Source organism: Lepisma saccharinum, chromosome 15 (assembly GCF_977018435.1).
Source record: "Lepisma saccharinum chromosome 15, izLepSacc3.1, whole genome shotgun sequence".
In the NCBI taxonomy this organism is placed as follows: domain Eukaryota; kingdom Metazoa; phylum Arthropoda; class Insecta; order Zygentoma; family Lepismatidae; genus Lepisma; species Lepisma saccharinum.
In genome coordinates, this window is record NC_139243.1 from 63,703,527 (window position 1) to 63,847,705 (window position 144,179).

Below are 144,179 nucleotides of genomic sequence, written 5' to 3' on the forward strand. Positions count from 1 at the left end.
GGTTTTTGTTATACAGCTATACAGGATGGTGTAGCTAGTGAGCCGTACTTATACGTGGGACCAAATGCCATCAAAAAATTTGCACATAAAATAGAAAATGAGTGCCGTGACATAGCATCTAACATCTTATTAAAATCAAAGCCTATGTTGCCTTTAACAGAGGAACAGATTGAAGATTTCAAAAATGCAGAAAAATGCCCGGTATGTGATTCTGAATTTTCAGATACAAATATCAAGGTGAAACACCATTCTCATACAGATGGTAAATTCTTAATGGCCCTGTGTAAAAGCTGCAATATTCAGATCAAGAGACCAAGATTTATCCCCATATTTTGCCATGGAGCATCCAATTATGATTTCCATCATCTGATCAGGTACGAGGGGTTTGACAAGCAGAATTTAAATATTTTAGCTGAAAATGATGAAAAATATATTGCCATTACCAAAATAATTAAAGTTAATGGTGTTTCTATTCAATTAAGATTTCTTGATTCTTACAGATTTTTATCTGCTAGCCTGCCCACACTGGCCAGTCAATTACCTGATGATCAATTCAAAATCACACGTGCCTCGTTTCCAAATCAGGACCTGAAATTAATTAAGCGGAAGGGTGTATATCCATATGACTATGTTACAGATTTTTCTAAATTTGATGAGTGTTCCCTGCCACCACAAGAAGAGTTTTACAGCAAAATCAGAGGATCTGGAACCACCGATGAAGATTATCACCATGCTCAATTGACGTGGAACAATTTTAATTGCAAGACATTTGGTGATTATCACATGGTATATTCGAAACTTGATGTGACCCTCTTAGCTGATATATTCCAGGCATTCAGAAAATCTTGCATGCAAAATTATGGACTGGACCCAGTGTATTTTTTCAGTGCCCCGGGCCTAGCATGGGCTGCAATGTTTTTCAATACCAAAAAGCAATTGGATCTGATCTACAATCAAGATATGTATCTGTTTATGGAGCAAGGTATAAGAGGAGGGATGGTGCAATGTTCCCAGAGATATGCCAGAGCAAATAACAAGCATATGCCTGATTATGATCCAGCACGGCCATCAAATTATATACTGTATGTAGATGCCAACAGCCTCTATGGTCATGCCATGATGCAAAAACTGCCATATGCAGAGCTTGAATGGGTTGAAGATTTCAATATTGAAGATCTTCAGGACTTTGATGACAGTGATTATGGCCTCTTCTTAGAGGTTGATCTGACAATTCCTGATGATTTGCACAATGAATTTTCTGATCTGCCCCCAATTCCCGAGGTTCAGTGCTCACCTGGCTCTAAACAGAAGAAGCTCATGATGACCCTGGAGCCAAAACAGGGTTATGTCATATATTACAAAAACCTCCAGTTCCTGATGAAACATGGTGTCCAAGTGACCAAAGTTGGCAAAGTCTTAAGGTTCAGGCACTCAGAATGGTTGAAAACATATATTGATACAAACACGGAGCTTCGAACATCTGCAAAGAGCCAATTTGATAAGGGCTTGTTTAAATTGATGGTGAATTCAGTGTATGGCAAAACAATTGAAAATGTCAGAAAACATACCGATGTTAAAATAATTACTGACCCCAGCCTGAGCAAAAAATTGGTTGCAAAGCCCAACTTCAATTACAGAAGAATTTATGATGAGCACATGGCACTTTTCAACATGATGAAAACAAAGATCAAGTTTGATAAACCTATTTATGTAGGGGCTGTGATATTAGAAAGGTCTAAATTACATATGTTAACATTGTATTATGATGTGCTGAAACCTTTTTATGGTGATCGTGTAAAATTGTTGTACATGGACACGGATAGTTTTATTCTTGATATTCAAACAGAAGATGTTTATCAAGATATGTCACAGCCTGAATTGTTTCAATACTTTGATACCAGTGAACATACAAAAATTCAACACCACAACAAAAAGGTGCCTGGCAAGTTAAAAGATGAGACGCTTGGTGATGTTATTGTGAAATTTGCTGGGTTAAGTGCCAAGATGTACACTTTTAAAACATGTAGTGCTGTTGTCAAAAAAGCCAAGGGCATTGGCAGAGTAACTGTTGACAAAGAGCTTAAATTTGAAGATTATGAAAATTGTCTCAAATCCCAGAGTTCAATAAAAACATCAGAATGCAGAATTCAGAGTGTGGATCACTTGTTGACTTCAAATATTGTAAGAAAAGTGGCTCTGGACCCACATGATGACAAGAGATGCATTTTATCATGTGGCATACATACTCTACCATGGGGGCATTGTGATTTGAAAAATGGCAAACAATGCCCAATTACAGAGCATGATTTGAAATAAATAAACATGCCTATGAACTTATTTGGGTTCAAAAAACAGGCTATTATGGAGCTACCAACACCACAACCCTCTTCTGATATGCTGTCTAAACTGAGTGGCTTGTTAATTATTCATCTGAACAGCATATTTACAGATAATGATGATGAAACAGGCAAAACATTGTACATATTTAACAATAATTTAAATCATTACCAATTACCTGTAGGTGGGCAATTGCAATTTATTACAACCCCTGAGGGTGATGTCAAGATTTCAATAGGGAGAAATATTTACAGAATTAAGCACTCAAACATGGTTTCTGGCACTGTTTATACTGTTTCTGCTGGTGACTGCTTATATATTGAGGTCCCTGGATCTTATGACAAGCTTATACCCTTTTTTATAGAATTAAGAATCAGATACTCTATAATAAATAACCATTAAAACAAAAATGCCTAATGATATATTTGGCCATACAAGGCATGAAGATCACAGTGATGAGATTCTGATGCTTGATGTCAGAGTCAAGAAATTAAGAAGTGATTTACAAGCTTTGCAAACTACACTCAATGCCAGTCTTCAATTAGAAATTACAAATTTACAATCACAATGCATGGACCCTCTTCTTAAAATTGATTCTGAACTCAAAGTGCTGCTTCAAAAATATACTGACCTGGCAACATTAGATAATTTTCAAAGTTTAGAAGAAGCTGTAGCAGCTCTTCAAGCCAAATTTAAGACCCAGGCCACCAATTCTGAGCAATTGAAACAACAATTGGAAGAGCAGATAAATAATGTCCAGGCACAGCTCCAAACAATTGTCAAAAGCATAAAATCACAAGAAGATTTTGATCTAGTGATTTCCACCCTAAAAGAACAGATTCAATCACTCCAAATACCTAATCTGGACCCTCTGAACAATGCCATAGCCGAGGTTAAAGAAAAAATTGAGACACTTGAAAATTTTATGAACAACTTGCCATCTTCTGATGCTTTGAATGCAATAACTCGGAGTGTTGCAAATATCAAGCTGCAACTTGAGACATATGAAGATTTTGGAAAAATTCAAAGTTCCATAACCCATCTTGAAGGTACAATAGCAGCAGTGCAAAGTGATTTGGCAAATGTACTAGAATCCAGATTGCCCGGTATTGTAGACACACTTGTCAGTGTCCAGCAACAAATCACAAAGCTTGAAAACCTCAACGCTGAATCTGAGCTATCTCATTTTCATCACTTGATAGATGATATCCAAACAAAGCTTGAAATTTTACAACAATCAACACCCACTCAGGCAGATATAGCCCTGCTCCAAAATGCTATGCAAAATGTGGCTGATGCTTCTGAATTAAACAATGTGAAATTGGCACTTGAATTTTTGCAAAATACAGTATCAAATCTTCCCACATCACAGGAACTTAAAAATATTAAGAGAGCAGTGAATAGGATATTGAAATCAGAAGATATCAAGAATATCCAAGCAGAGATCAAACATCTCACTCAGACAGTGGCCACTCTACCAACCAATCAACATATTAATGAACTGCATGCCCTGTTTGAGGATATCAGAAGACAGGTCCATGATCTTACTGCTCAAAATTCAAAATTGGCAGTTATTGAAAATTTGCAACAAATTGTAGCTAATATCAAGCAACAGCTAGGGACCATGGAATCCAATCAAGCAAATGCTCTGTCTGTTTTTGCCACCCAGCTTCAAGAGATTGTGCAACAATACAAGAAACTTATTGTGGACATAAAAATCAAGCCAGGCCATGATGATGTTGTTAGGACCATCAATGAGCACCTTGAATCTGTAACAAGCAGATTGCTCACAGCAGAAAAGGAAATAACAGGCATAATCGAGAATCCAAAACATACAGTAATTCTTGAATTGTACAGCATCCCCAACAAAGAATATGATTCACCATTTACACCAGGTGGCAAAATATATATGCTGTCCCCTGCACAATTTTATTACCAGTTTTTTGTTGGGGGCACATTGAGACCAATCAAGATCAAATATTGGCATCAGCCACAGGCACACCACTACCCCACCTTATCAATAACAAATGCTGACAACAAAGTAAAAATCACCAGTGTAGAGTTAGAGGATTTTACAGACCCCAATACATTAGAAACAGCCTATACTGAAGATGATGGAACTTTGGAATTTAAAATACAAATAGGGGACAAATTATATTTAGAAAATCCTGTAGTATCAGCTGCTGAACACCCCATAGTTGCAATATTCTTGTTTACATATTATGTCTAGACAAATTATTGTTGATGAATTACACAGACAAGCCCGACATAATTATAAGAGACTCCCAGTAGTCACAAAGGGCATAGATGATTTATGGCAGAGCGACTTGATTGAGTTGTCAAGTGGGCAGTTGAAAAACTTAGACAAAATCAACAAGGGCTACAAGTATCTACTCACTGTAATAGATACATTTTCAAAATTTGCCTGGGCTGTGCCACTCAAATCCAAGACTGGAAAATGTGTTACAGAAGCCTTCAGGACAATCATCAATCAGAGTGGAAGATCACCGCGCTATTTGCAAACAGATAATGGCAAAGAATTTTATAATTCGGTGTTTCAACAATTTATTAAAAGCCAGTCAATACAACATTACTCGAGTTACAGTGATCTCAAGGCCTCAATTGTAGAGAGATTCAACAGAACCTTAAAAAATCTTATGTATAAACAATTTACACTTCAAGGTAATTATAAATGGATTAATATTCTTCCAGAACTTCTACATAAATATAACAACTCGGTCCATTCCACAATCAACATGAAACCCTCTGAAGTAACTTCATCTGATGAGCAAAAATTGATCAGGACTGTTTATTATCCTAGATACCAGCCAACAATAAGAAAGGCCAAATACAGGGTGGGTGATCAAGTAAGAATCAGTAAATATAAGCACTTATTCAAAAGAGGCTTTACAAGAAACTGGAGCACTGAATTATTTACAGTGGTTCAAGTTAAACCTGGGACCCTTAACACATATATAATAAAAGATCACCGAGGAGAAATTCTCAAAGGCAGATTCTATGAACAAGAGCTCAGCAAAACTAAACAGCCTGACACATATCTCATAGAAAAAATCATCCGCAGAAAAGGCAACAAGTTATTTGTCAAATGGCTGGGTCATCCGGAAAACAGCTGGATCGATGCAGACAAAGTGATAATATGAACACCTGGGATGTTATAAAGAGGCTGCCAGAACCTGAACAACAGAATAAGAGAAATGGCAAATTGCTACCTGATAATATTAGGTGTCTTATTGTTGGGCCATCTGCTTGTGGTAAAACTACACTAATGGTTGATAATTTTTTATTGGCACCCAACTGGTTAGACTGGAAAAACAGGCACTTGTATGTCTTCTCTAAGAGCTTGGAACAATTAAAATATCAGCAGCTGATGAAGCTATATGATGGATTGGATATAGCCACTTTTGAACCAGATGTTAAGCCACTCCATGAATGTCTCGATAATTCTGTTGTTGTGTTTGATGACATTATACTGGATAATCAAAACAAGGTTAGAAATTTCTTTACACAGGGCCGACACAAAAATATTGATTGCTTCTACCTGGCACAGACTTTTTCTAAAATTCCGAAGCAGCTGATCCGAGACAACAGCAATTTTATATGTGTGTTTCATCAAGATCATACCAACCTCAAACACATACATGATGAATATGTAGGTGGGGACTTGAGCTACAATGACTTCTTCAAGTTTTGCAGTAGGTGCTGGAGCCAGGACAGTTATGGGTTTGTCACAATTGATATGACAAGAACACCTAATACTGGAAAATACAGAAATAAAATCAACGATTTTCTAGACGTTGAGACGTATATAAATAACCATGAAAAGGCCAATCATTGATGATCTTAAGTTAAGAAATTATCTTGTAAAAAGATTTAAGGGATGGAAATCAGAGAACCGGGGAATTTATGAAAAACACAAACAAACAGAACAGCCTGTAATTGATGCTATTAATAATTTAGGTAAGAATATCAAAACTGTTACAGAGCAAAATCAAGATTTGATCACAGAGCTTGTGCCTGTAGCTGCTAGGAACATATTAGATTATCCATTCACCCCACTTTCCAGTATTCATACACCTAGTCCTGTTGCTCCTAGAAGAATTGAAGCTACACAGGATCCTATTGAATTGGGTCTTCTTGCTCAAAAATATTTAACCACACCTAAAGACAATAAAGATGAGGTGTTTGGCTTATATGCTGACACAGAGCTTGATGGGAGCATCATACATAGAATTGGCAATTTCAGAGTAACATTTATGGGAGATGATCTGATTGTATATTCAGAATCTCATCTTGGACAAAAAGGTGGTTTTGTTAAATATCCCGGCACACCTGGATTGTGGGAACTGATGACTAGGAAGAGACCTGGCAGCTATACAGATCAAGATTATGAGCACTACAAAGAAATATTAATAAAATCAGATGATCTATACCAGAACAATGATCCCACACAAAAAAGAGTCAAGTCTAGCAGTGGGGCAAAATACAATAATTTAATCAAGCCCATATGGTCACAAATTAAGACTGGCAGTGGAATCAAACAATACAACACCCTGCCTAAAGAATTTGTGTGGGTTGATGATGTCAGGAAACTTGTGGATAGGTTGCTGGTGATAGCTGGGGAGGAAAATGCTGGGAACCACAATTTTTACAATGAAAAGGTTGGAATTATGGACATGATAAGCACAAAATTGTCTAATTTTATAGTGAATGACCCTAAGGGGATTGGATATCTCATAAAAATTATTAATACTCTACCCCCCAAATTTTGGAATGTCTCTGAGGGCCGGGGGTTGGTTAATGACATTATAAACAAGCTGCCATTTGAACTACACATTCCAGGCTATCAGTATTGTGGTCCCGGTACAAAATTGGACCATAGATTAAACAGAGGGGATCCTGGTGTAAATCCCCTAGATGCTGCTTGTAGAGACCATGACATAGCATACAACACACATTCTGATCTTGACAAGAGACATGTTGCAGACAAGAAATTAGAAGAGGCTGCATTTGGTAGATTTGTAAGCAAAGATGCTTCTTTGAGTGAGAGAATATCAGCATTGGGAACCACCATAGCTATGAGCACCAAACAAAAACTGGGGTGGGGGTTGTGAACATGTATATAATAAACCTACAATGAAGGCCAAGGGTGTTATGTATCAAATACCTTATGCAGGTCTCTAATCTCTTAAAACTATTGACAGTCTCTTGACCAAAAAGCAGCGCAAGAAAAAAAGCTCTTGTATTGCAAAGGGACATGGTATGAAATTGTTGCTTAGTACCCCCCAATTAAAAAAATTACAGCAATCAAGAAAAAAATCACATGTGGGGGGATTTATATTTACCATCCCTGCCATCTTAGCAGCACTCGGGGCTGTTGGGAGCTTGGCTGGGGGATCAGCTGCCATAGCAAAAACAGTAATAGATGCCAAGAAGAATAGGGCAGAATTAGATGAGCAGAGGCGCCATAACCTGGCCATGGAGAAAAAAGGTAAAGGTGTTAAGAGAGCCATGAGTAAGTTTAAAAAAAACAAGAGCCGCTTACAAACCAAGATATTGAAGCTTTAATCAAGCCACTGGGCATCAAACATTTTAGAGGTGTGTACATGTCTGATTCTTTACCAGAACAACCACTCAACAAAGAGTGTGGCATTGTTAATTTGGATCAGTTCAAAAATCAGGGCACTCACTGGATTTGTTATCTTAAATATTTAAACAATAAGGCATTTGTGTTTGATTCATTTGGAGGTGTTCCACCTGAAAATTTAATAAAATATCTAAAATCAGCTAATCTTTATTACAATAATGCCCGTGTTCAAAACTTCAAAGATGTTAATTGCGGACATTTGTGTTTATCTGTTCTCAGATATATGTCTCAAATAAATAAACCATCAATTGAAAATTTTCAAAAAGCCTTGTGGTATTTAAAACATCATGGGGGTATTCCATCTCACCAGCCAAAATTCAATATTGAAACTCAAATTACATGATGATATAGTGTATCCCAAAACAATAGCTCTCAGAGCATTTTACGGCATGTACTTGATCCCTAATATTACACACCACAACAATACAATTGCAGTAGGGGATCAAAAAATTGTCATCACTCCAGGGCAATATAATCTATCCACTTTAAATGCTCAATTACCCAGAGGTGTAGTGTTAACTCAAAATTCTGTCACTCACAGAGTAGAGATTGTATCTGCTACAGAAACAGTGGATCTGGGTACTATAGGAGAGCTGTTAGGCTTTGAGAACAACACAAAACTTGAAGCTGGCATCAAACACACTGCTATGAATATACCTAAATTCTTAGCCATAGAGACTCTGAATATTCACTGTAATGTGGCTGAGGGTATGATCACCAAATCAAATGGCATAGGCACTCACAAACAAACTGGCATCATTGCAACATTCAAACCTAATTCCGAATTTATGGAGCCCATCATCTACAATCCATCCCCAACATTATATTTTCCTGTGTGCCATAATAGAATAGATTACATTGAATTGATGGTCACTAATGAGAAAGAAGAATTAGTTGATTTTGCTGGAGCCACAACAACTGCTATCATAGAGATTAACATTTAAATAAAAATACATACAATGGAAAATATTGAGAGTTATGAGCTACAATCATTCCCCCCAAACAGGAGGACATTTGCAAATTTAAATCAACCCAACACAGAAATTGAGGTTGATCTTGATGTAGGGGACGGCTTTATACACCCCCACAGAGCAGATCTATACATCAAATTTGATGTTGTAAAGCTCGATGGAACAGATTATCCGGCAAATTCAAATATAAGACTTGTAGACAATTTTATCTTAACATCTTATCTTTTAACATTTATCTTAAAAATGGCAGAAATGAGGTTTTTCCTAGAGAAAATTATAATTTAGACATGTCCAAGGATGATTTTCTTAAATTATATGAGGCATTTTCGGCTTTCAAGAGGGTCACTACTGGCAATACAGACATGTATTACACTCCAGATGAATTCAAAGCACGGAGACCCATGTTTGTCATCAACACTTCAAAAAGAAAACAAGTTGTGGTGAATGACAGGACAAACATTAAAATTATCTGTGAATTCCACGAGGCATTACCTGATGATACCATATGTAGTGTTATTCTCATAGGGGAAAAATCATATGTTTATGATGTAAGAAATGAGAGGGTCACGGAGCAATTCTAGAGGGTCTCTGCATATTACATTGTCTTAGTACTAGATATGCAAGTTGGGCCTGGTGTCCAATTGAACTTAAACCAGAAGTGGACCGGAAGTGGACCGGAAGTGGACCGGAAGTGAACCGGAAGTGGACCGGAAGTGGACCGGAAGTAGACCGGAAGTGGACCGGAAGTAAATATGTGTGGGTAGGCGTGGGTGTATGTGGGTGGGTGTGGGTGTGTGTATGTGTGGCTCTTATAAGCATCTTGGCTTAATTTTAAGTGTGGCCACAAGAGGGGCATATTTTTGACAAATTTATGGACAACAATCTCACAGAAGTGCCTTTTATAAGTGTAGCCTCATCAATCTGAGGGGCTCATACTTTCCGAGAAATTCCCGAGGGCATTTTTACAAAAATCTTGGATTTAGACAGGGTTCCACACTTGAGCAAAAAGCTCATATGGGCATGTTGAGCCTGTTTTAAGTGTAGCAAATCTGCATGAGAGGGGGTTCATACTTTCCGGCGCTGTCCGTACCACAAATACCACTACTTACAACCTGGCTAAATTTCTACTACCAGCACTCACCCTCCTCGCAGGAAACACAACAACACACATAAAAAACACAGAACATTTCATTCAACGTATCCAAGGGATACAACTCACTGGACATGAAATTCTGGTCAGCTTTGACATAGTTAGCCTGTTCACCAACGTACCAATAAATGAAACATTGCAAATCATACAGGGGAAACTCCTAGAACATGACACCACACTAGGAAATCTAAAACCTGAACAAATAATGGAAATGCTCAACCTCTGCTTGACCACTACATTCTTCCAAATAGATTGTTTGATTGATTTAAAATTTCTGGGTGCGTCGGCACTTAAGGCCATTTCACACCCTTCTATGTATACGGGGAAATATCCCCTTATCTAAAATTCTGACTGAAAATTTTAAAAAGGGGTGTAAATAGCCCCTTGGGAAAAACTAAAAGTGCAAGGTTGTAAAAAGACCTGCACGAGACAAACACAACACATTAAAAAGTCAGAAGAAACAAATTAAAAACCTCCTTACAGATGGTGGAAAAGTCCAGCTCTTCGCAAGAAACTAAAAACATTTGTTAAAATACTGCTGTCATCGTCATCACCCAAGACGGATGACAAACAGCTGGAAAGGTTAAAAGATCGACACATTCAACGAGAATTTGTCGAATGCTTAATACAACATTACAAACACGACACAACGGAGGGTCCAGCCCTTGCAGGAGGTGACCATGCGTTAGACGGCTGTGTCCTAGATGGATGCGGGTAAAAATAACTTTTTCTCGCCAAGAGGGACGGGACGAGGAACGCCAAGCACACATGGTGGGCTTAACAGCGTGAAGCTTGTTCCCCATTTCCGCATCCCACTTGGCCTGCCAAGTGTCAAGAAGGCGACAACAGAACACATTCTGCAGGTCGCTAGCTGGCAAAAGGTGGACGAGAACGTCGCCATCTGCATCAGCAGACTTGGCGGCAGCATCAGCTGCTTCATTCCCCTGAATACCCACGTGGCTAGGGACCCAACAGAAATGTACATCGGCACTGGCAGATAAGAACACAAGCCGTCTGAATATGCGTTGCGCTACTGGATGCCGGGAATACGGCGAATCCAAAGACTGCAACACGCTGGTCGAATCGCAGCACACATGAACTTTCCTCATACCATTGACGTCTGCAAAGTCCAGTGCCTTTAGAATGGCGTACAACTCTGCCGTATAGATGTAGCGAGTAACTGCAACTTTGAGATGAAGGCGCAACCAACTGATTCAACTGTCTTGGACCCATCCGTGTAAAACACATTAAAATTGGGGTGCTTCGCACGAAGTTCTAAAAACCGTTGCTGGTATACAACCATTGGTGTTTCTGCCTTTGGAATGGCAGTCAGAGAGAAATCGATAGAAGGTGCAGGAAACTCCCAGGTCGGGAGAGGCGGAATGAGTGGAGAGATGCCAGAAAGATCACTGTCAACACCAAGTGCTGACAGGATCTCATCTGCACGAACACCAAATGGTCTAGTGACACTAGGGTGGAGCCGATACCTTGCCAGTCTACTCTCGTCTGAGATGGTGTGAAATGAAGGATGTGAAGGCATCGAGCGAGGGTGGAGGAAGTAGTTCACTACCAGCCACTCTCTTCGCAGAGACAGCGATGGCTCAGATGCCTCTACGTACAAACTGGACTGGTCCGAAAGGCACCAGAGCACACACGTATACCAGCATGGTGGATGGTGTCTAAGATGCGAAGTCTAGATGGGCGGGCAGAAGAATGCACAACACATCTATAATCAAGCTTCGACCTGATGAGTGCACGGTACAGGCGAAGCAGTACCGTCCTATCAGCACCCTAGGAAGTATGAGATAAAACACGTAAAAGGTTCAGAACTCGAAGACAAGAGAACTTTAACTGGCGAAGGTGAGGTAGCAATGTTAATTTCTTATCGAAAATGAGGCCCAGGAAGCTGACCTCATTCACGAAGCACAGGGAAGATTTCCCCATGTTCAGGTCAGGATCTACATGACATGTATGCTGACGACAAAAGTGGACACACACGGATTTCTTGGATGAGAAGGTGAAACCTGTTTGGGAGGACCACTCAACCAAACGGTTTATCGTCAGTTGGAGTTGACGAGAAGCTGATGCGATATTCCGTGAGCGACAAAAGATCGTGAGGTCATCTACATAAAGGAGGCCATGTACAGGGGAAAGAATGTTTGCCATAACACTGTTCACTGCTATGGCAAACAGAGTCACACTTAATACGCTTGCCTGCGGGACACCATTCTCTTGTTCGTGAAGATCCGAAAAGGAGTTTCCAACACGTACGCGGAAAAAGCGACCTGATAAAATGTTTTGAATAAAGTACGCCATATGGCCACGGACGCCCCAAGAATGGAGCTGCTTTATGGTGCCAAAGCGCCACGTTGTGTCATATGCTTTTTGGAGGTCAAAGAAAACTGCAACTAAATGTTCCTTGTTGAGGAATGCGTTCTGAATATGTGTTTCCAGCTGAACCACATGGTCCAGTGTGGAACGGTTGGAGCGAAAACCACATTGAAAATTACTTATCAATGAGTTTTCCTCCAAAAACCAGGTGAGACGCTTGTTGATCATGTGGTCCATCAACTTGCACACACAGCTAGTTAAGGCAATAGGCCTATAACTCGAGGCTGCGGTGCGTTGTTTACCTGGTTTCAGGATGGGAACAATAATAGCTTCTTTACAGGAAGTGGGGTCCTCCAACCAAAGCCTGTTGAATACCGCCAAAAGGAAATATTTTGCTCCAATGGGCAGATGACGAAGCATCTCATAGTGGATCTTGTCCCACTCCAGGAGCTGTATTCTTAGAATCTCGAAGCACCTGATCGAACTCCCATTCAGTGAATGGAGAGTTGTATGGCTCGGTGTTATGACTTCGAAAAACCAGAGGGAGTCGTTCCTGACGGTCCCTCTCACGGCGGAAAAGTGGTTCATAATTTTCAGAGCTAGACGCATCAGAAAACTACGTGGCCAAGATATTAGCTATGTCTCCGGAATCGGTGTACAACGTCCCATCGTGCTCCAGAGCGCTCAGAGAAGTAGATGCACCCCCTGGATGCGACGTACTTTGGTCCAAACGGCTTTCGACGAAGCCTGCTTCGTCAGAGAAGACACGTATTGGACCCAGCAATCCTTCTTACTGGCTCGAATGAGCCGACGGGCATGAACACGCTTAATGCGGAACTGCTCGAGGTTTGCGGCAGTGTGGTTACTATTGAATCGATCTAGGGCATGATTGCTGTCCTTGATGGCTGCACTGACCTCCTCCGTCCACCAGGGGACTGGGCGTCGCCTCGCAGGTCCACTGGGATGTGGAATGGGGGTGAGTGCAGCATCATGCACTCGTGACACAAAGATATCTAAGGCGTCGATTGGTGGTAAAGTCAACAAAAGATCGACTTCAAGGTCCACTGCACGCTCGATGGCACCCCAATCGGCCCTGAGATGACAGTGAGGGTGTTGTTCATGTGAGTGCTGAAGATGTTCAAGAGTAAGAAAGAGTGGGAAGTGATCACTCCCACAGAGATCAGCGTGAAAGCTCCAAGATGTGGTAGGAGCAAGGCTGGGACTGCAGAAGGACAAGTCCAATGCAGAATGTGTGCCTGAGGAAGGACTGAAATATGTGGGAGTCCCATCATTCAGCAACGTTAAACGTGACGCCTCACGGAATTGATCTACGATTTGACCCCGGGGCTCTGTACGAACGGAGCCCCACAAACGATGGTAAGAATTAAAATCGCCCAAAAGAACTACAGGAGACGGAAGTCGTTCGAATAAAGTAAGGAGGTATTCAAGAGAGAATCGCCCCTCCCTTATGATGTAGACACAGCACTCAGATATTGGCTGTGGTAGATGGACCCGCATGGCGACAGCTTGGAGGGGGGGTGGTGAGAAAGATTGGCGTTGAGTGGATGGTATCTCGAACACCGATTGCAACACCACTGTGAGCACGACGACCCTCAGGAAGCATGTCGGTGCGGTAAAGCGTGTATCCGTTCAGAATCACTGATTCATTTGGGCGAAAACGTGTCTCTTGGAGACATATGATGGCAGGGTCAAATTCGGATATTAGAATTTGCAGTTCCTCGAGATGCGTACGGAAACCGTTAAGGTTCCATTGGAGACAATAAGCCATAGCTGTAGGTAAGATTGTTACCTTTTAAGGCATACTCTATTTCTAGGCCCTGTCACCTTGATAAATTCTTCATCCGCGACCTCGTCCTGTATCATGTCCTCGGGTAAGGACACAGAGGGCGAAGGGGATGAAGAAGGGGCAGTGGGGGCGGGTGCTTTTAGCGCCCGCCGAGCAGCTTTCAGCTGTGCTTTAAGTTTCAGGTTGGTCGATGCCACCCTGACTGGAGAGCTACTGGACTTGAGTAAATATTCTTTGCTATGCACCTGCTTGAACTTCTCTGTGGAGGGAGGAGTGGTTGCTGGTTTCCTTCAAGCAGGGCGAGCTACTCCGGGAAGTGTTGTTGTTTGGGTGGACACGTCGCTGGTTTGTACACCTACACTGTGACGGGTAAGAGCAGCTGCAGCAGCGGTAGCGAATGGCACAGTTAAAGTAGTGCGTACACTTTAGCGGAGACATTGCTTGGCTTCACCAGCAGAGATTTTCTCTGTGACAACCAACTCTCTGATTTTCTTCTCTTGTTGGAAAGAGGGGCAGTCAAGATGCCAGACTGGGTGCTCGCCTTGACAATTAATGCATTTAGGACCAGAAGAACAAGGTTCGGTCCCATGATCAGGCAAACTACCCTTACCACAAAGGGCGGTAGTGGCCTTGCAGGAAGGCTGAGTGTGCCCAAAGTGCTGGCAATTGAAACACCGCATTGGGTTAGGGATGTACGGCCGGGCTCAAATATCCAGCCTGTACCCTATCTGGGAGAGTGGTCGTTTGGAAGGTCAGTATAATGGAAGCAGTTGGAACAAGTTCTCTGGACTTTCGTGTCTTTATTCGCTGCACTGCGGTGACATGTTGGTCTGAAAGTGCTTCAAGAATCTCTTCCTCCTCAGCATTTAGCAGATCCCAGTGGCGAATCACACCTTTACTACTGTTAAGTTGACGATAGGGTTCAACATTAACAGGGAAGTCGCCCAAGGATCTTAGTTTTAGAAGGTTGTTTGTCTGGCGATCTGTGCTGGTCTGGATAAGTAGACTCCCGTTTCTCAGCTCCTTTATTTCTGGAACATCTGAACCAGCTGCGTAGTCTAGCTGTTTCTTGATAAGAAACGGTGACAAGTCCTTCAATGTAGCAGCTCCATGTTTCTTGGTTGTTGCAGATTCATCGTCGGTCTTCTGAATAATACTAATCACAAGATAACGTGGCACGTTACTTGTCTTTTCCAATAATTGAAGCGGGCTCGAAGGCTGCGCTCGTTTTGGGGGTTTTCCCCCGTTTGAGTTGTTTTTTGTATCCATATACAAAAGTGTTTGTTATAGGAGGGTCCATAAATTGTCACCTCGACATGCCCTCTATGCCGAGGAAGGCCTACCCCCAAAAATGAAGGCTACTCGAAAACCAAACCGAAATCCCCAAGGCCACGTTCGCGACTGCACCTATCCCTGCAGCCAGCACTTTCCCATCGGCATGTGCAACTAACACCTTGGGATAGGTTTTTTTTTATCGAGGTAGTCTCCTCAAGCAGGACCCTTAGTTATAGGGAGGTCAACGGAATGGAGATGAATGATGAGATGGAATTGTGAAAATGTGAGATGTGGATATGAAGGATGTATGAAATGATAAAATGAAAATGGCCTCCCTACTAAGCCCCTTCACCCCGTCAAGGCAGTCCTACATGGAGGGGGATACTTCCAAATAGACGACATATTCTATCAAAAAAAGAAAGCATGGCCATGGGATCTCCTCTATCTCCTATAGTCAGCAATATCTAAATGGAACATTTCGAAGAAATAGCTTTCACCACACACCACCTCAAACCGTCCACCTGGTTCAGGTACGTAGACGACACTTTTGTGGTCTGGCCACATGGGGAACACAGGTTGCCCATCTTTCTGCAACACCTAAACAGCCTAAGATCCACAATCCAATTCACCATGGAAGTGAAAAAAAACAGAACTATACCCTTTCTAGATGTACTAGTTACAAGGCAAAACCACACCCTTTCCACAAAAGTGTACAGAAAACCTACCCATACAGGACAATATCTAAACTTCCTCTCCAACCACCCCAAGTCCAAAAAAACCGGCATAATAAAAACACTCGTGCACCGAGCAAAAACCATATGTAAAACCGAACAGGACCTTACCAATGAAAAGAAATCACTCTACAAAGATCTCAAAACCAATAACTATCCACACAAAATAATAAACCCCATAATATGGACAGAAGAAACAATAGACCCACTTCCAAAAGAAAAACCACTGGCCATGATCCACACACCATACATAAAAGGAATATCAAAAAGAATCCAAAAAATAACCAAGAAATATAACATCAGAACTACATTCCACTCCAAGAACACACTCCGATATAAAAACAAAAAACGTAATCTGCAGCATGCCATGTGAATGCAGGAGGGAATACATTGGGGAAACATGCAGACCACTTGAAGCGAGGGTGGGGGAACACAAAGCAAACCTCAGGCTGGGATACTTTGAAAGATCAAACTAGCGACCCATGCCTGGGAAAACAGCCACAGAATACAATGGGATAAAACACAGATAATAAACAGGGAAGAAAATGGCTACAGCAGAAAATTCAAGGAAGCATCGTATATGACAACAACAACAGAACCGATCAGCCAACCCAGTCTAGTGATCAGACCAATATGGACACCATTAGTCAGAAACTTTTTCAAAAAACAATAGATGGCAGCACTACACCTGCACATCCACATGCCATACATTTACCCACAGAACACAACATAAACACTAAAAAACAGTGAACAAATTGTACAAAAATACAAATTACAAAAGTTGCAAACAACAACAGGACCAGAGTTAACAATTCACACACTATCAATCCACACACATAAGATCTCACGCATAGTCTGTATAGACTATTCATACACATTGCACACCAACCCCGCTTTACATCAACATGCAATCCAGGGTCCTCCAGTCCCTGGAGATCAAGGTGAAAACCTAACAGTGCCACATGAAGCCTTGATCTTCACATGGTCATCTGACAAAGTGGAGCCTGGGCCACTGATAACCTTACCTGGCATTTTTTTTTGTATATAGAGGTCCTTGTGATCTACAGACGTGGTGGAGCCTAGGCCACCAAGAATAATCATCCTAGGCAATCATTTATGTGATCTATCACACTACACGTTACCCTGAAGATGGAGGCAGATACAGCCTCTGAAATGTAGGTAAATATCTAAAAAATAACAGTGGTTAAAAGTCCAAAAACTAGAATAAATCACCACTGATTAGATACAAAGAAGAAATAAATTCATGATTTGTTTCTCTCACAACATAAATTGTGTACAAGGTTTTGTTGCACTACTGATTTTATCAATAATTTGGTACACCTCAGAAAACAAGTCAAAAGACGAAAATTATGATTATCAATTCTAAGTTCAAATTTAATGCTATGATAATAATTTCTCTCAGAACATCAGTGAAGGAAGAAGTACAGCTTGAGTTTTTTTCTTTCTTGAGGGACACATCTATGCAATCTGCGGTATGAATCTTGTGTCACATAAGAACTATAACCATGTGTCCACAGGAGACATTGAGTTGGCAGTATGTGCAGCTCAGAGGCATGAAATCTCTAACTAAAATGGTTAAAATGTACAGGTGAGAGTTACAGCAGCTTCCTTCTTTACTTGGTTTCTTGGTTAAAGAATAAGCATTAGATAAGGTTTGCTCTGTTAAAAATCCAGCATGGCTTTATTCTTCATCTTTTGGTGAGCTGATTGAAAGTATGGGCGAGATCCCTGCTGGATAATAAAGACATTCCTGTCATGTGTAGATATCAACAATTAATATTGATAATACCAAGATCCTACAGCAAGTGAGATGTGCACAGACTCAAGAGGTTTCAATTTAGAAACATTGATGGTGAGACTCCTAAAAATTCAACAGATCACTGTCTGTCAAATCAATACTTCACTGCTATGAAACCTCCCCATATGTCTACTAAAGTTAACTACCCTGCCAAAACAATTTATGCAAACTCAACAATTAAAACATTACTCTTGACTGTGAAGCTTCATGTGTATATTAAGTACAAGTATATCTCCAAACCAAACATTTTCCTAAAACAACAATGGAAAAGCTTCTCTTTAGTGTGAATGCTCAAATGTACATTCAGTCGACACTTACAGGTAAAACCTTCATCGCATATTGAACATTTGAAATGATTTTCTTTTGAGCAAACACTCATATGAACATTACAATCTCCTTTGCGGACAAAATCTTTGTTGCAAATTGAACAATTGAAAGCCTTTTCTTTAGTATGAATGAACTCATGCACTTTAAGACCATCTTTGTAGGCAAAAGCTTTGTTCCAAATTGAACAATTAAAAGGTTTCTCTTTGGTGTGAAGCTTCATACGTAAACTAAGACCTCCTTTACGGGTAAAATCTTTTTTGCAAATTGCACAATTGAAAGGCTTCTCTTCGGTGTGAAGCCTCATATGTATACTAAGATCTCCTTTACGGGTAAAATCTTTTTTACAAATTGTACAATTGAAAGGCTTCCCTTCGGTGTGAAACCTCATATGTATATTAAGATCTCCTTTACGGGGAAAATCTTTTTTGCAAATTGCACAATGGAAAGGCTTCTTTTTATTGTGAACCGTAAAATCTTTTTTGCAAATTGCACAATTGAAAGGCTTCTCTTTGGTGTGAAGCCTCATATATATACTAAGATCTCCTTTACAGGTAAAATCTTTTTTGCAAATTGTACAATTGAAAGGCTTCCCTTCGGTGTGAAACCTCATACGTATATTAAGATCTCCTTTACGGGTAAAATCGTTTTTGCAAATTGCACAATTGAAAGGCTTCCCTAAGGTGTGAAACCTCATATGTATACTAAGATCTCCTTTATGGGTAAAATCTTTTTTGCAAATTGTACAATTGAAAGGTTTCTCTTCGGTGTGAAGCCTCATATGTATACTAAGATCTCATTTGCAGGTCAAATCTTCTTTGCAAATTACACAATTGAAAGGCTTCTCTTTATTGTGAACCGTTATATGCTCATTAAGATGACCTTGATGGGAAAACTTTTTGTTACAATTTGAACAATTAAAAGGTTTTTCTTTGGTGTGAAAACTCATACGTATGCTAAGATCTCCTTTACGGTTAAAATCTTTTTTGCAAATTGTACAATTGAAAGGCTTCCCTTCGGTGTGAAACCTCATATGTACACTAAGATCTCCTTTATGGGTAAATTCTTTTTTTAGCAAATTGCACAAATGAAAGGCTTCCCTTCGGTGTGGAACCTCATATGTATACTAAGATCTCCTTTACGGGTAAAATCTTTTTTGCAAATTGTACAATTGAAAGGCTTCCCTAAGGTGTGAAACCTCATATGTATACTAAGATCTCCTTTACGGGTAAATTCTTTTTTGCTAATTGTACAATTGAAAGACTTCTCTTCGGTGTGAAGCCTCATATGTATACTAAGATCTCATTTACAGGTAAAATCTTTTTTGCAAATTACACAATTGAAAGGCTTCTCTTTATTGTGAACCGTCATATGCTCATTAAGATGACCTTGATGGGAAAACTTTTTATTACAAACTGAACAATTAAAAGGTTTTTCTTTGGTGTGAAAACCCATACGTATGCTAAGATCTCCTTTACGGTTAAAATCTTCTTTGCAAATTTCACAATTGAAAGGCTTCTCTTTGGTGAGAAGCCTCATATGTAAACTAAGACCTTCTTTACTAGTAAAAGTAAAAAAGAGGCTTTTTCCGTGCCTTTTTTGGCTGGGTTTTCTTGGCTTCTTTCTCCAGTGTGTTTAAAATCAATGAAAATACATTATTTGGCTGTATTTATCTTATTTCACAGCTTTAATTTATCTCTCAACTGTAAAAATATGCCCTAATCTAAATTCAAATTACAACTTTCAAAATGGAATCCATAGCTAGACATAAGCAGTTTGCAAAAATGACAACAGTTTAGAAGGTAGGGGTGCGGGGATTGTCAGGTATTAACATGGCTGTGGTACGAGCTGTCAGGCCTTCAGGGGGGCTGCGGGTGTGGATGAAGTCCTGGATTTTGTTGAGGTGTTCGGCGGATAGGTCAACTTAATACCTGACAATCAACGCACACCCACCTTCTATCTATTGCCCAAAATTTACAAATCTGGCAACCCTGGTAGACCCATTGTGTCCAGCTATAACTCACCCACAGAAAGAATCTCAGCCTTTGTTGACTCCCATCTCCAGCGTCTTGTGAAAGCTCTGCCCTCGTACCTCCATGACACCAACCACTTCCTCCAGAAAATTAGCACCCTTCCACCATTGCCCCCAAATACCATCCATGCCACCATCGATGGCACTTCCCTCTACACCAACATACCCCACTCCCATGGCCTCCGCTCCATAGAATTCTACCTTAATAGCAGACTCAAACCTCACAACCCCAGCACCACCTAGCCCACCTTGTCCTCACTTGTAACAATTTCACATTTGAAAACCAAAATTTCCTACAGATCCGATTTACAGCCAAGGTTCCAGAACGGGCCCATCCTATGCAAACCTCTTCATGGGCAAACTTGAGCAAGAGTTCTTGGCTGCCCAACCTCTCCTCTTCGACGACATCTTCATGCTCTGGACACATGGAGAACCATCCTTGTCAGCCTTCCTGGACCAACTTAACCACTTCCGTTCCCTAAAATTCACCTGGCTGCACTCCCCAAAACCAGTTCACCTTCCTGAATGTGGATGTGCACATCGAGGGAGGACACCTGACTACCTCCATCCACATAAAACCCACCAACCACATGCAATATGTACACTTCTCCAGCTCCCACCCGTTCCACACCAAAAAAAAAACATTCTATTCTCTCTGGCCCTCAGGGGACAGCACCTGAACACTTCACCCACCTCCCGCCAGAATTATAACCTCCGCCTACACCAGACTCTGGTTAACCATGGATATCCCTCCATCCTGGTCACCAAGCAAATATCGCGAGCTGCCTCACACACCACTACCACCAAGAAACCTGCTGCCACCAACCCACCTGCACTCATCGCCCAATATCATCCCCACCTCAACAAAATCAGGCACACACTACACTCTCTTCTACCAATTCTCCACAGTGATCCTGAAACCAAAAACATATTTCCCGACAAACCCAGAGTAGTTTTCAAACGTGCCCCCCCCCCCCAACCTCCAAAACATCCTTGTCCACAACACTCCTTCACCACACATCCAACACTCCCCTGCCCATAAATGCAACCACCCCAGGTGCAAGACCTGCCCCATCCTCATTACCTCTCACACCCTCCAGGTGCACACGGCCACTGGCAAATTTACCCTCCATCCCAAGGGGATCTGCCATGTCTCAAACCTAATCTACATCCTCACCTGCAACATCTGTGATGATTTTTACCTGGGGGAAACATCTACTGTCCTCAACCTCCGCATCAATAACCACCGCTCCTCCACCCACAACCTGGACTTCACTGTCGCCGTCCACACCAACCACCACAACATCCCTTTCAATGACTGCTTCTGGGTACCGATCATCCATCTCCTACCCCAACCAGCCAACACCTCTGTTCGTAAAATATGGGAGAGGGCCTATATATCGGCCATGAGTGCAACCACTCCACCTGGCCTAAACAAGGCCAACCAGTAATGTCCCTATCTTAACCGACCTCATCCCACCCTCCCAAAATACCTCATCCCTCCATCCCTCCCAACCCATCCCGCCTACTCACAGTTTCCGATGAGCCTGGTGATGAAAGTGTTTTTTTTTCGTTCTACACACCACTTCTTCTTCGATGGGGACCTGGCAACTCTGCAGGGCCCCAACTTCCGGTTCCATCTCTTTCTCCTCACATCAATGATGCTATGAAGTTAGTGAAAATTTTGAATTTTTCTACTGTCCGGTGAGTGTTTCCTTTTGCCTTCTTTGATTTTTACTTAGCCCTTTTGGCCCTCCTTGCTTTTATCCATGGGTGACTGGTAATTAGATGTATTCCCTGAAAGGGGTTAAAGTAGAGACAATTTGCAATAAATTTGACCATATGATACCCCTTCCAAAAATTAGTAGTTTTCGAGATAAACGAATTTCAATTGTTTTTTTTAAAAAAACGACAATTTTCCACATAAAAATATGAATTGAGAAAAATGTGCTCATTGTGTGGAACTTATTTCAGTGTTTTCTGATAGCTAACAAATAAGTGGTTCATTGAAAAAAAAGGTTTTCCCAAATAACAATCACATGTACGTAACGGGTGGGTCTAAACTTACAAGTGATGATAAAAAAATGCACTCTTAGTTTACTTGGCAACGTATTAATAACAAAAATGATATGACACGAAGCATACAAATTACTTAAATTGTGTCATCTGCTATCCAACAAGGTACAAATGTTGCTAACATTCACATTTGTGTACATATCATTTTTGTTATTAATACGTTACCAAGTAAACTAAGAGTGCATTTTTTTATCATCACTTGTAAGTTTAGACCCACCCGTTACTTACATGTAATTGTTATTTGGGAAAACTTTTTTTTTTTCAACGAACCACTTATTTGTTAGCTTCAGAAAATGCTGAAAAAAGTTCCATATAATGAGCAGTTTTTTCTCAATTCATCTTTTTATGTGGAAATTTGTCACTTTTAAACAAAAACAATTGAAATTCGATTATCTCGAAAACTACTAATTTTCAGACGGGGTATCATATGGTCAAATTTATTGCAAATTGTCTCTACTTTAACCCCTTTCAGGGAATACATCTAATTACCAGTCACCCTGTATATATATATATATTGATGCGTTCACTGGTTTCAATTACTAAAACTACAGGGATCGTTACTGTGAACGCTTTAGGGGTCAGATGGTAGAGCTAGGTTACGTTTTTGGTCCCCATACAATCTCGCTGACAGGCTTCTGGCAGGGAGTGGAATGATTCAAGGGATGTAGACGACGTACATCTTACCTCTCGGCCAAGCGGTTGAGTGTGGACGTCAGGCGACAGAGCACGGAGTCCTGAGTTTGACGGCCCACGGTCTTCTTGCCCGTGGCTGGCGACAAAGCACACGCTGGTCTTGGAGTATCGGCCCTAGAAAAGGCGCCGGGACGATGGTCTGTCCGACGGCTACAAGTTGTAGGCCGTGGTGCTGAAGATAGTCAACTCGCGAATGTACTGCAGTTGTCTTTAGGCGAAAGCTTTGTGTCGGTTTCCCGAGCCGGGCTGCGACCTGAAAGGTGCCAAGGTCTTCGCCTGGTAGCTGGTATTCTTCTGGTGGTCCTTGAATTCTGAGACTTGACTGAGCCCCAAATTCTGGTGCTTAGGTCTTTTAAGCTGATGGCAAATACTTCCTAGCTGCTTGGACAGCACTTCCGTATGTGCCAGCCGAAGACGGGCTTGAACCCGGTAGTATCGAAGAATGCCGTGGCTCCTGATGTCATGTGTTTCCGCTATTTGTGGAATGTTAACTTGTGTTGTAAATTGTCGCTTAACCGAGCACCGATGTCTTACCTGTTTACCTTTTTTACAGAGTCTCCCTTGAATCGTTCCACAATATATATATATATATATATATATATATATATATATATATATATTGTAAATAAAATCTAATAGCATAGTTTTCAATGTTTGACTTGTTTGTTGAGTACACTTTATGCACAGATAGGATCATTGGGACTGGACCAACAGTTTAAAGTGGGATCCTTACCACTATGCAATGTGCCTCAACCGAATATCGAACCTCGGATTCCTTGATTACAAGGTAATGACGTTAACTCTACGCCATGGGGAAAGCAATTTGAATATTTGGATTTGCACATAAAGGAAAAGAAAAAGAGGAAATCTTGCTACATATGTTAACACACTTAATCAAATGTATCCTTGAGTATACAGTTTCTTCGTCAACTATGCCTATAAACAAAAATTTAGTATCAAACTCCTTTACATTTGTATTTGGCATAAAATATTTGTATTCTGGCTCTCAACTTGGTCGTGGAACAAGATGTGGTGTATTTTGGTCCCCTAGTGTAGTGGTTCTCAACCATTGTGAGACCACAGCATGGTCAATTCATTTTTTAAAAGTTAATGTGCTGCTCAAAACATTCTAATTTGTATTTTGTTTAACTTTAGACATTAATATGCACAATTGAAAATAAGTATTAATAAATAATGGAATATGATATATGTCTAGGCTTGTTGACAAATATAAAGTTTTGTTTAAAATACTTGGCAACCATTCATGTCAGCCTGCCATTTGAGAGACACTGTCCTGGTACATTGTGGCTCCGAAACTTGAGGCAGAGATTCACCATAAATGGTATTTTTTTAAAAATCTGGCTTTCTGGCAGTAAAATTTTGTTTCTTTAAGCCCACTTTATGCTCATACACATTAATTGGTGTTGGACCTACAGCTTAAAATGGGACTTGAACCACTGTACTTTCATTGGAGATTGAACCTGGAACCCGTTGATTACAAGGTGACAATATTACTTGATGCCATCGGGAAACTTGTAGCCAGGGGAGGGGCCATGCCCCCATCTCCTCCTCGAGCAATGTGAACCTTTAATAAAAGTCACAATAACAACATTGACGATTTCTCAAGTTTTTAAAAATATCGATTTTGTCCTTGTATATATTAATATTGCAATATTGGTAGTTTTAGTTTGTACAACCATTGATGCAAGGCTACCAGTTGCGCCAATTTAATCCCTGTCCCAGCTTTTTTTAAGTGACTATGTGTTTCAGAATGTCGGGTTGGGAGGGGAGAAAGGTCGATTTCTCCAGTTACTTTGGACCATAATACTGCAACTCTACAATTGCATGTTTAGTTCTAGTCCTACTCCAACAGCATTTTGCTGATCACTGTGGCAGAGTGGTTATAAAGCATGCTATGATGCCAGGAGTTCCGGGTTTGAATTCCAGCCTGGGTATGGGCGATGTTTTGTGCATTGTTGGTGTGTATTTTCCTTCATCAATTTCATCATATCGTCACAATTAGACTTGGCAGAAAAGTGATGTAAAATAACCTAATTCAATCAGCCTTGTCCACATTTTTGGATCTCCCCCTCTCTCAAGGATGTATTTTGGGCCCCTGGAATCCACATCACCACAACCCCAAAAGACTTTTGAAAATGCTAACTAACTAACTCTCTAGCCTTCTAAAACCCGAAGGTTCATGGCTGCAGCAACACAGGCCTTCCATCTGTCTCTATCTTGAGCAAGATATATATACTCTTTTCCATCCCTACCGATTTCCTTTAGATCTATCTCAACGTTGTCCCTCCATCTTCGTCTTGGCCTTCCTATAGGTCTCTTACAATCAGGTTTCCTAACAAGAATCCTATAAACTCCTCTTTCCTCTACATTTCGTGCCACATGGCTTCTTGCTTTAATTATTCGGTAACATTATCGTATGAGGGAAACGGATTCCTTCAAATTTCCATCAAATTTACAGGAGAAAGTAGGTATGGAAATCATTTTCTTTAGCGTTGTGGAAGTTCCTGAATGTAGATTTGATCCATTTTAATGTGAATGTGTGTTGTTTGCTGCGAAAATCTCTGTCCGACATGCTGCTTCTTATCCCGCCATTTGCTCTCTGCACAAGAGTGCAATGTTCCGTGTGTTAAGATGATGCAACCCCGTAGCCAGTGTTTCAGACTCACCGTGTTTTCGCTAGAACATGACGTGTCAAGTATTTTTAATTTTTATTTTTTAACTATGCTTGCCTAACCTAACCTTATGGAAAATGGTTTTTGGGGCTAACGTGAATGGGTTTTGGAGCTAACGTGAATGGTTTTTGGGGCTAACGTGAATGGTTTGTGAGGCTAAAACGTCAATGGTTTGCGACGTATTAGCATAATTTCAAATCCGGGCACGAAAGTAGATTTTTTCCGGTGAACGAGGTTGCAACACTGCATAAATCGACAAAACACTCTCAGAAAGCCCCCTAAATGAGTACGCTATCACGGCCATAATGTGTTGCAGATTCGAAACAACAAGTAACACTAAGTACTCGTAAATCTAAGAAATAGACATTGACATGCATTATTTCAGTTTAGGAAATGTTCCACATTCGAAAATAACACGTTAGCAATGTAAAGAAGTCCGAAATATATGATTCATAGGTGTTTCCCTCATACGATAATAGTACCAATTATTCTAATAATATCTGGAGATGAATACAAATTATGTAGTTCTAAATTATGTAACCTTCTCCACTCACCTGTCTCCTCATCCCTTTTAGGTCCAAAGATTTTCCTAAGGATCTTATTTTCAAATACTCTCAATTTGTGTTCCTCTTTCAATGTAAGGGACTAAGTTTCACACCCATATAATACTATAGGCAAAATTACTGTTTTGTATATTTTAACTTTTAGTTTCTTAGATATTAAACGAGAAGACAAAAGTATATGAAGAGAGAAGTAACATGCATTGCCTGAATGAAGCCTACTTTTTATTTCCTCTTTAATATAATTTTCATTTGTTAATATTACTCCTAAGTATTTGAATTTGGAAACTGGTTCAAACGAGTTGTTATCAATAATTAGATTTTGACTATTACCTAACACTTGGTTTCGGTCTGTAAGCATATATTTAGTTCTCTCTCTGTTCACTTCCAAACCTATCTCTTTAGCAGTTTTGAAAAATATTTTAGCATTATTCTTAATTGTATTTATATCATCCCCTAATAAGTCTACATCATCTGCATATGCTAACAACTGAGTCACACCATTTAATTTTAGTCCTTCGTTAGTTTCTTTTACCTTCCTAACAGCATATTCTAAGGCAAAATTAAAGAGCAATGGAGATAATGCATCTCCTTGTTTTAACCCATCATGAATTGTAAATTTGTCAGACATATTAATACCCACACGAATTTTACTTTCTCTTTCACTGGTGCAAATTTTTATCATACTAACAAGCTTCTTAGGTATTCCAAACTCTACTAATATATTATATAATTTATCTCTTTTGACCGAATCATATGCTTTTTTGAAACCAATGAATAGGTGATGGCCATTTTGATTATATTCCCACTTTTTTCGAGTGTCTGTCTAATGTGAAAAATTTGATCTGTAGTTGATCTGTTATGTTTAAATCCTCATTGATAATCACCTATAATTTCATTAGCATATGGGGTTAGTCTTGTTAGAAGAATGTTAGATAATATATTATATGTTTTTGAGAGTAGAGAAATTACACGGTAGTTATTGCAGTTCATTTTATCACCTTTTTTAAACACAGGAACAATTATGGATTCTTTCCACTGTTGAGGGATTTCTTCTTTATTCCATATTAAACAAATTAATTTATGAATTTGACATATTAACGAATTTCCACCATATTTAATTAACTCAGCTGGTATTAAATCAATGCCAGGTGCTTTGTTATTCTCTAGCCTTTTACTAGCATCTTTAACTTCAGTCAAGTTAGATTCTGCAATTAAAGGTTCAGCTGTGTGCACTTCATTTACTTCTGATTTATCTCCTACATGAACATTTAAAAGGTCATTAAAGTAGTTCTTCCATCTATTTAGAATATCGTTTCGGTCAGCTAGAAAATCACCGTCTTTATCTTTTATCAAGTTTACTTTAGGTTGCCACCCCTTTCTAAATTCATTTACACTTTTATATAAATCTCTGATATTTTTGGTTTTGCTGTTTGTTTCAATTTCATTAATTTTGCTTTTCAAGTAATCTATTTTTTTACTTCTAAACGTGTGATTAACTTCTCGCTTTATTCTATTATAATAGCTTAGATTTTTATCATCAGAGTTATTTAACCAACTAAGTTTAGCCTGATTTCTTATTTCTATTAGATTATGACATTCATTATCAAACCATGGCTTACTTTTTCTTGGTTATGGTATCCTATATTTTCTTTAGCTGCTGATTCTATTGCATTACGTATGTCCTCCCAATTCTTATTTACATCTGTCTCATTTATATTTTCATCATCATTTAAATCCTGCAAAACATGAAATCTATTTGACAGTTTAATTTGGTAATCTTTCTTAATTCTTTCATCAGCAAATTTTCCTGTATTAAATTTTATAACTTTCAGATTGCATCTGATTTATCACTGAGAGTCTTTCTCTTAATTTAGCAATAACTAAATAATGGTCACTGGCACAGTCAGCACCTCTATGCAAATGAACGTAAATCATACTAGTATGCCTTATCTTATCAATGAGAATATGATCTATCTGATTATGAGTTTTACCATCTGGAGAAGACCAGGTATATTTACGGATATCTTTATGTTTAAAAGTTGTACTTTTCACAATTAAATTCTTTGAGTAATCAATCTTATACCATTATCATTACTTAATTCATGAAGACTTTATTTACCAATCGTGGGTTTAAATGTCTCTTCTTTGCCAATCTGTGCATTACAGTCACCTAACAGAATTTTCATATCATACTGAGAAAATTTATCAAAGACCTGTTCTAACTCTGCATAAAAATCATCTTTAGTATAATCATATTTATCTTCCGTTGGTGCATGTATGTTTATTAAAATAATTTTACACCACCTACCCTGTAAAACTGCATATGATATCCTTATCATTAATGAATTTTACTGTTTTAAGAGCCGAGATAATTCTATTATTTATGAAAAAGCCTGTTCCAAAATTATGATTTTCAGTACCACCATAGAAAAAAGTATAATTTTTAGTTTTACAATTCCCTTCTCCTGGCCACCTAACTTCCTGGACAGCTACTACATCTAATTTATACTTAACGATCTCATTAACTGTACACTGAAATGCCCCAGGTCGGTAAAGGCTCAGAACATTCCAGGTGCCTAATTTAATATCCTTATTCCTAATGTAGATCTTATCCTTAGTCTACATTAGGAATAAGGATATTAAATTACGCACCTGGAATGTTCTGAGCCTTTACCAGCCTGGGGCATACATAATGAAAATATACTTGTTTAGCATTTGTTGTTATACTTGCAACTGAGGGTTATTTACTTTTATCGAACTTATTGGAAAGCAAGGATTATATTGAGATCATATGGCTTTGAAGGACCGGGTCAAAGAAGATTTATGCACACTACTACTTACGAATAAAATATTAATCAGAAAATTTGCTTTTCATCAACTAGATCTAACATCCTTTTTTCTCATTCAATAAATATTCAAAACTGTGTGTCTTTGACATTTCGCTACAGCTACATTTCTTCTCAGCATTTTGAGATAAATTTTGAATGTGGCAACAGCATTAAAAAAATCGACAATAACGCTTACTTTTGCAGGAGGTTCATAAAGACAAAATCTATTACACAGAAATACAGATAATGTAGATTATAAATATCTTGATATCACAGTATAAGAATCCACGTAATTCATTTCATTAGTATCTTAATAATTCTAATATCCAGATAACTAACTGACATATATATATATATATTCCTGCTAACAGCTACTTTCTTTGAGATTTTGGGAAAATGCCTCATTTGTGGCACCCCTGAAAAAAAAATACCTAGTTTGCACCACCCCGGAACATATATTGTGGATATCCCTAGTATAAGAGGCAGCAAAATGTCATTAATTACTGAAACACAACTTGCAGTGCAAAAAGGAGCGATCAATTTTTCACTAGAATGACAGCAATAGTGACAGCCAATCAATGGCTCAGTATGTTAACAGAACTCTCGGATTTACACTCGGATCAGTTTTCTCAATATAATTCTTCCCTTTAGCTTTTCTGTTACTTTTGCTTATCATGACAATGAAGATCAATCCTTTATTTAGTAATTATCTTATCTACAGTCAAGGGGTCCCGGGTTCGATACACGGTGGAGGCACATAGTGGTTCGGATCCCACTATAAATTGTAGGTCCAGTCCCGATTGGCCTTACTGTGCATAAAGTGGACTTAAAACAAAAAAGTCAATCAATCAATCTTATCTAGAGTAGCTTTCTGCCATTTTGGCTAATGTGAGAATGAGGGAGAATGGTGGAGCAGGAGGATCCCATCCTCCAGGCGTCTTTCCTAGTTTTTATTTGGAGTCCACTTTATACACAGATAAGCAAATCAAGACTGGTTTCGAACCACTATGTGACTTAACTCAATATTTATTCTAAAGGAAAATATGTTTATATATAAATGTAAATATTTCTACCAAATTTTATTTGCTTATAGTTGTAATCATTAATTTTGTGTCATCCTAATTGCAATACTCGTATATCAAATTTGAATTGGTCTGCCGCTTACATAGGTACGTTATTCTCAAACACTATATTGAAAATAAGTAACTGAAGGAACACTGCTTTCAACATTACCGAATAACGGGACATGATAATAAATAGAGGACTAAAAGTGTGAAATGTTGTAAGTGCCAAAAGTGAAAGTGTTGGGAAATCACATCATTACACAAATCAGCCCGTAAGAAAGTGCACACTCGTGACCTCTTTACACACCCTTTGAACTACTTAGAGGGCTACCAGCCACATTTCACAGTCTAACGTGGAAAACGGTGTTTGAATTATTGTGGCACTCACAGTCTTTACCAATGTTAGTCTTCAATAACAGAATTCATTCTCAAGTAAGTACAACTATCATACTAGGGACTTCTTTGGAATATCCATGTGGTTGTTAATTTTTTTTATGCAAAAGTAGCGGAAAAGTAGTGAAGTAGTGAACAGGAGTAGCGTAGCGAGCTACTTTTTGGAAAATGTAGCTGAAGCGAAGCTACATTTCGGAAGAGTAGCTGTAGCTGTAGCGAAGTTACTTTTAAAATGTAGTGTTCTGATCACTGGGTATATCTCTATTCTTATACCTTCATTTTACTAACCAATTCATGTAATAATAACAATAAAGTATTCATTAATTTATGCATTATGAATAGACCTATCAATTATATTATTTTTATTTGTATAAAACATTCAATTTGAACTTTTGGTCATTGACAGACCGCATCTCTTCATAATGGAATTTTCAGTGTAAAGCCGTGTTTGCATTATCTTTCCTGCGATTCCGGAATAATTCATATCAGCGGATTTTTACATCCGCTGAAGATAGCAGGTGACATTTGCTTGAAGGGAGTTCTTCCCAGCTTCTTTCATACTCAGGTCCTTCTTTAAAGTAAATAGACTATCGAGTTATGGCACCCGGGCTCCCAGATTCGAGTCATGCCTTTCGCATGATACGACTCAGACTCCTTGGTTGACAGGCTGTCAGTCAGTGACTGTGAAAACATGCCGAACTCTTTAACACTATTGCACTGACTGAAACATGACTCACTCCCCCACCCCATTCCATTAGCAATCTTGTTCTTTGAAAAGGAAACTCACTGCATTTGTCTGATTTCAGGAACAGATAGTTTTGCCTTTGAAAACCCATGTTTAGGGTACAGAATTGAAGAACAGGAGTGATATTCAGAACATAGGCAGAATGAAATTATACTATTGATTAATGCTAATGATACACTTCAAAGCTCATGTAGCGATAAGAACATTTATCTAGTAAAAAAAAAAAAATCCAAAAGGTACAGTGCAGCTGGGTATTGGCAAAAAAAAAAATGGGCCTGTGAGATTCCATTGAATCCATAAATTCTAATTTAATTCAATGAAACGGTATTGTGTATACAAGGTGGTGCAAAAGTCAGTTTAAACAAAACGGACATTGATAATAGTATTATGACAGTGTATGTGCTTCTTGTGCTAAGTAATATTTCCTAGGTATACAGCCGGAACCTGTGGCCGAGTGGTTAGCACATCGTGCTGCGATGCCAAGGGTTCCGGGTTCGAATCCCGCTCGAACTTGGTTGTTTGTGAATGTCCATTCATCAATTTCATCACTCATCCCCATCTTCGCAAATTAGCCAAGAGACACAAAACGCGAAGTGAAATAAACTAAATCAATCAATCCTAGGTATACAGTTGGTAACATTGTAGTGTGTCACTGGCAGCAGTGCACTCGTTATTCTTTTGTCAACAGTTGAGTCTTTGGCTTGTTGTAGTGTGGTTGTTTGTTGTTTGCAAGCAAGTTCTGGTCTGTGACATGTTGAAAACTGCAATGGAACATAAGTACACAACAGAACAGGGTGTTGTTACTTGAATTGTCAAGGATATGGTATACTCATCAACACCGACAGACTTGGATGCACTGAAAGAGACAATTATTAATGTGTTTCATGTCATCAACAATGATACAAGTTTACTGCATTGTATTTGCAATTCTGTTCATAGTTGCACACAATGAATTGCAAACAATGGAGAACAGTTTGAACAAACCACTGAAACTGGAATTTGTGTTGGATGAACTGATTTTTGTACCACCCTGTATATACTATTTAATATATTAAAACTTAAGGTGAGGAATTTACATTTGCCATTTCACATACTCAGGCTTGAAATACATCTATGAACAGAAGTAATAAATGTCCAACAATCAAATATGCTGACCAAGGCAGAATTTATATTATTTTAAAACATAAACGTTACGTTTCAACCTTCTAGCATCGTCTTCTTCAGACTCTGTACCAAGTACAAATGGAATAAGGCACAAAACAGGAAGATATATATACACAAAAATCATTCCCCTCCAGACACAAGTATATTAGAAAGTTGTTTATCTGGAACTTTCCTTTCCAGGTGTTCCAGCAGGTGGCCTTCTTCTCTCAACTGTTGTTTCACCTGACAGGTGATTTCGATAAACATATCCTTTCATCTGGAAAGTAGTTGGACTCCTTATCTCATGCTCTTTTTCCTTATCCATCCTTTCTTCATCTCTCTTCCATCTTTTCTCCTCCTTTCCTCTCGTGCTTTCCACTCTTTCTAACACCTTCTTCCATTCTTTGTTTATCTTCAGTCGACCATTCCAGTTCATTGTCTCTTCTTCCCCTATCTTCTCCATTTCCTTGCAGAGAGGGTGCGGCAGGTGGGCGAGGAAGCACCCACCCAAAATTCCTCTGCCCACCTGATCAAGTAAAGACATAAGGGTTCAGAAAAACATGATTGCTTGAATAAAATAAAAGTATATATTCTTGTTCTGACTTCATGCACATTTTTCTTATGAAAATTGTCAATACTAAAAATGTTCTCAAATTATTCTAAGAAATTTCCCTGTTTTTGGATTTACATTAGTTTACTGAGTAAGATAAGGAAAATCGTTTGAAAATTTGTTGTTGAAATGATGGATAATACCTGCCAGTCTTATCTCTGATCTAAACTGATCCAGTTAACACGTTTTCAAAGGTGGGGGGAGTACAAAGTAATGCAGGTTAATAGAAATATCTTACAACAACCTATCATGCAATCAAAACACCTTCTTCCCTTCCCTATGCCGAAAAAATTGTCCACATGTCTGAAAAACAGAATTATTTTGTCACCTCCTTTTTCGACCACTTTCTTTTCCCATTCATTCATTACCAATTCAGCCAATGCTGGGCCTAGGCTACAGCCTATATTCAGTCCTTCACTCATTAAAATTATTTTAACCCTCATTTTACTGTAACAGTTGTTCCAAATGGTACCTTATTTCATTTGTACTTGTTACAGAGTCTGAAGAAGACCTAGCTAGAAGGTTGAAACGTAACGTTTAGTTTATGATTTAAAATAAAATATATTTTGCTTAGGTCAGCATATATGATTTTTGGTTATCATGGAAACAAGGCTTAATGGTGGTGTCATAAATGTTACGGAATATGCTATTCTACGAAAATTGTTAATTGTATAAGAATTTCAAACTCAAATTTACACAATCAACTTCCTGATATCTTGCAATCATCTGTCTGTCAGATAAATTGTTGTTCAAAGGGCACTAACAAAGTAAATGTATTGAGAGAAAATTCTGTTATATTTTCAATGCAGCTTTCCATTCTATCCTTCCTAGATAAAAATAAAAGCTGAACTTTGAAAAACTTACCTCGGTGCATTTTTAAATGTATGAATTCATTTGGATTTACAATAGTTGAAATTTATTACATATAATTCATGAAAAAATAAATATGCTGACCAAGGCAGTAATTTTTTTATTAAAGACATAAACTAAACGTAACGTTTCAACCTTCTAGCAAGGTATTATGTTGCTAGAAGGTTGAAACGTTACGTGTAGTTTATGTTTTTAATAAAATAAATTACTGTCTTGGTCAGCATATTTATTTTTTCATAATAATGGAAACAAGGCTTAATGGTGTTATATAATTCATGCATAATTAGCCACCTGAATTTGTATATTTGCTGCAGAAAACATATATTTCAGTATGTATAAATATTCTGAACATGTATAATTGTAGTACCATCACAATCATAGGGAAGGGGGACTATAAGATTATTGGAAGTAGTCTCAACTCTGTCCTAATTATGATATTCAATAAATCTGAGGCTCAAGTAAAGTATTCATTCATTTCGTTGAAACTTCTTTAGAGAAACTACAAATGAAAACCAAAGGAAGATAAAATTGATATTTTTTGTATTATGTCGTCCTTTTTTCTTGTGTGCAGGTCACATTTTTTCAATTTGAATTTCCATTGCTATGAAGTCTCACATGTATATCAAATATCTTCATAGTTAAATTCTATGTTCAAAATTAAACAATTAAAAGTATTATCTTTGATAAAAAAAGATAAAAGTAAAGTGCTCTCCTGTGCTTAGCACTACGCCATGCAGGTGTATAGGGGCTTGTGGGGGTAACGCCCCACACTTTCTTGATCCGGTCGTGAGTGGGGGTGATGTGATCAGCATCATGCCCCAGACTGCCTTTACCCCCAGGGTTTCCCCCAGGTACCCATGTCATTCGACGCTGGGTGGGCGCCGGAGCCGCTTCCAACGTTAGAAAAGTTCCCAGATTTGAACCGGCCGGGGATCGAACCTGGGATCTTGAGCATGGTAGTCAGACGTACCGACTGAGCCACCGCGGCTTTGATGTGAAATCTAATATGCAAATAATATATGGAACTTTAATGTTGGGATTTAAAAGATTCTTCATTGCGATGAATACTTATAACTATGTTTCAACATCAATTTTTTGGAGTATTCACAATAAAATAAATAACACAGTTATATATATTGTTTTATTATAAAAAGACAGGATATTACATACAGAGTGCAAAATATAAAACAAAACATATAATTTTAAGGTTCTGCCAGTTCGTATGAACCAGTGAAATTATATGGTGATTTCTCAAGAATGGATTTTTTTTAAAAATATATTACTTGTTATAACTTACAGAATTCTTCAACATGCATAAAACAATATATTCATTCTGATTAACTATCAGTGTGATTCAAAAGTGTGGAATCACTCATATAATTTCTTCAGATATCAATATACATGAATGGAACCATATGAAGTAACTGGAAGACCAAAGGCTTCATCCCAGAGGTATGTTACAAACCTAATCCAATATCTTGAATTCAACTTAACTTCTTCAGATCGGAATACACGAAAAGTGACAGATCAAAATCATGTGAAATTTTCTGGCAAATGGTGAAATCTATTTAACAATGTCTTTAATCATTTTCAATTTACTCAGTGTTAAGGATAAAGCCTGCCATTGTTATGTGCATGTCCTTGTTATTCAGTGAACAAACATGCCATTGATCAAAGAGCACATTGACACTAGCTTACATTGTGGTGCACAGAGTGCAAGGAAAGTTGCAGATCTCTTCATCTGCAGACACATTGAGAGGTGGCCAGCAAATTGTCCGTAGCGCAGTGGTGAAACTCGTCCACAGTAACATGCCAAAGGGGGGGGGGTGCTTATAACACCCCCATTCTCCCAGTATGTCTTAACAAAAAAAGAATGTTAAAAGTAGGAAAATATGACAAAATGAGGGCTACCAAAAGAAATTATATGTAAATCCTCCCTTTCGAAAATCCTGGGGATGCCACTGCTCATGCACAAACTGATGCGAAGGGAAAGTGTGTGTGGTGGTCACTATGAAGCAGCAACCATAGTTCTGGCATTGCTTGTGAAAAAAGTTCAGTAGGAATGATGATATTGTTGATATTTAGAGGCACATCTGGGAAAAAGTCAAAAGATGAAAATTAAATTCATCAATTTAAAGTTCAATTTAAATGTTACAATGTTAATTTTCTTAAGTGAGAGAAACATCTTTTTACAAGCTACATCCAGAGTTACCACGCAAACTCCAAATCCATTTTCCCTGTGATTTCCCTGAGTTTTCCAGAATCCTCATATTTTTCCAGAGTATTGAATGCAAAGTAAATGACTACTATAATTTTACAATGACCTCCATTTCCCCTCATAGCCATACCATCCTCACCTTCTTCATTACTGTTGTTTTCTGATGTAAATGACAAAACTAGTTCAATTATTAAATTAAAATACACTTCTTTGTATGTAATTAAGAACAAAGATGACCAGTTTTCTAGAACTTTAAACAACTCTGAAACAATTTCTAACATTTCTGATATAGAACATTGAAATATTTTCACACTTTTCATAGATGTTTATAAATGGATACAATATCAATTAATCTGTAATGCATACAATAATAGTTAAGACAAACAAATTATTGGAATTTTTTGCTGTGGAAGAGTCGCTGTGCTACTGTTCTGATATAAGTGGTCCCTTTAGTGCAATTGGCTTTCAGTACGAACCAAAACAGTGGCGTTTATTCACGGACAGTTCCAAAAGTAGTCTGAAGCCAGTTAATTTACAAAGGCAACCAGTATCCTTCAATTTCAGTCACATACTCCATACATTTGAAGGAAAGTTACTCAAGTGTGAAGTTGATGTTGGATAAAATCCAATATCATGAACACCAGTGGGACATATGTAGTGATTTCAAAACAATTGGTTTTCTTCTTGGGTTACAAAGTGGGTATACAGAGTATTCTTGTTTTCTCTGGGACACTACGAGCAAACTGTGTGACCTGAAAGAACAGAGCTAATTCAAGGAAAACAAAATGTGATAAGCGCAGCTTTAGTGCCCAGAGAGAAGATTCTCCTACCAACGCTGCACATTAAACGGAGTTTGGCAAAACAATTTGTGACAGCATTGGATAGTGAGTCAGTGTGAGTCAATACATAAAAAAAATCCTAATCTGTCAGAGGCAAAAATTGTGGGTGGCATTTTTACAGGACCACAGATTTGTTTCATGCTAAATAGTAATGAACTTAAACAAAATATGACCGAGCTGGAAAGAAATGCTTGGAAGGCCTTCCACAACTTGAAGGGATTTCTTGTCCACAACAGAAGTGAAGCTCTTTACGATCAAGTTAAGACACTAATTGATAGATATAGAGCACTAAGCTGTAGAATGTCTGTAAAATTACACATGCTTCATTCCCATCTTGATTTCTTTTGGCATAATTTGGGAGAGATAAGCGAGGCACACGGCGAACACTTTCCAAAGGAATTCAATTCATGAAAGGAAGATACCAGGGAAGATGGGACTGTGCCATGATGGGTGATTACATTTGAGATTAGTTTGTGACGAAGGGGAAGGAACTGTTTCTCAAAAAAGACAACAAACAAGAAATATTCACTCTTGAGCATGTTGTCACATAAGATGAACTAAATTAAGGGACTGATGTGTAATATTAATGTATTCTGTTCATTTCATTGTATTGCTTTAGCTATTTTTCATTGTTATACTGTTCATTATATATGTAATTTACTGGGTACTGACTGTACTGTGTTTGTAATTTAATGTTTTTCTACATAATACATATGGGATATACGCTACACGTTGCACTTTGAATAAATAATAATAAACGACCCATATTATCCGAAAAACTGACATTACAGCAAAACCAATGCCATATTGGTGTTCAGCGGGTCCAAATTATGAAAATAAGACTGAAAAATATACATAAGCAGAAAGTTCATGAAAATTTGTAGACCAGTGTAATCAAAATCTAATTATTGATAACAACTCTTCTGAAACAGTTTCCAAATTCAAACACTTAGGAGTAATATTAACAAATGAAAATTATATTAAAGAGGAAATAAAAAGTAGGCTTAATTCAGGAAATGCATGTTACTTCTCTCTTCATAAACTTTTGTCTTCTCGTTTAATATCAAAGAAACTAAAAGTTAAAATATACAAAACAGTTTTTTTGCCTGTAGTATTATATGGATGTGAAACTTGGTCCCTTACATTGAAAGAGGAACATAAATTGAGAGTATTTGAAAATAAGATCCTTAGGAAAATCTTTGGACCTAAAAGGGATGAAGAGACAGGTGAGTGGAGAAGGTTACATAATTTAGAACTACATAATTTGTATTCATGTACAGATATTATTAGAATAATTAAATCAAGAAGACTTAGGTGGGCAGGCCATGTGGCACGAATGGGAGAGGAAAGAGGAGTTTACAGGATTCTTGTTGGGAAACCTGATGGTAAGAGACCTGTAGGAAGGCCAAGACGAAGATGGAGGGACAACATTGAGATGGACCTTAAGGAAATCGGTAGGGATGGAAAAGAGTATATAGATCTTGCTCAAGATAGGGACAGATGGAAGGGTTGTGTTGCTGCAGCCATGAACCTTCAGGTTTAAGAAGGCTAGAGAGTTAGTTAGTTGGAAATGATTCTCTTTACTGTGAAACCTCTCATACTAACTATGATGAACCTTGCGGGTAAAAATCTTTGTTGTAAATTGAACAATTGAAAAGCTTCCATTTTGAGTGAACATTCATATGTACACTAAGATCTCCTTTATGGACAAAATTATTATTGCAAATTTAACAATTGAAAGGTTTATCTTTAGTGTGAATACTCACATGCACATAAAGATGATCCTTACGGGCAAAACCTTTGTTGCAAATTCAACAATTGAAAAGTTTCTCTTTGGAGTGAATATTCATATGTACACTAAGATCTCTTTTACGGACAAAATTTTTATTGCAAATTGAACAATTGAAAGGCTTCTCTCCATTGTGAACCCTCACATGCTCAGTAAGATGAACTTTACGGGCAAAACCTTTGTTGCAAATTGAACAATTGAAAGGCTTCCCTTTTGAGTGAACATTCATATGTACACTAAGATCTCCTTTACGGACAAAATTTTTATTGCAAATTGAACAATTGAAAGGCTTCTCTCCATTGTGAACCCTCACATGCTCAGTAAGATGAACTTTACGGGCAAAACCTTTGTTGCAAATTGAACAATTGAAAGGCTTCTCTTTTGAGTGAACATTCATATGTACACTAAGATCTCCTTTACGGGCAAAATTTTTATTGCAAATTGAACAATTGAAAGGCTTCTCTCCAGTGTGAAGCCTCACATGCGCATTAAGATGAACTTTATGGGCAAAATCTAGCTTGCAAACTGTACAACTGAAAGGTTTCTCTTTAGTGTGAACAGTCATATGTATACTAAGATGATCTTTACGGGCAAAACCTTTGTTGCAAATTGAACAATTGAAAGGTTTCTCTTTTGAGTGAACATTCATATGTACACTAAGATCTCCTTTACGGACAAAATTTTTATTGCAAATTGAACAATTGAAAGGCTTCTCTCCAGTGTGACCCCTCACATGCGCCCTAAGATTAACTTTAGAGACAAAACCTTTGTTGCAAATTGAACAATTGAAATGCTTCTTTCCAGTGTGAACCCTCACATGCTGAGTAAGATGATACTTATATGCAAAATCTTTGTTGCAAATTGAACAATTGAAAGGCTTCTCTCCAGTGTGAAGCCTCACATGCTCAGTAAGATGATACTTATATGCAAAATCTTTGTTGCAAATTGAACAATTGAAAGGCTTCTCGCGAGTGTGAAGCCTCACATGTGCATTAAGTTTAACTTTACGGGCAAAAGCTTTGTTGCAAATTGAACAATTGAAAGGTTTCTCTTTTGAGTGAACATTCATATGTACACGAAGATATCTCTTACGTACAAAATTTTTATTGCAAATTGAACAATTGAAAGGTTTCTCTTTTGAGTGAACATTCATATGTACACGAAGATATCTCTTACGTACAAAATTTTTATTGCAAATTGAACAATTGAAACGCTTCTCTCCAGTGTGAACTCTCACATGCTCATTAAGATAAACTTTATGGGCAAAATACTTGTTGCAAATTGAACAAGTAAAATGTCTCTCTTGTGTGGGAACACTCATAAATGTATTATGCTCAGCTTCATGGACAAAAGATTTCTTGGAAACTGAACAATTAAAAATCATCTGTCGTTCATGGGTCATCAAACCTCCTTTGTCAGGGAAAGTGTTTTTGGAAATGGGGACTATACATTTCTTTCTCCTGTTATTAGGGTTAGAACTATCAACATGTGCCTTTCTTGCAAGGATTTTTGTTGCAGGTCTAGCCTCTAATTTTTCTTCTCTACTAATACATTCTGTAATTTCTTTTGGCTGCTCTTGTTCTCTTAAGTTTCCTGCAGATACTGGCAAATTTGGAACTGACCTTGGGACATCTCGTACCTGTTCTTCCACATAGTTCTCGATCAGGTAGCTGAAAAAAATATGATACAAATGTAGTTTCACACTCTAAGTAAATAATGAGAATGACACATGTACAAATGAATGAAAAGAAAGGAGAGAAGAATATACTGTTGACTGGGATGTACTAATGAAAATGTTCATACATGTTTATTATTATGTAGAATGTTCAGAGAAAAATGTATCCTCAACCAGGAGTCGAAACCACGACTCTGGTGTTCCATGCCATTGCTCTACCACTGAGCTACCAAGCCGGCCTGACTTCGCCTGATTTTTTGCATCCACTGTTTTCTCTGTGTGGAATCTTGTCGAGGGTGCATTTTTACTTAAAGTTCTACATAGTACATCTCCTATGTGTGCCTAATTTAATGTGTATTATTCCTGCAAGAATGAATACATAATTTTTTTTTTACCACTTAGTCAAAAAGTATTCATGTTTTTGCTGTAATTTTCATTAGGCTGCCCATAAAGCTTGGTGCAGATCAATAGTGTGACAATATGTTGTCATTGCCTCTCACATTTACATTCACTCATTCTTTTTTTTTTTCTGTTGCAGGGTAAACAAGAGTTACTACATCCATATCTACTTTTGACCAGAGATGCCCATTTGACTAAAGGCTGCCACTGCACAGTGTCAAAGCTCAAGGTCAACCTCCAGCCTCACATGGCCCCAGGCTCTGAACTCCATTTAGGCCTCACCTTCACTCTCAGTGCTCAAGGTCGACTCCTGGTCTTACATGACCTCACACTCATAAGTGTCTTGCAGGCTGGGAACCAGTCGGGGGGTTAAACATTTGTAAGAGTAATTCATTCACAGTAGTCGGAAATGCCTCAAATAATTCAGAAAATAATTTAGGTTCTATATTTGCCTCACATTTTCAGCCACACTATGTCCATTCATTGAATTGTATTTTAAGTCCACTTTATGCACAGTAAGGCTACTTGGGACTGGACCTACAGTTTAATGTGGCATCCGAACCACTATGTGTCTCCAGCGGGTACCGAACCTGGGACCCCTTGATTACAAGGCAAGGACGCTACCACTTCACCATTGGGGAGGCCCACCCTATGTCCACTCCAATAAAAGTTATTAGGCACAAACACATGTTTACGTCTCTTTCATTACAATGCTTTCAAGATTGTAATTCCTTGTAAAGATGAATGCCATAGAAATTACAAATTGCTTGTATAAATATTATCTACATATGTGGGTTAAGTCATAAGTCATGGAAATTATTATTTTTTTTTTTCGTGAACTGGGGACAACACAAAAAATCTAAGATATACGTTTGAAAGTGTATGGAATGTACTTTTGACGAAGCCACCAGATGAAGTCTGGATGCAGGAGACTCTCGTAGGGAAGAAGCAAAACACATGACTTTGGACAAAAGTGTTTTATTTAGGCAGTTAACACTCTGCTCCATATGAAGGCCTCCACCAACCTCACCACTGTTTGATAGGGCACAACATGCACACCCAGTGCTTCCCGTAGCTCTGTATGTATGTATTTTAACATACGAATGTTGCTCCTGCTTCATTACCTCCATTTGCGAATGCTGTCACTCACCGACTGATTTTGTGTGGATGCTTACTACCCCACTGTTGTTCACATACACCATCTGGTGGCTTCTTTCAAAAGTACATTCCATACACTTTCAAATGCATATCTATTTGGTGTCTGTTGCTGTTTAAGATTGTATGTAATTTTGCCTTCCGCTACTCATTTGTTTTCTTTTTACTCCCGCTGGGAACCTCTTGTGAGCAAGCGGGATTCTGGGAGCGTGATATAGCAAAGCGACATGGTGCAGGTCGGCTCGTGGCAGCAGGAAGGACATTTTCAATTAGCCTGTCAGTTGTGGGTTTTTGTATTCATCAGTGTGTGTGCAAACGTTTTACTATTATTGTACATAGTATGTCAGTTCATTAAAGGACTTGTATGAAATCAAATTTGTTGCTGTGTACGTGGTTCCAGCCCTATGGTAAAGCGTCCAAGATGGCGTAAGCCCCAGAGTGAATAGTATCTTTTCTTGGTGCTACCGGGAAGGATTCTTCAGACAATTATGGTCCTCTGCATTCCGGATATAGTGACAGTTTGTGTTTCGTGCATTGAGCTGTGATCATCAGTTGTAAATATTTATTTGTGACATTGCTAACTGTGAGCGTGTTACAGCTGAAATAGTGTTTTTAGTTTGCACACGTACAGTGTTTTCCGCACTTTCGTAATGGACATTGTTTCAATGCGCATTTTGCAGTGACCTTGAACTCGGTTGCAATAGCATTGGAATCAATCGTCATGGCACAGTTAAATCAGATGTTTCAGGAACTCTCGTTTCGTCGTATGATGCAATTTTTCCTACGCTTTCATCTACAGTTGTGTGACTAGATATTGTCTTTCTTTGCAAACGCATGAAGCAACATGTTACGACCTTACTTATTTTGTAACTTTGCAATTCCATGTTAAAAGAGAAATTGATATAGTGTTACCTCGAGTTCTTGTTAATGTCTATGATACTACATATTGTGACTCAAATATGAATGTGCCAATCAAGGCTTTGTTGAACTAATGTATTAACCTTCCTGTAACAATCTAATGAAGTCAGCTCGCTTAAGACAACGGGCATTTATTATGATGTAAATATAGATTTACCAATCAAAGATTATCAATGTTTGATGAACTAACCTAATTGTAATTAAATAATGGCGGAACATTTAAATTTGTATAATTCCAAAATGTAAGATTTTATCAACGTTAGAGGAAATAATTGTTAACTCAAATCGATATGTAAACTTTCTTTGCAAATTATTAATTGCCAAACTATGTATTTTTCAAATATCTTTCTGTTGTAATTTGGAGTATTGTAATAAGAAATTACCTAAAGACAGGTGTTCGAGGCTGGAACTTTGGGTATAAATACAAAGTAGTTTGGTTCGTAAGGGGGTCTGCTCTGGTGTCAGTCTAGGAAGAAGTGAATAGGTGCAAGCCGCTCTTCTGTAAAACCTAGACTGGCCAAATAGGAACGGTCTAATCTAGGAAGAAGTGCTCTTCTGTAAAACCTAGGTTAGCCGAATGGGATATAAGTTCCAATTTAGGAAGAAGTGAATAGGTGCAAGCCGCTCTTCTGTAAAAACCTAAATTGGCCATCTCGGGTGATAACTCCAAGTCTAGGAAGAAGTGAATAGGTGTATGCCGCTCTTCTGTAAAACCTAGGTTTGGGCCACCCTAGTTTGACCTTTCTAGTAAGTTTGAAATTATCTATTAACAATTGATCTCCAAGTTCCAGTTATGAATTACCTAACCACTGGCTGTAAGTACTCAAGCAGTAAATAAACATTTCATTAAAACTTCACGACATTGGTTGGATTTGTTCTGCACCTACCCTGAAGATAGGTTTCAGTGTAGACCCTTAGAGCCTCAATGCTCCCGGCTATAGGAGTAAAGGGTGAGGAAAGTTACTAGGAACGTAACAGATCCTTTTTGGCGCCCATCGTGATGGCCACGACAGTATAGAACTTCAACCACCGACGTTGGATACCTAACAGATTCTTCTTGGTGTACAACGTAGAGGCTCGACAATTGAAGAATCCAGCCAGACGAGTATTACGGAAGAGGTCGTCGCTAGAATCGAAGTTGCAGTAGCACCGTAGAAGCTGAAGAATCCTGACCACTGCAGTTGAAGAAGATGACCAACGACGAGTAAAAGATTCCTATAAGAAACAATAACTTGAAGACTTCATTAGTTTGATAAGGTTCTTCAAGAAAAAGGACTTACATTTTAAAAGTGTGAAAACTCAAATATTAGTATTTAGTCATGTAAAAAAGGTATTTAAGGGGGGAACAAAGAAAATTAACCATGGTGACCTTCAAGTGCTGCTCTGATGACTCCAAGTCGGAAGAAGGAACAGTCAAATGTCAAGGATGTGAGTGTTTGTTCCACTTGAGTTGTTTGAATATGGATGCCACGAGTGAAGATGTTGATAGAACTCTTTTTAAATGCCAAGGTTTTCAAAACAAATCTGAATCTGCTAACCAAATGATAGATTTATTGAAAACGTGGAGACAAGAAGATGAAGAGAAAAGACAGAAAGATGAAGAGAAGAGACAGAAAGAAAGACAAGAAGATGAAGAGAAGAGACAGAAAGAAAGACGAGAAGATGAAGAGAAGAGACAGAAAGAAAGACAAGAATATGAAGAAAAAAGACAGAAGGATGAAGAAAAGAGACGGAAAGAAAGAGAAGAAGACACTAAAAAGATGAGAGAATTAATAGAGGAAGTAAGATTAGAGTGTAAGATCAATAAGAATGAGTTACAAAAAACTGTAGAAGAATGCCAAATGGGAATGAGGGCTGAAATGGAAGAATTTAAAGAAGTAACGAGTCAAGAAGTGAAAGATCAGATAGAAGCAACCCAGAAAGCCTTATTGGAAGAAATAGATGAAGAAAAAAGTCAGAGGAAAACAAAAGAAACTGAATTAACAAGCTTATTTGAAAGTTTAAGGCTTGAAACTACCAAGAGCTTGATGGAAGAAAAACAGCAAAGAAGAAAGGAAATGGAAGACGAAATAAAGGAAGTACAATGGCAATTTCATAAAACTTCTAGTGAAATAGATTCTTTAGCCATGAAATTAGAACGCCTACCTTTGAGTGCTAATTCAGTAGACCAAAGTCAGAGGATTCACTCTGCCAATTTGGCCACTCCTATCGCTAGTGTATCTAAGAGGAGGTATACTGCAAGAAGTAACCTCTCATCCTCTAGTGCTATGTCCGACGAAGGTTCAGAGTTGAATAGAAGCCGACGCTCGAAGAAAGTGAAGAAGTCACAAGAATTCTTCGATCACCTTTCAGAAGAAGAGACTAACAACAGAGTTAGGAAATCCAAGTGTCAGAATTTTAGACTGGCAGATATAAAAGCCTTAGATAAGTTTTCTGGAGAAATAAATTCAGTCTCGGCCCAACGATACATCGAAAGTTTAAAGACCTAGCTACATATAATGCAAGTTTCAGAATTTTACAGGTTGAAAATTTTACCTTCCTTAATGACAGGAAAGGCCAAATCCTGGTTTATAGCAAATGAAAGGAAGTGGAAGAGTTTTGATCAGTTCTGTCATGCATTTCGAAAGCAGTATGCTTCTTTAGAGGCTAAACAACGAGAAATGCAGCTGTTAAGGAATAAGAAATTTCAGAGGTCCCTTGGATTAACGTTAGAAGAATACTGCTGGGAAGTCTATGGAAACTACTGCAATCTGGTGGAAGTAGTAAGTCAAGGTGAAGTCTTGCATTTGATAATCAGCCAACTTCCGGTGAAAGTTCGACAACTGGTATTGACTCGAGATCCAAAAACCATGGAACAACTAGCAAATTATCTTGGTCGATATGAAGCTTCCGAACAACTGAAGATAAGTAGGGGAGATAACCTCAAGATAGAAGACCGAAGGCAGTTTCAACCCTGAGTTAGGCAGACTCAAATAGTTTCGTCTAGATTTAACAACGAAAGTGAAGAAGTGACCAGAACACCTCAGAATCCTAATAGGAACAATAATAAAAACCAAAGGGGTTACCAAGGGCAGAATTTCTACAGCAACGGCAATAGAAGTCAACCATATAGACAACCATCGAATCAATCCCGTTTACCCAACAACCACTTCAATAGAAATTCCAATACAAAGGAAATCTCCTGCAAAACTGAAGAAGTCCCGACTGAGTTAAATCCTGTCGCTCCAGCTTGGGAAGGTTCAATGCTCCTAAATCAAAATTTAAACCAACCCTCGTTGTAAATGAAGCTCTCTCATTTACAACGGAAGGGAAAATTGTATCGGAAAAAAATAAGAGTACCGACAATTTCCTCACCGAAGATTTTTTAGAAGTATTGCATTTAGAATTAGAAGTCGAAAATGAAGAATGGAAAAAGATAGAAGAACCTGAACTTAGGGGAATATTGTTGTCCAGGAAACCAGAAATTATCGCCCAAATTTTAGGATTGAAAATAAAGTGTACTCTAGATACAGAGAGTGAATACACTACGATAAATTATAAAGTCTGGCTTAAGTTGTGAGACAGATTACCAGGACTTAAACTTAAAAGATGTTCTGAAAAAATGTTATTGAATTTTACTAGAAAGGGAAACTCTAGGATAATGGTATATAGGCAGATTCATTCTAAAATACGAGAATATGTATTTGAAGACTCAGTGTATATATAGTCCGAGATTTGGATAAGGACCTAGTATTGGGAAAGCCGTTCATGAAAAGGCACATGGCGAGCTTAGATGCAGGAAGACAGAGATTTTACATAATAAAAGATGGACAGTTAGTAGAAGAGGACCTAAGAGAAGAGAAAGACCTTATAAACAGATCCCAGGGAACTGAGGATGTTTCCATTAAGCCGAGTAAGCATTATTGCTTAGTAAGCCAAGGAGAGGCTACCAGGGGAAAAGGTTGATTCCCTTACTCTTCGAGGATAGAAGAGAAATTGTTGTAACAATTTAAAGGAAGAAATTGTTATTTAAGAGGCTGAGTCCTCATAGCGTTAACAAAAATGGCTTAAATTGTAAACGTTTATAAGAAAGGTCAGATTTGATGAAGAATGGTTTAATGTTCAAGAAATGTGAGAATATCTAATATTACTGTTGTACAGTAACATTAAAGGGTCATTAACTAATACTGAATGGTCTAGCCTGTAAGAATGATTTGATGTTACTTTTGTGCTGCGCAAATAAAAAATGGTCGAAAATGTTATAAGGGCTAAGTTTGAGAAAGGAATAAGAACTAAAGAGAGAATTAGAATTTCCTATTATGTAAAATATAAAGTTTGAGATGATTACCATATCAAAGGTTTGGAAAAGAATAATTCATAATTATTATGTGGATAAACTGAAAAGTATGAGATTTAAAGCCAAATTGTTTATGAATAGGCTTATTACATAAACAATATTAGATATTCAAAGGAAATATTTGTCCAAATTTTGAACTTGAACATGTAACAAAGAAGCTTTATTGTTTACTGTAAACTTCTCATAACAAAGATGATTGATCTGTAACTGATATGACTGAATAAGCCAACATTAAATTCTGTGTTACTTTCAATAATTCGAAAGGCTTGTGATGTTGGATTTGTTTGTTAAATCATTAAAACTGATGTGTTGAATTAAAACAAATTTTCTAATTAACCCAAGTGTGTTAAAGATTTCAGATATGGGTTACTAACAAAAGTTAATTTGAAAAAAAAGAAGAAGAAGAAGAAAGGAGTTTAAAAAGTTGTGATCAAATATTTCTCTTTCATGTAATAACGTTTGAGAATTGTATGATATGTTGATTTAATTGTTCTATTTAAAATTTGAATATAACATTGTATTTAAGAAATGTACTTAATTGAAAAGCTAACCATATGATTTCTAGTGTGTTGTTATAAATGTTGATAAAGCATTAATATTTGGGAAACAATATAATTATTAGTTCTACTGAACTAATCATTTAATTTGAAATAATAAACCCAATTGCTATATCAAAACTTTATACTCAAATGAACATAAATGTAAGTTTATTGGGATTAAAATAAAAAATTAAAAAATGTATAAGAAAGGCAAAGAGTTTAGAGAAAGAAAAATTTGTTTACTTTCGTTTCTCAAATTTTCCTTTAAACTACAGAGGGGGGAACCTGTTACGACCTTACTTATTTTGTAACTTTGCAATTCCATGTTAAAGAGAAATTGATATAGTGTTACCTCGAGTTCTTGTTAATGTCTATGATACTACATGTTGTGATGCAAATATGAACGCGCCAATCAAGGAGTTGTTGAACTAATGTATTAACCTTCCTGTAACAATCTAATGAAGTCAGCTCGCTTAAGACAACGGGCATTTATTATGATGTAAATATAGATTTACCAATCAAAGATTATCAATGTTTGATGAACTAACCTAATTGTAATTAAATAATGGCGGAACATTTAAATTTGTATAATTCCAAAATGTAAGATTTTATCAACGTTAGAGGAAATAATTGTTAACTCAAATGGATATGTAAACTTTCTTTGTAAATTATTAATTGCTAAACTATGTATTTTTCAAATATCTTTCTGTTGTAATTTGGAGTATTGTAATAAGAAATTACCTAAAGACAGGTGTTCGAGGCTGGAACTTTGGGTATAAATATGAAGTAGTTTGGTCCGTAAGGGGGTCTGTTCTGGTGTCAGTCTAGGAAGAAGTGAATAGGTGCAAGCCGCTCTTCTATAAAACCTAGACTGGCCAAATAGGAATGGTCTAATCTAGGAAGACGTGAATAGGTGTATGCCGCTCTTCTGTAAAACCTAGGTTAGCCGAATGGGATATAAGTTCCAATTTAGGAAGAAGTGAATAGGTGCAAGCCGCTCTTCTGTAAAAACCTAAATTGGCCATCTCGGGTGATAACTCCAAGTCTAGGAAGAAGTGAATAGGTGTATGCCGCTCTTCTGTAAAACCTAGGTTTGGGCCACCCTAGTTTGACCTTTCTAGTAAGTTTGAAATTATCTATTAACAATTGATCTCCAAGTTCCAGTTATGAATTACCTAACCACTGGCTGTAAGTACTCAAGCAGTAAATATACATTTCATTAAAACTTCACGACGTTGGTTGGATTTGTTCTGCACCTACCCTGAAGATAGGTTTCAGTGTAGACCATTAGAGCCTCAATGTTCCCGGCTATAGGAGTAAAGGGTGAGGAAAGTTACTAGGAACGTAACAAACAGCTGACCTTGAACTTTTCTCCAGCTCTTCAAGATTTTGTTGGAATCAATAATGAAGCTCTGCAGAGAGAAACACAATCAACAATCAGCTTCCCGTGAAGTGTTTTAGCTGCGGCAGCGGTGAGTACAAAGGTCTGGTTTCCTACAACATTACTTTTCTTATTGTTTCATAGTTCCTTGCATTCTTGTGTTTATTTCTGCATTCAGTTTCGTTTCTCAGCAAGCAAGGCAAATGTAAGAGCATTAATCAAAGATAGAAGCTTGCTCAAGGGGAAACTTACACTTATAATCGTTTGTCAGTACTTATGACCAATCCTCAGCAAAAATACAACAAATAAAAACCTGCATGGAACATGTAAATGCTATCTGGAGTAAACTGGAAGGCATGCTTGACACAATAGAATCAGAAACACCCGAGGGTGAGCATGACGTGGAAAAGAATGAAATCGAAGAAATGTATTTAGATTTAAAATCACAAATGCAAATATTAATTGACAACCATGAAAAAGCAACATGTGTAGAAAAAAAATGTGTATCTAAAACTTAAAATATGCAGGTGAAACTGCCGGCGATTGCATTACCAGCCTCCCCGATGGCGCAGTGGTAGCGTCCTCGCCTTGTAATCAAGGGGTCCCGGGTTCGATAACCTCTGAAGGCACATAGTGGTTCGGATCCCACTTTAAACTGTAGGTCCAGTCCCGATTAGCCTTACTGTGCATAAAGTGGACTTAAAACACCAAATCAATCCAATTGCATTACCACATTTTAGCGGTAATTACACACAGTGGGTGTCTTTCAAAGACACGTTTGTGTCGCTGATACACAACAATGTAGATATTTCAAATGTTCAGAAGTTTCAGTATTTACGCGTATCATTGAAAGGCGAGGCCTTGCATCTAATTCAGAACTTAACAATGACAGAAGCAAATTACACTATTGCTTGGGAGCAACTCAATGAACGATACGACAATAAAAGGATGATTGCAGCATCACATGTAAATGATATTTTATATATCAATCCAGTTGTAATAGAGAATTGTCAGGAACTTCGCGCATTTACAAACACTACAGTTAGCTATATTTCAGCACTCAAACTGTTAACTGAGGACATGTCGTTAGCTGACATAATTTTAGTTCAGCATTTTGTTTCAAATCTTGATCCTGCAGCAAGAAGAGCATTTAAACTACAAAGTAATGATACTGAATTTAGCACATTAGATCACCTTTTTAGTTTTCTAGAGCACAGATGAGAGGCTCTTGAAAAGATCAATCCAGTTACGAATGAAAGTAACAAAGTAGCAACAAAATCATCTACAAATATGAACAAACAGTACAGTGATAAATGTCAACAATCTTCGAAGTCATATGTTACAAACAGATTCTTCATTGTGCATGTTTTGTAAAGCAAACAAACATCGCTTATTTTCCTGCGAAGCCTTCAAGTTCAATCTCACAAAAGTACAATTTTTTACGTGAGAATCGTGTATGTTTTAACTGTCTCAGCAGCAATAATCACGTCTCGCCACAGTGTAAATATGGAGCATGCAAACGAAGTAAACAGAAGCATAGTACTTTACTTCATGTAGATGAAGGTACATCCAATGTAAACTACCAGTGTCGTGAAGCGTCATCTGGAGGTCACGTGAATACATTGATAGTAAACAATACAAGTGATTCTTCACAGCATTCAGATCAAGCACCTCAAGCTTCTTATTGTTCAATTAAACAAAAAACTACGTCACAAGTGTGACTTGCTATGGCAATTGTTCAAGTACAAGACATAGCGGGCAATTGGGTCAATTGTCTTGCTCTCTTGGATGTGGCGAGTCAGAATAATTTCATTATTGAAGATGTTGTTCAAGGTAATCGTCTTCGAAAGGTAAAGCATCGGCTTCCCATTCAGGGAATCAACAATTCGTCAGCTGAATCGAGTCACTCAGTAGAGATCCCTCTCAGATCTAATTATAGCAAATTTACGATAAGTATTTTGTGCTCAGTGTTGCCAACCATCACAGGACTAATGCCTTCAGAAAGGGTTGATGCTTCTGAATGGAACATTCGAACAGATATTCGTTTAGCAGATCCAAACTTTTGCTCACCGGGCAAAATACACATTCTGCTTGGTGCAGCATAGATTTTCTTTGCCATCATGAAGCCTGAAAAGAGAACAAGACGAGGAAATTTCCCCATCCTGCAAGACACAGAGTTTGGATGGATTATTGCAGGGAAAATTCCAGCAACGTCTTCTAGCAACAGTGTTACTAGGTCATTTTTCACGAGGAAAGAAGATTCTCTCAGCTATCAATTGGAACGGTTCTGGGAAATAGAACAGATTCATATGAAACTGCAATCACCACAAGAAATTGCTTCCGAACAACATTTTCAGCAAAACATAACAAGAGATGAAAGTGGCCGTTATATGGTCAGGCTGCCATTATGTAAGGATCGTTCAGTGTTAGGTGACTCCTCACACTCTGCATTAACTCGCTTTCACCAATTAGAAACGAGGCTTCAACGTCAACCACAATTAAAGGCTAATTATATAGAATTCATGCAAGAATATTACCAGCTGGAGCACATGGAACCCATACGAAATTTAAATGATGTACAAAGAAATGACAGCAAAAAATTTTACATTCCTCATCATTGTGTTTTCAAGGATTCTAGTACAACGAAAATACGTGTTGTTTTTTATGGGAGCTCACCATCAAGAGTGGTGAACCAATAAATAGCATACAAATGGTTGGAACTACAATACAAGAAGATTTTTTTCCATTGTTCTGAGATTCCGAACTCACAAGGTGGCATTGGTTTCTGATATAGCAAAAATGTATAGAATGATTGATATACATCCAGATGACAGGCCACTACAATGCATTCTGTGGAGAAACTCTCCTCATGAAATCATAAGAGTATTTCAGTTAAATACGGTCTCGTATGGGCTTACATCAAGTGCCTTTTAGCAACCAGATGTCTGAAGCAGTTGGCCGAAGATGAAGCAGTTAACTTTCCACATGCATCTCAAGTGTTACAGTGTGATTTTTATGTTGATGATTACATTGGAGGAAGCAGTAGAGTGCAAGGTGCGTTACAACTTTATCAAGATCTATCAGAACTTCTGAAAACAGGAGGATTCATTTTACGAAAGTGGTGCTCCAAAAGCACTGAAGTACTCGATGCTATTCCAGAATCACTGAGAGAGACTCAAAATCTTATTCATTTTCATACAGAGGGTGTGAAAACTCTAGGAGTTTCATGATATCCCTCGGCAGACACTTTCATGATTAACATTGGAACAAAGTCTGTTAACATGATGTCACACAAACCAACCAAACGTCAAGTAGCCAGTGTTATTGCACAGATATTTGATCCAATTGGACTACTTTTACCAGTAACAACACTGACCATGGCGTGATGTTAACGGGTTGTAATTGTGCTCTGCATTTGGATAAACTTTTCAGTGTTTATTAATAATATGGATCTGAAGATTATAGTGATTTCTTTCACGTAAGTACTCTGTTTATGTAATTATGAAGCTGGACAGTGGAAGAATGAACTACGGTATATAAATTGAATTAGTTAATTTAAGGTTGAACTGCTCAATGTAAACAAACTGAGTCAAAGAACAGAACAGAGTCTCATGCTTGGCAAGATTGCCAGCTCTTATATTGCAACTATATGGTGGAGCAGTCACACAATCATTTGATTATTTTTCTCGATTACTTTTGCCTGATTTTTTCTTCTTGGATTATGTTTTCAATTATCGTCAATTATTAACAGACATTAAACTGAACTTGTATTTATTGTTTTCTTGGTAGTAGTGTGTGTGAATATTAGTACAAACATGGGACTTTGTAAGAAATGTTCTAAGCCAATTACTCGGCAAGATCGAAATTTAAAAGTGAAGTGCGGATCTTGTGCTGGTGTTTTCCATGGAGCATGTGCTGACTTTACTGAAAACAATATCGAATTCTTACAGGATTCAAACCAAATATGGCACTGCAAGCAGTGTGATAAAGCTCGAAGATCAAGTTTAACAACTTAAACCCCGGTTTTGTTGTCAAATGATTGTCCAGCAATGCAGGAAGTGTATCATTTATAGTTAGTAATTCAGAACGAAATAGAAACATTAAAGCTATCTCAAAAAACAATTGAAGAAGATCTGGGAAAATCGTTGAATCTTGCTAATGAAAAACTAGATGAGAATACTAAGCTTTTGAAGAGTCATGGAGAATCTTAGCAAAAGTGTTACTTGGGTCGTTTGGAAATGAATCAGACTGGCAACACTGCATTGTTGCAAATAAGATATGTCAAGCGAACTTAGTTTTGCTTAACGGTCAGACATAGTTCTACATTCCACCACAAGATGGGTCTGCTAGCGCCACTACCAGAGAATTGCTGACTCATAACGTGAACGGGTGTGAGTGAATATGTGGACAAGCTACGAAATGGAAGGTGATTCTCGTGATCAGAGGTGGACTACGTGGTTCCTGTTTAGAGAGGGTGATTCGGCATCCGAAATTTATCGCAGACTTGTGGCAGTTTGTGGTGGATCAGCACCTTCACGGAGTACAATGTTTCAGCGGGTTCAAAATTTGAAAAGGGGAAACGAAAGTGTGGACAAAGGTGTCAGCAGTGGTCGCCCAAGGTAAACGCGTAGCCCAGCAGCAATCCAAAGTGTTTCCAACTTGATTATGGGAGGTAGACGTGTAACAATTGAACAACTGCAACATGAAACTTGTTTTGGGCGAGCAACTCTGCATGCATTCATTCATGAGGATATGCAAATGAGGAAAATTTGTGCTCTGTGGGTGCCTCGCGATCTGACGGATCAGCAGAAACAACAGCGAGTGGACATGTGCAGAGAATTGTTGTGCCGTTACAACCCAGACAGACAACATTTTTTCAAAAGACTGGTGACTGGCGATGAATCTTGGTTCCTCTTCGAAACTCCAGAGAAAAGAAGGCAATGCATGGAATGGAAACACACTGGAAGTCCACGCTCCAAAAAACCTCAACAGACTCTCACTCCCAAAAAGCAAATAAGTACAGTTTTCTGGGATGAAGATGGAATTTTGCTGGTGGACTGGCTTCCCACTACCCAAATTGTAAACAGCGACAGCAACTGTGAAACTCTACGAAAGTTGCGACACAGAATTCAGCAGAGGGGGCAAGGAAAATGGGCTCTCGGGGTGGTTCTTCAGCATGACAATGCGAAGCCACATACAATCCGGCATACACAGGAGGCATTGGCAACAATGGGATTTACGGTGCTCCCACATCATGCAAAATCACCGGATTTAGCCCCCTCGGATTTTGTTCGACAAAATGAAGGACGCATTGCGTGGTCGACACTTTCAATCTAATGAAGAACTCCAGATCGCTGTCCATGAGTGGTGCAACTCTACTCCAAGTGAATGGTTCTCTGCAGCCATCAGGAAACTTCCTGATAAATGGAAGTGGTGGCTTGTCCAATTCATTTCCGAATGCCCTTAATATGATACAATTGACAATATAAAGTCTGAGAACTTAAGATTGCAAAACAAGTACAATCTTTGGAATTGTAGATTGATGAATTAGATCAGTATGAATGAAGGGACACGCAATTGGAACTTCATGGCATTCCTTGTCAGGCTAATGAGGATACAATGCAAAAAGTGAAGGATGTTGATCGAGCATTGGATTATCAAATAGACATGGTGAAATTTGTTAAACACGTAGATAGGGATAATTTGTTGGGAAAAAAGAAAACTAAAAAGACATTACGGAATTGTGATTTGGGTTCTAGTACTGGTAGTTTGATTTATATTAACCAAAATTTAACAAAACGTCGTAAACAAATATTTAATGAAGCCAGGAAAGTAAAGAGAGATAAGAACTTTGCTTATGTTTGGATTGACATGACGGGGGCTATTAAGCTTAGAAAGACCCTTAATGACCCCCAGGTGTACATTTTAAACAGTGTGGATGATGTGCATGCCCTAATTATAGCCTGACAAGTTAAGTCCCGATATGCGCAGATCACTGCGGAGCACTTCCTATTACTTCATCCTCCCCACCACTCTTCTACATGCTGGTCTAGCCTTGAGACAACGAGTGGTGCCAACTCAGCAAAAATAAGCTCAAACAAATATGACAAATTCTTTTTACTGTGTAGATTGTCGGTGCTGGCTCATATCAGTTTATCAGTGGTTCATTTGATTTAATCCGGTCTTTGAAAATCCATGCGGTGCGCGGATCGTAAACTGTAGTATTACACACGCAAGTTAACGTTTATGACGAAGAAAACTACTGGGCAAATGACTTCATTTTCTGAATGCGACATCGAGCAGTGGCCTGTTTTTTTTTTTTTAAAGCCAGGTGGGGTGGGGGTTACTTTGTTTATCATACAGCAATTACTACGAGGAGACAATCTGATAACACCCTTGCCTGTGTTCTTTTTTAAAGCACTGAAATGTTCTTGCTCTTTACTCTTGGCTGCATATTTTTAAAATACAAAAATCAAATCATGCCGGGTCCAATGAAATCCACAATCTGCTCTGGAAAGCCCCTTAGAGGACAGGCCAGAGAAATTGTTTACAATGTTGGAACATATTTGCGAAATCAGAAGGAGTTATATAAACTTAAGTATAATGTTGTAGAGTCCACAAGCACCGCCACGGGAGTGTCTAAATGGAAGGTTTCTCAAGTTTTAAAAGAATTGGATGGGATTGATTTCTTGTTGTAAGTCCACTTTATGCACAGTAAGGCTAATCGGGACTGGACGTACAGTTTAAAGTGGGATCCGAACCACTACGTGCCTCCACCGGGAATCGAACCCAGGATCCCTTGACTACAAGGCGACGACGCTACCACTGTGCCATCGGGGAGTTCTAGTTTTAAAGGAAGGAAAAGAGTCGTTGGCGAAAGGTGAGCTGAAGTTCTGTACTCCTACAGGTAGAAAACAGCCCACGAAAAAGCAAATACAAATTTCGATGAAAATCCTCAGACCATTCCGCTCCCTCCAGGTTGCAACACTGGGAACCAACATCGCTGCAAAGAATGGAGTGGGGAAATGTGCTGTGAGCTGCACAACAGCTATTTCCAGCATCTTGTTATTAAACTTGTCAAGTTATAGCAATGCCGCCAATGGAGAACAATAACTTATTATGCTATTATGAAAATGTAAGGGGCGTGAATACCAAATTAACTGAGTTGCACTTGGCTGTCTTAGCAACCGATTATGATATCATTGATCTTACGGAATCTTGGCTGACAAGTGATGTTCAAAATTCAGAACTATTAGACAATAGGTATCAGATATATAGACAAGATCAAACAAGAAGGAGGGGCAGGTGTGTTGGTCGTCGTCTGGGAAACTATTTGCGTAAAATGTATTGAGATGTCAGTTAATTGTATAGAAATTGTATTTTTGCATATAAGTTGTGACGTCAAAAGTTATTTATTTATATCATTGTATATTCTGCCTGATACTAAATTGGATAAATATTTAAACATATATATTTCTTGTTAGAAGAGGTGTATATCTCTTATAATGGTAATACATTTATTATTGGACATTTTAATATCCCAACAATATTGGATTCACATACTGATCTTACGTGGTGTGGAAATATCGCAAATGCACTTAATGATTTTATGAATTTATTGGATTTAAGTAGTATCAATGACATAAAAATAATAACAATAAAACTTTGGATCTAGTGTTAACCAATGTTAAAGACCATATTAATGTTTTAAAAACTAAAATTTCCGCTCCTACCAGTTGACGGACACCACCCTCCTCTTATATTTAATTTATCTTTTAATTTTAAGTGCTCTCGAAATAAATTGTATTCAACTATGGGTTTTAACTTTAAGCAAGCTAATTGTTTGAAGTTGTATCAGGATCTTGGGAAGAATTGCTTCAATGTAACGCCCAAATAATGCAGTTGATAAGTTTTATCAACCATTTACTATATACTTAATAAACATGTGCCAAAGGAAAGGATTCATAAAACAAACTTGTATCCATGTTGGTTTAATGTTGAAATAATAAGAATATTGAAACGCAAGGAATTATATAGGAGTAAAAAACATATATCTAATTATCATAATGAATCGTTTATTCAGTTACGAAGAGAATCTAAGTTAAAAAACTTAGCCTACAAAACTATGTAAATAATGTGCAAAATAAAATTCAAAATGGTTGAAAACAATTTTGGCAATATATCAAAAATAAGAAGCAACCTCAATAAAAACCATCTACTATGACATATCATATGACATTATGCTACACTAACATCTAATAAGGATATTGCAGATGGATTTGCAAGGTTCTTTAGCAGTGTTTATGCTAAGGTAACTCCATTCCTACAGGCGAAACTTTGGGTATTTCTCACTGTTTAAATATAAATACTATAACTGCAAGGGATTATATGAAAGCATTGAAAAGCTGAAATCTAATAAATCAAGTGGTCCAGATGAAATACCCTCATATATTTATAAAGGTTGTGCCGACCCTCTTCAACTCCCACTATATTTTATTTATATTTTAATTTTATCGACACAAATTTTTCCTGATCAATGGAAAATTAGTAAAATTACGCCTGTTTTTAAAAAAGGAAATATTAACAACATTGACCTATTGCGTTAATCTCAACCCCAGTGAAGATATTTGAATAGATCCTGTATAGTAAACTTTTATTTCATGTTCAGCCTTATATCTCTGATGCTCAACATGTTTTTTATCCAAAAAGATCCACTTTCACTAATTTAATGTATTCTACTCAATATATTTCGGATTCTTTTAATGAAAACATTTAGGTAGACATTATATTCACTGATTTTATTAAGGCATTTGATAAGATTGATCATACATTATTATTAAATAAACTTTCTTCATTTGGTTTATCTGATGTTTTATTAAAAATATTATCTCTTATTTGAAAAACAGGAAATACAAAGTGGTTTATAACTATGCTAGACCGACAGTATATACAGAATATTAAGGTGTCCCTTAGGGATCAAATCTCAGTCCCCTTCTTTTTGCATTATATATAAATGATCTTCCATCTGTTATAAATTGTTTTCACACTGCTTATTGTATGCAGATAATTTAAAGATTTTTAAAGGCATTATAATTCCAGAAGATGCTATCTTATTACAAAAAGATATAGATGCTTCTTATCAATGGAGCATTCAGAATAAATTATATTTTAATATTAGTAAATTCCCAACAATAACGTTAGCGAATAAAACAAAAGCCATACTTACTAATTATATTCTTAATGGAAGAGTACTTACATGCATAGATGTCATCAATGATTTAGGATTAATATTGGATAAGAATTTAAACTATAAACATCGGATTCATATAAACATCTTGGATGTATAATTAGGTCAACTAAAGATTTTAAGAATACGCAGGTTTTAATGAACCTATATAATGCAATCGTTCGTTCAAGGCTTGAATACTTGAGTGGAATTTGGGATCCATTTTATCAAGTACATTCAGATAATATTGAATGAATTCAGTTTAAATTTTTACGATATTTGTATTTTAAAAAGTATAATCGTTCAGCAGTATTAAATAGAATTTCTTACAATTTTTTACTTCTAGATTTTCAGGTGCCACCTTTGAAATCTAGAAGATAAATAGCTCAATATTTTATATGAATTACTTAATAGATTCGCCTGAAGTGTTGCAATATTTTAAACATAATGTTAAGCTAATAAATTTTAGGTGTTTGCTTCCTTTTTTTATTGAAAAATCAAGAAACAATATACATAAATGTTCAGTTGTTATCAGACTATGCACAAATTATAACAACCTTGTTCAAAAGGGAATTAAAGTAGACTTCACACTTCCTTTTGTAACATATAGCTCAATAATAAAAAGACATATATTGTCATTGCCTAATCATTTAAATTCACAGTACATTTGATTGAAGCTGTGTTTGTATTATATTATTTTTATCACTACTATGTACTTAAAGTCATGCCTTATTTAATCTCATATGGATTTGATATTTGTACAAATTGTGTAATTAATCTTAGTATTCATCAACTATTGTGCGATGCATAATATGTTTGTTTCTGAAAGTATATAGCAGTACTCTGTTGTGATTGTACACGTACTATAGTGTTTTTGTATTTTCTTCTGTTAATTTGTGTAACATACCTACTTTTTCTTTGTATTTTGTAATATTGTAATTCTGTAACTTTGTATTTTTGTAATTTTTAAAATGTATTTAATCTTTATTGTAAATGTTTTTAATATGATCCCTTCTAATTGGAACTATTGGTTCTGTTAAGGATATTGTGCTAAATAAATAAATAAACAATAAAGTATAAGTATTTTTTACAACAGTTGTGGCTTTGCAACATAAACTGCGATGATCCACTTCCAGAGAACCTGCAAGTTAAATGGGTTCATCTTCATTCGCAGCTACCAGTCATCAGTGAAATGCAAATACCACGTTAGTAGGGGAGTATAGAGAATTCTGCGGACTCATGGTACAAGCGTTGATTAATATTAGGGCCTACTTTGGCTTAAATGGACTAAAATTAAGTTATATTTTTATGTCATCTGGTGGATTTTAGCTAATCTATAAGTGTAACAAATTGACGGATCATTGTACGAAATTTATACTAAGATGATTTACCCAAGTGCCAAGCTGGCCTGGAATGCTGTGACCCCCTGTTAATTGTTTGAGTGTGTAATAATATTAGTATAGCCCCCCTACCCCCTCTCTCAGATTCTTAGAATAGGATTTTATTCTTGTAAGTGAATGTCCCGAGAACTAAGCTGGATCTGGAATTTCACGTCAGTGACTCTGGTGAGAATTGTGAGAAATTAAGCTGGCTCGAAAATTCTGAGAAATTTAGCTGGATTGGGAATGTCTCGTCAGTGACTCTGGTGGGAATTCTGAGAAATTAAGCTGGATCAGGAATGTCTCGTCAGTGACTCTGGTGGGAATTCCGAGAAATTAAGCTGGCCTGGAATGCCCTGACCCCTGTTAATTGGTTGACTGTCACATGCCACCAGTGTCCTCAACATTTTTACTGCGACAGTTCATACTAGGAAACCACGTTTGATCACAATGCGACAATATCATCAACCCATTCCATCAATACTAGGCACATGTGGATATCAACCCATTCCATCAACACCGGGCATGTGTGTGGACATTGATCCATTCCATTAATACTGGGCGCACGTGTGTTGACCTCGAGGGATCGACCCATTGGGAATGTCCTGTCAGTGACACTTGTGTGAATTCTGAGAGCTCGGGAATGTCCCGTCAGGGTTGAGAGAGTATATATATATATATATATATATATATATATATATATATATATATATATATATATATATATATATATATATATATATATATATATATATAGGTTTTGTTTGGGCATTGCCATCAGTTGTTAAAAAGCAGTTGTCATTGAGAGTGGTTGTAAGCAAATTTCCAAGATACCAATTGTGATACATATGTATAGTTACTAACTATACCAAGGTATAGTACTATAGTACTATAAATAAACTACTAGTACCCAAAAGATTTTTTTTTATATACTTAGGCATAGACTTTGTGTTTCCAGCAAAATCTATATATAAATACCAATACCCAAAATAATTTACTATTTTTCATAAAATTTATATAAATTCCAAATAAAAAACAATAGCTAAAACGGAATGCCCCAATTGTGGTAAATTCATATCCAAAACAAATATGTCAAAACACCAGGCAATATGCACCGGTCAACCGAAAAATTCTCTATTACCAACCCAACCCTGTCCCAATTGTGGAAATTCTATTAGCATTCCCAATCTGAACAGACATAAGAAGAGTTATGAATATCAACCATCAACAAGTCAGACCAATCCTACAAAAAGACAAGCAGATATAGCACAAACCGATGGCCCTCAACCGAAACAAATTAGATCTTCGACCATACCTGCTGTAACAGCTTTTGGTGGGTGACTCAATGATTACTCCTTTGAATCGGAGCCACCCTGTGATATCAACAATTTCTTAAAAAACATAAAATCCTTAATAATAGACCACATGAAAAATAAACTTAAAAATAAATCTATTAAGTTCTACACTATCCTATCCTCTGAATATGAGAAACCAGATGAAACACATCAAATATTTTGCCCTTGTTCCAAAACCAAGACACTATATTTGTGTGATATAGAAAATTTGGAACAAATCTATGCTCAGATATAGACACACTGCTCACAAAACACGTGGAATTTGAGGCCAAAGGATCTGGTTGGAAATTGTATGGTAGTTCACATAAACTGGAACTGAAAGTAAGTCAATTCTCCCCCTTCTCTGCTACCTATGTCTCCCTTCCAGTGAATATTCAGAATAAGAAAGCAGTGCTCAATATACAAAATAACGATAACAAGTGTTTTCTGTGGTGTGTCTTGGCAAAACTTCACCCAGTGGATAGGAAAAACAATCCAGAGCAGATTCATCATTATATGCAGTATGAGGCAGAGTTTGAGAATGCTATGTCGGGTATCAAGTATCCTGTTGCCACATCCGATATAGCAAAATCGTGTGCGAGATCCCTTGGTAATTAATGTGTATGCCTATACAGAAAATAATTTTGTATATCCCCGCAAAATAAGCACTGTCAATAATGATAATGCTACTGTCATTAATTTATTATTTTAGATGACAAAAATTCCCATTATTGCCTTATTTGCAATCTCTCCCGTCTAGTTAGAAGCCAAGCAACCAAGCACAAAGGGGAAATCAAAATTTGTCATAGGCGTTTCTCCACATTTGATAATCAGAACGGTGACGATATCCAGAAACGTGAAGAGCAAAAAAAATATTGTGGTCAGAACAAACCTGTGCGTATGATTATGCCCAAACCAGAAGAGGTTCAGAAATTTAAACAACACAAGGCCCTGTTGGAGCATCCAGCTATAATAATAGCAGATTTTGAGGCATTTCTCAAACCATTCAACTATTCAGACCCTGATCTGAAATCTCTTCGACGACACTTTATCAGCTCCATGAGGTTTGTAGTTATGGTTATGTAGTGGTGTGGTGCAATTCATCAAAACTTAATAAGTATACCGAGAATCCGATGATGTCAAACATTTTTTCCAAAAAATAAAAAAAATGAAGTGAGGGAAATTGGTATTGTATTATCTGTGTCAAAACTAAGAGCACCATTATCTGCTGATGAAAAGCAATATATGATGCTACTAAGATTTGCACACAGTGCAATTCATATTTTACAGATGATAATAAAAAAGTTTATCATCATTGTCATTTCACAGGAATAAATTTGGGAGTTTTGTGTAATAGCTGTAATCTCAAAATACAGAGAGAATAATTTGTCCCCATATTTTTTTTTCATAATAGCAGCGGATATGATTTTCACCATTTGGTTAGACATCTCAGTTATGATATGGAGAACATAGAAGTCCTAGCAGAGAATCAGGAGAGATATATCAGTATCAGCAAAACAGTAAAGATTCCTGGTGGTGGCATTATAAGGATGATATTCCTGGACTCCATGCGATTTCTCTCTGCTGGCCTAGATGCCCTTGCTAGCAAACTATCTAATGACCAGTTCCAAATCACAACCAATAGTTTTTCCGGCTTGGGCATAGAACATATTAGACAAAAAATGGTGTACCAATATGAATATGTGACTGACCATACTAAATTTGATGATGAGTCTCTCCCTCCTCAATATAAGTTTTAAAGCCAACTTAGAGTAGAAAATATCACATCACTCCTCAAGATAAGTTTTACAGCCAACTTAGAGAACAAAATATCACAGATCAAGATTGCCATAATGCACAACTGATGTGGGAGAAATTAGGGTGTAGGACACTGGGTGACTACCATGATGCTTATCTAAAATTCGATATGACAATCCTTGCCGACGAATTCCAGGCTTTTAGAAAATCGTCTATGAATATCTATAAATTGGATCCAGCACATTTGTATACCCTCCCTGGGTTAGCATGGTCAGCTATGTTGCTCAAAACAAAAATCGAACTGGAGCTAATTACAGATGTGGACATGCTTCTCTTCATGGGGGCATGGTGCAATGCACACAAAAGATATTCGAGGGGCAACAATACACATATGACAGAATATAACCCAGATAAAACCTCCAGCTATATTGTTGACTTGTAGGTAAAAATTAGAAGGTTTGGAATGCAGACCTTACAAATTCCATTACTTGCCTCTTCCGTGGAAAGGTACGAGCCTGACAGACGGATATGAATCGACAGGTATTGGAATTTGTATAGCGAAGCAACCGAACCGATCTGAGAAGATCGGAAGGAAATTTCAAGATCAGTTTTGGATTTGGGTTTGGTGTGTAAACATCGAGGAAGACAGAGCGTAGGTATGTACCTGGAGGACGGAGGCGTCACTCCGAAATTTAGAATGGTCTGAGTCTTGTTACACAACCTCTCGCTGGTACCTTTTCTTACTTACATCCCAGTACTAAAATAATAAAATAAGGGAAGGGGGAAACATGGTTGGAGGCACTGGCCTTTTTTGTAACTTTTAGTTGTAGGTGCGAGTTCCTTATAGGAAATATGTGCTTCAGAACGCGGGTTAGGAATGCTAAGGAAAAATGAACACGAATTAGACTTATCTTTAATGAGGATTCAATAGCTGGCGGAACAAACGGTTCCGATTTCACCGTCTCGTCCAGTCACCAGGGCAAGGTCGCGATACATACAGCAGTTTTCCACCAACACTGCACATTCCACGGACTGCGTTGCCATTATTCCTTCCACCGTTGTCAACAATACTGAAGTCATGGCATTGAACATACAAAATTTTATTCAACCTGAAAAGTTTTCAGGGGCAAAACCCTTAGAAGTTGATCAATTTTTCACAACTTTTGAAAATATGGCGGATGCATTAACTTGGACCCCGGCAAAAAGGAAAGATTTCTTGCCTCTATTCCTCACTGGAATCGCTTAGATTTAATAACAAGAATAAAATCTCAACCAGATTATGCAAATAAGGAGTATCAAACGCTAAAAACAGAAATTACCAACACTTTTAGGGACATTGGTCAACCTATCCTGGTTGAGGATTTCTTAAAGGAACAAGTCCAACAAATTCAGGAAACCCCGCAGGCTTACATCTTGCGTAAGCATGCCTTGTTCCAGAAATATCTCCCCCAAGCATCAATAGAGCATGTAATTTACTACATTGTGAGGGGACTACGTACGCAGTACCTTCAAGTAGCTTCCGACAAGGATTTTAATTCGGTGGATGAACTTCTACGGTTCATCAACAACTTACAAAGAAAACAAACCCTTTCGGAAGAGCAAGTGTACAGAGAAGCTAGGGAATTAGCGGCGCTTAAATATACCCAAGGTGTAGTTGCATCAACAAATCAGATATGATTGCAAAACATAGTAACCCAACCTCCCATAAAAGAACCTCAAACTAGCTCAAATAATCAACAGGAAATAAAACAGTCAACTGCAAACAGAAAAAAACTTTGTAACACAAGATCAAATAAAAGATTTGGAAATTAAAATGAATGAACTCCAAATTAATCATTTTCAGAATAGTGCACAAACGTTCAGAAATAGATCACAACCTTCTAGAACTAATAATAGATTTCCTGCACGCCAAAGATATAACGGTAGGAATAGTTCACATTCACAAAGAAGTAACAATTTTTTTAGATCAAATAATTCAAACAATGGTTACCAACGTGGGAACAGGGGACGTTCAAATTACCATAGAGGAGGTTGTAGGCCATTCCAGAGACAACACCCTCAACAAGCTCAGAGATGGCAACCCTGTCAAAACTGTGGCCCTCAACGTGAACCAAATACAGCCCAGCAATATAATCAACTAGTATATTACAATCAGACAGGTTCATCGGAATAACAATCACCTAATGCCTCTTTAAACTATTGAAACCCTATGAACGTGGGAACGGTCGTCAGGGGAAAAGTTCGCATACAGTTCCCATAATTAAACAGAATAATCTTAGTTTTATAGAAGCAACAGTAAATAGGAAACCTTGTAAAGTACTTGTAGACATAGGTGCAAATTGTAATATAATAAATGACAACTTAGTTGCAACATATGCAAAAAGAATAAACATAAATTCAACCATAGCAGGAATAAGTGGAAATTCCATAACTGTCAGACAAATTGCCTTGATACGATTCCGAATCGGTGGGAAATTTTACTGTCACCCGTTCAGAATAGCTAATACAAAATTCCAGTATGTAATTTTGGGCACAGATTCTATGTAGATGTAAATAATTTGTATGGTTATTCGATGATGCAGAAACTCCCCTATGGTGGTTTCGACTGAATGGACTCCATAGCAATAGATATCCAAAATGTTGATGACACAGAGTATGGTTTCTTTGCCGAGGTGGATCTTGTTTTCCCTTATAATTTACGCAATCTGTTTTCCGATTTGCCACCGGCTCCCGAGTTTAAGTGCCCACCCAAATAAAAAAAAAAAAAGCTTCTAATAACTCTCGAGTCTAAAGAGAGATATGTTATCCACTATAAGAATCTTAGATTTTTGATGGACAATGGGGTCAATATAGTACAAATTCGAAGTCCTCAGATTTAGGCATTCGGAGTGGTTGAAGCCTTATATTGAAACCGACACAAGACACAGAACAGCTGCCAAGTCAGATTTGGATAGGGATTTCTATAAATTAATGAATAACGCAGTCTATGGTAAGATCATGGAGAATATTAGGAAGCACGTAGATGTGAGGCTGGTCTCTAATCCAAAAAAAGTGTAATAAATTGGTGGCAAATCCAAAATTCAAATTGGGTACAATATCTCATGAAGATTTCACTTTTCCAAATGGAGAAGCCATGGATCAAATTTGACAAACCAATCTATATGGAAGCTGCAGTCTTGGATATGTCCAAGCTACACATGCTGGAGCTTCACTATAATTCAATGAAGCCCTATTATAAGGATAACATTTCTCTCCTGTATATGGATACGGATAGTTTTGTATATTACATCAAAACACCTAATCTGTATGAAGATATAGAAAACAATGAGTTGCTTGATTATTTTGATACATCTTCATATAATCCTAATTTTGGTATTCCCTCCCACAACAAAAAGGTACCGGGCAAGCTAAAAGATGAGAAAAATAATGATATTATTATAGAGTTTGTTGGAACTTAATGCCATTGCTCATAATGTTACTAACATCAAACTCCAGCATGAGACTTACGAGGATTTTGGGAAAATTCAAAGTGCCATAGCCCACATTTAGGATACTTTGGCAACAATGAAAAATGAACTAATGAGTGTCCAGTAAATACTGGAATCAAAATTACCTGGCATTACTGAAACTCTGAGTATAGTCCAACAGCAAATTTCTAAGCTCGAAAATCTGAACACTGAATCTGAATTATCTCATTTTCATACAAAACAAATTAGAAACACTACAGCAATAAACACCTACACAAAATGACATAACACAACTCCAAGATGCCCTGAGTACTGTAGCTCATGCCAATGAATTAGATGCTATAAAAAAAGCCCCCACAAACTTCCAGAATACTGTAGCTACCTTAACTACTTCTCAGGAACTCAGAGCTGTGAAAAGATATCTGAGGATATCAAAAACATCCAGGTGGAAATTGCACAAATTCAAGAAACTATTACCACTTTGCCCACCAAACAGATCGTCAGTGAACTTCACTCACTGTTTATGGAAATCAGAAACCAAATACATGATCTTTCTAGCCAGAGTTCCAAATTGAGGCTTGTGGAGAGTTTACAGCAAATTATTTCAAATATTAAGCTTCGAATTGGGACTACAGAAACAAATCAAGAATCAGCCTTATCAAGTTTTACCACACAGCTTCATGATTTAAGAGAACAATCTAAACAACTGTATGTTGATGTGAAAATCAAACCCAGCTATGATGAGATCGTTCGTACTATAGGAGAACACTAGGAACCATTGTTGAGCAGATTGGATGAAGTAGAATCTAGTCAGTTTTTCTCTGCTGAGATTCTCAGACTTCACAGTATTCCAAATACTAGAGGGCACTGCACATATGTTAAGGCTGGCAATATTTACAAATTATAACCTTACTCACAGACTCATGAATTTTTCTTCAATGGTACTATTCAATTTCTGATGTTTGGATATTTGAAAAAGGCAAAACAATTTGAGGTGCCACTTTTCACTATACAAAGAAAAGATGGTGTGTTCAGGGCACTTCAAATACCAATAGCATCTTGGGATAATACTACCAATAAACATAAAATACATGAAGATAAACAATTGTCTGTTTTTGATGTTGAAACTGGTTACCAATTATTGTTTGAAGTTAAACAATTGTATCATGAGGATAATCCCTTTTATGTAATCTTCTCTTACCTATCTCAATGTCTAGACAGGATATAGTTAATGAACTACACAGACCAGCTCGCTCGTCGTAACTACAAATGACTATCTGTGGTAACAAAAGGAATTGATGATCTATGGCAGGCTGATTTGATTGAAATGAACACAGAAAATTCGAAAAATCTGAATAAGATAAATCATGGTTTTAAGTATTTGTTAATTGTAATAGACACTTTTTAGTAAATATGCTTCGGCTGTTCCTCTGAAATCTAAAACAGGAGCTTGTGTCACTGAGGCTATAAGTCTATTTTTGAACAAATCAGAATACCTCATCACTTACAGACAGAGGAAAAGAATTTTACAATTCCACATTCACCAAATTAATGGTCCGACATTATATTAGACATTATTTTAAATACAGTAATTTGAAAGCTAGCTTAGTTGAGAGATTCAACAGGACACTAAAAAATCATATGTGGAAACAGTTTAGTTTGCAGGGTCACTACAGGTGGATAACAATTTTATCTGATCTTGTTCATAATTACAATAACTCTATACATAGAACCATACATATGAAGCCTGCTAAAGTAACTAAATCTGACGAATTACAATTGATTTCCACTGTTTACTGTCCTAAATATCAACACACAACCAAGAAACCCAAGTACAAAGTAGGAGATCGAGTAAGAGTTAGCAAATTGAAACACCATTTTGAAAAGGATTTTACTAAAAATTGAAGTAGAATTCTTCACTGCACTGTGGTTGAAGTCTTACCAGGGAACAGGCATACATATATAATAAAATACAATTGATATAAAATATTAAAAGGAAGATTTTATGAAGAAAAACTTAGCAAAACTGAATACCCAAATACATATCTTATTGAGAAAGTTACGTAGAGAAAACAAAAAGTTATTAGTAAAATGGCTGCGACTTCCAGAAAATTGTTGGGATTACCACAGACCAAATAATTCTATGACAACTACATGGAATGTAGTAAGACGTTTGATTTACTAGAAACTAGAAAGAAAAATGGTGAGCTGCTCCCTGACCATCTTAGATGCCTCACTGTAGGTCCATCTGGTTGTGGAAAAACTACACTACTTGCAGATAATTTTTTGCTTGCCCCCAATTGGTTAGACTGGAAGAACAGACACTTGTATGTTTTGTCAAAAAGTTTGAAACAACCCAAATACCAGCAGCTTATGAAACTGTATGAAGGACTGGGCATAGCTATCTTTAAATCAGAAATAAAACCACTTGACAATTGTTATGAAAGCTCAGTTGTAGTTTTTGATGATGTAATTTTAGAAAATCAAAATGAAGTACGTAATATTTTACTCAGGGTCGTCACAGGAGAATAGACTGTTTTTATCTGGCTCAGACTTATTCTAAGATTCCCAAACAGTTACTTCGTGATAATACAAATCTAGATTGTCTCTTTCGTCAGGGCCACACTAATCTTAAACATGTATATAATGACTATGTAGGGGGAGATTAAAACTACAGTCAATTTTTTAAATTCTGCTCTTCCTGCTGGAACAAAGATGATTTTGTATTTGCTACAATTGATATGACTCAAAAACCAAACAATAAAAAATATACAAACAAAATTAACAATTTTATAAATGTTGAGTCATTATAAAATACGTTGTGACGTTATATATAACCTATAAACAAAAATGACAAAACATAAAATTGAAGACAATTTGAATTTACGTGACTATCTGGCTACAAGATTTAAAGGCTGGAGAATAGAGGATACTATGAACAACACAAACATCAAGATCAACCAATTATTGATGCTATCAGTGGTCTTGGTAGATAAATTAAGGGTGTCACAGAACAAAATAAGAATCTCATAAATGAGCTAGTGCCTCTTGCTGCTAGAAATTATGCAGATTTTTCTCCTACACCATTATCTAGTATTCATACTTCTCTAGTACTCCAACAACCACCTACTAAGGCCATAGGAGATTCAGAAAAAATTGAATTAGGTACCTTGGCAAGAGATTACCTGAGTACTGTGAAATTTGACAAAGATGAAGTATTTGGATTATATACAACCATGGAGCCTAATGATAGTTTTGAAAATTGGAAAATCTAGAGTTACATTTCAAGGGGATGATGTAAAAGTCAATTTTGGTGGAGCAAATAGCTTTTCTAGATATCCTGGCTCTGTGGGAACTCATCACCAAGAAACATCCTAGAGATTATACAGATGAAGATTACCAGAGTTACACAGAAATTTTAATACTGTCTGATGCACTATACCAAAACAATGATGCTAGTCAGAATAGAGTTAAATCTAGCAGTGGGGACAAATACAAAAATATGATTAAACCTATATGGAACCAACTTAAAACTGGTAGTGGCATTGAACACTACAATACTCTACCCAAAGAGTTTGTGTGTGTGGATGATGTGAGAAAACTCATAGATAGATTGTTGGTCATAGCAGGAGAAGAAAATGCTGGCAATAATAATTTCTGTAATCAAAAAATAGGCATTATAGATATGATTAGTACTAAACTACCCAATTTTATTGTAACTGGCAGTAAAGGCATAGGATACTTAATTAAAATTATTAATACTCTACTTGTAAAGACCATGCCACTGCCTACAATACTCACACTGATCTTGGTGCCCGTCATGAGGCTGATCAAAAATTGGAGCTAGCAGCATTTGGAAGACTGATCAGCAGAAATGCTTCATTAGGTGAAAATATAGCAGCATTAGGTACAACCATTGTCATGAATAAAAAAGAAAAATTGGGGTGGGGACTAAAATCCTAAATATATGTGTAAATACCCATTATGATGAAACCTAAAGGTATTGTATACCAAGTACCTTATTGAGATCTAAAATCTCTAGGATCCTTAGACAATCTCCTCACTAAAAAATAACAGGAGAAGAAAAAATCTTTATTGAGTAGAGGTCATGGAATGAAATTAACACTTAGTACACCTCAGTTGAAAAGATTGCAGAGTTCCAGAAAAAAGAAACACACTGGTGGTTTCATATTCAGTATTCCAGCTATTTTAGCTGCTCTGGGTGCTGTGGGGAGTCTAGCAGGAGGTAGTGCAGCTATAGCAAAAACAGTAATAGATGCTAATAACAACAAAGCTGAACTAGAAGAACAAAAATGTCATAATCTGGCAATGGAGAAAAAAGGCAAGGGTATTAATGCTTTGAGAAAATATAAAAAAATAGAACCATTATCCAACTATGATATTGAAAATATGATTAAGTTACTGAAAATTAAACACTTCAGAGGTGTTTTCATGTCAGATTCTCTACCTATCAAGGGAACAATATAAAATAGTGTGTGGAGTAGTCAATTTGGATAGTTTCAAAAATCAAGGCACTCACTGGATTTGTTGTGTAATATAGCTTTTGTTTTTGATTCTTTTGGTGGAATACCACTATCAGGCTTAGTTAGTTATCTTAATACTTCTAATCTTTATTATAGTGATGAGTGTATCCAGGGCATTGAGGATGTAAATTGTGGCCACCTATATGTTTCTATGACGTCCGTACACATAGAGGTGCTGACTGTGCCAGTGAACATTATTTAGTAATTGCTAAATTAAGAGAAAGACTCGCAGTGATAAATCATAAGCAACAAAATCTAAAAGTTATAAAATTTAATAAAGGAAAATTTGCTGATGAAAGAATTAAGAAAGATTACCAAATTAAACTGTCAAACAGATTTCATGTTTTGCAGGATTTAAATGATGACAAAAACATAAATGAAACAGAAGTAAATAAGAATTGGGAGCCCATACATAATGCAATAAAATCAGCAGCTAAAGAAAGTATAGGATACCATAAACCAAGAAAAAGTAAGCCATGGTTTGATAATGAATGTCATAATCTAATAGAAATAAGAAATCAGGCTGGACTTAGGTGGATAAATAACCCTGATGATACAAATCTAAACAATTATAATAGAATAAAACGAGAAGTTAACCGCACGTTTAGAAGTAAAAAAAACAGATTACTTGAAAAGCAAAATTAACGAAATTGAAACAAACAGCAAAAATAAAAAATATCAGAGATTTATATAAAGGTGTAAATGAATTTAGAAAGGGGTGCAACCTAAATTAAACTTGATAAAAGATAAAGACGGTGATTTTCTAGCTGACCAAAGCGATATTCTAAATAGATGGAAGAACTACTTTAATGACCTTTTAAATGTTCATATAGGAGATAAATCAGAAGTAAATGAAGTGCACACAGCAGAACCTATAGTTCCAGAACCTAACTTGACTGAAGTTAAAGATGCTATTAAAAGACTAAAGAAAAACAAAGCACCTGGCATTGATTTAATACCAGCTGAGTTAATTAAATATGGTGGAAATTCGTTAATATGTCAAATTCATAAATTAATTTGTTTAATATGGAATAAAGAAGAAATCCCTCAACAGTGGAAAGAATCCATAATTGTTCCTGTATTTAAAAAAAGTGATAAAATGAACTGCAAGAATTACCGTGGAATTTCTCTACTCTCGACAACATATAAAATATTATCTAACATTCTTTTAACAAGACTAACCCCATATGCTAATGAAATTATAGGTGATTATCAATCTGGATTTAAAAGTAACAGATCAACTACAGATCAAATTTTTCACATTAGACACACACTTGGAAACAAAGTGGGAATATAATCAAAATGTCCATCAACTATTCATTGATTTCAAAAAAGCATATGATTCGGTCAAAAGAGATAAATTATATAATATATTAGTAGAGTTTGGAATACCTAAGAAGCTTGTTAGTATGACAAAAGTATGGACCCATGAAACAGAAAATAAAATTCGTGTGGGTATTAATGTGTCTGACAAATTTACAATTCATGATGGGTTGAAACAAGGAGATGCATTATCTCCATTGCTCTTTAATTTTGCCTTAGAATATGCTGTTAGGAGGTAAAAAAACTAAAGAAGGACTAAAATTAAACGGTGTGACTCAGTTGTTAGCATATGCAGATCATGTAGACTTATTAGGGGATGTTATAAATATAATTAAGAATAATGCTAAAATATTTTTCAAAACTGCTAAAGAGATAGGTTTGGAAGTTAACAAAGATAAAACTAAATATATGCTTACAGGCCGAATCCAAGTGTTAGGTAATAATCAAAATCTAATTATTGATAACAACTCGTTTGAACCAGTTTAAAATTCAAATACTTAGGAGTAATATTAACAAGTGAAAATTATATTAAAGAGGAAATAAAAAGTAGGCTTAATTCAGGAAAGGCATGTTACTTCTCTCCTCATAAACTTTTGTCTTCTCGTTTAATATCTAAGAAACTAAAAGTTAAAATATACAAAACAGTAATGGGCGTGAAACTTGGTCCTTTACATTAAAAGAGGAACATAAATTGAGAGTATTTTAAAATAAGATCCTTAGGAAAATATTTGGACCTAAAAGGGATGAGGAGACAGGTGAGTGGAGAAGGTTACATAATTTAGAACTACATAATTTGTATTCATGTCCAGATATTATTAGAATAATTAAATCAAGAAGACTTAGGTGGGCAGGCCATGTGGCACGAATGGGAGAGGAAAGAGGAGTTTACAGGATTCTTGTTGGGAAACCTGATGGTAAGAGACCTGTAGGAAGGCCAAGACGAAGATGGTAGGGATGGAAAAGAGTATATAGATCTTGCTCAAGATAGGGACAGATGGAAGACCTGTGTTGTTGCAGGCATGAAACTTCGGGTTTAAGAAGGCTAGAGAGTTAGTTAGTTAGTTAGTCTATATGTTTCTATGCTGGCCTTCCTATCTCATACAAATAACCCAACAATTGAAGATTAGCAGAAAGCATTGTGGCATCAAAGCATCATGGGAGTATTCCATCTCATTAATGAGACTTCAGTATTGAAACTTAGCTTACACAATGATATTATCTATTCTAAATCTATAGCTCTACATGCATTCTACAGTATGTATCTTATTCCTAATATCACAGTACTCAATAATAGGGTTGCAGTAGGAAATGAAAAAAATATCATTACTTCTGGTCAGTATAATCTACCAACATTACAAGCTCATCTGCCTAGAGGTGTGTTACTATCACAACATTCTGTTACACAGAGAGTTGAATTAGTTTCTGCAACTGAAACAGTTGATTTAGGTACACTTGGCAACCTACTAGGTTTTGAGAATAACACAAAACTTGAGCCTGCCATCAAACACATAGGTGGCAATATTCCTAAATTCTTAGCCATAGAGACTTTGAATATTCATTGTAATGTGGCAGAAGGAATGATTACCAATTCTGATGGCAACATAGGTAGTCACAAACAAACTAGAATCATAGCAACTTTCAAACCAAATTCTGAGTTCATGGAACCTATCATCTACACACCCTCCTCACCTATCTATTTTCCAGTATCTCAAATTCGTATAGACCACATAGAGTTGGTGGTATCCAATGAAAAAGGAGAAGTAGTAGATTTTGCTGGTGCTTCTAAAACAACAATCATAGAAATTATTATATAAAATAACCATTAACACGGAGCATATAGAAAGTTCTGATTTACAATCTTTTCCTCCCAATCGTCGTACATTTGCTAATCTCAATGAACCCAATCGTGAAATTGAATTTGATGTGTACGTTGTAACGGTCAGCTGGGGTTTGAAGGCCCCCATGTCAACCGTTAGGGTAACGTAGCTCAGAAGTAGGGGGTTTTGCTGTAAGAGAACATATTAGGTACTAAGGTAAAGACTTAATTCTAAAGTGGTGATACCTGTAAGGCGTAGACACAATGAAACACCTTATAACTATTTACAATGGTTTATAAATATAAGGTAAAGACTTAATTCTAAAGTGGTGATACCTGTAAGGTGTAGACACAATGAAACACCTTATAACTATTTACAATGGTTTATAAATATAAAGGAGCATAGTTGATATGATGGAGGAAATCTCAATCTAAGAGTTAAAGGCAAGGAATCACTTGGAAGAAAGGGATAAGAGATTAGCGATACTTATAAGTTGAAGAGCAGTTCCATCTTCCATTAGCGTGTAGACAGCGTGGACACGGCTGGGTGATTAGCCATCTAGGTATGGAGAATGGCAGCGCCTCCGGCTACACCTTAGATCTATCACTCGACTACCACCCCTCTAGGGTATTTATACGTCGGGTGTGGTATTTGTAACCTTGTTCAGGGCTACTGTCCTCATCTTGCATCAGCCTGGGTATTTTTACTCGTCGAGGCTAAGGTCAGCCTCAGGAAGTCCGGAAGGCCAAGGTTAGACGATCATATAAGGTGGCCTCGGCATTGAGTGCTCAAGGCTTATAACCGAGGTGCCAATTACAACTTCCAATCTCCATCTGTCTTTCTACGCTTTCCCCCAAGATCTTATTTTTCTGCTCTCTGAGAAGAAACCCAGCTGCCTCGAGAAACCAGCGTTCTTTCCCATGAAGCCCCGCATATATCACCACCACTACTCCAAGGTGAAGGAAACAGTGTGTCCGGCAATAAACTCCCATATCTGTCCCATACAAATTCATCTAAACTCTGGCTCACGTCAAGATAATTTCAAGCCCAGATGGAGCATATCACGGAACTTCGAGCATTTTAAAATTTAAAACCACCAAGAAGACTTTTTCCCTCGTTTAAACAAAGATCCTTGGTTTTCGAGAGAGTTTGCAGGTGGCCAAGCTCGGAATCGAGACAATCACCCCACACATGTCGGCCTGGACGAGACGTCATATATTCCACGAAGGCTCGGCTCAGTGACAGCGAAGTGACAAGTGTAAATAGTATGAGATTTTGAACATCAACCCCGCCAGAACATTTCTCTTCGTATCTCTTCGCTTCAGTGGGATTTTGGCAGCCAAGGAAGACATAACTTTAACGAAGTGTCCGAGTTGGGAGCGATATAAATTGAGCTGTGAGCAATTAAATTTAATTGGAACATGGTACTTTTCTTCCTCGAGATCAGCTCTCAAACAAGGTGCTATTGTGTTTTTATGCTAAGCGATTCTCACCCTTATCACCCCCGTGTGTGACGATTCTCGCCCTTACATGCAGAAGTGACCACGTGAGGGTAGAGCTAATAGTTCAACGACCAATAGAGTGAAGGACAATTCTCCCGGGAACGAAAAGAAAAGACGAAGTAAGGACTTGGCAAACGCAGTTCGGTATTCACTTTTAAGAGAGACAGTTTTAGAACATACAAAGTTAAAGCTTTCAGCACCTTTGTAGGTCAGAGAGAAACTGTTTTATCTTCTCTGGACCAAGTTTAGACTCCTAGCTTTGTGATTTCAAACTTCTTTAACTTAACTGGTTAGGCTATGGTGCTTGAGACATAGCGTTTATGTACGTATAACGCCGACCATCAGCGGTCTGCGCTGCTAACTTGTTTTGACCCGGTGCATTATGGGTCCGCGAGTGTTTTGTCTTGTGTAGATGAGCGACCAGAGGTTGTAAGTATTTCAACAGTAATGTATTAAATTATGTCATAACGTGTTTCAGTGTTCTGATTTCTGATTTTTCAATTTTTGATTCCTACATGTAAAAACAAGATTTGGCTTGTAAACGAAGACCGATGAACAAGGAACTTCATCGTCCTTTTCCATCGGCCGAACTTTTTGGACCGTAGACACGACGCGTAGTACAGTGTCTAATTCTAATTCTAGTGGTACATTTTAAATCACATTACATGAAAGAACACCCATGCTTTAATTAACTAAAAACCCTGGTTCGAACCCAAAATTCCCCCCTTTTATTTTTAATTATTGTTATAGGCTGCAGGGAGTGACATCACTCATAGTAACAGCTGAGCTCACGACCACAGGGAGTCACATCGCTCATGATAACAGCTGCAACAACCTTCTGTAGGACCACAGCTTCCTGTCGTTACTGACCTTACTTCTGGCAAGGTTAAATAGAATGCACGTGGACAGTGATGACTTTCGATGATGCAATCCACAATGCTTCCTGTCGTGAACTGCACCCATCTAAGGTGACTAAGTTCACTGGATCTATGTACATGCAAATTGTGCATGTTACAACGTGGGTGAGAGTTTTGTATATCCTCACAGGGCTGACTTGTATATTACATTTGAAACAGTAAAAAAATGAAAATAATGAGGCATTTCCCCTGGTGCAAACATAAAACTAGTAGATAATTTTGTACCACACTTGTTCTCTCAAGTTGAAAAATTTAGATACCTTTCAGCAAGATGCTATTTGTCGCCATATTTACTTTTATTATAGAAGAAAAGATCATCCCACTGTTTGGAAACTTCATGTTTCATTGAAAAATTCAGGACTTTTTCAAGGTGGGGAAACATCTTTAAGGACAGTCATAAAATATCTGGGATTCTCATACAAAAAACTTAATGGACACAAAATAAATTAAAGTATGGAGGCATATGGGGATGTGGAGGTAGGGATCCACATTCTCGACCTCGACCTAGGCCATATTATGGAGGTGATGAGGTGATGTGGTTCACCAACCACCTTTACCTCAGGTTTGCCCCAGGTACTCACTTGGGCTGAGTCGACCCCGGAGCTGCTCGGGATGTTTGAAAAAGTTCCACAAACCACCATGGGTCTCTCGTGTGAAAGTCAGATACCCCACCAACTGGACTTTGTGCAATTTAGTTGCGGTCTAATTGAAAGATGGGCAGACTTTTAACGCAACTTCGGAAAGAAATGGTTATTGCAAGTGTATATATTCAGTATTTTCAGAATGAATTGAAAAGGTAACCTGTAAACAATGCTCGTTTCGTTAATTCGTTCATAATGTAAGGAAAATGGAAATGAAGAAAGAAAACAATAACACATTTCATCATTGTTGTTCCCTTTTCATAATACGTTTTCCTCAACACAATGTCAGATGGCCGCACTGCGTACCGTACCGTACCGTACCGCATGATATGGCAACACCGTGACACGTGTTCCTTCAGCTCTCAATACCAAACTAATTTTGAGGCAGGTTTAATGTTAAATCTTTGAAATTATATATGTATGTGCGTAATATGCAAATATAAGTATTTAAAGCAAATTAATTTTTGTCATGCTCAAAATAACATTCCATTTCCATTAAATAGTCTTATCTATCCGAATCTTTCCAACGTTATCAGTGAGTACATCGGCATCAGCAAACTTTCAGCTTCATCATATCACTAGTCTTTATAAACCTATTGGATGCCAATTCTGGTTTGAAACTTATTTTTTGTACTTCTAAACTCTAATTTTAAAGTGATGTTTTCAGAATCGGTTTTTATCAAGTGATGCATTTTTAATATGGCATTACTCAAGTTTGGGAATAGAGTGACAAAACAACAAACAACCAGAAGTTGTTGCATAATGTTTCAAGTTTCAAGATTCATTAATTCTTTCTGTTTTTAATAAAATGTAAAATGTTATTGAGTACGTGACATTTTTCCAAGAAAAATGCTTGTTTGTATTTCAATCTTTCAGCAAAACATGCACTCTTCATATAACCAGGTTCTGGAAGCCATTAAGAGGTGCTATCCTGAAGGAGTTCATGAACACTAAATCACATATTGAAGTTACCCTTCAGTCAGTGCTAGACCATAGTAAGTATGACCTGAACACAAGCAGGGGGCCAAGAACAGAGATTACAAGACACAGACATTTACTTCCTTTCCCTTGTGTCACTTCAGATACACTATGAATCGAAGAAACAGAGAAGTTGCTCTTTGTCAAAACTTTCGATTTTTAAAGACAATCAAAGTAATAAAATTTCATGCAATACCTAAAACACATAAAAAAATATGAATAATGAAGCTAAGTTACCTGAAATACCGTGCGTTCATTTCGATCTTCAGCCGAGAGATCGGGACAAGCGTGACGGGCGGCGCTGACGGAGATGCCGACATTTGCGCCTGTAATGTCCGCTTATTTTTATGGACATATGCATACATTCATATAAATATTGCAAAACGAGCACTAACCTGTGTTATAGGAGTACGGTTTTAATTTTAGTAGCTTAGTAGCTGTATGTGCTGATGATTTTGACACGTCCATCTCACGGCGTAGAGGTTTGTTTGGAGAACGTTCTAACGCTGCACCAATTTCATCGAGTTTTGCTTCGGTTAGAATCCGTCGTTTTTGCTTAGGTGTTTTAAAATTTAACGATCCAGTTTCTCGTAATTTGGAGAACGTTCTAACGCTGCACCAATTTCATCGAGTTTTGCTTCGGTTAGAATCCATCGTTTTTGCTTAGGTGTTTTAAAATTTAACGATCCAGTTTCTCGTAATTTAAGGACAAGATGTCTAACTGTATCTCCATCTGAAGGTGAAACGCCTAGGAATTTCTGTACAAATTGCCTACACACGTCTCGACACGAGTCTGTTTTCACGTAAGTGTCATACATAAGAATTCTTTATTCTAACGTGAACCTTGCGGCTGGCATTCCAATCGTCTCACTGACACAACACACATACACACTGCAATAACACAAACAAGTAACGGCAAGTAACCAAGAATGTCACTCTTGCGCACAGTACGAAATTAACATGCTCTTGGTTTACATCTGCTCGCCACTATATTCACAGCTCTGTCTTCATCTAGTCACGAAGGAACAAAAAACTCGAGCTCGGAGATTTCGGATTGCAAGGAAGCTCACGAACACCATTGACTTTTAACGGTTTTGTCTGCAGCGTAATCTTGATACAGTGTTGCACATTCAAAACCTCCAAACGATCGACACAAAACTCTTTCAAGGATATAAACTTAAGCAGGACATTACTGGTCAAAACTAAGATTAAAATGTATCATTATCTGTGGCTCTTAACATCGTTTCTAAAGTGTATTTCTTTGTGTATATAAGGGCAGAACTTGGATGAATTACAGATGATGAATTATAACACAGGTTAGCGCTCGTTTTGCAATATTTATATGAATGTATGCATATGTCCATTAAAAATAAGCGGTCATTACAGGACGCAAATGTCGGCATCTCCGTCAGCGCCGCCCGGCACGCTTCTCCCGATCTCTCGGCTGAAGATCGAAATGGACGCACGGTATTTAGACAAAGTTGAAAATGTCTTCAGATTGAAAAATAGTAAACAAGTCAGCATTCACCTATTTCCAATTCAATGATTCGAGAACAAATGTAGTGCTGGCAGCTGGCAAGTTGCTTCTCCCTGCTTCTGTTCTTCGCTTTGCAGATGAAAGTGTCAAGGTACACTCGCGTATGGGCTGGACAAAGACTGATGGAATACTTGGCATGGAAATGCAAAGTTTAACAATACCAGACCATCGAGTTGTAGACACCATCAAAATTGGTTTCGGAAAAAGCATAATGTCGATAGTCAGTCCGGCTCTAGGCAACTAACCACAGAGGTGGTTGAATGTATTTAATTCAGAGTGAGGACAAGAACATATCTAACTGATCATTCTACATTTTCTTAGATTGCGACCTACCTCCAGATTAGGGATGAACACACTAACTAACTAACTAACTCTCTAGCCTTCTTAAACCCGAAGGTTCATGGCTGCAACAACACAGGCCTTCCATCTGTCCCTATCTTGAGCAAGATCTATATACTCTTTTCCATCCCTACCGATTTCCTTTAGGTCCATCTCAATTTTGTCCCTCCATCTTCGTCTTGGCCTTCCTACAGGTCTCTTACCATCTGGTTTCCCAACAAGAATCCTGTAAACTCCTTTTTCCTCTCCCATTCGTGCAACATGGCCTGCCCACCTAAGTCTTCTTGATTTAATTATTCTAATAATATCTGGACATGAGTACAAATTATGTAGTTCTAAATTATGTAACCTTCTCCACTCACCTGTCTCCTCATCCCTTTTAGGTCCAAAGATTTTCCTAAGGAACTTATTTTCAAATACTCTCAATTTATGTTCCTCTTTCAATGTAAGGGACCAAGTCTCACACCCATATAATGCTACAGGCAAAATTACTGTTTTGTATATTTTAACTTTTAGCTTCTTAGATATTAAACGAGAAGACAAAAGTTTATGAAGAGAGAAGTAACATGCATTTCCTGAATTAAGCCTACTTTTTATTTCCTCTTTAATATAATTTTCATTTGTTAATATTACTCCTAAGTATTTGAATTTGGAAACTGGTTCAAACGAGTTGTTATCAATAATTAGATTTTGATTATTACCTAACACTTGGTTTCGTCCTGTAAGCATATATTTAGTTTTCTCTTTGTTAACTTCCAAACCTATCTCTTTAGCAGTTTTAGCATTATTCTTAATTATATTCACATCATCCCCCAGTAAGTCTACATCATCTGCATATGCTAACAACTGAGTCACACCATTTAATTTTAGTCCTTCTTTAGTTTCTTTTACCTTCCTAACAGCATATTCTAAGGCAAAATTAAAGAGCAATGGAGATAATGCATCTCCTTGCTTTAACCCATCATGAATTGTATATTTGTCAGACATACTAATACCCACACGAATTTTACTTTCTGTTTCACTGGTGCATATTTTTATCATACTACCAAGCTTCTTAGGTATTCCAAACTCTACTAATATATTATATAATTTATCTCTTTTGACCGAATCATATGCTTTTTTAAATCAATGAATAGCTGATGGACATTTTGATTATATTCCCACTTTTTTTCAAGTGTCTGCCTGATGTGAAAAATTTGATCTGTAGTTGATCTGTTACGTTTAAATCCACATTGATAATCACCTATAATTTCATTAGCATATGGGGTTAGTCTTGTTAAAAGAATGTTAGATAATATTTTATATGTTGTTGAGAGTAGAGAAATTCCACGGTAATTATTGCAGTTCATTTTATCACCTTTTTTAAACACAGGAACAATTATGGATTCTTTCCACTGTTGAGGGATTTCTTCTTTATTCCATATTAAACAAATTAATTTATGAATTTGACATATTAATGAATTTCCACCATATTTAATTAACTCGGCTGGTATTAAATCAATGCCTGGTGCTTTGTTATTCTTTAGCCTTTTAATAGCATCTTTAACTAGCTAGAAATTCACCGTCTTTATCTTTTATCAAGTTTACTTTAGGTTGCCACCCCTTTCTAAATTCATTTATACCTTTATATAAATCTCTGATATTTTTATTTTTGCTGTTCGTTTCAATTTCGTTAATTTTGCTTTTCAAGTAATCTCTTTTTTTACTTCTAAACGTGCAGTTAACTTCTCGCTTTATTCTATTATAATTGCTTAGATTTGTATCATCCGAGTTATTTAACCACCTAAGTCTAGCCTGATTTCTTATTTCTAATAGATTATGACATTCACTATCAAACCATGGCTTACTTTTTCTTGGTTTATGGTATCCTATACTTTCTTTAGCTGCTGATTCCATTGCATTACGTATGTGCTTCCAATTCTTATTTACGTCTGTTTCATTTATATTTTCATCATCATTTAAATCCTGCAAAACATCAAATCTATTTGACAATTTAATTTGGTAATCTTTCTTAATTATATCATCAGCAAACTTTCCTGTATCAAATTTTATAACTTTTAGATTTTGTTGCTTATGATTTATCACTGAGAGTCTTTCTCTTAATTTAAGAGAAATTATTATATTTTATATTATTAAATTTATAATTATTATAAATAAATAATTTAAGGGATGGACACACAAACCAGATAATGGAGATCCATATTTCAAATAATCCAATATCCATTTTGGTTGCAACAGATAATTTGGATATCCAAATATTGGATTGATTGGATTGATTTGTTGTTTTAAGTCCACTTTATGCACAGTAAGGCTAATCGGGACTGGACCTACAGTTTAAAGTGGGATCCGAACCACTTGTGCCTCCACCGGGTGGATATCCAAATATTCAGATAATTTAGATAGTAGAGATCTGATGGGCAATTTGTAGGAAATCTGTACAGTAACATATGAATATGATTAATAAAGGTATTGCATAGCCCTTAAAATGGATAAATGGTAAAACTGCCTGGATAATGCACACAATAAGATATTTGGACATTTTGGATATTTGGATAATCCAGACAATTCATATATCTCAATATCAGAATATCCGATATCTGAATATTTGATATCCAGATTAAAGAAAATATCCAATATCCAGATTTGGCTATCCCTATTCCAGATCGCACTAGTATAGTGCAGAAGGTAGAGCTATCAGTCTGCCTTCTATGTGCGTAATGCAAACAAATACATAATGTGAATGAGTATGTCTTGCATTTTAAGCAATGACAAATAAATGTGTGACGGACAGAATTTCTAAATTTATTAAAATTAATTATGACATAAGTCCATAATTGTTACAATTTACAGGGTGAATATTTCACATATTATATTATAAAATGCACATATGTGACTGTAAAATCATGTGCAAAAATCCCTAGGAGGAGGATAAAAATGAAAATTGCAAACCTACAAAGGAATATAATATACCTGATCAAAAGTAAAAACTATGGAAGCAGATTTCCATGTCCCGTTGAGTACTCCAATGTCAAGTCAAAGGCTGTGAGGTTAAATCCCATGCTGCTGTACCTCTTACCCAATTCCGTTGCTACAGTTAACACAGCATTACAGAAACATTTTCATAGTCAAGTTCATACAAAAGTAAATGTGATATTGTCATGGAATTATCAACTAACATGGAAATCAAATTTGTCCCTTTCGTCAGATGACTTAGCTCAAATGCAATGAAGCAAGTTTATCAAACACCCGTACTTATTGACTGACAGACAGCCCACACGGGTGCTTGCATCCTTTCACAATTGTTTATTGTTCCTTAGTCTACGGGCACAGTGAAAGGTGGGTAGTGTTGGCTTGGAAACTAAATGGTAAGTGGTGGAGTAAAATAAGTGCCATCCTAGAATCTAGCAAATAACTGTCAATCATGAAGAACTTACTCCTCTCAAAATTTGTATAGAAAACTCCTATCCTTTGACAGTCCACATTGGGGTCTCACGACAGGCATAGCCCACAGTGCACTTAACCCAGGAGAGGTTGCACGGGTCACCATGACCCGCATCTAAGTTTTCTTTCTTTACAATTCCGTTAGGGTCTGCAATAAGCGATTGGTACTTGTAGTAGCTTCCTACCTTCTGTTGTCCTTTACCCCCCTGCAGACGATCTTTAGTTTGCGTTCAGGTGTCGGCAGGAAAGGGTGTGTGTGGGTCACAGTGACCCACAGTGACCGTTAACGTTTGTGCAAATAGTCAACGCTCAGTTTGTTGCAGTAGCATGCATTGTTGCATCATGCATTGTTTTAATTTCGGTGTGATGGATCCAAAAGCTATAGATCGAATTCGTCGTATGCTGAACGAAGTGGTGTCAGAAGACGAAGAAGGCCAAGAGTTAGGAAGTGACGAGAGTGAAATTGAAAGTGAAGTTGACGGGGAAGAAGAAAAAAAGAGATAATGAAAAGCATGACACTGACACAGAACAAAGTGACACTAACGATGAAGATGGAAGTGGTGATGATGCTACGTCAGAAGATGACATTCCTTTACTCGAGAGAGGTTACTTCATTGGGAAGAATGGGACCAAGTGGAAGAGGACTGAGCCTTCTCAATCATTGCCCACAAGATGCCACCACACCGGTGAAAGCGTGGCAGTGTTTTTTTACTGATCCAATACTGCAGAAGATAGTGTATTACACAAATAAGTATATTGAAGTTTCAAAAGCTAATTACTCTCGTGAAAGAGATGTAAAATGTACCAATTTGGTTTAGATGAAAGCCCTTCTAGGACTTTTGTATTTGGCTGGTGTGTTGAAGACATCACACGTGCTTATTGATGAGTTGTGGAGTGATGATTGAACAGGAATCAGTTTTAATACGGCGGAAAATATTCCACAATTTCCCTCATTCCCATTTCGGTATGCAGTGCATCATGGTTTTGTTTAAGAGTGTTGATTGTAAAAACGGCCGCTAGAGGGATGTATTGCACGATCGCCCATTAACCACTTTAGCTGAGAACTCGTACTGGACATGCCTTTGAGAACACACACGTACTGTACTTCGACTCACAGCATCATCAGTCGTTCCCCTCTTCGATCACAATGTGCTGGATAAAGTGACTTAAGTTTTATCATCGGTTTCGGAACAGAAGAGCATGGACAAGGAAAATTCATTGTTGAAGTGAGTGCCTTTCTTACATGATGCCTCAGGGAAGTATTGTGTTTACTGAAATGTCATTCTGGAGCAATGAAGGAAGGAAGGAAGCATAAGACAGCACGATGCTTTTACCGTGGTCCAATACTACGATTTTGTGGCAAATGATTATGGACGTTTTTGGACTTTTGGATTTGTCGTATTTCTTCGAAGCGGCATGCATGTGGGTTCTTAATGAAGAGGTATTTGGCAACGCAGGAACTGTTTAAACATCTTGATGTCTCGAGTTGAATGGAAGCTGCGTCTTTTGGAACAAGGTATTAAGAAGAATTTTGATTCGTATCCAAAAAGAATGGTCGCAGAGTTTGGATTCTTACGTCGTGGGAATGCATTGATGTTACAGATTCTTATGTCATGGAAATGCATTGATGTTACGGATTCTTACGTTGTGGGAATGCATTGATGTTATGAAGGAGAAGAAGATCGACCGAAATATTGGTTGTTTGGACGCATTCAACGCAGCTGTTTCCTAAGGTGCAGGAAGACTCAAACGTGGAACGGCAAGCAGTGGAATTTGAGGAACGTGCTTTTGCAACACAAAAAAACCATTAGAACGATTCTTCACTCTTCAAGAACTCTCACCATGTGTGGTCAATGACGAATGAGTAGAGGCACATATTTTTGGTAAATAAAAAAGCAAAATTTCGGTACAAAAACAGTCAATTTTGGGTTCAAAAGCGGTAAATAAAATGAAATTTCAATGTTATAGCAGTGAAAAAGTTGTATATAAAAATACATTTTGGGTTTAAAAAATATTAATATCATCCCAAATTTGATTAAAAACTGCACTATTACATAAAATAAACATATCCCTTCTAATAGCACATTAAATCATTACCAGAATATTAAGTTTATTCCTGCATAAAGGAGTCAATTTTTGCTTCTCAAATATTTACAGCAGAATTAATCAATTCTCCATGAATTGCATAACTCACAGGATGCTTCAGACTTCAGAAAGTGTTGCGTTGGTATATAGATGGTAAATTTCGTCTTTAAGTCTATTTCGCATTTTGCAGTTCATTTCGCATAATTTCGTGACAAAATAGGGTAGGAAAATGCACCTCACACCTTTCAGAAACATGAAAAATTAACATTAGAATGTGTTATTTCACATTTCATGTTTTCGTCAAAAACCAAATATGCATGCCTCTACGAATGAGTTATGTACATTTCTTAGATAGTGAATTTACAGTGATTTATTGACATAACAAAGGGGAGTATGAACTGCTTTTGTGCATAGACTTACATTTGTTTTTGAGGGTCAAAAAGCACGAGTGGCTGAGTCGCTTGTTAAATTTCTGCAAGTACAAGTTGATACTTACATATTCAACAAAGGGAATGAACAGTTGTGGATGCTTGTCCCCCATCGACAATTGTGTTTTTATCACGTTGAAGTTAGATTGTCCTTGCGAACATTGATTGCATTCATGAACAACTGAAGGTAAAAATGGTTGCCGTTGTTAAAAATTGCAACTAGCATAAACATCAATCTCGCCCCCATAGACAAACCACTAAAGGAGAAATGTTAACTCAATGTTAAATTCTGTGGATTTCATCACTCCATGACGTCACTGGTGACACTAGTGACATCTAGCAAAGATTTTAAGGAACTACTTGTTTCTCAATGCTCACACTAGATGGCAGGCCTCAGGTCTGACAAAGGGGGCGACGTGGAGGAGTAGGCTAGAAAGAAACTTCGTTTTATTTGAAATTCAAATGTTTGTGTACTTCTGCTATACAGCTTTCAAATAACCTACTGTGACTATGATCTTCCCTTCAATGCAAACATAAGAATAAACTTCTTTGCAGGTGTAGATTACGATAACAAGTGTGGACTAAACACTAAACAGCACACACTCGTTGCAATTGTTTATGGGTCCCAAAACAAAGCAGACTCCGTGCAACACGCGTTACCATCCTTGTCGAACTGACCGAGCGAGCCTGTCTGGGATGGTCATTTCAAATTCAAACCCGTGTGTTGGCCCAGTGTTGCAATCTTTCCCCACAGAAAATGAGCTAAGCACTGGATATATAATATATAGAATATATTATACTGGTTATATAATAAATATTCATGTCAAGTGCTATGTAATGTAAGTTTTACATTATGTCCCATAAGCAAATATCAATGATTGAAATGATGCACCTCCCTGATGGCGTAGTGGTGATGTAATGTAATGAACGTGTGTCGGGTTCAATACCTGTTGGAAGCACGAATTGTACATTTCTAGATGTACCGAGCGAGCGAGCCTGTTCGGGATGGTGATTTCAAATTCAAATACGTGTGTTGACCCAGTGTTGCAATCTCTCCCCACAGGAAATGAGCTAAGTACTGGATGGTAAATCCGTTATATAATAAAAATTTATGTCAAGTGCTATGTAATACAAGTTTTACATTATGTCCAATAAGGAGTCCTGGTGAAACCTGCATTTTTCGCCAACACCAAGGCTCGACCAAACATCCCATAGCTAACATTTTCTACTTTTGCTATGGGTGTCTGACCGAGATATCTGTGGAATGTCCATATGTATTAAAATAGAGACAGGTGATGGATACTTTGCGTAAATATTCCTAGCCAGGGTTACCTCCACCTTCACCAGCCAGTCCTACACCCACACACATATCGCTTTCCACTTCGAGCACATACTGATTCAGATCCTACTTTAACCTACAGGGCCAGTCCCGATTAGCATATCTGTGCATGTGGGTTTAAACCCAAAACTCGTGAAACACTTTGTTGCACTGGAACGAAAACACACGTTGTTAATTGTGAAAATTTCTGGAGACCTTCCTACAAACATTCCATTTAACTAGCATCAGGAATTGTATGTTGTGGTTGGAGTCACTGCCTGTCGCCTAGGTCTGCCATCTAGTTTAGAAAATTGAAACAGAAGGCAAATAGTTCCTCAAAATCTTCCATAGATGTCACTAGCATTGAAAAGCATATGAAGGGAACAAAATACGTCATGAAGTTTCACCCACATGCTCTTCCCCTTATTCTTTCCATAGAAGAGCACGAGTTATATCAATAATTAAAGTTTGCCAAAATATCTGAATGTCAAGAAACTATTAAAATGAGATCAATCAAGTAAATTTTGGCAAGGTTTGTTAACTGTATTTTGAAGTTGTGATAAATGACACTGGGTCGTCTGACTAACTTAATATTGTTCTTAGTTCTTGTATTGTTGATAATAGCCATTACTTCGTTGCGTCAGCTATTATAATAAAACTATTAACTAGTTAAACTAAAAATCTGTTGTTGTTTGTTATCCTACAATAACATTTTGTTTCTTTACTCTAACAAGATTCTATGATTAGTGAATGGGTTCATTTCAGGCGTTAATTATGAGGCATTTTTAAGTCAAGTCACTAGAAGGGGTGATTTTGTGTTTCTCTTTCACTTAGTGTTTATGCAGAGGATTGTGCATGATTGGTGAATGGATGATTTCTACATGATTGAAAATTGACAAGTTGCATTAGAGATTTTGTTCTTGAGGGTACAGCAGTGGCGTACTGGTTCAATTGCCCCTAGAGATTGTTTCTGGGTCTTGGTTTTCGTTAGAGACTGAAGCGATATGTAATAATGCATCATTAGCTTCCTACTTAGCGACTTTTGTGATTACTATACTGAAAACAACTCCAACTGGTGGCTGACCTTGAAGGCTATTTCCGGCCCTTTCTGTCCACCAATCATTTTCAGGGGAGTGTGATCCGATGGGTGTCAACAAGCTCAGTTCCGAAATAAAAGCTGAATGCGACGTCGCCAAGAGTAGTTCTGTTTTTGACAGTTGTCTTTATATGACTTTGTGTCCTCCTGCATTCCGACCTGTGGGTGGTCTATTTGGAAACTTCATCGTTCAGGACCGCGTGTGCAGTTCCATTATAAATTTATATTGCCCACCTAGCACATTACAATTTGTTTTTTCAGTCATAAAGATATTGTGTACCCTGTATTATCCCATAATAATTTACTACAAACAATATTTATGATCTGCAACAAATGGCCATGATTGGCTTCTGCTACACATTCATATGATTTATGATTTATTTCATTCCTTTGACCATTGTACAGTGGTTGTTTTCCACACATGGTATGGAACATGTCAGTACATAATGTTCAAATAGGTACAAGCATATGTGTGTGTGAAGATATTATAGTACATTACTATATAATTGTTTGGTAGGTAGATCAGTGTCACCGATTGCTTGATGATGTACTCCACCCACTACCCTAAATATACCTGCACTGTGGCCACTGAAATCCTACTGGGCCCATTCCAGTCAGACACATCAAACTAGACGAAACATCAACATTACAGTACAACACCTAAAAAAACAGACTAAAAATGAGCATGACAGTAAGAAATTAGGTTTGCTTATATATTCAAGAAAGCTCTTCTAGCATTCATGGAGTGTTACAGTGTAAAATCTCACTAAATGCTGTCTTCCTGGTTTGTTTATGATGAAAGGATGATACCAAATGCTTCACAGAAATTATAACTGAGCCAGGCGTGGCAAAATTTGCTGAGGTTAAACAAGAATGCCAGCAAGGAGAGGGGAGGAAGGGGGGTTGAGTTTTGATGCACAATCCATGCAGGTCACTCATAAAAATAATATCACAGAGGCAATTGTTGAAAAAAAATGTTTAGACATTTGTAGGGTTACCAGACGTCCGTTTTTTCCTGAGCATGTCCTACATTTAAGCCTTGTGTTCTGCTTCTGGGAGGAATTTGAAAAATATCATAAATGTCCTACATTTTCAGCATCCCATAATATTATTTATGGAAATAGGTGTTCGAGTTAAACAAAGAAAAATCATGCAATTTGCAAGTCTATGGACTGCACCAAAGAGCATATATAACAAGAGGCCTCAATCGGGCTCGAGAAGCATCGTATGTAAATGACTAGTAGTTTGGCCACGTAAATTTATTTATTTAAAACTAAGAATCATGTAAATTTGTGCGTTCGTGTGTAATACTAATCTCAATTACATGTTAGTGTTTGTGTTTCATCAGCGCGAAGAACGAGAATTTGCAAACTTAGCTGATTCGTAATGTTGATTACATGGATGTTGGCCGTGTAACTGCTAATGTTCCTTTACTTAACAATAATAAAAATGTTGATTGCAATTTGTATATCTGCATTATTGTGCATACGTTGCCGGAAATTATGAAGCTCAAAGCGTGAACGTCGTGTTTTTACTTCCTAGCGATAGAGTATATTCAGTTGATTCTTCAATAACGCATTATGTTCCAGTTTACAAGTATTATGTGCACTATGATAAACATGACATGAAATAAATATAATGTCCATTAATGAAATTTTGCTAGTTCATCCAATTTTAATAACCTATTTGTACCTTTGTACTCAGTGTGAACAATGGATGTTAAATTTTCCCCTTGTAGAATATTTGTCAAAAAACAGCTAGATCTTTATGGTTATTGCGATGTAGTTAATGAACTTATAAAAAATGTGTACATGTGTCACAACAAAATTTAAGGTATCTGGAAATGTAAAAGAAATTCAGTAAATAAGTTCATGAAGTGAAAATCTCCTATTTAAAGAATAACAATTCGTGCCCTTGCACAGATCAGCAACTTATTTACATACTCAGACTCGAAATACATCTACAAACACAAGTCACACAAATGTTATGGTATATATTTTAACCTGCGAAAAATTGTTAATTGTGTAAGAATTTCAAACTCAAATCTACCTAATGATCTTCAAGAAATCTTATCTTGCAATAATCATCCATCTGTCAGATTGCTCTAGAAAGGACAGTAACAAATTAAACAGATCGAGAGAATTCTGTTTTATTTTTCACACAACATTATTTTCCTTCCTCGATAAAAATGAAAACTCAAATGTGAAAATCTCGCCTCAGGGCATTTATCAATATGTATAAATTCAATAGGATTTGGATTAATAAAAGTTGCAATTTTTCACGTCTACAGAGAAAAATTCATGCAGAAATCACGCATAATTCCCAGAGCCAATAATTCATGCAGAATTCCTGGAATTCAAGGAATTCCCAGTGAGTAGCCACCCTGAACTAATTTTATCCAAACCCTCCTTGAGTTGAAAACAACGCAAGCATTTAAATGCCTCATGCTTACTTCGTGGCAGTTGGTAGTGCTTTATTGTTAACATATTATAATTGTGAATGCAAGGTCAAGAGAAAGATGAAAAGACAAGACAAACAGCTTTTTATTCAAGAAAATAATGAGTGGGTAAATATCCGAACAAACTATCGTGAATTTTTAGTAAATGTTTCACATAAGAAATACAGCAATAATTTTTACTTATTTCTGGCTCCCTTATGCTGCAATGGGGCCTCCTGCCTGTATATTATGCCCATTGGCTGCAATTGGGTTCCAAAACTGGAGGGGGAGGGGCAAAGTGCCAAAACTGGGGGGGCAATAACAGTTTACTTTCCCTAGATACATAAGGTTTAGCATAGTGCGGGAGCAAGAATGGCAAAAAAGGGGTGCCCCCTTAATCAACATCACTGGTTACTCCTATACTGACGTATTCATTCAAATTATAATGTTTAACTAGAATTTAAAGCCAGATAAAAACCAAATGTTTTAATATTATTGCAATCAGTTTTATTTCGTTTTCCATCTTTTTCCTCAATTCTATTTATTAATTTTTTTGCATAAGCTCCATGGGATGCGAGGCCCCTTCAGGCACAAGGGCCCGGGCGGTCACCCACTTTGCCCACCCCTTGCTACGCCACTGGCTGAGAATGGCTCTGAAGTCAGTTGCAAAAAATCCGGATTTTTTGAATGTATGGTTTTCTTTTCTTCCCCCTATAGTATTTCACTTCCAGCTTTAGTTGTGAGTTTAGAGGTATGTAATGAAAAATTTTGTAAAAGAAGTCAAAAGGAAACCAACAAACAGCCATGGAAAAAACAGTTTCCCCCCATTTCCCAAAAAGCCTTTTTTCCAGATAATTTTCAACTCTACCTACAGGAACGATATTCCTGTGACAAAATTTTCTGAAATGAGGCTACAGGAAGGAGACCATACTGCAACACATCAAAATCCGTAGCGGTGATTGGGTGCCAAAACTGAGGGGGGAGGGGGAAGCAAAAGGACAGTATAATTTCTCCTTGTAAACAAGGAACATTTGGAGGTCATAATGTAGATCAAAAAGTGGGTGGGAGGGGGGGGGGCAACTGCCCCACCATGCTCCCCTAGTTGCCCCCTCCCTACTGATCAGTAGTTCTGAACTATTCCACCTCTCTGCATTTTCTTCAATTTGAACACTGCATTTCAATGAAACACCACAAATCCTGTATTTTGCACCAAAATTGGGAATCCTGAGTGGATCGAATGCAACCCTTGCTACACTACTGGACCAGTAACACATGACTGCATTTAGCACACCATATTTCCAAAACTATTAATAATACTTCTAGATCTGTTTCTATTTCATTAATATACTATTGATTTTATGACATGCTCGAATAATGAAATAAATTGTAAAAATGATTTTTCTGAAACGTTTGTGTTATAGAAGTCAGGCCCTGGCATTGGCTTTGTGAATGCAAATAGTTTGAAATTTGCAGGTAACCATGAAAAAATACCACTTTTGAACATGTCACCATCATATTTAAAAAGTGCCTGCCTGGAATGCCCAGTTCTCAAAAGGTTCATTGGAAAAGCACGTGTGCATTCTTAGAGCATTTACTGTACTACTTGTCCTTAAACTTGTATGCAAGAGTTCGTTTGAGTTTTATGTTTTAAATCCACTTTATGTATATTAGGGGTAATTGAGACTGGACCTACACAGTCCAGGTGCCAAATGGGAAAGCTTAACTTGAAGTATCAATAAAATGTTTTGACTGATTTTGAAAGCTTATGTTATGTACATTTCAGATCCGATTGATGCCGCACTGTCAACCTTAAGTGATTTGAGTAATTCAAGATGGCGTCCAATTTCTCAGTAACCAATGGTCGTAAACAGAAAATCTTTTTTAGTTTTGATCCTCATTAGATGCACTACAAAAAAGATTGTGAATAGTTTCTCACTAATGTTAGTACTTCTATCGTAATTTAAAAACAAATCCTTAAAATATGTAATTTTTCTAGCACCTTTTGAAGTTTTTGCCTTGTAACAATAAAAAAAGATTTTCTCTTTACAACCATTGGTTACCGAGATATAGGTCATTAACTGCATAGTCTGCCATATTAGACGCCATCTTGAATTACTCAAATTGCTCAAGGTTGACAGACAGGCATCAATCAGATCTGAAATGTACGTAACAAAAGCCTCCAAAAACAGTCAAAACATTTTATTCATACCTTAAAACAAGGTTATGCCACTTTTTGGCATTTGGCACCCGGACTAACAGTTTGGAGTGGAATCCAAAATGCTGTGTAGCTCCACAAGCCAGGACCCTTTATTACAAGGTGACATGTGTGTTCCAAGAATATGTAGAACTGTACAAATGTATTCACTCAATCATAGCGTACATGATTAGATCAAATACTTAATTGGCAAATTTAATGGCCTAAATGTATTTTTTTTTAAGAAGGAAGTCATAGAGATTAAAATGAATATCAGTTTGGAATTTCGAAACAAGCTACGTCATCTGGCATGTAGCGATAGCAATGCCAGATGTATTTAATTTTACACCTAGAAGTGAAATTTTTGTGAGAAATTATAATTTATGATTTTCCTTGTAAATATATGGTCCCGCACCATGGCTGTGCAGTCTAAGGTGCCATGCTTTGCACTCAGGCTACGAGATGTGCACAGGTTTGAGTCTCATAGGAAAAACGTAACAAGAGATTTTGGCCCATGTGTGGGACCGGTGGCCACGCACCATCGTGAGGAAATTGGGGAGTTACAAATGAGTATCATAACTCTATCATGGAAACCTGCAGCAAAGACTGGTTGGTTGATCTCCCACCTTGGGAGAAGGTATTGAGTAGGATCAGATGGGAGTGAGGCCAACAGTTGGTGGTAGACCTGGGCCCTCAATGGGCTGTTGCACCATGTTTTACATAAATATATGGCCAATATTAGGCACCTGACCAGGGCTCGAAAAATCCCGGTCACCAGGGCGACTAAAATTTTCATCCTGGAGACTGATCTTTTGCTGTATTATGTACGAAATTTTGAAGATTCTTTATTCTTTATTTCCGTGGACAAGGTTCAGCCTGAGGCTGTTCTGCCATCTAACCCGAGTCATGGAGTATGGCTGTTGAAGAATTATCTCTAGAAACTAACCACGATATATCTTTTTATATATTCTTGTATTCTCAAATAACAGAACTTTTCTCTTGCTCATTTTGCTAATGCATTTGTTTTTATAGAACCAATTGCTTATTTTGTGTATATCCAGTGCTTTAAAAAACCTGCACTCCCATTGGTCAGTTCATATCGGGTGCGGTGCCTAGTTGCCGCCATCTTTGCGCGGTAGCTTACTTCCGCCAGTGTTCGTGCAGAAGTCACTCCGGCAACAGCCGAAAGTCACCGTGTTGCGGATATTCATCAAAAAACGTAAGCCTAACATGGTTACGTTTCATTCAGCATATCAGTGAAGTGCAGTGATATGTAGTTCAGTTTCACAGGAACATTACAGTGCTGATATCATTCAGTGAAGAACTAGTGACGTGTTATTGTAACACCGGCTTCCAATTTCATATAAACAGTTTACTGAGGCAGGAGTGCAGGACAGTGTAATTACGTGTTATGTGTACATATTTATTATTAATATAACGTTATAGTTTTAGTAAGTGCCTTCATTTTCTTTACACCTTATGAAGATCGCGGTGAACTCAGCTCTATAGTGATACAATCCATTACAGGGAGACAATCAGGGTCCTACCGGGCAGCAAACGCATTCATTTATGGTCCTCCGCAGGCCGCGATCTCCTTTGTATTGAACATGAGGTACGTTACCATCAGTGAGTTTAGTGACATTGTGTTGTGCAAACATTATTTTCAAGTACAGTAACTACAAGTTGTTGAAAACATTACATCATTCGTTGTAGAGCGCGAGATATTTTCCACGTGGCTGAAGGACGATCGGGACTTCCCCGACCGACAGCGCTCTCGCTGTTCGCTTGTCAGTGAATTTTCACACTCCACTCCCTTCTCCCCTCCTGCTGTGTGAGGAACAGTCGGCGACCAGTGACATGACGTCATACACCCGTGGTGTGTCCCTGAGTTATTTTTAGACTGCAGTTTTCTGTTCCTTCACGGGACTGGCTTTTTCGTTCGTTTTCATGTGGAGAACGTATAGCGGAGAGTTGCATCAAGCAGCCCACGCGTGGAGACATGACATCACCATAGCGACCGTGAATCAGCTGTTCGAGTACCCGCAGTGTTGCAGCCTAACCAGGATTTCAGATGCCCAGATGGTCCAGTGAATGCCAGATCGGTGAGTACAACAGTGTTTGGTTCAATATTTCCTCACTTTTTCCTTTCATTTCAATACGTATTGATTTGTCCCTCCCACCTTGAGGCATGGCAGACTTAGCACATCTTCTAAAGCAACGTGCAGCCTACAGGGGGCAAATAACGAGATTGCAGTCGTATATTTGCAGTGTTGATCCAGAGGCGCCAAACGTTCAACAGATCAAGGTTCGGCTGGAGCAACTGAACACATTATGGCCCAAGTTAGAAGAAATTCAGGATTGCATTGAATTTGAAGCCACAGACGATGAACACACGGCAGTTCGAGAGACAATCGAACTTTCATATTTCGATCTCAAGTCGCAGATGCTAACATTAATTGAGGGAAATCATTCAAATACAGACGGCGCGGAAAATGAACACAGGGCTTTGTGCAAGTCTCAAGTCAAGTTGCCATTAATAGAGCTTCCACATTTCAGTGGATATTACACCCAATGGGTATCATTCAAAGATACATTTTCTTCGCTCATACATGATAATTCGGATATTTCAGATATTCAGAAATTCCAGTATTTACGTGTTGCACTGAAGGGTGAGGCATTGCAAATCATTGAAAGCATACCAATTACAGCATCCAACTATGGTGTAGCGTGGAAACAACTCCAAGACCGTTTTGACAACAAGCGTCTCATAGCTGCTTCACACGTCAATGATATTTTGCATATAAAACCAGTGTCGAGAGAAAACGCAGAAGAGTTGCGAGCGTTCACAAACACAGCAATCAGTTCCATCTCAGCGCTAAAATTATTAGCAGGAGATAGTTCATTATCAGATATAGTGTTAGTTCAACATCTTACTTCTCAGCTTGATGCCACCACACGAAAAGCTTTTGAACATCAAACACAGAAGCAGCCCAGTAAATCCAGAAGTAAATCGGCAGTAGGCGATGATACTCGTTTTCAGGATAATGATGCCCAGACTAAAGCAACATATTGTTCTGTCAAGAACAGAGAAACTTCGCAAGTTCTCCTAGCCACAGCAGTCATAAAAATCAAGGAACGCATAAGGCGAGTGGCTCCCATGTCGTGCACTTTTGGATGGAGCCTCACAGAGTAATATTATGACAGAGCATCTTGCTCAGCAGCTACGCATCAAGAAACAAAAACGCCGAATTCCAATCCAAGAGATAAATGAAGCTACAGTGCAAGCCTTTCACACCATGGAGACGCAGATTAAATCCAGCATAAGTGGATTCACCATGGATATATCTTGTTCCATCTTGCCAAACATCACACTTGCTCGAAACTTCCACATGGGGAATTCCGAGTGACATACATTTAGCAGACCCTAGCTTCCATACACCTGGCAACATTGACCTACTTCTGTCTGCAGATGTGTCGAGAAGGTCGATACACAGTCAAGCTACCCTTGAAGAAGGACAGATCCGTTCTTGGAGATTCTCTGCAAACAGCGATTTCACGATTTAACCAATTAGAAACAAGACTTGATCGGAACATGGAATTGAAAAGAGAGTACACAGAATTCATGGTCGAGTACCAACAACTCAAACACATGCAACCAATTGGGACATTGGAAGATATATCCAGAGACAAGGAGACAAGGTACTACATTCCACATCACTGTGTGATCAAGGAATCAAGCAAAACTACACGTTAAGAGTGGTTTTTGATGGAAGCTCGCCAAGAACGACGGGGGAATCATTGAACAGTATACAGATGATTGGTCCCACGAATTGTTTTCAATCCTGCTCAGATTTCGTAGTCACTGACTGCAGACACGGCTAAAATGTATAGGCAAATTAACATGCATTCAGAAGACAGACCACTTCAATGCATCTTATGGAGAGCATCACATGACGAACCGATCCATGTTTACAGTTTGAACACAGTCACTTATGGATTAACTTCAAGTTCATTCTTGGCCACAAGATGCCTCAAACAGTTGGCAGAAGATGAATCATCAAATTTCACAGTAGCCACTCATGTCTTAACATATGACTTCTACGTTGACGATTTTCTGGGAGGAAATCATTGCATTGAAGGTGCAATAAAGCTGCGTGAAAGTCTCACAGAATTATTCCAGAAGGGAGAATTCAATCTACGTAAATGGTGCTCCAATAGCAAGGCAGTGTTGCAATCTATTCCAGAAGAATTGAAGGCAGTACAGGACCTAGTGCAATTCGACACAGAAGGCACAAAAACATTAGGAATTTCATGGCGCCCATCCACGGACGAATTTCTTATGGACAGCAAGGTCGCCACAACAGTGGATGTAGGCTCGTTGAAGATCTTCTCAAAGCGCCAAGTTGCCAGCATAATTGCACAAGTGTTCGATCCAATCGGACTAATATCGCCAGTGGTGATCACATACAAGTCATTACATACAAGTCATTCCTGCAGCAGTTATGGCTCCACAATGTAGGATGGGATGATCCGCTCCCTATAGATTTGCAGAAAACATGGCGTCGTCTTCATTCGCAGCTCACATGTATTAACGAAGTAAAAGTACCACGGTTCGTTTTGGCTCCAGGAGACATACATAAAGTTCAAATTCACGGTTTCTCTGATGCATCAGAGAGAAACTATGGCAGTGTTCTCTTCGTAAGATCAATTGATTCAGAGGGTCACATAAGTGTGAACTTATTGTGTTCAAAGTCCAAGGTGGCTCCGGTGAAGAGAACCACTCTTCCACATTTGGAATTATGTGCGGCAGTTCTACTAGCCAAAATGGTACACAAAGCATTGACCATACTGCATCTATGTATAGACACCATTTACCTATGGACCGACTCAAAAAATCGTCCTAGCTTGGCTGGCGTCACCAGCCAGTAAATGGAAACCTTTTGTTGCCAACCGAGTTGCTATGGTACAGGAACTCACACAAGTCAGTGATTGGAAGCACGTTCCGTCAAAAGACAATCCTGCAGATCTGATCTCACGAGGAGTCGATGGAAAAACTATCAGATCACTTCAGCTTTGGTGGCACGGACCCACCTGGCTCCAAGAAGATGAGACACAGTGGCCATCATCCAGTTTAGCATTCCGTCCAGACGACAACACTATTCCAGAGCAGCGTAAGGTAGCAGCTACCACATTGGTCACTCATGTAACAACTGAAGAAGAAATCATATCTAGATATTCAAGTTTATCCAAGCTACTGAGAGTAGTGTCACTCTGCAAAAGGTTCATCAGCAATTGCAGAAACTCAAGAGAGAAAAGGAGTGAAGACCTTACCACCTTTGAAATTCAAGGCACCACACTTGTCTGCATCAAGATAACATAACGTGCATTCTTCTCTCAGGAAATCAAAGATTTGTCTGACAAGCAGCAAGTACACAACACAAGCATTTTGAGGAACCTTCATCCATTTCTCGACAATGAAAAAGTAATTCGTGTTGGAGGAAGATTGGAAAACAGTGAATTGGAGTTTCAAAGCAAACATCAAATTATTCTTCATCCGAAGAGTCATTTCGCGAAAATTCTGATAGCATCAGAACACAAGAGACTTATGCATGCTGGTCCACAGCTTCTCATATCATCACTTCGTGAGAAATACTGGATACCTCGCATACGACAGGTGGTCAAACAGATCATTTACCAGTGCAACATATGCTATCGTTTGAAGGCTTCAGCCACCCAGCAGCTGATGGGGCAGTTACCCTCCAGTAGAGTGAGACCCAGCAAGGCATTCCATCATGTAGGCGTTGATTATGCAGGGCCATACAACATCAAGACCGGAGCCGCAAGAAGCAGATCCACAAGAAAATGCTACATTGCAGTTTTCACTTGTCTTGCCACAAGGGCAATTCATCTAGAGATTGTCTCAGACTTGACATCACAAGCCTTCATCGCAGCTCTACTACGCTTCACCGCGAGAAGAGGAAAGTGTGCAAGTATTTTTAGCAACAATGCTACGACGTTCCATGGTGCTAAAAATGAATTGCAGGAATTACGTAAACTCTTTCAATCACAAGAGTTCAACAAGGACATCAACAGATTTGCAGCAGAAGAGAATTTCCAATGGAAGTATTCTCCACCACGCAGTCCATCATTCAGCGGGATTTTTGAAAGTGCAGTGAAGTCTATGAAATACCATCTTCGCAGAGTAGCAGGAAAGGCCGTGCTAACATACGAAGAACTAGTAACTCTGCTATGCCAAATAGAGGCCTGCCTCAACTCCCATCCTCTTTCCACACTCCCTGATTCTCATGATGAATTCAGCTACATTACCCTTGGTCATTTTCTTATTGGAGGTCCTCTAACCTCATTTCCTGAACCAAACATTACAGATCTGGCTGCCAACAGATTATCCAGATGGCAGCGCATACAGCAGTTCCAGCAGCGAGTGTGGAGGAAGTGGTCTCAGGACTACCTACATAGTCTGCAGCAGCGACAGAAATGGACAGCCGTTCAGTCGAATTTGAAGCCTGGCACACCAGTGCTATTGAAGGAGGACAATATTCCACCACTCTCGTGGAGAGTCGGCGTAATCCAAGAAGTGTTTCCGGGGAGGGATAGCGTAGTTACCATTCGTACTAGAGACGGAGTCTACAAGAGAGCATTAAGCAAAATTGTGCCTTTACCACAATGGGAAGAAGACGCTCCATGAGCTAAAGCATTGACAATATATCCCCTAGTGTTAGGTTGGATGTGAACATTCCAACGGGGGGAAGTATGTTGGAGAATTATCTCTAGAAACTAACCACGATATATCTTTTTATATATTCTTGTATTCGCAAATAACAGAGCTTTTCTCTTGCTCATTTTGCTAATGCATTTGTTTTTATATAACCAATTGCTTATTTTGTGTATATCCAGTGATTTAAAAAACCTGCACTCCCATTGGTCAGTTCATATCGGGTGCGGTGCCTAGTTGCCGCCATCTTTGCGCGGTAGCTTACTTCCGCCAGTGTTCATGCAGAAGTCACTCCGGCAACAGCCGAAAGTCACCGTGTTGCGGATATTCATCAAAAAACGTAAGCCTAACATGGTTACGTTTCATTCAGCATATCAGTGAAGTGCAGTGATATGTAGTTCAGTTTCACAGGAACATTACAGTGCTGATAAGTGCCTTCATTTTCTTTACACCTTATGAAGATCGCGGTGAACTCAGCTATATGTTGATACAATCCATTCCAGGGAGACAATCAGGGTCCTACAGGGCAGCAAACGCATTCAATGGCCAATATTTAAGCACATGTTGCGTGCATGTGTTGACAAAATTTCGACCTGCTAGTGTTGCCATTTACAGAGGATATGTACCAAAATGGCACTTTTTCATCACTCAACCCAGAAAATCGCCCATCAAAAATCAATCAAATGCTGCACATGATCAATATTGGTCGCAAATGACAAGATTGACATGGCATCAGACATCTAAGTATGACCCTTTGATAATTTCTTACATATTTTTCTCATTCAAAAATGCATTTCTGGAAAAATTTTAACACTGCCTTTCGCCAGTTATTAATTTATCTAATTTTCTGTGTGGCGTAAACTGATAATTTTTTAGCATTGAAAAATATCTCAATGGATGAGGCTTTATAATGCAGAAAACCTAGTTTAAATATCTCTTACGGTTTTCAAGATATACATTTTTAAAGTTTTGGTTGGGCGACTTTTGAAACACCGCATGCACAATTGCTAGTAGGTGGTTTCCTGGCAACTGATATTCAGAGCTGGCACCTAGCTCTGAAGAAGATTTTTCGAACACTGCACATGGCGTTTGTGTATGTTGACAAAACTTTGGCTCCGTAGTGTTTTCTATAAGCTCTAATAAGTCTTGATTCCCCAATTGGTCAAAGAAACATTTTTCCTCCCTGCCAACTGGGTGTATTGTAAATTATTTCACTGTCATCTAAATACTGTGGTCTTATGCTTTGTTTGTGTTCATTATCAATGTGACTATACATTCATTCCTTGCAACAGTTACTCAATTTACAATTTTGAGTCTGGACCGTATGTTTCTTTATTGTGTTACTGCTAAAATTCAGTGGTTACAACAATCAGTGCTATAACAACATGGCAATAAAATGTACTGGAAGATTAAATATTAATATTATTAAAAATAGCCACTGAAGTGTGAAAACGAAAATTGTGGATGATATTGGTCAGTGTGCTCTGTCATTCATGCAGTACTTCCCTTGTTTCACACACACACACACACACACATATGTAAATGATTGGATTTATACTTGCTTCAGTGATTTTTGGATGGAGGGGGAAATACTGGTCAAAATTGTAAAGTCAAGTTATATGCTTCAGTCTGGTTGCAGAAGTTATTACTAAAAACAAGTTTCATATTTCATTTGCACAAATGAAAAATTTCAGTTTGTATAAATAAATCAAAATGAAGTGCAAAAATTGTGAGTTCTATAGTTAAGGTGGTTTGAATTATCGGATCAGATTTTGGTTATAACCTTCACATGAAGAGAGAATAAAACAGTTTAGTTTCATGAGGTAAAATTATAATCTAGACAGTACAGTGGGATCCATGAGTATTACCGAGCAAATTGTCCATAACTTATTTTCACTAATATTTCTCTTTCAGCCTGTGTGATTTTAAGCGATGGATTTTTATGTATGCTGGTGCAGAAGTTGCCAGCAGCTTGTTTTTAGTTTTCTATTCATTCTTGAAGCTCTTATTGGGTCAAATAGAGTGCACGAACATGGTGATGAACAATTTGCACGGTAATACTCATGGATCCTACTGTACATATAGGTATAATGTCCACAAAATGAAACTCTGCTAGAATGCACAAGACTACATCAGCAACGCCCTTTCTGCATTCACAACTAAGCATGTAATGTCACAATGTGGTATCTCATCTCCAGTGTGCACAGTTTTGCTTAAAACATTGATAACAACATTTATGTTGTTTGGCATGGTGTTATGCATGCTGCACCAAACTTAATTTTTTAACAAATTTAAATATTATAAGGGGAAACGCCACATCACATCTCATCTTGCAAGTGTATAATTCGACTGTCAGGCAACCAAAATATGGAAAGGTTCCAACTGCTTTGATTTTTTTAAAATTCTCCCAGCAGAAAGACTAATTATCATAGAATTTTGGAAATCATTGTCACACGAAATTTGAAACTTTCTTAAAGAAGCACGCTTTGATTCTAAAAAAAAAGTTATTGATGCTGATTGATTGAATTGTTGTTTTAAATCCACTTTATGCTCAGCAAGCTAATCGGGACTCAACCTACAGTTTAAAGGACCTGAACCAGTATGTGCCTCCACCGGGTATTGAACCCAGGACACCTTGATTAGAAGTCGATGATTTTACTACTACGCCATAGAGGAGGTGCTTCATTTATGATGAAAAATAAAAACATAAAAATTACCTTAGGGAAGCATGCGTGCTTCCCATGGAGAAGGTATTCTTCGACAAGCGACAGTTACTATGGTAGACTAGTGGGAATGAATGTAGAAGCAAATCAGAACCTTAGTAGAATGCATTTGGGGACTTTATTTTAATTCTAAAACTTCCCAGTAAGTGTTAACAAACATAAATCGAAAACAAACCATCTAAATATTGCATTCGTAGCATGATGAAATCACAATAAAAGAAAAGGAACTTGGACCCAAAATATGCACAAGCGGTGTAACCTCAAGGGGATGGGGAAAGGCAGGGGACATTACTCCCAATTGGCCTTTTATTCCTAAAAAGAAAATGAAGGCAGGAAAGGATGACAAAATGAGGGCTGACAATCAAAAAAGTATATCCAAAAATTCTGGATACACCACTCTACACATGGCTTGATCCCATAAAAAAAAAGGCATCAAATGGCACGAAATTTCAGAGGACTATAAATTCCAAACTAGAATTGATATTCCAAAAGCAAAAATAAATCCTATGGGTTCTTATATATGTCTAAGGATATAATGTAACATATTTTATCCCAATCTGACATGGTGGGGTGGACACTTCTGGAGAATCTTGTATTGAATGACCAGTAACACTGCAGCACTGCTGGCACAATAGAGAAATTACATGAATCATAATCTACAAGCAAAAAGGTCCAATTTTGAACCTTAGTACTGCCATGCTCATTTTCAATCCTTGTACTAAAATTTTCTTCACCTACCTTTCTGCAGAATCTGCCACTTCTCCTTCCACCTCATCAGGATTCTCTACAGAATACTTCATGTCTTGATCTTCACTTAAAATTAATTCACCATTGTCACTGTCCTCAAATGGCATTTTTGTAACAAGTTGTCCATGATAACATGGATAAAATCCTTCACTTTCATGAACATTTTGCCCACTAGGAACTTCCTGATTTCTGCCTTCAAATTGAATCCAACTATCACCACCCACATTTTCCACTTTACAAACTGAAATTTCTTTCATGTACTCACTCGATAGTTTGCTGTCAACAGAAGCATCCTCTATGCACTCATTAGATGGTTTGATGTCAACAGAAGCATCCTGTATGCAATGATTAGATGGTTTGATGTCAACAGAGATATCAACATCAGGAGGCTCCTTGAATGATTCAGTTTCAGTCTTGACACATGACTCATCCAGAAGCCACACATTCTCCAGAGATGTTTGTTCACAAACTAATGGATCGGCACTTTCTGATTCAGACTTTATGAACACTTCCACAAGAGACAAACCCGTGTCAGACACTTGAACAGCCATATTTTCTTCACAATCATCAGACGAGGATGCAGAAGCCTTCTGAAAGACAATCACAAACAGTGTGGATTAAAGTTATGATCTTTAATTTAAATGTCTTTTTTACTTCTTATAAAAAAAATAATCAGTTTTTTTTTATTTATGAGGCTCAGTCCATAAATAACGAGGCAGAGGATATTTCACAGTACTTATGTAACGTCCCTCAGAAGTATTGTCTGCCACTGTTAGGCATTTATCCCATTGTGACACAAGTCGCAAAATGGCATGCTCGTAGAACTCCTTTGGCTGCTGTTGGAAAAAACTGGACACGTACTCCTTGACGTCATCGTCCAATTTAAACTGTTGTCTCCGCAGTATTTTTTTGAGCTCACCGAACATGTGGAAGTCACACGGGGACAGATCTGGACTATAGAGAGAGGACTTCCCACTTTAATGTTTTCACATTCCTTTGTTGTGTTGGCTGTGTGTGGTTTAGCATTGTCGTGCAATAGGCAGGGTTGGCATTTTGCCTAGGTTTCTTCGAAAAAACCCAACCCAGGTAGGTTTCTTTTTTCAGAAAAAACCTGGGTTTTATTGGAATTTTCAAGGTTATATTTAAAAATATATATATATCTTCAGAATGAAATACAATATTCCCCTAGTAGTAATGTCTCATAACATTTAATTTGTATTGCTTTATAACCTGTCCCAACTCTCTGTGGAGCAAGCGAACAAGAACAAGTCTCTGCACAAGTAGTAAAGTGAGATGGCTCCATCAATGAACACTGGAGAGAGAAATGGATTGCCTGGAAAGGAGTAAGCGACTGCAGTTACCAGCCTTCACAGCAGCATGTACTGCTTTGCTGAGACCACTCTATTTCCTTTCCTTTTCTGATGCTATGCGCACCCTTGCTCCAGAGACAATTGTCACAAGGAATAGTTATTTAATATTTCTGTTCTAAAATATTTGTCCAACAACTTGATTCAACTCTTCCTGGATGGTGCAATAGTTAATACTGTTGTTTTGTGTGATCAGTTTCCAGGGTTGAATTCCCTGAGGAGGCACATACTTTGGTGTATCCAAGAATCAAATTAACGGGGGGGAGTACAGAACATATCATTACCAGTATTTTCTTTCTTTCTGGAAGTCAACAACGGTACTCTACACTGCCACCTGATTATAGGGGAGGACTAATAACATTTTATTCTAACAAGAGAAATGCCTACAATGCCAGAGGTCCTGGGTTCGAATCCCAGCCTGGGCATGGATGTTTGTGAGTGTCCATTCATCAATTTCATTACATCATCACTCATCCCCATCTTCACAAATAAGCCAAAAGTGGCACATAAAGATAAGTAAAATAAAGTAAATCAATCAATCAAATCCATTCTGAACTTCAGTTTATGAAACAAATTATTTTGTGAATGCAGTGTTGGACATATGTTGGAATGAATTATGCTACAAACACATTTTTTTCTAATTAATTCATACGCATAGACCATTCAATAATCCAAAAATACTATGTAACACAATGTTTTAAATCTGCTTCAATACAGTTTGTTCACAGTTTATCACAGTTGTGTTTTCCCATTATTTTTCTGGACTTTTAAAGCATAAATACCTCCTCCATGTATTAACCATGCCAAATTATAAGTTAGTCGTTTCTAATTGTCTGGCTGATTTCATCCAAATGGAATACCTTATACATCTTCCAAAATATCTATCTAGCATTAATGCTAAATCAGAAACGGAATGAGTAATTACTCCTGCTATATCGAGAAAACTTGCAAATACAATCATACCAAAAGGCGAACACCTTCCACAAGTTGCCTTTATTCCAACTACTCCACAATAACTTTCAAATGCTATGAGAATGGTAATTCTCATGGTCAAAACATTGGTGACCTCCAATTTGGTCACAACAATCCCAAAACATGCACTATATTTCAAAACATTTATTGTCAAATTATAGCTTAAGAAAAGCCCTAAAATTCTTAAGACTCTATTCATAATCTCCAAAATTGTAGTTTAGGCTGAGATTTGAAAGTGTCATCAGAATTTGGAATCTACCTCAGCATAAGAAAAATCCATTTTTTTCTACTCTTGAAATACTTTGAACAAATGCAAATGCAAAACAGAGCCATTCCCTAGGTGTATGTAGTTGGACTAATTTAAACTAAGAACCTCTAAATTTGCTGCAGTTATTGTGGTCTCAAAATTGGTGACTTAACCCCAACCTTCATAAAACACACACACTACATGACACTTAAAACTCAAGTGATGCTGTAAACAAGGTTCGAAAAATCCCAGTCGCCAAGTCGACTAAAAATTTCAGCCTGGCGACTGTGATCTTTGCTGTAATATTGCCATTCTTTTAAGTTTGCATGTACGAAATTTTGAAGATTCTAAGTTCAAATTGCAGTACAGCGTCAGTTAGCAAATGAGTTTTTTGAAAAACTCAATATGCTGACCAAGGCAGAAATTTATTTTATTTTAAAACATAAACTAAACTTAACGTTTCAACCTTCTAGCAAGGTCTTCTTCAGACTCTGTACTCTTGCTAGAAGGTTGAAACGTTAAGTTTAGTTTTTTTTAAAATAAAATAAATTTCTCCCTTGGTCGGCATATCGAGTTTTTCACATATCATGGAAACAAGGCTTAATGGTGTTGTAATATTTTTATCAATGTTGTGAACATTTCATAGAATCGGCAACTATTCCTTACTCTTTGCCCCCACTCCCTCATTTTCTGCTTTCTCACATGATTTAGCAATGTTTTCCATACAGTGATGCTCAACTTCTTATAGTATGCACAATTGCCAGCAGGTGGTTTCCTGGTGCCTGATTTTCAGAACTGGCGCCTAGCTCTGATGAAGATTTTTCGAGCACTGGCTGTAACATTGCTGAGACTTGTGTTTCTTAAAGTACGAAAATATAAAATAGTCAAATATGAGCATTATTTAAAGTTCTCGTAAAACATGTTAAACCAGTCTGTCGTCTACTATCTTTAAACATGGTGACCAATTTTTCTCAGATACAATGTGAGACCAATCCTTTACGTTATATTGCAACCATAAACAGTGCAACTCAAAATATTTGCATTTATGGCCGTTATCAAAAATAGGATGTGTGTGATCTTACCAATTACCACCACTCCTATCATAAGCTAAGAAATATTATTTTAAAAGTTTTACTGCAAAATTGCGGACCAATGAAATCTTTAAAATTACTCAGTTTAATTCCTTATACTCTGAAAATGTATTCTAGAAAGCTTTGAAAAAAAAAATTAAAAAATAAAAAACATTGTACAGCATAGCATAGCAACATGCAGAAAATAAATTTTTTCATCCACCATCTTGAAACAAATTGTTGAATTTGGTTCACAAGTTTCCTAGCTGCAGAAATAACTTCACCTAAATTATTCTAAATTATAGCAGTTATCATGGTCAATAAATAGATGACTTATCCCTCTCTGCCCATCCACCCTAATTCATGCTCCTCCTAAATCATGCACCATATTTTGGTAATTTTATTGTCAAATTATGGTGCAAGTACATAATACTCCTTAAGTTTTGTGCACAAAGCTGATATTGTGGTAATTATGAAGATGCATGACTTACATGAGTATAGAGCTCCTAACCAGACATAAATAACATTTTACTGCATAGGCAAGCAACCCATTAGGATCAGAAATGACAAAAATAATTTAAAGTGTGTTCCAAGTTAATTATGCCACAATTAACGACATTTCAATAAAATGTACTCAATTCTCCCTTGTAATGTTTAAACATGCAAAAATTTATTTTATTAATTGAACGTCACAGTTGAAACTATGATCTGCCACTATTGTTTCCCCTCACATAAGGAAGTAACAGATAACCAAAGTGCTCCCACATTTCAAAATTATAAGCTTTGTTCAACTATGCTGCATCAATAAATGCAAAGGTTTTATCTAAAAATTTCAGACACTGTTTCTATTTTGTTTCTTAGATGTATAATATTTTTATTTGTGTTAAAAGTCCATTTCTAGCATGATTTGAGGATAAAAGCCTGAAAAAACCAACTGTGACTTGTACTACAGTACTACATTAATTATTTTTAGTATTTAAAGCACTGCTAAGCCTTTTCTTTACAAGTTTTCCAAAAAAAATTCACAATCGTAGAACATCACAAATATTTAAAGCAATAATTTACATTTTCTGAAAAAACAGACAAAAATAAAACACTTTTTTGTCTGGTTGTTGGTGTGTTTTTTCAAGGTGGGTTTTTCTAAAAACAAACGCATGGGGAAAACTGGGATGCCCACCCGGGCCGACCCCGGCAATAGGACGACATTGCAGGACTCATTGAGAACACACTTTATGGAACATCAACGTGTCCTTGATGATTGTGTGGGCCCTACCATGACTAAGCCCCACTGATGCTGAAATGTCATCCACTGATATATGACAGTCTGTCTGCATGAGCTCATCCACCTGCATAACATGCTGGTCTGTGACACACTTTGGTGCCCCACTCTTCGTGTCCTTTGCGAAAGTGTTTGTTTCACTCCTGCACCCTTGACTGGGAAATACAGTGCACCCCATATATTCTTTCCATTTGTCGATGGATTTCACCACTGCCTACCCTTTCCGCTGTCAAGAAGGGCACAACTCCCCACTGCTCCTCTTTGGATGTCTCCATTACGCGTCGCAGTCATACACGGAATGACTGGACATGGCCACTACTCACTTTGCAGCATACCTTGGCAGACACGTAATGCCATCTAGCGGGAAAACATGCGTGAATCAGTTTTGCCACACCTGCACCTCCATTTCGGGCCCGTCGACCCATTTCTAACTACCATAGTTTTGGTGTAATATCCTCTGCCTCATTATTTATTGCCTGAGCCTAATAAATCACAGGTCGTTAAAGAAAAACACCACACAAACTTCTGCACACTGCATGCCTTAAGACTTTCTAAAGCAAAAAGGATGTGAGGTTTGATACACCCTAGTGGATACAAGGGGGGGCAAAAAAATTGGCTATAACCAAATGTAGCACCTCTTTTGAATGTCAACTGTGGAGTGCACTATAGTAAAGTCCCCCATGCATATTGCATATGCAATTAAGGCACATTTAGGGGAAGAAGATGTGGGGGATAGAGCTACACATTCTCGATCTTGGTTCATTATGGAGGTGATGTGATCAGTACCATTCTCCAGCTGCCTTTACCCCCAGGTACCTATCCAGGGTGGCTACAAACAAGCAGAAATTAAATTCCCTGACTTTTCCAGGTTTTCCAGGACAAAATTTACATTTTTCCCTGACAATTATAAACCAAATCCATGTTTTTGCAAATGGAAATTAGAAAGTCATACAGATCCAGGTATGTATTGTATTAAGTACCCATATTAGCTTTCAAGAAATTGACTTCATTTCTCTATAATTTGCATTCAAACTGCAAAATAGTGAGTTTGGAAAATTATTGCAATTCACAAGCTAGGGAGGGATTACGTGATTTTTTTTATATGCAGAGAGTTTTCAATAAAATATTTGATTATTTTTAAAGTTACGGCTAAATGAGATTAGAGTGAATAGTAATGGATGAAACAAGAAATTTTGTAATGTTGGTATCTCCACTGAGGTTTGGAAACCTCTGATTGCAAGATCCATGAATGCGGACTTATTCATTGATGCATAAACCTACTTCTCTTTTATTTATAAAACAAACAACTTAACAAACAAAATGAAGTGTCATATTTCCTTCATTATCAATGGGATGTCTCAGTACAAAAATTCACAGTATATCCAAGTGAAATACTGTGAAACTGGCTACACGCAGTTATCCCATTATTGCTAGCGAAAATAGTATATAGGAACGTATTAAAAATTTAACACAAGCAATTTATACACTATGTGGAAGAAAGTCATTGGACACCCCGATTTCAACTCTGAAATGAACTCTTCATGGAAAAGAGAGTACAGACGGGTATATATACAGCAGCAGGAGGCTACTCAGATCATTTGCTGATAAAATGACGGACAGGAAAGAGCTCAGCATGTTTCAAAGGCTGCTCCATAGGAGGCATGACTATACGTAGCATGGCTGATGGCCGACAGGTCCCTAAATCAACTGTAGCCTTTGTTACACTGCAACAATGCACCACGAGTGGAAGACCCACGAAATTGGACGACCGGGACAAGAGAGTGCTAAAGAGGGAGATTACGAAAAACAGGACCCGCCCGATGCATTCGATTGCAGAAGAGTTTCAATGCGACCAATTTGACTGTTTCGACCAAGACACTTCGCTAGGAGGCCCATGCGCTCGGTTATCATGGTCGAGCCGCTGCCCACAAACCCCTGATAACAAAAAAACAATAAACGGCAGAGATTACGCTGGTGTAAAGAGCGGAGAAACTGGACGATGGAGCAATGGCAGAAGGTCCTATGGAGCGATGAATCACGCTTCACACTGTTTCGATCAGATGGGAGAGTGTGGGTATGACGATTACCCAGAGAACGTCTGTTACCCGAGTGTGTAGTGCCCACAGTGAAATATGGTGGTGGCGGCATCATGTTCTGGGGTTGTTTCAGCTGGCATGGTGCGGGTCCACTGGTACCAGTGTATGGCCACATGACGTCTGCGTCCTACCGAGATATTCTCGACAACTCCATGCTCCCCACATTGTGGCGTTTCTATGGAAACGAAGAATGTGTGTTCCAGGACGATAATGCGACTTGTCATGTTTCTATGGCTACCATGGAGTGATATGCAGAAAATAATGTCACCCGACTGGATTTGCCTGCTCAGAGCCCTGATCTCAACCCTATCGAACATCTATGGGACGAACTGGAGCACCGATTGAGGTCATGATTGCCTCGCTCTTCTACACTTCCAGGGTTGGTGACTGAACTGCAGGAGGAATGGCGGAATATCCCACTCGGTGTACTACACGACCTTGTGGCCAGTTTACCATGAAGAGTGGCTGCTGTTATCGCTGCCAAAGGCGGACCGACCTCCTATTGATTGCAAGAAAACTGATGGTATCCGCTGACATGTGGTGTCCAATGACTTTCTTCCACATAGTGTAGAAGGGGAATCTACTGCACTGTACAGGTGCCTGATTTAGCTAATAAAATATTAAAACAGGAACATGCTATTGATAACAACTTCCAAAAGTTTATACATCAGGGCATCCAGGAAAAGTTCCAATGGCGTTTGTAAGTGACGCTAGTGGTTGGAGTGCGACCTGCATATGTAGGCAGGAAAAGTGGTTGTAATCTTGTGGAGTCGCAGCATAGCCTTTTAGGACAGTTCTAGGTTAAAGATGACAACTCTCATACAATCTCCCACCGACTGTGAGGCACATGTGGTAATCAGATTGTTGCACGCTCAGAATACGTCATATAGCCACCAGCAATTGTGTGAGGTGTATAGGCCGGCCATCGTGAGCGAAGTATGGTCAGACAATGGTGCAGACAATTCACGTAAGGCCAATCCAATGTGCACAACCCCATACAGCTGAGTACAGAGTACATTTGGGGTCTTTTGCATCACATCATGAGAGATCTTGGACCACAGTTCCAGCTTTGAATGTACAGACTTTCATCTTTTTGTTCAGCTGAAGAGGTTTCTGGCAGGACAAGGTTTTGACAGTTACACTACTGAAGTACAAATAGTTCCAGTCTTTGCTGTGAGACACACATATAAAATTTAGTGCCATGCTACAACAAATGCCAGAACAAGGGTAGTGATTATGCCAAAATTAGGTTAGGAGTCACTAAATAATACAATAAATTACTACTGATATTCTTCCTTATTTATGCCTAAACAGTATGGACCTTGATTTTTTGTTATCTTTGGTGTTATTATTATTATTTGTTTACTATTTGATGTTATTTTTCCCAAATTCACATTTTCATTTTATCGCATTTTCTGGAAAATATACCTAAAATTATACCTTCATGGTGTTTTTAACCTATCGTTTTCAATTGTAAGTCACATGGCCTATGCCTGTTCGTGAGAGTTTGATACCTTGGAAGTTATTTTCCATACCTCCCTCTTTCATTTTAAGGTAAAGGGATTTTTTCCTCGTATATACTAAAGAGTGCAAAATGGCCACATACGGCGACGCGCCCAAAAATTTTAAATCAATCTCATGTGACAGATGCCAATATATTATGGCAGCAAAAATTGGCATTATCTTCTTTTGACTTTCTTAGTGTTAAGTTTCCAAAATTTGCATTTTTATTTTATAACATTTTTTTGCCAAATATACCAAAACTTATAAAGGGTTTCCCAATAATGATTGATTTTGATTGATTTGGTGTTTTAAGTACACTTTATGCAGAGTAAGGCTAATCGGGACTGGACCAACGGTTTAAAGTGGGATCCGGAACATGGACCACTGTGTGCCTCCACCGGGTATCAAACCTGGGACCTCTGTGTTACAAGGTGACAATGCTACCACTGCACCACCGGGGAGGCTGGTTTTCCAATATGAATGATATGATTTTGAAATAAACTGGCAACTATGCTTCAAATATTATAACTGTCACTAGTTGTCATTTGTGTTTAGTATACTGTGACAATTCATCATGGCAAAATACACGCTCAAGAATGTTTGGTTATTATCCAAAAAGGACCATCTTAAGTGCTGTGACTTTGCTGCTTGGGCTTTAGAGCAACTTGAAACGGATCATAATTTTGGACAAAAAATTATATTAGATGAAGCTCATTTATGGTTAAGTGGATACATTAACAAACAAAATTGTCATTTTTGGTGTAAAATCAATCCACAAGATATACACGAGTCACCCTTGCATCCGCAAAAGGTCACTGTATGGTGTGTTTTATGGCATGGTGTCATCATCGGACTACTTTTTAATTTTTTTTTCCAGAACGAGGTAGATGTAGTTACAGTGACTAGTGAGCAGTTAAAAGATTTTTTGTGGCCTAATTTAGATAAAATTGATTTGGGGGACATGTGGTTTCAACAAGACGGTGCCACATGTCAAACTGCTAATGCCACTATCAATGTATTGCAAGAACAGTTTGGTGAAAGGATAATTTCAAGGAATGCAATTGTTAGTTGGCCTCCAAGAAGTTGTGATTTAACTCCTTTAGATTGCTTTTCGTGGGGTTATTTGAAATCTATAGTCTATGCAAACAGACCATGGACCCTTGATGCATTAAGATTGATAACACTGTTAAGCCTTGTTTCCATGTTAATAAAACATTAAAATGCTGACCAAGGCAAACTTTTATAGTATAAAAATATACATACAAATGTAACGTCCGAAGAAGACCCCGTCAGAGGGTGGAAACGTTAAGTTTTTATGTATATTTTTATGCTATAAAAGTTTGCCTTGGTCAGCATTTTAATGTTTTATTAAGATTGAACATCGAACGCTGCATTCGTGACATTAGGCTGGAGTTATTGCACAAAGTCATCCAAAATTGTGTTCATCGAATTCACTCGTATGCACGAAGTCGAGGTGAACACTTAAATGATGTGTTATTCAAAACATAATGAAATAAACTATGCTTCAAAATAATATAAAAGGTTTGGTTGTGTCTGAAATAGTTTTTATTTTATTTCATTGTAAAATCATATCGCTCTTATTGGAAAACCCTATACTTCCATTCTGCTTTTAAACTATCACTTTAAATTGTAGGTCACATGGTGAGCACTATATCTCCACCAAAATCACACCACTTGTCGCGACAAATAGTGATGATCCGGCTAACATGTTACGGTAGATACAAATATCGTGGGAAATATGTGATTTAATGTGGCTGTCGGAATTATTCCATGTATAATATGCACTACAGTTTTCTCTTGGCTAAAATGTTGGAAAACTTGTGTGTTCTATATACACACATGGCAAATTTTGTTTCTTTAAGCCTAAAAAAGTAAAACTGTTGGCTTTCACTGTATTTTTCGTCATTGAAGCACATTTTTTAAAATTCGTCAGAAACGCCAACAATTCACATTTTATGCCAAATTGCATTATTTCGCAAATTTGAACAGGTGAAAAATGTGTCCAGACATCACTGCACATTCATAAACACTACTTTGCAGAAAATAATATATTTCACTGTTATCGTGTTTGCGAAAAATCAAGGTCATTACTAAGTGGAATTTACTTTCCTGGATGCCCCTCGTATAAATCAGTAGATGAAAAGTGAAAGTTTATCAGGGCTAGCAGAGAAACATCGGTTACTAAAGATAGTGATACGCTTTTAGGATTTAATGATTTGAGTAATTATGATATTAAAATATTTATGAATTTATTATTAGTATTTTATTTCTTAACATTGGACATAAACATCACTCAGTGACAGATTAATAACCATCTCTCATGACAGGACAAAGTAGGTCGTGATAGCACTTGTCAATTTTTTATAACATTTACAAATGCATATTTCAGTTTCACTTTTTCGTGATATTGTTCAACATATATGTCCCGATTTGCTGGTTTCTTTTTGACATCAAAGAATAGTGCAATGCCATTGTAAACGTACTTGTGTAAACCCAGTATTACACCTGGATGATGAAAGAAAGCCTTCGTATGCATTGCTACACTAAATAAGGTTAAATGAGCCAGAAGAGTAATAAAATTCCAGCAGCATATTTGCAGTGGTGAAGCAGACGAAGGCTTTCATTTATATATGCGAATTTTGTTGGATGCCCTGATACTAACATATCCCTTTTACAGTGGTTCTTCAAGAAAGTATACATGATTCCATTATTAGTAACAGCAGGTGTAAAAATAATACTTTTAATTTCTTAGAAATACATATATTACCACCCCACGAGCAAATAAGGGTTGGCTGTATTTTTTTGTACATCAGAACACCTTCAAGAAAAAAAAATAGCTTTACCTCAAAGCCCATCTCTCTTCTCTGCTTCTCTTCTGCAGATGATGGGTTTTCATTCAGAAGGTTTTCCAATTCAGAAGACATGTTATGGAAGTCCTGCAAGATTATCTGGTTTGTCTATGCATGGATAGCACACAAACTTTGGAAAAACTGTCATCCTCTGAAAATTAGAATGAAGAAAACCGAAGTCATAAGTAGGGTAGATTAGGAACATGGTTATTTAAATACTGGGTAGCTAAATAAAATTTGGGTAAATACAGGGTATTTATGAAAATTATAGTCATCTACCAAGAACAGCCATAGCTCAGTTCGTAGAGCATCTGGCTATCACATGGAAGATCTAAGCTCATTCCAGCACAGGTGATCTGCAAAAGGGAAAATTTTCCCTGTTTCTGCATAGCTCTGAGGTTGACCCAGACTCGTATAAATCAGTACCTGGAGGACAAACCCGGAGGGTAAAGGCAGCCAGGCAGGATGCTAATCACCATTACAACTATGGCTATGATCAAGAATATGTGGAGCTCTATACCTTCACTCACCCCCTGTGCCTTCACATCATGTGTTATCTACTTCAAAAGTAGATATTTATTACAAATTAAATGTTGGCTTTATATTTTGTCTTGAGACAAAAATATAAACATTCCTATTTGCAATTGCTACAGTTGAACATTTGGATTCCCTAACAAACTTGTAACATTTATTGTAAACTGCATTTTTAAATTATACAAAGCTTTGTATATTTCTATTCCTATTATATTTTGGTCATTCCAGTTATATATTGCATGTCCTTTCCTAGCTACATCCACATCTCTTACTCAGTATGGCCACTATAGGACAATGATAAAATATAAGTATAATTCCTGGTTTAAGGCAAACTTTCCAAAAATCCAAGGGTATAAACAGATGTTTTCTCTATTTCAACCTTACATATCACCACCTCTCACCCTCCCACAAATATAATTAACAATCTAAAGGGTCTGTGTGATTAAAGGCCAACACACACATCTCTGCCGTGGTGCAGATCACAATTTTAATTTCATCTCCCTGCCTCTTAGCATCACATGTTCTACCCTGCTCGCCATTCTTGCCAATTGTCATGCCATTCCTGGACACACTAATGCAAAAATAATTGACAACAATTGAATAGCGCTCCAGCTTATGGCTCACACTGTTCAACAGGGAGATTAATTTGGAAATATAGCATGATGAAATGGTTGCTTCTTTTATGCAGTGCATTTTCATTGGCTAGTTAGTAACTAGTGTGGCTAACTGTATTAATGAAGCACTTTTCTATCACGGAAGGACAAAGACAAAGTGACTGTGAGTTTTGTTGGATTGGAAGCACCATAATATTATTTTAAGTACTTGACCGGTTTGATGTGTGTGTGTATTGCATGTGTATGTGAGTGTTTGGTTAGTGAACATTGAATTCCATAATGCCTCCAGTACTATTGTTCATACTTCATCATTTTAGAATTGCTCAAAAGAAATAAATGATGTGGATGCATGAGCATTTCTGTGTTTCAACTCTCGGCTCCATCACATGTTCTTGTAGGAATTGTACGAAGGAAGGAAGCTGGTATTTTTGCTGCATAATGAGATGCATATTGTTTTCTGTGTTAAAATTGGCATGCTTTGATGGCAAGTTCATAACAAGAATAATCTACGAGGCTTATTGTCTGGTGGCAATATATGTACTTGTTATTATTTTCTTCCTATTCTTGTTATTGTTTGTAAATGTACAACAAAGACAGCCGACTGTTGTCCATCATATAGAGGCAATAATACTGCTTAAGTAGACACGTTCGCAGTGCAGGTTATTAGTTCTCAAACCAGTGGTAGTGTCAGTCGTATATCAGATGTCGTTGCAGTTCCAGCACCAGTGTGGATGGGCTTATTGGGAGTGAACAGTTAAAATGCCACGAGGCCAATTAATGCAATGGAAAAATAATACATTGTTTATTTTATTTGAAGTCACACAAATAATGAATCACTATGAAGAAGTCTTCTTTGCATCATTTTGGGTAATTTTACGCATGTGCCAGTCCAAATTTAGCAAAGTTTTAGTCCATATGTATGTACATATAAAGCCACTTGTTAGCACATATTAATCCTAGCCCTCGTTATAATGCATGACGTTTAAAACTCAATGTTTATATAGAGCTGAGTTCTCTAATTTTCTTGTTCTACGAGCAGATGTGCCTCAGTGCATTGTAGCGATTTTTCTATCGAACAGATTAGCAACACTGGTTCTCCCGTTACGCTGCACCGATCATTGAAGAGATATGTGTGTCGGCCTATACAATGTATCCACAAAATACTAATTCAATTAATTGGCATACGTATACACACACACATATATATTCATATATAATATTTAATTTCAGGTGCGGAGTAGTTTACATTTGCCATTTCACTTGTTCATGCTCGAAATACATACATCTACAAACACAAGTCACAAATGTTAAGGAATACATTAATCAACAAAAAAAATGTTAATTGTATAAGAATTTAAAATTCTAATTTTCATTTTTTTAAAATTAATTTGTGGTATTTCCAGTGGTACTCTAAAAATTGGTAGAGTATCCTGCAGGCCAATATTTTAAATATTAATAAAACGACACTTTATTAAATTGTGAGTGTGGCATCAAGCACCCATGACCGATCGCAGGTTGTTACGAAACAAACACATTCAAGGAAAATAACTGGGCTTGTGAATCTAGTAAAACCAGTTATTTTAGAGGCTCATGGGATGCTCTAGGCGAAAGCGCAGGCACAGCGTTTTGTTTAGAGAAGGTTTCCACATGGCATCCAGTAGAAGGAATGTTCTTAATGGCAAAAATAAACACTACTGCGGACACTGTTACTCATTTTAATCACATTCTGAGAACAGTTGAGGCACACTCATCTTGTGCATGTTGATTCATATCGGTATCTGTTAAAATTATAATACATTTTTGAACTAGTTCAGTTTGAATCCATGAAACACACATGTTGTCTGCAAGCAGCACACGATTCTCACTGAACAAACAAGCCTACTGGCTTGTGTGTTTGTTGAATCTCGTTCTTGCATGAAATACACAGAATGCGACTTTTGGGGCAGAATAATGAATCTCACGAAATGCACTGGGATAGCCAGTTAGCATAACTCGTTTAATGCGTTAAACTCGTGCGACTTTTGGAATGGGCCCTATACTCTTGAAAAAGAAAAGATGGAGTATATGAAAGTTTCAAGCAATGAGGGAGCATTTATCTTAAGTGATCAAATGTATCAGTGCCCTAGTCAACGGAATGAAGACTTTATGATAGAACAGGGGTTCCCAAACTGTTTCGTTTCATGACACCCTTAGTGTTTGAAGATACTTCTGCAGTGCCCAAGTCAGAATGTAAGCATAATTACCACTTGCAAGGCTCAGTTAGTGTAGTTTGGTTGCTTGCCTTAAGTTAAAAAAATAAACACATATTTCAAATTCAGAAACATTTTACATGTAAAAGGTACTAAATAAGCACATATTTGGAAGTGTCATTTCAGTGAAAATATTGGAACATTTCGTGACACCCCTGTAAGCCACTTTGATAGAATATTTTTGAAAGTATTTTTCTGAACATATACATGTAGTCAATTTGCAACTATGTGAGTAGTGAAACTTTTAGTTTGGTTTTGTTTATATGATTAATACGGGTTCCATTTCTGCATCAGAAGTATGAAATGTACACTATATAATTACAAGCAAAATTGTACTAAATGTAGACAGGAATGATATTTTTGGGAGTCATACTAGTTACACCCCTGTTTTGGATGTAATACAGAATTTGTGAAGTAGTACAGAATGTAGTTTCTCTTTCCCCCTGCTGAACTTTCATCAATTATTTGAGATTATCATTTGAGGCTCATAGGAAGTTTTGTGCTCAAGGCCAGATCAAGATGTGATCAGGTGTTTAAAGAATTTAGGGGCATTATTCTACTGCAAGGAGACCTAAAGGTGACCTACTTAATCTAACAATGAAAAGATTTCAGAATATTTTATTACTACCAAGAGCCCTAAACCTAACCTGACTAACAATAACAAAAACATTTAGGAGTGAAATAATACTCCTTCACATCCCATGCATGTTAAATAAGATGGTAGCAGCAGTCTGTATCTAAGACAACAGTAAATGAATGATTGCTTGCAAACAATCAGATAGAAGTGCATGGGAGGGAAAAATTGTTCTCCAGAAAAAGTGTAGTAAGTAGTCACGAAACTTCTGAAGTATGTGTTAACAGACATAATTAGAAATCAAACCATGTAAAATACCACAGTGGTCTAGTCGGTAAGGACCAGCCCCCCGTGACGGAGTGATTAGCACATCGTGCTACAATGCCAGGGGTCCCGGCTTTGAATCCAGGTCTGGGCATGAATGTTTGTGAGTGTTCATTCATCAATTTCATCATATCATCACTCATCCCCATCTTCGGAAATTAGCCAAAAATGGAACAAAAAGCATTTGACTGTCACGTGGGAGACCTGGGTTCAATTTCCAGGGTGGGTGACCAAAGTCGGAATTTTTCTGTCCTTGTCCCTGCAAAAAGTGGTTCTGGGGCTTGCCTGGGGTACCTGGAGGCAACCTTCGGAGATAAAAGCAGATGGAGCATAGTGTTGGTCACATCACCTCCAAAAGAGCAGAGATCGAAAATGTGTCGGGTCCTACCGCCACATCCCCTAAATGTACCTTCATGGCATAGTGCTACGCAAGGGGTACCTTTTACCTCACTACGTAAAAATTCAGTGGCCATGAAAGAATTGGAATTAAACAATAGGCACTTGGACAGGCAGATGATGCTGATAATGATAAAGATCTTGCTGAGGCTGAAATTCAGTTGCTGGTGCTGAAAATAATTACCATATTTACTCATGTATAATGCGAACTTTTTTCCAAAATTTTTGCTCCCAAAAACTGTGGTGCGTATTATGCACGGGATAATTCGAACAGCCAACGTGAAACCGTACAGGGTCATTCCATGATTTTGGGACACTTGCATTGATTTTTCATGTTTACAGAGCCCTATCTTGTTATATATCGTTGGAAAGCTTAAATCCTGCAGATTCTGAATATGGCAACAGTATTCCATTCAAGATAACGACACTAATGTGAAATGCGGTTGGAATAAGTTCATCACCAAATGAAGGAACATTCTGATTTCTATGGTGCTTTGGATGAAAGGAAAGATAAGGAAAGAGAAAACAATAATTAAAATGTAGTACTGGCCAAATAATAATATATATATATGGAGTGTGTAAATGCCTTAATGGAAGAAATCTTGTGCTGCTAACTGCTAGTTTGAAGGTCCTGAATGTGCCTCGTATAAATGTTACATTAGTCACAGAAAAATGTATATATTTTGAAGTTCTTTTAGAAAAAGTAAAGAAGGAATGAGCAAAACCATGTATAAAAGTTTGAAGGCCATTTCACATGATTTTTCACTTTGTAATGTAATGTTCTGCGACACCAAGAAAAGCAGTGCAACTGTGGCAAAATTCGAGCATGCACCTTCCGTCACATGGGATGCATATCAGCAGTATTTGTAGAGGGAGAAATAATAGCAAATAACTTCCTGAGCACTGCAAATCCATAATGTAATATTGATATCGCTTTCTACTATTATAGAATAAATAAGGTGGTTAAAAAGTGAAAGCTTTGGGATGCTAAACACAGTGGGGGGAGAATGGGGAGGTGGCATGGGTTGGAGACTTATTGTTTATACACGAGGACATTCTCCTCTTGGTCCACATAGCAATAGATGACTCATTGAATAGGTGAGGTTATTCACTCTTGATCAGCATAGCAATAGCTTTACGACCTACAACTAAGAAAGCCATTTCTTGAAACTGGATTGTACTGTGCATTATATACGAAATATAATTTTTTGTAACTTTTACCCATGGAAAACCAGGGTGCGCATTATCCATGCACGTGCACTATACACGCATAAATACGGTATACTCCTTTTTTGTCATGTTACACATGTTGGTTTAATTCTGTTAGAATTTCGACAGTTTCTTGGTTGTATCACTCTTGATTTTCTGCCGCTTTTTACTAATCATGATGATAACAATGAGTGATGATTAGATGAAATTGATAAAGGCACAGACCAAGTTTTGAACCTGAAATGTTTTGGGATTAAAAGCCAAACAATTGATATGCTTGGCCACAGAGTCAGCAAAATTGACCTTCGATACAAATTGGAAACATGCTTGTCATGAGGATCCTGATATATTCAGGAATATCATTCAGCATATTGTTGCCATATACCATATAGGCCCCTACATGGCTGTATTTGTAGTTCATACGTGATCCATGTGCATTTACACAATGCACAATTGCAAACACATTCTTGAAATTTGCGTAGTTTTGCATTTCTTAGCATTTACACATGGTTCTACACATTTTGAATGTGCATGCAACTGGTTCAGACACATAAATATTGTGGAAGTATTTCACGATAGAAGTACGTGGGCCATATATCATAACTAAATACATCAGATATTCGAGATTCTGCATTGCGAAAAAAAATTATGTTATGTAAAACATGCAAAAAATTGCAAAAAAATTCAACATAAATTAGATTGGTACATTTGGTCACCAGCCCTACATGGGTAACGGTTTCAAAAGTTGAATGATTTTATCAACGTTTTTACACATTGTACAATGTGTATGTATAGTATGGGATGTATTTTCATTATTTATGAAATGGGAACTTATTATGTGCAGAAAAAAATGTTATGCATTCTTCTTTTTTTCCAAATATAAAATATATAATGATTAAATAACAAATATTTGCTCACGCTCTATCTCTCACTCTAGTTTTAGTAGCGTTTTATTTACATACAGTAGCTCATGGCCTCCAATGAAAACACTTGAGTAAGCATGTATTTATTTGGGCAAGAGAACAAGTGTTCTTATTGTTGTTGTTGATTAGGTTTATTTTACTTCGCTTTTCTGCCACACTTGGTTATCTCGAAAATGAGGATGAGAGTGAAATATGATGGAAATGATGAAGGCCGGGATTCGAACACATGACGAGTGTGTATTCTTGTTCCTGAGTGTTGTACTCCGCAGTGAATAATGAAGTGAAAAATGTATTCCAAAACTCAAAAAGCCAAATGAATATGATTGAAGACACTACAAAAATGTGTGTATTGTTACCTGTTTATCCCCTTAAATATATTGATTTTTTGCCACCTACCATCACTTTCTCTAGCTGTATAGATTTAATCACAATAAGTAGGTAATGAACTTAAGTCATGAGGGCAATCATAAACAGAGGACTCTGGACTCCAGATTTCACAGTGGCCTGCAGATGTACTTGGAGAAAATTTTTTGTATTTGTATTTTCTTTCTGTTGATTAAATTAAATGGGTGAAGGGTGGATACAAAGAGATGCTTATGCACAGGCTAGGACTTGAACTTGTATCCTTTAGTAACGAGATCTTGAGATGGAGAAAAAAGGGAAATCAAGCAATGCAAAATTTTTGAAAAAAAGTAAATCATACACAAAGATGGTGTTTCAAAAATTTGTTGAAAATTATCACTGGGGGAAAATGCAGTTTGCTTTGCCGATACCCACGTATCTGAATGGTTAGTCCTTTCCTCTAGGGAATGCACGGTAGTAGATTTTTTATTTGCTTTATTTTACTTTGCTTCTTGTGCCACTTTTGACTAATTTGCGAAGATGGGGATGACTGATGACATGATGAGTGGACATCACAAATATTCATGCCCATGCAGGGGTTTGAATCTGGGGCCCCTGGTGTCTTAGTGCAATGTGTTACGAGGACAAGTGGTACCCAGTGGAGTCATATAGTGGTTCAGTTCCCACTTTAAACTGTAGGCCCAGTCCCGATAAGCCTTTCTGTACATAAAGTGGACTTAATACAGCCAAATCAACCAACCGTGGGGGAGTGGTTATCACAGTGAACTATGACACTAGGAGTTCCAGGTTCGAACCCCCACCTGGGGATGGGCGTTCTTTGTGTTTGTCCCTTCCTTAATTATATCTTATCATCTTCGCGATTAACCAAATGTGACAAAAAATCGACGCTAAGTAACAAAAATTAAATCATTGATTGATTGTTAGATTTGGTTTATTTTACTTCGCTTTAATGCCACTTTTGGCTAATTGCAAGATGATAAATTGATGAAGGGACACACACACAAAGAACACCCATGGCAAGCCGGGATCTCTGGCTTAGTAGTCAAATGAAATAGTTTTATATTTTCGAAAGGCGGTGGGAGTTATGTGTACTTTCTTTAGAAATACTGGGTGCTAAAGTGTGTGTGCATGTGTGTGTGTGGGGGGGAGGGGTGTTATCACCCACACCAACCACCTTTCGACACCCCTCGAATTGCTACACCAAGTATCAAGGTCACCGCACCTCACTGATGTTAACAGACGTAAATCGCAATCGAATCGAACCATGTAAAAATTGCTGGTATGAATGAAGAATATAAGGAATGTCTCCAATTTCGTTAATATTTGGTATACTAACTACATTTGGCCTTCTAATCACAAATCTGTTGTTGAAATGCCGCAGTCATGTGTAAAAATTGTTTACTTACGTCTAGTCTACATGTGGGTACCAGTTTCATAGATCGGAGACACATTAAAATAGGATATTTTGTTTCTCGCATGGTTCGTACTTACCAATTGTGTATTGCAGAACATAGTTCATGGTGCCACTATGCTTTTAACACGAAAACAAACACTTTTTCTACTAAAATAACGCATTTTTCTAAGTGCTACAGAACGCACGTAACGGTGCGATATCGCTTACTTTGCGAATGTTATCGCTTCTTTTGTTTTCGAATATCAGTGTTTTCCAACCTTCTTCACCAAAAAATACCTACTATCGTGTCCGGCATGAGTGCAAATTGTACATTATGAATGGGTAGCTGACGGATAGCCCTACGAACCATTCCGATAAGGTTAATTAGGCAAGCAAGTTACAAAAAAAGGGGGGGTTGGAAACACTCACATGATTTCCCAGTCAAATAGATACCACGATGAAAGAAAATACCTCGACTAACGTTAGAGAAACTCATTTCCGTAAGTAGTTTCTTCTGTAAAAATGAAGAAATGTGTCTCCGATGTATGAAGCTGTTACCCTATATATGTTGCAAAATTACATTCTTCATTACCGCATTCATACTCCATAAGTAAACATAACAGCCATCTTTGATGATATGAAAATGTGACGTTCAACATTTGTTGCGCTTACAGCATTGCCACACTGTTCCTTTGTTACTTGCAGATAATTAGTTGTGTTGCACTTGTAGAACATTATTTATTCGTTGAAGCATGGTGGAGCAGAGGGGTGATAAAATTCTTAATGTGCAAGATTTACTTAAGTGGAGTGCAGAGGAGGATGGACGTGGGTTTATTACGAAATTGATCGATTTCGGTGTTTTACCCAATGAGGGGGTTTACATAGGTTTGGCAAAGGTGTTCGAGAATTCTTCTAAAAAAATGGCATTTTTTGCAGTGAGGAAGTAGTGCTACACAACTTATATTTTGTAACAACATGTGCTCATTGGGAAAAGATTTAACTGATATCTCGACGAAACATTTTCCGGTAAGCTTAGAGTAAATAAGTATCTTGAATTTCGTTAATATTTGGTATATTAACTACTTTTTGCCTTCTGATCAGTACATTATGCACGGGTAGCCCAACGAATTATGCACGGTTAGCACAACAAACTATTGATGGATAGCCCCAAAAACCAATGACGAAAAGCCCCACAAACCATTTCCGGCAAGGTTAGGTTAGGCAAGCATAGTTATAATTTTGTTCACAAAACAATGTGTTACAGATATTTTTTAAAAAAAATTGAAATTAAATCCGCTTTTTTCATGATTTCCAGACGTAACCGTGACTTTTCAACAACAGATTCGTGATTAGAAGGCAAAATTTAGTTACTATACCAAATATTAACGAAATTGGAGACATTCTCTATATTCTTCATTCGCTCCAAATTGCATTCGTAGCAATTAAATCGCAATAAAACAAAAGGACTGCAGAACATTGGCTGCTTTTTCCTCTAAATAGACGAACAAAATTTATATCCCCTGAAAGTACGTACCTTCTACTTCCATTTTCCGGTGTTACTTTTCCGATTACTATTATATTATTGCATGTAAAAAATGTTTTTCCTGCTGCTAAAAGCAATGCATTTCTCCATTCGTTCGCATCTATATTGTTCACGCACAGTTGCTGTCATTTGTTTAGGGGTCATCCTGTCCGCACAAGAGTTTTCCTACCTTGTGTTCCGACGTCAGACGAGGAATGCCTACGAGGTTAGGTTAGGTTTCATTAGCACAAATGTAATGAAAAATTATTCTTTGGACTAAGAGAACTAAACCAAGCTAGCCTAAAATAAAAATGCTTTTTCCTGTGACATCAGAACACAAGGTTGCTCAAGTGTTGTGTGGTAAGTGAGACCCTTCATTTCGCTGATTTCGAGTTGATTTGTCGCTCCGGATTCCACCCACCATGCAGAGTTTCTTTCATTATTTCAGACGAGGAATGCTTACAAGGTTAGACCTGTTAGGTTGGGTTCCAATAGCATAAATACAATGAGAAAGGTTTTTCCTGCTACTAAAAGCAACACATTTCTCTAATCATTCGCGTCCATATTGTTTACGCACAGTTACTTTCATTATCTCGATGAGGAATGCCTACAAGGTTAGGTTTCATTAGCATAAATCAGTGGCATGCCCAAGGAGGTTTGGGGGGTTCTAACCCCCGCCCCCCTTTGGCCCAGTATTCCTAAAAAAAAAAAAAAAAAAAAGATCAAATGCAGGAAAAAATGGCAAAATGGCGCTGACTACTAAAAAATTTATATCTAACCCCCTCCTTTCGAAAATCCAGGGCACGCCACTGGCAAATAAATACAATGACAAATTATTATTCAGGCTAAGAGAACTAAACCTAGCTACCTAACAACATAGGCATTTCTTGCTTTCACTAGATTTGTGCAGGAATGTGCACCAAACTTCACTACAGAATGCTGCAGAACAAGAAATAATAATTTTTTATCTAAGTGACAACATTTTTTGTAAAGCGACAACATTATGCCATTGTTTCCATTATGTACCTGCAGATGGCGTGAGCGTCGAAAGTCACGTGGTCTCGACAGTGTTTCCAAACATGCCTTTTTTACGAGATTTTTTTCTTTTTTTTTAACTATGCTTACCTAACCTAACCTAACCTTGCCGGAAATGGTCCATGAGGCTATCGTGAATGGTTTTTGGGGCTATCGTGAATGGTTCTTGTGGCTATCGTGAATGGTTTTTAGGGCTATCGTGAATGGTTTTTTGGGGCTATCCTTCAATGGTTCGTGGGGCTATCATGAATGTTTTTTTGGATATCGTCAATTGTTTTTGGTGCTATCCATCAATGGTTTGTGGGGGCTATTATGAATATTTTTTGGGGCTATCTGTCAATGGTTTGTGGGGCTATCGTGGATGGTTTTTTGCAGCTATCCGTAAATGGTTTGTGATGACATAATGAACACGGAAGTAGGTATTTTTTGGTTAAGAAGGTTGGGTAACTATGCGATATCGCCCGAACACCTCTAGCTCGTTAATTTGAGCATCCATATTTACCTATTCTGCATTCCAGAAGATTCTTTAAGATGAAGTTATGCCTCTTTCTATAAAACAGTGTCAACTTTTCATGTTACGAGTCATTTGTTGTCTTTCTTGTTCCGCTTGGGTAACAGACAATATGACGACTGCACGCCATATTGTATGTTACCCAAGCGGAACAAGGAAGACAAATAATGACTCATAACATGAAAAGTTGACACTATTTTATAGGGTAAACATCGATGCTGAAATTAACTAAATAAACGAGCTAGAGGTGTTCAGGCGATATCCCATAATTACCACATTACCAAAAAATTATGGGTAACACTTTACTATACCGGAGACGGATTTCTTCAAATTTACAGGAGAAAATACTTACGCAAATCATTTTCTGTAGTGTTGTTGATGTTCGGGAATGTAGTTTTGATCCATTTTAATGCGAATACATGTGGTTTTCTACGAAAATCTCTCTCCGACGAGCTATTGCTGCTACCGCCATTTGCTTTCTGCAAGAGAGCACAATACGCTCTCGTATGATGGTCAGTATATGCTAAATTGAACGAAAGGAGTGCTAATGGAACCTAACCTAACAGGCCTAACCTAACCTAGTAGGCATACCTCGTCCCCGTGATGGTTCGTGGGGCTATCGTGAATGTTTGGGCTAACGTCAATGGTTTTGGGAACTGCCCGTGGATGGTTTATGGGAAATAAGGAACAACAGTAAGTACTCGTTAATGTAAGAAATATACATTATTTTCGTTAGAAATTCATTATTTCACCTAAAGAAATGTTCCGCAATGCAGAATAGTACATTAGCAATGTAAAAAATTGCGAAATAAATCATTGATAGGTGTCTCCGGTATAGTAAATTAGTACCAAATTATGAACCGTGTTCCTCCTAAGCAGCCCATATTCTGCAGTCTTACCGAATTATATTACACCCAAAGTATATACCACTGAAGATGCTAATTTTCTTAAACGGGATCAAAATAAACAGCCTTACACAACTCCATGTGTTGGAGGTAATTGCTGCTGTTTCTTGGCTCACACCGCCTATCCTTTTGTGTTGAAGGTAAACATAAACAAGAGAGATGAAGAAACAAAACAGTAACCAAAGCGCCAAAATTGCTGCAGAGTTGCCAGATCAAAATTAGAAAAGTCCTTCCTTCTGGATATGACGTCGGTCGAAAGTAGAATGGCTAAATCCGGAACTACTTCAAGTCTGTGGCTCTGTTGATAGGTACAGTGGGATCCATGAGTATTACAGTGCAAATTGTCCACCACCTTGTTCGTACACTTTACTTGACCCAATAAGAGCTTCAAAAATTAAAAGAAAACTCAAAACATGCTGTTGATAACTTCTGCTCCAGCATACATAAAAATCCATCTTTTAAAAACACACAGGATGTAAGAGAAGAATTATTGAAAATGGCCATGGACAATTTGCCGTGCAATACTAGTGGATCCCACTGTACAAGAAGTGCTTCTAATGTGTGGAAATGTATGTGTACGAATATTTTAAAATGCAACGTGATTTCTATGGTGAAAGACAAGTGTTTGAAACGTGGGGGAAACAACGAGTACTCAGTTTTATCATAGAGGAGTTAGGGAGTAGAGGATTACCCCACATTTAAACCTCGCTGCGCTTTGAAATTGCATTTCCATCGGTGGCCAGTAGATGGCGCGGCCGTCTTCTTTTGCTGTTTCCAGCACAAATTGGGGGGAGAGCTCTTTCGGTGACAGTCACGTGGGTTTCAAACGTCCTTATTGGTCAGATCTCTTGTATCCCATCAAGGCTGTTACCAATGGCAAGGGCTTCCTTTTTCGCTGGTTCCCTTCCAAGCACCGCTGTTAGGGGTGGGGTGAAGAGATGGGATGGGTGATGCGTTTCCGCCACCGCAAAGTTCTTCGGAATCTTTTACTCGAAAGTAAGGTTGCCTTTCCTATGCAATTAACAGATTCTTTGAGTGTTTATTTGAAGGCGAAATTGGGAATGTAAAATGTAGGCATTTTCAAGTGGCGCCAGAATTTTCAAATTCAGTTCTCAAAAAACTTTTTTTTAAAAATATTTCAACTTCGCTTGTGGAAATTTTCATTACCACTTTTGAAATAACGAGTACAGTGTGTGGGCCACCCCGATGGCTCAGTGGTAGCGTCGTCGCCTTGTAATCAAGGGGTTCCGGGTTCGATACTCGGTGGAGCTACAAGTGGTTCGGATCCCACTTTAAACTGTAGGTCTAGTCCCGATTGGCCTGAGCAAAAAGAAAAAAATAATAGCTCATAACTGAAGTACAAACGGGGGGCGGCGAATTCCATGCACCGGCGCAACAATCATTTCTTGACTGCAACAATCTTTACTCGGCCTTGCCGCACAAGAAATGAAAGTGAACTGAATAGCGTGAAATTCAAATAATTTTTGTTTCACTTTGCTCGAAATAAAATCGTTTCTTTAAGATAGGGTGACCATTCGTCTCGTTTTGACCGGGAGAGTCCCGTTTCATAGGCGTGTCCCAGTTGTCCCGTCGATATTATACAAGAAACACTATTTGTCTCGTTTTTTAAAAGTCTAGGAATTAGCTTGAAAACCAAGTCTAAATTTGAGAGATTCTTAAAAAGAATGACTTTCTGTGTCTTGGCGGAAATTCAAATGTCAAATCCCGCGTTTTGTGTTAGATATTAATATGTGATGCAACTTTTTCGGGGAGCTTTATTAACGGTTAGTAAAGAATAAAGTTGTTCTCAAGAAGATTGGTCCTTCTGCAAAATACTTCTGGCATAGTAGTCATGCCGAGATTATAAAAATTAATAGCTCTTGACAACGAGAGATCATATTTTACATAGTAGATATTGTTCATGATGTATCATTTATGTGATCCATACTATAATAAATAATAAAAAAGGTAAAGTGCTCCCCTGTGCTTTGCACCACGCCATGAAGGCGTATCTCGGCCGAAGCTTGGAGTGATGTGATCAGCACCACGCCCCTGGCCGCATTTACCTCCCAGAGTTTCCTCCAGGTATCCACTTTATACAACACTGGGCGAGCGCCGGAGCCGCATAAACAGGTGGAAAAGTCCCGGTTCTCTCAGCCGGGGATCGAACCCGGGCCTCTCGCATGGTAGTCAGACGCCATACCGACTTTTTTATATATAAAATAAAGAAATTCCCCTATTCGGTGGTATCCCCCGTCATTCACACACATTTTCTCAACATTCGTACATATCAGTTTTTCTCTATATTCTCGGTTTTCTAAATTTACGGACAACACAAACATCCAAGTCCTAGCCGGGATTCGAACCCGGGACCACTATGCTAACCACTCCTCCACGGAGGCCGACCACCGACTGAGCTACAGCGGTTACTATAAATAATAATAATAATAATACGTTAATGACAATAATTTTATAGCTAATTAGGCCTAACCAATTTTTCAGGAGGGAGTAAAGTGACCTTTGGGTCAAAATATTATGGTCACCCTACTTTAAGAGCAACATCAAATCGTACCTGACCATGTTTTTATGTTTAAATTTTTGCAGCTTTTAAAAATTAAGATATACTATTGATGAAATCCTACGAGCAATATTTGTATTTTCCTCAACCACTACAAATTTTTAATTCACCATGCTCCAAAAAACTTGTAAAATTATTGCTTTTTTATTTTATGTTATTTTTTTTTTTTTTTTTTTTTTTTTTTTGAAGAGTGACAATTGTCAATTCAACCTGTATGTGGAGTGAGTTGACGATATGTTCGGGGTCAGTTGACAATACTTGTAATTCTACCTTTGAAATGGTTTGGCATATTTTATTTCAAACAATATACTGCCTTAAAATTACAGATTACAAAAATGTGATTTAATGAACAGCATAATATGTAACATAAATGTTCCAAACCAAGGTGCGGAATCCCGGGGGGACGGGGGAATTCCTCCCACCAACGATCTTGTCTTGAAATTCCCCCCTCCCCCCACAAAAATTCTTCCAAGGGGGAAAGAGTTTTTGTTTTAACGACAAATATAAACAATTAGTTTGAGATTCGAATATACATGACTGGAATAATATCGAGAACATACAAAAAAGAACGGACAACAAAGAGCCTCACCTCTAAGGACACTAAACCCAGCAATCCCCAGAACACAGAAATTGGACCGACTTGTTACTTCTTCTCCATTTCTCATCGTCTTTCGTTAGCAACCACGAAGTACATAGATATATTAATAAAACACGTAATAGCATTTATATGTGAATTTTATACATGAAACTATATCATCTTAATATATCTTATTTTTTATCCCTCCTCCCTTATGCACATCATTGTTCATCTATTTGCAATTATACATTTTGAATGAAAGACAGTCGATATAATATATTGTATATATTATAAAATAATTTGAGACATTTAATGACATTATATATATAAATATGGGTCGGGTCATTCATTCCATGTCAAATCAGGCAGGAGTTGACCCTCACAGTCACGAAGTTGATGATATTTCGGACACAGCTTTGCCTTGCTCCAAAACCTGTGAAAGGATTTTGCTGAAATATGATTATTACGAATTATATGAGGGTTGTTCAAAATGTCAGTTTTGAGCATCATGCTCTTTTCAATTAAGTATATCTCGGGAACGAACGAAGATACAGAAGCGTTCTTGAGCTCGTTGTAAAGGGGAAAAACGGTTGCATGTTATGAGATGATAAAATGTTGAAACTTTGTAAAATTTGAACACACTGTTCAAATGTTCAAATTTCAAGTTTGAACAGCTCAAAACATCCCCTCATCGATTTTTCACATTTTTGAATATTTTTAACTACCATCCTTCCTCTTCATACTAATAAAGTTTTATCAAGGTTTTTTTTTTATATAAGAGAGAAAAATGAATTTGAAATTTGTCCTGCATCAGCAATGAACTGAGCTATAATGAGACTTTTCATTTGTGTCGCGCTAGAGGATATACATACGTACTGTTCAGGGACAGATGATATTCCTCTTGATAATACCCTTTATTTTGTGCTGTTATTGCTAATTTATACGTTACTGTTTTCATATTTTTAGCCGCGTTCATGGGGACGAGATGTGGGAGTGTTGTGAAAACTTGTGTGTTAGCCAAAAAAAAAAAATTAAGTTGAAAACGACGAATGTTGGGAATGATTCCGTAAAAGATGGATTTTGGTCAGTTGTTAGACCTCTACTAGAAGAAAAAATCTCAAAAGTTCACGTCCTTCTCCCCTGTGCTTCCCCTCAAGCATCGGATTCACAGACTCTTAGTTACTGGCTTATATCTAAGCAGTTATTTTTCTATTAAACTTTTGATCCTCATTAGATAGACTGAAGAAAAGGTAATGTTTCGTTGTTCAATAATGCGTAACGATCTGTAGGATTTTATGTTTTGGTAATGAACGATACCCCTATAAGATTGGATCACATATAAAGACGAATTCAAAGGAATTCTTTTCCGGAGGGGGGCATCGTAACGATCTGTAGAATCTTTTAAATGTAACGTACAACGAACTCTAAAATCCCAGACATTTAGCCATCACTTTCCAAATCAGGAAATTGCTAGAACCATCTAAGGAATGTCTTGTTAGACATTGCCGAGCTTCCTTGATCGCCGTCGTTGCAAACAGGTGTAAACGATCGCAATCAAGGAAGAGTCTACAGATAACTGAGTCGGCATTACTTAGTAAATTCGATTGGAATAAATGTCTGGAAGGAGAGAGGTCCGTGGTCAGTTCTAAGTCAGTCAATCGAGGAGCGAGTACGAGGATTACGAAGAGGGATAAGAGGACGCCTTGGGAAGACCGTGTCGAGACGAGTCGCAAGTCAGACTCTTTGTATAGTCTCGAGCGTAACCTCTCATCGCATATCTTCAGTAGTGCAGAGACAAGTATACCCTTTCCAATAAGCCATGTTGATCCAGTCTTTGGGGGTTTAAAACTCAAGTGGTGTGTCTTGCCACACGTAGGGTTACCAGACGTCCGGTTTTTCCCGGACATGTCCTACATTTTAGCCTTATGTCCGGCGTCCGGGAGGAATTTGAAAAATATCATAAAAGTCCTACATTTTGAGCGTCACAAAATATTAATTAGGAAAATAGGTAACAGAAAGAAATCATGCTAGTTACAAGTCTATGGACTACGCTTCCAAACTCAATAGTGAAATTTATTTTGCTTCAGTCATTGATGTCCGTGTGCACGAACGAAGATCAAATTTTAAACTCGGATCGGGAAAGGATCACTGGAAAATTCCATTGCACGAAGACGGTTCAACACTTGTTTACCTTCTGATCGGCCATTCGCGACCGTTTTGGTGTGTGATCCTGGTTCACGATACTGACGCTTCGACTGCAGGCAGTAGTGTAGATTGAGCGTTTCAAAGTCGTACTTAGTAGGTATTGTTTTTTTTTATCAATTGAATATCACTTTTTGACATATTTTGACAATTTTTTGTCGATGTTTTAGCGTTTGACGATTTTTCAGTGCAATTTTCACCGCATCTCATTTTTTTCCCACTCGTACTTGGTAGGTATGTATTTGTAGCCTTTTTTTTATCAATTGAAAATCAGTTTTTGACATATTTTGACAAATTTTTGTCGATGTTTTAGCGTTTAGCGATGTTTTTGTAAAATTTTCTATTTTTCTTTTTTTCCCACTCGTACTTGGTACGAATGCCACGATCTTACGTGATATAACTTAACCTATTCATTTTTTTTTGTGCTAAACTACACGAGAGCCTCTACGTGCTTTGACCTACTTTAGAGTAGAACCATAAAGACAGAGCTGCAACCGAAAATGAGGCTCGAAGTGAGGCTCGGTGAGGCTCGACTTAATAGTTTGCTCTTGTAAGACATAAGCCTTATTTTCTTGCAGTGTTGCCAATATTTTACTCGAAATAAAATCACCAAGGTTTTTTTCTTGGTCTAACCTATGTTATTGAACTGCGTCGTCACGTCCAAACCTGCATGACTTCCGAACACTATTGGTTTTATTCATATTTTTTTCTTACGTATAGGTGTATATGATGAATCCCCAAACAGATTTTTCCTAAGTCTTACTGTTTCCAAGATAACCCCACTTCCGGTTGCCATTTTGGATTTCCGATCATAGGTTCTATTCATACTTTTTCTCATGTATAGGTGTACCTGATGAATCTGCAAACAGATTTTTCCTAAGTTTTACAGTTTCCAAGATAACCCCACTTCCGGTCGCCATTTTGGATTTCCGAACATAGGTTCTATTCATATTTTACTTACATATAGACGTATGTGACGAATCTGCAAACAGATTTTTTCTAAGTCTTACCGTTTCAAAGATAACCCCACTTCCGGTCGCCATTTTGGATTTCCAAGCATAGGTTCTATTCATATTTTACTTACATATAGGCGTACATGACGAATTCGCAAACAGATTTTTCCTAAGTCTCACTGTTTCTAAGATAACTAGTAGTGCAGATTAGAGAGTTCAACGCCCGAAAATGAGGCTCGGTGAGGCTCGCCAAACCTCAAAAACTCACTTTCTCTCCACGTTCCACGCCTCATTTATTGCGCTAACGATGTTTCACAGCGTAGAAAACAGCACCAAAACATCAAAAACTCACTTTGATTATTTGGAGCTTACCAAAACCTCAAAAACTCATTTTTATTAATTGAGGTTCACCAAACCTTAAAAACTCTCATTTTCTCTCCATGTTTAGCGCCTTTATTTGTTGCGCTGACACAATGTGATGAGTAAATAATGCAGTCTCTTATTCTTGAAGGATGAATGCACCTTATCGTAATTTTCCAAGCCCCGGTCAAATGTTTGTATATCGTGACCTTTGTAAACCTCTCTCTCGGGAACGATGTGCCACACACACGCGCGTGCACGCCTATATTGTGACGCAAACAAACAAACAAATAATATTTTCTTTAAGATTCCTGCCCCCTAACCCCACTTCCGGTCGCCATTTTGGATTTCCGAGCATAGGTTCTATTCATATTTTACTTACATATAGGCGTACGTGATGAATCAGCAAACAGATTTGTCCTAAGTCTTACTGTTTCCAAGATAACCCCACTTCCGGTCGCTATTTTGGATTTCCGAACATAGGTTCTATTCATATTTTTTCTCACGTATAGGTGTACATGATGAATCCGCAAACAGATTCTTCCTAAGTTTTACTGTTTCCAAGATAACCCCACTTCCGGTCGCTATTTTGGATTTCCGACCATAGGTTCTATTCATATTTTACTTACATATAGGCGTACGTGATGAATCCGCAAACAGATTTTTCCTAAGTCTTACTGTTTCCAAGATAATCCCACTTCCGGTCGCCATTTTGGATTTTCGAACATAGGTTCTATTCACATTTTACTCACGTATAGGCGTACGTGATGAATCCGCAAACAGATTTTTCCTAAGTCATGAATTGGAGGGTTCTATGGCAACTTATATTAATTCTCGTAAGAGAACAGAAAACATACACAAAAAAAAAACAATACTGTGGTCACTACAACAAATAGTCTTCTTCAACCCCTATCCAACAAACCAAAAAAAAAATCATCATCCTAACTAGAACCATGTAACTAACATTGTGATGACTCATATTAAGTACCTCTTAATTGTATTACTTATAAGGGTATACTATTGCACAACGTTTTTGCAACAAGTTATTACGTAACATTGTGATGACTCATATCTAATGCTCTTCGTTGTATTAACTATAAGGGAGTAAACTATTACACAACATATTGCAACAAGTTATGACGTAATGTGATGAGTCATATCTAACGTGGCGTCTTCTGATTGGTTAATTATTACAGGTGTTTTCAATACGGTCCGCACTTTTATTATATAAGACGGCATACACTGCAGATCAGTCAGTCTCGTGAGAGCAGCCGAAGAGTACGGACGTCCTGTCGCAGCGCTCCTCGTTTTTGTAAAAAAAATAGGTATTTAACTTTCTTTGAAGCTACATACCATCTATTATTTCAAGTTCAAAGGTGTTTCACGTGGTTTTTCATAGTAATTTCGACCAGATTGAATTTTGACGTGATTGTGCATTTTCTATTTCACCTCAAGAAATTCTATATAAATAACATACCTGAAAATTGTATTGCTATATACTAGACTTTTTGATTTCTGTGATTTTCGAAAAAGCAATGGCATCTACCACCAGTTTGAATCGTAAAAATGATAAAACTGAATGTGTTACTTGTGGGAAGCTAATCTCAAGGAACAATTTATCGGTACACAGGGCAAGATGTAGCGAAACAGGTTCGAGAATTAATCGTTCGTCACCTTCTAAGTCTTGTGCTCGATGCGGAAAGATGATCAGCATTACAAATTTAAGTAAACATCTCAAAATTTGCAAACCATCGACCGAACGAGGAACAGTGAAAAGAAAAATCGATGATCCAGGAACCGAAGCTTCCACTTCCAAGCAAATTAAATTATCGAATGAACGCAAACCAATTAGATCTGCATTCAACGACCAACTCCAGGATTTTTCAATTAAGTCAGAACCAGGCCGTGACATCCTTAGTTTCTTGGATGAAACGAAAACATCTGTACTAAATATTTTGAAAGATAAACTTGAAAACAACTCTATAAAAGTATACGTTGTTCTGTTTTCCGAATACGAGAAAGTTGATGGCACAACGAGTATTTTTTATCATCGTACAAAAAATCAGATTTTTTATTTTGCTGACGTCGAAAATTTGGACAACTTCTATTATAAAGTTTCCAACGAGCTGGTTAAGAAACATGACGATTTCGAGGCTAAAGGGTCGGGATGGTCTCTGTGTGGAAGTCCTCACACGTTAACTGTTTACGTGAACCAATTCTCGCCTCTTCGTGCATCCAGCTACGTTCCTCTTCCACCGAATATTCAACACAAGAGGGCTGTGTTAAATATACAGAACAGCGATAACAAGTGTTTTCTCTGGTGTGTGTTGGCTGCACTGCATCCTGTTTATTGCAAAAATAATCCAGAACGGATTTATCATTACAAGCAATACGAGTCCGAATTTGAAAGTGTAATGTCTGATATTGAATACCCGGTGACATTGTCGGATATAACAAAGTTCGAAAATCGTGCCGGAAAACGCATCGCTATTAATGTATATTCTTTTACGTCAGATAAATATCTTGTGCACCCCGTCAGGATAAGCGATGTCGACGATGACGATGCTCGTGTGATTAATCTTCTTCTAATTTCAAACGAGGATGTTCATCACTACACGCTAATTCGTTCACTATCACGTTTGGTCAAAAGTCAAACAACCAAGTATGAACATTGCATCGAAGTTTGCCCGAGATGCCTAACCACGTTCGACGATCGAAAACAACTCGATTATCGAAATTATACCGGACGTCAAATTGCTATCGAGAAACTTGCCGAACATAAAATTTATTGCGGTGACAACAGACCGGCTAGAATGTTGATGCCCGAAACGAACGAAGTCGAAGAATTCAAAATGCACAAGGCATTGTTGGAACATCCCGCAATCATCGTCGCAGATTTTGAGGCGTTCCTCAAACCACTCTCCTACTGCGAACCGGATCCTGAAATTTCCTCCACAATGCCGTACCAGCTTCATCAACCTAATAGTTTCGGCTATGTTGTTGTGCGACGTGATAAAATAAATGAAGCATATATATACCGCGGGCCAAATGTAATCGAACACTTCCTGGAAAAAATGGTGGAGGAGGTTGAGGTAATTGGTAGCGTACTGCTTACATCAAAACCGATGGCACCTTTAACTGAAAATGAACTTCAAAATTACAATTCCACTGAGGTGTGTCCGGTATGTGATCAAAGTTTCACTGATGAGAACAAAAAAATATTCCACCACGATCATTTCAGCGGAAACTACATAGGTGGAATTTGCAACACGTGCAATCTTAAAATCCAGAAACCTAAATTCATCCCCATATTCTTTCACAACGGAAGCGGATATGATTTTCACCACCTGGTGAGACATCTTGGCTACGATCCGAAACGTATAGGTGTCTTGGCCGAGAATGAAGAACGCTACATTAGTCTCAGCAAGCAAGTGTCGATTCCGGGAACGAAAAATACAATCGAGATGCGCTTCCTGGATTCGTATAGATTTCTCTCTGCAAGTCTGGATGCTTTAGCGAACAAACTCACCGACGATCAATTCAAAATAACTAGAGCTAGTTTTCCCAACGTAGACATAGAACTCGTTAGACGTAAAGGGGTTTATCCTTACGAATACGTTAGTGATGGTTCTAAATTTAACGACGATGCTCTCCCACTTCCGAGAGAATTTTACAGCAGACTCAGAGAGAAAGGAATCACGGACGAAGAATACCAACACGCGCAACTCATGTGGGAGAAATTAGAATGTAGGACACTCGGAGACTACCACGATGCATACTTAAAATTAGACGTGACGATACTTGCGGATGTTTTTCAAGCGTTCAGGAAAACGGCAACGAATATTTATAAATTAGATCCAGCGTATTTCTACAGCCTACCGGGATTAGCGTGGTCGGCAATGTTATTCCAGACAAAGGTCAAGCTGGAACTGATATCGGACGTTGACATGTTGCTATTTATCGAAAGAGGGATACGAGGTGGAATGGTGCAATGCGTACAGAGACATGCAAAAGCTAATAACGTACACATGAAAGAAGATTACGATTCAAATCGAGCATCGAATTACATCTTCTACGCCGACGTTAATAATCTCTACGGACATGCCATGGTTCAGAAACTTCCTTACGGGGGATTCGAATGGTTAGATCCCACTTCGATAGACATTATTCATTTCGACGATAGCGAGTGTGGTTTCTTCGCAGAGGTAGATCTCCAATTCTCCGACCACCTGCACGACACGTTTTCGGATTTGCCTCCGACTCCCGAAATCAAATGTCCACCCGACTCGGTTCAAGACAAGCTTTTGTTAACATTGGACCCTAAACAGAGATACGTCGTCCACTACAAGAATCTCCGGTTTTTGATTGGGAAGGGTGTTGAGATAGTAAATGTTAGAAGAATACTAAAGTTTAAACATTCCACGTGGTTAAGACCTTACATAGAAACTAACACACAACATAGAACAGCTGCCACTTCCGATTTAGACAAGGACTTCTTTAAATTAATGAACAATGCGGTGTACGGAAAGACCATGGAGAATGTTAGAAAGCACGTAGACGTGAAATTAATTTCCGATAAGAATAAATGTCGGAAGTGGATAGCCGATCCTAGAATCAAGTCGAGAAAAATTTACAACGAGAATTTGGCACTTTTCAATCTAGATATAAAATTGATGAAATTCAGAAAACCAATTTACGTTGGCGCAACGGTTCTCGACTTGTCGAAACTTTACATGTTCGAATTTCATTACGACGTGATGAAACCCTTCTACAATGATAAGATGTCACTTTTGTACACGGACACCGACAGCTTCATTTACAGAATACAAACACCTAACCTCTACGAAGACATAAAAAATCCTTCCATGCTTGAGTATTTCGATACTTCTGCGTATCCTCAACCCAACAGATTTGGAATTCCATCTCGTAACAAAAAAGTCCTAGGTAAACTGAAAGATGAATGTAATGGCGATGTTATTGTCGAGTTCGCGGGTTTGCCTTCGAAGATGTATGCCATGAGAACAGAGAGTAGCGTCACGAAGAAAGCAAAAGGTGTGGGCAAGAATACGGTGGAGAACAAACTCACCTTCCACGATTACATCGATTGCCTTTACTCACAATCGACAATACTAAGTATAGAACAAAGAATCCAAAGTGTAGACCACGTGATTACAACAAACAAAGTTAGGAAAGTAGCATTAGATCCGCACGACGATAAAAGATGTATTTTGTCTTGTGGAATCCACACGTTGCCTTGGGGACACTATCGTTTAGAAAATAGTAAAAATTGTAGGCAATGCAATTGAAAAAAAAATAAACTTAAATAACTATAACTAAAATAAAAAAAACTTTGACTGTCTCAAATTATCACATACACAATAAAGAACTAGCAAGGACAATGAATCTTTTTGGTTTCCGAAAGCAAACAATGGAGACTGTACACCGCAAGGCAGATCATGAATTTCTACCTTCCATGTTATCTAAACTCAACGGCCTGTTGATCAATCAATTTTCGGAACGCTGTTCTTCTTGCTGGAACAGGGACGATTTCGGATTCGCGACAATCGACGTGACGAGGAAACGTTGCAACGTTTTGAAAGTCGTTGATTTTGTTTCTGTATTTTCCGTCGTTGGGTTCACGTACGCCTATATGTAAGTAAAATATGAATAGAACCTATGGTCGGAAATCCAAAATAGCGACCGGAAGTGGGGTTATCTTGGAAACAGTAAAACTTAGGAAGAATCTGTTTGCGGATTCATCATGTACACCTATACGTGAGAAAAAATATGAATAGAACCTATGTTCGGAAATCCAAAATAGCGACCGGAAGTGGGGTTATCTTGGAAACAGTAAGACTTAGGACAAATCTGTTTGCTGATTCATCACGTACGCCTATATAGTAGTTGTATTTACGGTACTATAAACTCACGAAAGTATGAACCCCCCCTCAAGCAGATTTGCTATACTTAAAACAAGCTGAACATGAGCATATGAGCTTTTTGCTCAAGTGTGGAATCTTGTCTAATTCAAGATTTTTGTAAAAATGCCCTTGGGAATTTCCTCAGAAAGTATGACCCCCTCAGATTGATGAGGCTACACTTATAAAAGGCACTTCTGAGAGATTGCTGTCCATAAATTTGTTAAAAATATGCCCCTCTTGTGGCCACACTTAAAACTAGGCCATCCACACACATACACACACACCCACACACACACACACACACACACACACACACACACACACACGCATATTTACTTTTGGTTTAAGTTCAATTGAGCACCAGGCTCAATTTGTTTATCTAATATTAAAACAATGTAATTCTTCTAGAATTGCTCCGTGACTCTCTCATTTCTTACGTCATAAACATATGATTTTTCTCCTATGAGAATAACACTACATATGGTGTCATCGGGTAATGCCTCGTGGAATTCACAGATAATTTTAATGTTTGTCCTGTCATTAACCACAACTTGTTTCCTTTTTGAAGCGTTGATGACAAACATGGGTCTCCGTGCTTTGAATTCATCTGGTGTGTAATACATGTCAGTACTGCCAGTAGTGACCCTCTTGAAAGCCGAAAAAGCTTCATATAATTTGAGGAAATCATCCTTGGACATGTCTAAATTGTAATTTTCTCTAGGAAATACCTCATTTCTGCCATTTTTAAGATATATGTTCTTGATGTTGCAGCTATCAAATTTGCTTGAATTTTTTTCCTGATTGTTGTGTCTTCCAGTCTGAAACAGTACCACTACAAAATCGGGCATGTCATATTGTATACTGGAGAATGAATTTGTAGCATCAAATTCATAATATGTGCCAGATGCGGGCTTCTGTACACATTGATATGTATAAAATTGCAGAGGAACCTGTGGATTTTTTACTATATCTGCTTTGTATTTAAGAGCATAACTGGCTTCATATTCAACAACTGGGATTCTTAGCTCCATAGTCTGAATAATGCATTTGCCTTCATCAGGTAGGGTATTGGGCAGAGCTTCTCCTGTAGGGTTTAATGTGCTGTACCTCATCAAAGCATTATTATCATTTGCAGCTCTTCTAAATGTGATTCTTAAACCGCCCTTCCACATAATTTCTTTGTAATCCGAGAAGAATCCTGGCAACAGGCGCATGGGGAACAGCACTGTGTGATTTTTAGATAATATCTTATCACCAGCTTCAAATCCCCCTATTTTGTAGTAAGAAGCTTCGGTTTTGGATAATTTTAGAGTGGCCAAAGCTGTGGAGGTAATGCCGGGATAATCCACTCTGTTTATAACAACACCATGCTTTCTGATCTCAATTTCAGAGAACAGATGCGGTACAAAATTATCCACCAATCTTATATTCGAATTTGCCGGATAATCTGTTCCATCCAGCTTTACAACATCAAATTTGATGTACAGATCTGCTCTGTGGGGGTGTATAAAGCCGTCCCCTACATCAAGATCGACCTCTATTTCTGTGTTGGGTTGATTTAAATTTGCAAATGTCCTCCTGTTTGGAGGGAATGATTGTAGCTCATAACTCTCAATATTTTCCATTGTATGTATTTTTATTTAAATGTTAATCTCTATGATAGCAGTTGTTGTGGCTCCAGCAAAATCAACTAATTCTTCTTTTTCATTAGTGACCATCAACTCAATGTTATCTATTCTATTATGGCACACAGGAAAATATAATGTTGGGGATGGATTGTAGATGATGGGCTCCATGAATTCGGAATTAGGTTTGAATGTTGCAATGATGCCAGTTTGTTTGTGAGTACCTATGCCATTTGATTTGGTGATCATACCCTCAGCCACATTACAGTGAATATTCAGTGTCTCGATGGCTAAGAATTTGGGTATATTCATAGCAGTGTGTTTGATGGCCGCTTCAAGTTTTGTGTTGTTCTCAAAGCCTAACAGCTCTCCTATAGTACCCAGATCCACTGTTTCTGTAGCAGATACAATCTCTACTCTGTGAGTGACAGAATTTTGACTTAACACTACACCTCTGGGTAATTGAGCATTTAGAGTGGATAGATTATATTGCCCTGGAGTGATGACAATTTTTTGATCCCCTATTGCAATTGTGTTGTTGTGGTGCGTAATATTAGGGATCAAGTACATGCCGTAAAATGCTCTGAGAGCTATTGTTTTGGGATACACAATGTCATCATGTAATTTGAGTTTCAATATTGAATTTTGGCTGGTGAGATGGAATACCCCCATGATGTTTCAGATACCACAAGGCTTTTTGAAAATTTTCAATTGATGGTTTATTTATTTGAGACATATATCTAAGAACAGATAAACACAAATGTCCGCAATTAACATCTTTGAAGTTTTGAAGACGGGCATTATTGTAATAAAGATTAGCTGATTTTAGATATTTTACTAAATTTTCAGGAGGAATACCTCCAAATGAATCAAACACAAATGCCTCATTGTTTAAATATTTAAGATAACAGATCCAGTGAGTGCCCTGATTTTTGTACTCATCCAAATTAACAATGCCACACTCTTTGTTGAGTGGTTGTTCTGGTAAAGAATCAGACATGTACACACCTCTAAAATGTTTGATGCCCAGTGGCTTGATTAAAGCTTCAATATCTTGGTTTGTAAGCGGCTCTTGTTTTTTTTAAACTTATTCATGGCTCTCTTAACACCTTTGCCTTTTTTCTCCATGGCCAGGTTATGGCGCCTCTGCTCATCTAATTCTGCCCTATTTTTCTTGGCATCTATTACTGTTTTTGCTATGGCGGCTGATCCCCCAGCCAAGCTCCCAACAGCCCCGAGAGCAGCTAAGATGGCCGGGATAGTGAATATAAATCCACCTACATGTGATTTTTTTCTAGATTGCTGTAATTTTTTTAATTGGGGGGTACTAAGCAACAATTTCATACCATGTCCCTTTGCAAGACAAGAGCTTTTTTTCTTGCGCTGCTTTTTGGTCAAGAGACTGTCAATAGTTTTAAGAGATTTGAGACCTGCATAAGGTATTTGATACATAACACCCTTGGCCTTCATTCTAGGTTTATTATATACATATTCACAGCCCCCACCCCAGTTTTTGTTTGGTGCTCATAGCTATGGTGGTTCCCAATGCTGATATTCTCTCACTCAAAGAAGCATCTTTGCTTACAAATCTACCAAATGCAGCCTCTTCTAATTTCTTGTCTGCAACATGTCTCTTGTCAAGATCAGAATGTGTGTTGTATGCTATGTCATGGTCTCTACAAGCAGCATCTAGGGGATTTACACCAGGATCACCTCTGTTTAATCTATGATCCAATTTTGTGCCTGGACCACAATACTGATAGCCTGGAATATGTAGTTCAAATGGCAGCTTGTTTATAATGTCATTAACCAACCCCCGACCCTCAGAAACATTCCAAAATTTAGGTGGTAGAGTATTAATAATTTTTATGAGATATCCAATCCCCTTAGGGTCATTCACTATAAAATTAGATAATTTGGTGCTTATCATGTCCATAATTCCAACCTTTTCATTGTAAAAATTGTGGTTGCCAGCATTTTCCTCCCCAGCTATCACCAATAACCTATCTACAAGTTTCCTGACATCATCAACCCACACAAATTCTTTGGGCAGGGTGTTGTATTGTTTGATTCCACTACCTGTCTTGATCTGTGACCATATGGGCTTGATTAAATTATTGTATTTTGCCCCACTGCTAGACTTGACTCTTTTTTGTGTGGGATCATTGTTCTGGTATAGAGCATCTGATTTTATTAATATTTCTTTGTAATGCTCATAATCTTGATCTGTATAGCTGCCAGGTCTTTTCCTAGTCATCAGTTCCCACAATCCAGGTGTTCCGGGGTACTTAACAAAAGCACCTTTTTCTCCGAGACGAGATTCTGAATAAACAATCAGATCATCTCCCATAAATGTTACTCTGAAATTGCCAATTCTATGAATGATGCTCCCATCAAGCTCTGTGTCAGCATATAAGCCAAAGACCTCATCTTTGTTGTCTTTAGGTGTGGTTAAATATTTTTGAGCAAGAAGACCCAATTCAATAGGATCCTGAGTAGCTTCAATTCTTCGAGGAGCAACAGGACTAGGTGTATGAATACTGGAAAGTGGGGTGAATGGATAATCTAATATGTTCCTTGCAGCTACAGGTACAAGCTCCGTGATCAAATCTTGATTCTGCTCTGTAACAGTTTTGATATTCTTACCTAAATTATTAATAGCATCAATTACAGG

At 37.7% G+C, this 144,179-nt stretch overlaps 1 protein-coding gene across 1 annotated transcript; it reads right to left on the reverse strand.

Moving 5' to 3' along the window:
• Positions 1-23,421: 23,421 nt before the first annotated feature.
• Positions 23,422-114,856, reverse strand: LOC145999297 (uncharacterized). Its single transcript, XM_083136235.1, has 4 exons — positions 114,732-114,856; positions 103,325-103,923; positions 40,143-40,636; positions 23,422-23,684 (listed from the first exon to the last, which is right to left on the reverse strand). Exons 1-4 carry the CDS (start codon positions 114,810-114,812, stop codon positions 23,422-23,424), a joined length of 1,437 nt encoding a protein of 478 aa, XP_082992361.1. The 5' UTR covers positions 114,813-114,856.
• Positions 114,857-144,179: the final 29,323 nt, after the last annotated feature.

Excerpts from the sequence above, each read along its gene's own strand:
- LOC145999297 (XM_083136235.1), bottom strand. The coding sequence starts at position 114,812 with ATGTCTTCTGAATTGGAAAACCTTCTGAATGAAAACCCATCATCTGCA. Across the intron at positions 103,924-114,731 it reads GAAGAGAGATGGGCTTTGAG|AAGGCTTCTGCATCCTCGTC; the intron begins GTAAAGCTATTT and ends ATTGTCTTTCAG. Across the intron at positions 40,637-103,324 it reads GTGGCAGATTCTGCAGAAAG|CTACCTGATCGAGAACTATG; the intron begins GTAGGTGAAGAA and ends TATTTTTTTCAG.